The 143,450-nt window shown below is 47.0% G+C and overlaps 5 protein-coding genes, 1 long non-coding RNA gene and 2 pseudogenes across 10 annotated transcripts in view; 5 read left to right on the forward strand and 3 right to left on the reverse strand.

Moving 5' to 3' along the window:
• Window positions 1-1,443: 1,443 nt before the first annotated feature.
• Window positions 1,444-61,134, reverse strand: LOC144155813 (NEDD8 ultimate buster 1-like). The gene is made up of 10 exons (XM_077687489.1): window positions 60,808-61,134; window positions 58,529-58,693; window positions 49,600-49,767; window positions 48,619-48,745; window positions 45,751-45,934; window positions 44,105-44,291; window positions 40,832-40,990; window positions 19,686-19,982; window positions 15,933-16,179; window positions 1,444-4,425 (listed from the first exon to the last, which is right to left on the reverse strand). Exons 1-10 carry the CDS (start codon window positions 60,913-60,915, stop codon window positions 4,277-4,279), a joined length of 1,791 nt encoding a protein of 596 aa, XP_077543615.1. The 5' UTR covers window positions 60,916-61,134; the 3' UTR covers window positions 1,444-4,276.
• On the forward strand, window positions 27,084-30,657 carry LOC144155814 (uncharacterized; annotated as a pseudogene). Its single transcript, XR_013319644.1, has 2 exons — window positions 27,084-27,473; window positions 27,573-30,657. The product of XR_013319644.1 is annotated as an uncharacterized LOC144155814 (transcript).
• LOC144155815 (uncharacterized) lies at window positions 30,076-30,633 on the forward strand (annotated as a pseudogene).
• A 9,235-nt stretch (window positions 61,135-70,369) lies between the features above and the next one.
• On the reverse strand, window positions 70,370-78,300 carry LOC144155820 (death-associated protein 1). Of its 2 annotated transcripts, XM_077687494.1 has the most exons (5): window positions 78,223-78,300; window positions 78,078-78,149; window positions 75,146-75,260; window positions 72,376-72,418; window positions 70,370-70,885 (listed from the first exon to the last, which is right to left on the reverse strand). In XM_077687494.1, the coding sequence occupies exons 2-5, from the start codon at window positions 78,127-78,129 to the stop codon at window positions 70,769-70,771; spliced, it is 327 nt and encodes a 108-aa protein (XP_077543620.1). In that variant the 5' UTR covers window positions 78,130-78,149; window positions 78,223-78,300; the 3' UTR covers window positions 70,370-70,768. The 2 variants fall into 2 exon arrangements, with proteins under 2 accessions (XP_077543620.1, XP_077543619.1); XM_077687493.1 differs by having other exon boundaries at window positions 78,078-78,264.
• A 214-nt stretch (window positions 78,301-78,514) lies between these two features.
• LOC144155819 (NADH dehydrogenase [ubiquinone] 1 alpha subcomplex assembly factor 3) lies at window positions 78,515-79,408 on the forward strand. Its single transcript, XM_077687492.1, has one exon. The coding sequence runs from the start codon at window positions 78,746-78,748 to the stop codon at window positions 79,289-79,291; it is 546 nt and encodes a 181-aa protein (XP_077543618.1). The 5' UTR covers window positions 78,515-78,745; the 3' UTR covers window positions 79,292-79,408.
• Window positions 79,409-79,726: 318 nt separating this feature from the next.
• Window positions 79,727-105,502, forward strand: LOC144155821 (uncharacterized). Its single transcript, XR_013319647.1, has 3 exons — window positions 79,727-83,743; window positions 103,585-103,698; window positions 103,909-105,502. It is a non-coding gene; the product is annotated as an uncharacterized LOC144155821 (long non-coding RNA).
• Window positions 88,642-143,450, reverse strand: part of Cv-2 (crosveinless 2-secreting protein) — a 242,579-nt gene continuing 187,770 nt past the window's right edge. Inside the window, exons 7-16 of the mRNA XM_077687490.1 lie at window positions 140,631-140,730; window positions 110,645-110,751; window positions 109,471-109,620; window positions 107,518-107,674; window positions 106,695-106,882; window positions 106,455-106,593; window positions 103,500-103,672; window positions 102,338-102,507; window positions 93,199-93,329; window positions 88,642-92,732 (exon numbers count right to left, since the gene is read on the reverse strand). Of these exons, the coding sequence (XP_077543616.1) occupies window positions 92,548-92,732; window positions 93,199-93,329; window positions 102,338-102,507; window positions 103,500-103,672; window positions 106,455-106,593; window positions 106,695-106,882; window positions 107,518-107,674; window positions 109,471-109,620; window positions 110,645-110,751; window positions 140,631-140,730 (1,500 nt within the window). The 3' untranslated portion in view covers window positions 88,642-92,547. The remainder of the gene's footprint in view (window positions 92,733-93,198; window positions 93,330-102,337; window positions 102,508-103,499; window positions 103,673-106,454; window positions 106,594-106,694; window positions 106,883-107,517; window positions 107,675-109,470; window positions 109,621-110,644; window positions 110,752-140,630; window positions 140,731-143,450) is intronic.
• LOC144155817 (uncharacterized) overlaps window positions 117,547-143,450 on the forward strand; it is a 295,602-nt gene continuing 269,698 nt past the window's right edge. For 2 of the 3 annotated variants that reach the window (XR_013319646.1, XR_013319645.1), the window contains exons 1-2: window positions 117,548-118,155; window positions 122,261-122,356. Coding sequence is in view for 1 of the 3 variants with exons in the window: in XM_077687491.1 (XP_077543617.1) it covers window positions 118,013-118,155; window positions 122,261-122,356 (239 nt within the window). In the remaining 2 variants the exon portion in view is untranslated. Of the gene's footprint in view, window positions 118,156-122,260; window positions 122,357-143,450 lie in introns of all 3 variants that reach the window. The other variant, XM_077687491.1, reaches the window with a different exon arrangement.

The raw sequence follows: 143,450 nt of genomic DNA on the forward strand, positions 1-143,450 counted from the left end.
GGTTCAACTGTAATTCGTTTTAGCAATTCAGAGCATGAAAATCGACTAACTTCGTGAGCAAACAATTGACGTTTTATTTTTAATGCTTGCCTCAAGCTACGTGGGATGTTTTATAGTTACTCAAGGGAAGAGCTGGAAAAGCGACTTTTCTTTTGAAATTCGCATACACCTCAAAACACTCGCACAATTCCATCGCCCACCCCAAACGCAATGCATTTGTCCCACGCATTTTTTTTTTTTCATAACAGCTCTTAAACTACTGCTAAGCGATAATCTCCAGCTCCTCAGTCACTTCCTCCTTCTCTGCCTCCTCACAGCCGTGAAAACTCTGTCCTTTTAAGATCACTTTTCAGCCTTGGGCAAAGGAGAGAGAGGAGAGGAGAGGAGAGGAGGGAGGGAGGGAGAGAGAGAGAGAGAGAGAGAGAGAGAGAGAGAGAGAGAGAGAGAGAGATTGGAAATAGTTCAGCCCCATGTCTAGAGCATCCTTTGTTGAGGGATTACGGGATTGGGTCTTCCAAACCCTCTGTCAACTAACATGCGTGGCCAGCACTGTGAAGTCCTCGTCCACTCCATCGCAAGCCCTCCCAAAAGAAAGAGGGGGACAACGAATAAGAGGGAAGGGTAGAAATGGGGGCACGAGAAAAGTACCAACAGGTGTGCACGACGTTAGGATAGCCACCACAGTGGATCTCATCCCTAACTCTACCGCACAATCGAAATTGAGGACCGCATAGTCAAGCTCACCTCAACATCAACTGAATGCCACGGACATTTTGACAAATTAAAATAAATGCAATAAGTGCCGGGTGCACTGAAAATGCACGTAACCATATGCCATTGGATGAATACCATGTATAATTTGAAATACCCAAAGAAACTGTGGACAAAGGCTACAAACTTCATGACACAGATTTAGGGGCATTTGTTTGAAGATTTCGTCATGATTTCGTCATACGAAGATTGGATTTCGTCATGTACAGTTGGAGGCCGCGGAGGCCGCGGAGGCCGCTAAGAGGACTGGTACTAAAAAAGGTGCATTGCGCAGAAGTTTTCTACGCCTGCCAAGTGACAGCCCCGCACATGGGCACCAGTACACTGGCCTTATTTCCAACTTTCTCCAGGCATAGTAACCCTCCCAAAAGCGTGCTATGATTGTTATTTAGCTATGCAATAAAGGTGCAAAGCCAATTAATTATTTTTGGTGCAATCTTGGTATGGTGGCCACCAGGCAAAGTTGGGACTAAGGCCTGGGCTTGCTCTGCACACTTTGTGATGTGCTTTTTCATTTCATTCCCCCTCATGGCCCAAGGGGCATTGAAAAGGGGGTCATGAAAAAAATGCAAGAGAAATGGGAGAGAGTAATGCCAGCTTTATTTATTTCTAAGCAAAGAAGGCATTGTTGGCTGTCAAAATTCAGTCTTTAGTGCCACTATGAAGGCCAACTGCAGTGAAAATTTCAACCTTTTGAAAGCTTTATTTCCATATAGTCTGACTACAAAGACTGTGCAAAGTACAAAATGGCACTCTGACTATAAGACTGTAAGGTACAAAATGACAGCTGAAATGCACACTCACTCGGTTCAAGCAACCAGCCAAAATCTGCAGTTTTGAAAGAACTTCAGAAAAACGCAGCCATTACGGTCAGGCGGAGGTGATGTCACAGCCGGCCAGTGAGCGGCCAGCCAGCCAGCTGCTCTGTCAAGCCTGACGAAGGCGGGCTTTTCTCCGTCCACCCTTTCGACTGCAATCTGCCAGTAACCCGAGCAGAAGTCGATTAATGAGAAGTACTTGGCACGATGAAGATAGTTTAGGGCATCAATGATTCTCGGAAGAGGGTAGACATCCTTCTTAGTTACTTAGGTCAGGTACAAGAGTCTCCACAGAAGTGTCTTTCTTCTTCACCAACACGACAGGTGAAGCCCCCAGGTGAAGCCCCCAAGGTGAAGGTGAAGCCCCCAAAGGTGAAGCCCCCAAAGATTGAGTATGTCCTTGGTGAGTGTTTTCACAACCTCATGCTGGACAACACCTGCTCAAACGGCCCAAGTTGAGTGCTGCCCAAAGCTTTGTCACCCAAGTCGGAAACGTCTGCAAACAATGACAACACAGCGTAGTCGGCTTTCTCTAGCTGGTGATAGGCCCAGGCTTACCACTGGAGCAAATTTATCCGGGATGGTAGCAAGGGGAATTGAACCAGGTTGTTGGGTTGGCTGACAGTTCAAAGCAAAAATGGAAACTTAAGATTCACACAAAGGGACGTGGGTGGCGATGGAGATTCCTTCGGGAAGAACTTCAGTGTGGAATCCAAAGTTGAGGAAACGCAAGCAAACAAGCTTGTGGTTATGGTAACAAAAGTGTGAGGGAGGGGAACACTGCATGTCAGCAAACAACTACGATGGGAGCGGCAAGGTAGTCGCCATCAGGAGTGGCAGTGTACGTAGCGAGAGGAATGTAGGTAGCGGCCTGACTCGGCAGGCGATTGTGTTTGGAGAACAAGTGCCACGAGGACGAGTCTGGGGCAGAAGTCAGTAACTCAAGAAGGAGAAGGCCTATTGAGCAATCACGAGTGTAGCATACCCAGACAAGAAATAAAACCCAAAGCTAGTGAGGGCTCCTGTCTTAAAAAAGAAAAAAAAAAGAGGTAAGAGTGGTTTTGTCCTTTCCACTGTATGAGTGTTTGCATTATGCAAAAGAACCAGCGAAGAAAGACTCAGGACACAAGAAGAAACAGCACAAACACGCCGCTGGTCATCAGAGGCGTATTTGTGCTCCTTCTTCTCGTGTCCTGAGTCTTTCTTCGCTGGTTCTTTTGCACAGCATGAACCAACTTGCCCAGCATTTTGCACTCTTTATGTTTGCACTATCTGCCGGCAGGTGCAGTGTCATCTGTTACGAACCTATTTTGACACTTTCCTGCCTGTGGGAAAAGCAGGGATACTTGGTAGTCTAGAAACTATTTTTTGCCAAGCCACAGAAAACATGTAGCATATAAGTGTATGCTATCGAAATGTAGAAGGGCAAACTTCCTTCGCAATGGTAATTGTTTTAAACAAGAATATTTATGTGGAAAAAAAAAAAAAAAAAGAATCTAAAAAAAAAATAACTCGTGAAAAAAAGAAAGTGGTGATGCTTCACACAGAAAAAGAAACACACAAAAAAATTGAAGATGTACATTTTGTACACATACTAGCAGTGCAAAACTCCTGCAAGAATAAAATTGCTAACTGTAAAATTTCTTGACTTTAAAAAAAAAGAGAGAAAAAAAGGAGAGGACAGTGAGCCCTAGTGGATTTCGTGCCACTAGGGACAGCAGTTCCTCAAACTTGTGAAACATAAGTTGGCCGCACATGAATCACAGAAAACATTAGTTTTCTGCTCCACACTTTTTTGTTCATAGCAAAATTTAGAGTTACGATACTTTTGCATTTTCTGGGGCTGGTGTCGAACAGGGGTATCAGGTTCCTGGCTAGTTTTACGCACTTTTGCTTTCCATACTAAAATCCCATGAATAAAAGTTGCCCTCAGAGTCAGTGCTGCTAATATCATCCAAAAAATCGTGTGTAAGCTTGTCCAAATTGCTAGACACACAGCGCTTCCGCAGTGCGATTGCGCGCGATGTCGACGTCATCGCCATATCTCCAGAGCGACCGTCACGACTCTGGCAGTGCTTTTAAAAAAAAATCAACACCACGCGAAAAAACAAAAGCAAAGAGGATGTAAGCGTCTCCACTACTCAGTAGATGGAGCCAGGTTTCAGAGTGCACTCAGCAAACACCAAATTCGAATGAGACAACGTCAAAATTTGAACGAAAGCGTTGATAAACTGTTCCATTGATCTGAATAGGCATGGGCAGGAAAGTGTTAAGGGCTTCTAATTGACTAACAAGGCCTTTCACGGGACTACCAAACATATCCCAGTTGATTAGGTGGTACTACCTACTTCACACTTAAAGTAAATTTGGCACAAGTAAAATTTCTGTGCAGTTGGTCTTTAAACGGACTCCTACAGATAATTTCATGGCCCATCACGACACAGGTGACCACTACAAAATGTGCTCTTGGTATAAAAATAAATGTTGCAATAGCAACATGGGGGCAAACTCCAGTTTCATTATGGCAAGCCTACTGAGGTATAGCCAAACGTACGCTAGAGTATAAAATGATGGGCTTGACTCCTTTGCACAATGCTACAAAGATTAGTTTCCTTTGGTAAATGGTTTATACTGGCAGTACATTGCTGACATAATCTGAAGGCGGTTTAAAATGCAGTGAGAGCTTTTCAGTAGCCCAGGCTGGCGAGCTTCGCTTCGTACTCCTTTAAGTATGACATCTCCTCCTCGAGGGACACATCGAGGAAATCTTCTTCATTTCCGGAGATGTCGTGTGAGATCCGTTGCATGGCTTCTTTGTTGCGCTCTTTTTCATCATCTTGTGAAAAGAAAAGAAAGTGCCGCAGAGATTACACAGCAGCATGCGCACAGAACACACCACCAACTTGTTTAATTTGTTTGCGCGCTTGCAGACTGCGGCAGAACTCACAAGGCAGCTAAACGTTTAAAATACAAAAATTAAATGTTCACTATTTTTCAGCAAAGAATACAAAAAAAAAAAAGGTGGAAGGGGGGAGGGTGTTTGTAAAAACCAGCATATGTGTACAACAGTCATGTCCAATAAGGCTGCCAATTGCCAATGAGACATGCAAGAAGCCATTATGCGTTTAGTTTTCTTTGATAAACAACACCTGGCTGTGCTACCAAACTTGCTGGATTTACAGGGTGTAAATTCCAGAACGCTTAAGTGAAGATAAGCATTTACAATCATTGTATTAGGGCTCCCTGTGCATTACCCCTTTTTTAGGGATCAATGAGCCACACTAAATGTCTGCAAGCAAGCAATTCAATCAACCCACAAAACTAGTTAGAGATCAATAACAGGTGAAATGTTGTTGTGGCACAGTGGGAAGATGTTCATTGATTGATTGTAGGGTTTAACGCACCGACGCTACACGGGTGATGAGGCGCACCATAGTGGAGGGCTCCAGATTAATTTTGACCACCTGGGGATCTTTAACATGCACTGAAATATCCAACACACGGGCGTTTTTACTTTTCGCCTCCACCAGAAAAGCGGCCGCCGCGGATGGGAATCGAACCTGCATTCTCGTGCTCAGCGAAACCAACTAAGAGAAAGCGAAGAGAAAGCTAGCCATCGGCAAAGACAGGGTATACGCACTCAGAGATTAGCAGGGTAACATTACGCACAACTTGGATGAGTACAACTTGGATGAGCACAACTTGGTAGCAGAACGATTCTACACCAGGCTGTATGGGAGCGACGTTAGACCAAGGGAAACTACTGAGAGCACAAACTCAAATTGCGATGTCCCACTAGTAACTAAATAGGAAGTTGGAAAGGCTCTCAAAGGCATGAAAATAGGAAAAGCTGCAGGACACGACGGCATAACCATAGATCTTTTGGAGGAGGGAGGAGATATTTATCATCATCATTAAAATTTATTTACACACTTAAGGGCCACTCTTAGGGTATTACATAGAGGGGGAGGGGACAATCAAAGTACAAATGGTACTGAAAATGCAATTCATAGAAACAGTTTTTGGATTACCAAAACATTCAGGTAGCAACAAACAACAAAAAGCTTGTACTGGAAAAGTTTCCTGTACTATTTTCGGAATGGTTGAAGACTCAAAAAGTGCCCACAGCGTGGAAAAATGCCAACATTACTGTATAACCTCGTTACAACAGACCATGACAGTGACCACAATTTCAGTCTGCTGTAGAAGAAGTATGAACAATCTAAATACTGTTACTACTTTGATAGAATCATGGATGACTGTTATAACAAGAGTTCGGACTTTTCAACTGATAGAAAACTACAGTAAAAGCATGCCGGTCATTTCTCAAAATTCACTTACAACTGAAAAAGGTTGATAATGGGTTTTGACTTGGGTTTTCCGGCGATTTTATTTTCGTGTGGCGATATGAAACACATCACATAATCAAATGTATGAGCCTTCCTACATTTGCTGCGCTCCAGTGGTTGGGCACCCTCTCCATCTTTTTGTTCGCTCGTAATATTATTGCTACTCTTTCACTTCAACCTACACTGACATTTCCATTGTCTACACATGAATATAAGCAAAGTGCAAGTAAAAGTCTTGTTGCTAGGCTTGGAGGTTTAGCCACCTATATTGTATGAGGGCTTACACTTTTGTGTTTCAGCTATGGTAACTTTCATATATAAACATCTGACCTGTAGCACTCACACTGTTAAATTTTAAATCCTATCACTTGACTTACAGGACATCACACACATACTGCAAGTGCATGACTGCATGCATTTAACAGTCTCTTGGATTTGGCAAGCAAAAAGTTTCACTTCTACTAATTTACAATTATATTTAGTCGTTTGTAATCGCTTTTCTTTGATCACCATTGTACATCAGAAACACAGACACGGCAAATGTATTAAATGCAAGTTTGTTTGCATTTGAAAAGTCCATTGTAGAGGTGAAAAAAATGGACTTCCAAAACTTTGAAACCAGTCTGTTCTATCCAAATATGTTGTATAACAGAACCCACAGTAAAAGTAGTTTAATCAATGGCACAGATAGGAATATGAACCAAAGATTGTAAATCAGTATGCTGTATCCAAATATCTGTTCTAAGCAGATCTGTTCTAACGAGGTTACACTGTATTCTGATCCATAAGAAAGGAGATCCCAAGGACCTCAAGAATTACAGACCCATCAGCCTATCTCAGCTGCTTACACGCTGCTTACCAAAGTTATAGTTAGCCGCATAGGTGACAGCCTGGATTCCAAACAACCCAGAGAGCAGGCTGGGTTAAGGGGGGGCATGGTTCTTCAAACAGCTTCTTTTAATTTTCAAGTAAACTTTGTGAAACTGGTCAGACTTACTGCTTTTTTCCCACTGATTTCGAATATGCCATTATTTTTCCAGCTGGTCAATTAGTTCCCAAGATAATTAGAGATAATTGGCCACTTTTGGAGGAGCAGTAGACAAAACAGTGGTGGCGATAAAACTGTAATCTTTATATTTTCCATTACTATGAACCCTAGTGAGTGCAATAATCAAAGCAGTTTTTTGATGCACCGTTTGGAACTGATGTTACAGCTCATTAAACTTCGGCGTTTGAAATGGGCACTCAAAATGGTTCCTTGCCACTGGTGCCACCAAAGTTTAATGAGCTGTAAAATTAGTCCCAAGCGACGCATCAAAAAACTGCGATTATCGCACTCACCAGGGTTCATAGTATTGGAAAATACAAAGATTACAGTTTTATGACCAGCACTGTTTTGTCTATCGCTTGACCAAAAATGGCTAATTATCTCCAATTATCTTCAGAACTAATTGAACAGCTGAAAAAATAATGGCATATTCGAAATCAGCGGGAAAAAACCTGCAAGACTCAAGTTTCACAAAGTTTACTTCAAAACTAAAAGAAGTTGTTTTAAGACCAGTGTCCCCCCTTAAGGAAAGGGTACTCAACCATGGATCACTGCCATGTTGTCAATCAAGTGACAAAAAAATCCGCAGAGTCCGCTAAACCACTTTACATGGCATTCATAGATTAAGAGAAAGCGTTTGATTCCGTACTCACTGCAGATGTTTTAGAAGCACTAAAAGACCAGGAAATAGAGGGAACCTACATAAGACTTCTAGAAGTCATATATAAGCAATGCATGGGCAGGATGACCCTTTACAAGCAAAGCGATAAATTTCCGATCGGAAAGGGAGTAAGACAGTGAGATACCATCTCTCCAAAGCTATTCACAGCATGTCTGGAGGGGGTATTTAGAAAGCTTGATGGGGAAAACATAGGATTAAGGATAAACGGGGAATACTTGCGCCATTTGAGGTTTGCGGACGACGTAGTCTTGCTGAGTGAGACTGCAGAACACATGCAAACAACGCTTGAGGAACTACAATCAGAAAGCACGGCCGTGGGGCTAAAAATAAATAAGAATAAATCTGAAGTAATGAGGAATAAACATGCCAAAAATGTCCCCTTCAGCTTAAGAGACGAAACGCTAGAAGTAAAAGAATATAACTACCTCGGACAAATGGTTAGTGCTGACCCCAACCACGAGAGAAATCCGCCGCAGAACAGGTATGGGTTGGGGAGCACTCGGCAAGCCCTCCAAAATATTGAAAAGTAAGCTACCTCTCTCAAGCAAGTCACTCAAAAAAGAAAAATCTACAACCAGTGCATACTGCAGGTGATGAAATATGGAGCTGAAACTTGGCGCCTTACGTAACAACTAGAAAGCAAACTTAGGCCAGCTTAAAGGGCCATTGAACGAATAATGTTAGGAATAACACTCAAGGACAGAAAATGAGCTACCTGGATCAGAGAACGAACTTGAGTTGACGATATCATAGTTCAAATAAAGAAAAAGAAATGGACTTGGGCTGGTCATGCAGTGAGATGAACCAACAACCGGGGGGCAGTTAGGTTAACAGAGTGGATACCAAGAGATGGGGTCTAGAGGAAGGGGAAGGCCATTAACCCAATGGAAGGATGAAATAGAGAAATTCGGGGGTAAACTGTGGACTCGAGCAGCACAAAACAGGAGAAGTTGGAGGTCAATGGGAGAGGCTTTCATCCTGCAGCAGACCTGAGTAGGCTGCTGCTGCTGATGATGACATTGACTTTGTCCTACGAATAAACGAACCGCATTATCGAGCTTCAGTGCACGTCTTATACCTTATGTAAAATACAAGGAAGAGCAAGAAATGGCAGTGATGAAATGAAACAGGAAATTGTAAAGTGTAAACCGCATAGTAACTCAGCATGCTACTTAACTCTTTGTTAGCGCAGGAAAGTTGACCGATTTTTAGGGGTCTAAGAAAATATTTTTTGTGTGCTAAACACATTGGTTAGTCACATATTGAGTGACATAAAATACAACCATTCAATGCCCTTTCCAACAACACCAGCTTTAATAATGTTTTCCTAAATAATGATTGCAAAAAAAACTATCAAATTCAAAATTTTTGTCCAGGCGTCAAAGAAAATGAAAAAGAGAAAGTTGTGTATAGCAAACCACCAGTAGTAGAAAATATTTAAAGTACGCATGCTGTAGGTAAGCATTTCAACAACCCGTCCTAGAAAATAAATTGAGTTGTGCACAACAATTTGCCAGATATAAAAGAAAATGTTGGCATGCGTGGTTCCCATGCCTTGCGGTGAAGCCAAACCTCCATTTCAAAATGCACAATTTTGGATGGTTCTATGGAAGAAATTGCATGGTTTGACATTACTAGAGGCACCAATTAGTCCCCGTGTGATGTAAAAACACCTTGTCAATGATTACGGCCAGCACAAAAATCAGGGCAAGCAAGAGATGCGAAGAAATCTGCTTGGAGTTGAAAACCAAACCTGGTGGTGGATCCTTGTTGACGTTCTGATCATCACTTATCTGTCCAAACTTTAATTTGCGGTTTATTATCATCTGCTGGCTCGTTAGGGTAGCCTTGCTTGTAGGAAGAAGGTGCGATGTGCTAAAATTGTGCCCAGCAAGATTTCACCAAGCATCTGTCGCACGATAGAGATTTCAGCTGTACGAGCAAAGAGATTCAAGCACTACAAGCCTCCTAACATTTTCAAAAAGAAACAATATCAAGCCTGTTGGAGACTGTCAGGACTGTTCTATTCGATAGACAGTTCTACTAAGAAGCGACACTGGCCGGTGAACAGCTTGCAGTGTTCAAAGCCAATTGAAGCACCCTACTTGCCTGAACTGATATTTGATGGCTTCCAAAAACATCCAAAATTGCAACATTTGAAAGAGGTTGGGCTTCACCACAAGGAGCACTACGCATATTAACATTTTCTTTTATGGCTGACAAATTGTTCCATGCAACTCAATTTTTTTTTCTAGGACAGGTTATTGAAATGTTTACCTACAAAATGTGTATTCCAAATTTTTTCTAATACTGGTGGTTTATTATACACAAGTGCGTTTTTTTTAAATTTTCATCGACATCTGGACAAAAATTTTGAATTTGATAATTTTTTTTGCAATCAATATTTATGAAAACATTATTAAAACTGGTGTCATTAAAAAGTTTGCGTAATCATCTGCATTTTATGTCACTGCAATGTGTGCCTAACCAATATGTATAGCACAGAAAAAATGTTTTGTTAGACCCCTCAAAATCAATCAATTTCCAAGTGCAGTCAGTGGGGATGTTGTGTAAACCAGATAACTTGCACGTGCAAAACATGTGAACACTGCAATAGCAAGAGAAAGGCAGCGCAGCTGGTGCACGGACGAAAAGAAGACTGGACACACACGAGTGCTCATTACTTGCAGCGCTGCCTAAAAACAAGTGGGCTCGCTACAATGTTTTGACACAGCTTGCTTGGGTGTAAGAGTTGTGTAACTAACATTCATTAATTCCGGCACTACTTCTAAAAGAATCAAGAGTCAAGTAATCACGCTGGAGCAGAGGTGTAGGGCGAACTGTGGGCATTAGTAGCTATGTTCACGCGGCATCTTTTGCAATAGTGTGCAACATGATGTAATTTCAATGCTTATTAAAGGGGTCGTGAAGAGAAAATGAAGTTGTCTTTGCTTAATTTTGTCTGCTTGAACGACCTTTTAAGAACATAAATCCCAAATATTTTCACTATTTATTGCTTCTGGAATTTAGGAGGCGCCGTTGAAATTCACGTTTTGAGGAGCATTGCAAGCGACCATGCGCGCACCGGCGGTCGGCAGCGCAACTAGAATGACGTCACGTCAAGTACATTCGAGAGTTCAATGCGGTTCAATGTTCTTTATGTATGTTCTTTACAATGTTCTTTATAATATTCTGCAAAGCTGCAAGCCCAATATTTTAAAAATAATGCATCCTTTATTCGTTGCCAAAAAACAGTTTTCTATCCACGTGAGCGGTGTCGTGACCGCTTCAGTTGTCTGGCAACCATTGCAGCAGAACTCAGACCTACTGGGTGTTTGTACAGTTTGTAGCCAGTTTCCCTGCTGAATTTCACGTTCTTTTCCCGAATTCTCTTAGGAATCTTATCTGTTTTGTATGAAATGGCCCAAGATCGCTCAAAAAAAAAAAAAAGTGCCCCATGTGCGATTCGAACTTGCGGCCTCCGGGCCAGCCCAACGTTACGGCCAGCCTAGTCGGACATTTTATCCACTACACTATCGACGTGGGAAGCGCGCGCGCCGAAAAACCGCTGCATAAAAGCCTCTACGCATTTGTAACCCAGAAGTCTGTCGTGTTTTCATAAATTCTAATCTACCCAGAGCTTTAACCGCCAACTTACTGTTGAGCGCTTCTGCAGTAAGCCAAAGCGGAGCGTATACAATCAACAAAAGAGCGTTAACAGCATTGTTTATTGCAGGAAACAGGAAAGCAATCGTCGAACTGCGTGATGTTGGGACTCGGCGACTCGGCGCTATATCGCTGCTTCTCGCTAGTTAATTTTTGCGCTTGATGAGTGAATAATGGATGGGTTTTAAGTTCCGACTACTCGAAGTTCCTTTGATAAACGTGTTTATGTAATAACCTCTCATTTTAAGCGTTCGGTCATGTATCTCGTCAGGTCAGAAGTTTCACGTTCGCGCAACTCACATTACAGGCTACGTGAGACAGACGTCGGCAAACTTGTGCAAGAATATCGGCTAGCAGAACTACAGTCGTGGACACAGCGTAAACTGTTTACGAATGCCCAGTATAGATTAAACGTGGTTACCTCTGCCTGCGCATCTCGCCGGTGTTGTTGACTGAAAGTTCGACCATCTTGATCAGGCGCATCAGAGATCAGACGTCTCCCGTTCAGTTGCAGGGCGAGTTTCATCATGGCGCCGATGTTGTAGCTTTATCTGACCCTTTGCAAGCCCGCTCTATGCCGACATATTGTGCAGACGAGGGAGAACTGTGATTGGCTTCTTACTGACTTACTGAAATGTCACTTCACGAGTTGAGGAGGAAAGCCTCGGTGAAACCGTAACTGCATTTGTTTACCTATTTGCCGATATCGCGCGACGAAACGGGTATGCTTTGTTTGTTTATCAAGGTTCCACGGTTATAAGCGCACACACAACACAGTTTTTTTGAAAATCTCTTCACGACCCCTTTAAGAAGCAGGCTGTAATCTTAGGGACGCCAAAAAAAACCTTATTGAAGGGGGCAGTTGGGTCTTTGGGGCCGAAAAACGGTCAAAAAAAGCGTTTTCTCAAAAATGGCATTTTTGGCCTCCACGGCCATTTATCTATCAGTCTGTAAATTTCCTCATCAAAAGACACCATATTTTGTTGTTATTATATTATAATAGCATTTTAAAGTGCACTCTACAGCTCAGTTAGCGCAGAATGCGATGGTGAAACGGCACTTTTCTTGCAATGCAAAGCTAGCATTTCATCCTCAGATATCTTGGCACCCAGAACAGGTACAACTTTAATTCTTTTTGCTTCTGATACGGAAATATGTGGAGAATACAATGTTGGAAACAAATCTTTCAAATGGAGGCTTTGGAAAATTATTATTGTGTTCAATTGGCACCACCTGCGAGCCATTTCTGGGAGAGCGCGGGAGAAGCGAAGTTCCCTGTGTTGTATAACGACCAAAAATAGCTGAATCAAAGAAGTTCTTCCTATGTTGTATTCTTTACTCATTTGTCTGCCTAGCCATGGGGTAATTGCCATTCTGTATGGAGTGGTTATTTTGTAACTGTGACCCAAAATAATGGCAATTAATCATTAATTCAAAATATAATCAACTTACAAAAAATGTAATGGCAGGTTTGAAATCGGCTCAGAAAACTCTATAACACCGTGCAGTTTCAGCAAAATTGGTTGGTAAATAAAAAAAATAGCTCTAAGACCAGTCTGCCCCCTGAAGTGCAAGCAGGAGTGGCGTTGTTAGCCCAGAACTAGGTTATTTACCACGGCGACAGCTCTCTTCACCACCCAAAGAGATGTGAACGCTAAGTCGCTGCTCAAATCGTGTGAATAGCTTACGCATAAGGCGCAATTAAGGTTGCCGTCAAATATCCTCACTGGCAAAGCCAACTTGGCTATCGATTTCTACCTTGTAAAGCCAAAAAACCCCGAAAGCGTTTCAGCGTCCCTGCCAAATCAGGGCCCTTTCTGCCCACGGCAAATTGGCCGCCGACCGGTTTGCCCGGCTTCACCTCACTGCTTTGCCGGCTATGGGAGACCTGCACTCCAGAAGTTTCATACAACCTCCTTGGCGCACACAGAGCAGCAGCTTGCGGATGTGCAAGGTGGACAAGTTGTTTTGTTGTATGTGCCAAGACTACGACCAGCGGCCCCTGCGGCCGCGATGACTCGCTTGGTAGGTTTTAGTTTTCCTGCTAAATTACACGGCTGCCTCATTCGCTTCCGGCCTCTCTTTACATCTTACTGAAGTCGTGAAATGGCGTGAGGGATACAATGTGTTTCACAATTGGTAATTCCTCGGCAATTAAAGCATCTTTCACCGCTGATTAAACACAGAGAGAGCTACGGTGCAGTTGAACTTTTGACTGAGCCCAACTTGCTAGTTGCCTTCAGTGCCCCTTTAGATTTCGCAGTTTTTCTCACTGCAATGCGCACGCATTCTCTGTATGCATGATGTGTCATCTCTTGAGGCATATGTGAATTTTTTTTGTTGAATTTTACTTACTAGGGTGCAGCGTTCTCACTTGCACGCTGTTCGCTGAGAAGCACGGCCGCTTACTCACAGCGTGCGACGATGGTGCATTTAGCGAAAACGATGATGACTTTAGTGAGGAAGAGAATTACATGTATCCATCAGATAGTGATGACAGTGATTTAACACAAACGAGTGACGAAGGCCATGACGGCGATAGAGACAGCATTTCTGTTGACACACGCAAGAGAAAACATAAATCACGACGGAGATAGAAACAGCACCTCTGTTGACAAATTAAGACAAAAAATAAATATCCTCGGAGTTTTTCTTGCACAGTTTGTGTTTTTCTTCGCGGTATCAGAAACAGGCAAAACAGATTCACCAAACCAGCCGGAAAGTAGATAGAAGTTTTGGACCACAAAGGTCCCTTGAAAATTTTCCAGATAGCATGTAAGCGAGTGCTAGTGTAGCTTCTGGCAAAACTTTCCTATTTCCAGAACCCATAACACCCTTAAAAAAAAAATTCTGGCTATGGCCCTGCATACAGCTGAATCTCATTTTGCCGAAGTCAGTGGGACCCCAAAATCATATTGTTAAATCTGCTGGGGACCAGTGTTCATGCTAACACCTAATTTATCTCTACAATGCATGCGTCTAACTACTCAAAAAACCCATTTTGTTGCTCCCAATTGCACTTCTTTGCTGCTAACAAAACCCAATTTCACTGCTTAGCTTTGTGCGGCATTTCCTTCCATGTGCTAGCTCGTTTGTGTGGCTTAGACTACTGTACCTCAAGCTAAAATACCATGCATCTGATTAGAATCCATGCTCTACTATGCTTTATTAATAAAATTCTGCATCTTCCTGACTGCTTAGTTCTTTCAAGAGGTAACGTTTTAGCAAATACAGTTGAACCCCTTTATAAGAGACACGTACCGAGGAGCAGTTTCAGTTTCTGTCTCTTATACGAGTCTCTTATAAGTAGGGAACCATGCTTATAAAACTTACTAATCAGACCCTAGTTCAATGTGGGCACCGTATGACTAAAATAAGCTCAAAAGAATGCTACAGCATGTTGCAAAAAATTCATTCTAATTTATGTTTGGCCCCCAGAATTTATGAAACAGTTCTGAATCTTTGTTTGCTTCATGCCTGTATTTACACTGTCTTTTACAACCGATTCTACAAGCTTTTTTCCTTTCACTGTTTGTGGAAGATGAATCGTAGATGTCGAGTTCACAAGCCTGATGAATAGCCAGAGCGCACGACTTCTTCCGCTGTGTGCTCAGGCTATTCATTACGCTGGCAGGACTCAACATCTCCGATGCTTCTTGATTGGGAGCTACGCAAGTGGGAGAGCCTGCATGTGCGGTCGCGCTCCAGTGGATGGCAGTAAGCTTCAACCACTTCTGTAAGTTGCATTTCCATTGGAAGGGCTTCTCATCATGATTTCATAGCTGACTGAACCACTGTGTGTTTGCTGAAGTTATCATAAATAGCGACTGCAGGCGTCTGTCGTCCACCTGTGTTTCCACAATGGAAGCAACTGCAATTAGTGACTGGTGGCACTGTATCTGAAGTTTAAAAAATCTGTTACAAACGAGATTGTTGAATAAAGTTCAAGGATGACTTGTCCCTTATAACCAACCATCTTCTACATCCGATGTCTGTTATAAAAGAGGTCAATTTAATGGGAAAGATGGAACAGCCAACCATGTGGGTGAATAGTGTCTCTTACAACGAGGTTCAACTGCAAAGGTGACATGGTCTGCTCCAAGTACTTCTTACGAGCAGCATATACATAAGCACACTAATTTTAAAAGGTTTAGGTGTGGCCATTGAGGCCTTCCCGGTGAGATGAAAAAGTACATTAATAATAACAATACATTTTTTTAAGTGAGCGTGAATGAGCAGCATGCCAGGGTATGCATATGTGTGATAATAAGTTAAATACGCATCATCCCCTCCCCCCCATAAGCATTGATAAATGGCTGGACACTGGCCATGAGCAGCTCATCTCCCCCCATGTGCTAACCTTCTGGAATGCACCACCCCAAACACTGCTTAGTGCGATGACTGTAAAAGATTTTGCAACAAGATAATTAGGCTTCATAATCCACACATCCCGTCTTACAAACTTACTTGTTTTACTACGCCGTTGGCCTCATCTTACCCAGATACCAAATTTAATTATCTCCCTGCAGTCATGCGTTTTTTTTCTTCTGTTTTGTTTTTATTTAATATGATCAGTACGCATACTGAAGCACCCTCACCTGCTTCGCTTTCCCCTATCAGTTCAGCGAGGGCTGCACTGACATCGCCATTGTTCCTGCTGAGTGCCTCGCAGACAGCGTTGAGGTCAATGCCAAGCCGTTCCAGTTCGGCCCACATGTGAGGTGCAATGTTCTGCTGAGCCAATTCGGCCCAAACGTTCGCCTGTGGGGCAGGCAGAGACTGTGACGATGACGATGTGGACGCTGTTGATGAACTTGGCACATCTGGAGGAAGTTGTTGCAGGATCTGCAACAGAAGACAGCGACACAGGGCAGGATGACATGGTCGTCCAATGTTCATTGCTGCTAATGATAATTCATCAGCTGTATATCATGTAGAACCAGGTGTTCCATTAACTCTTTCGGGACCGCTCCATAGGCCATCGATCACATATGATCGATGGTTTCGCGAGCCTGCAGAATACTAATTTTCGCTCGATAGAACACCTAGCGCCATCTAGGAGATAGTTTGAAAACTGGAGTTTTCTCTTTTGTGAAGTTTCCTTTTTTATCGCCAGGCGGCAACGCATCAGATATTTTATTCTGACGGGCAGTGGTTTCGAATGTAAACAAACATGGCGTCATACTCGCGTGAGCGCGATAAGAAATCCGCCTTGTCTCGTCTCGCATATCTTCGCCTTCTACTGTGGAATTTAACGATGAGAGTAGCAGTGAAGAGTCGGAATGCGGCTTTAGAAATCGGATTTCAGCTCGAGTGAGGATTCGGGTGTCGATCAGCCTGGAACATCAAATCGCACTCGAAGGTGGGTGTTGGTTTCGGTTTCAATTGGCTCTGGAGTAGGTATGTGCGCTCGAAATATGTTCTGGCTGGTTGTATTTGTTCGCTAGGGTGTTAACTACCTATGGTGGTGATCTACTGCCACCAGCGCAGAAACGGATCAAGTTTTTGCCGAGACGAGAGCCCGGCATGTACCTGGGCAGCGACGTAGCCATGGCCCTAGTGCCAAAGAGATCACACACAAAACAAAAAACCAGTTACACCAAGCCGCATCAAACGTTCGCGATGAAGAAATAAAGCATTGTGTTAGATTTTGTATATCCTGAAATAATTTTATTCTTATTTAATATTTTTATATTTACGCTTTTTTCTATCTTGTTCTGTAGTTTTTTTACAAAGTTCTTACTTTAAGATTTTTTCATGGTTCTATCGTCACTGTTGAAGTAAAACTTGGTGTTGTATGTCAAAGAACATATAATTAGCTGCATTTTGGTATATGCTAAGGCAGGATGGTGCCTTTGCTTTATGTTATAAAAAATTTGTACCGAGACCTCCCTTTTTCATCACTTTTTCCGGCGGTCCCGAAAGAGTTAAAGGACCCCTGAAACGCTTTTTTACAGGTACTTTTCGGGCCCTACATCTATTCTTCATGTCATTCAGATACAGGCTCAAAAAGAATTATCAGCATCGGTGCGGAAACAAGAGTGTTATTCAATTTTTAAATATAAAAATACAAACAAATGCAGCAGTGCCTACATCACACCCGAAGTCTCCGGATATGACGACACAACCCAGGGAGGGGACCCCACACACCCTACGATTGGCTGAGCTTGGAATATTTTGTACTATATGTCATTGTATCCAAGAAACGAGCCTAAATAATGCTAGGCTGTACTTTTTCCTTAAAGGAAGCATAAAAACTTTAACTTCAGATAGCAACACAGGGCAGACACTACTGCCCACTTCGAGCGCTTGTGTGCCTTTTCAAGCTGTGGATGAACCGCTTTCAGCATCGCCCCGTGTCTGCGCGGTTCGCTTATATGCATGCCAAATCGTCCGTCTGCGTTTCCAATAACGATGTCTATTCTCGGCAGATATCAGCGTCGACGCCAGAAGTTGTGTAGTCAGCGAGCACCGTAAAACGGATGGCAGCTTCATGGTTTTCAGCCTGACTCGAGCGTCTCGACGTTTGGGGATGTGCTTTCGCACTGGGAAGTGCCGTTCCGCTCACCAAAAAAACAATCACACCTTTTTTCTCTGGCAGCAATCGGCTGCCATGAGACAAATTCAACCAAGCTATTCTTGTTGGAAAACTGTTACCAAAGACAACTGTAATTTTAGTGGTGCATTCCTTTCATAACTAACTCGGCTTGCATCGGGGAGATAGTGTCTACGGCATAGCTTCTTATGAGTTAAACAAGGGAGCTCTGGCTAACTTTTTTGTAGTATTAGCATGTCGGGTTTAATCTGCGCGATCGGTTTGGGATAAACAAATGTTAGCACTGCCAGAATTTCTCAAAAACCACAAGAACTCCACACATACATATATATTCGGTGATGCCCAGGCATTGTATACCAAATTCTTACACCTTGCCCCGATGCCGGTACGGCCAAGTGGTTAACGCACCACTCTCTTGTTTGACTATGGAACCTCCTAGAGTTATTTATGCACTGTAAAATTTCAACTGCACTCCTACCACCTCAAAGCATTGCACTAGCCCCAGAGCACATGCATTTGCATGGCGCTACCGCATCGTTTCGAAACGACGCCCCTTTTATATAGAATTCGGCCCCTGTATGTGTTTTCAGAGCATTTGTAGATTTATTTTATGCCATCTTTTGGTTTGTGCATAAGTGAGGAAGTCGTGGCACAGTTGACACTACCTGCCAAACTTCAGAGGCGAAATCAAAGAACCAAACACTAGCATTCCTTTTCACTTACACCAGCATTGCATTTGTGGTCTGGGTCTTCCAGCTGGCAACCACGCATCATTCAACTCCCACAGTGCACCCTGCATAGCTGAACAAACTTTGTCAGACCGAAACTACACCTGTTTGCGAGCATACGACACTTATAATATGCTGTTCTTGCAAAAGTTAAACAATCATGATTGCTTGTATTCCTTCAAACATGACTCGGGGTGCGGCAAGAGCCCTTAGCCAGGAATACCCAAATCGACCTTCTGTGCCGACTACCCCGCATCCACCTGAACTTGGGAAGTTTCTGTTGGCTGTCGCAGCTTAGCCCACTGGTTGAGAGATGACACAAACATTGTGAGCTTACAATATTTTCTATGGCTGCCCACCGAGGTTTACAACAGAATGGAATGAAGTGTTCGCTGGTGTGGTCCACTTAAAGAAGCCATGAAGACAAAATACACCTTTGTTCAATTTTAAAAAACTAGCCTTAGGTAACTCACTTGACTCCATACCGGCCACGAAAGATGTTTTTTTTTTTTTTTTTTACCGAAAAAAAAAAAAAATTCAGGAAATATTGAAAAACATTCAAATTTCAGGCAACAGTGATGTAATATGGGCAGGAGTGATGTAATATAAGCCAGCATTCAAAATGCTGTTATCAGTGGGTTACGTGCACGCTAGCATTCAAGTGATACGATCAAACAGAACTAGAGGCACCACCATAATCGCCTAGCCATTTTTCTTGACAGTGACTTAGGCCAGCGGTTGCCAATCACACAAACAAGATTCTGCGACGTCGTAGAAGAATTGCCGGAAAGTGGCTGGGGAGTTGCCACTGCGTCGTATGTTTTCTCCATTATTTCCGTGATTTGTTTGGGGTTTTCGACAAAATTGGTATCATTGTTATCGAGACAAAGCAGGCTTCTTAGTGAAACAAACTTGTGCTTTTTTTTCATGGCCCCTTTAAGAAGTATTTCCACATACCCACCTCTATTCTGCATTTTCACAGGCACAAGCGCCACGCGAAAGCGCAGGCCACAAATCCTCGGCCAGTGCCCCGGTGGCAGCAGCAGCTCGGCCCCCTTGCCGCATACCTGGATGGCCAGGTTGACGTCGTTGTCGGCCTGCTGCAGGGCGTGGCGTGCGTGCGTGGGCAGGAAGCCCATGGCCTGCAGCGCGTCGTAGTGCTCCACATTGATCCAGTCCCCGCTGCGCGTCTTGCCCAGCTGCCGCTGGCGCTGCCGCCGCTTGCGCTCCTCGGCCTCCTTGGCCTGCTGCGCCTTCTTCTCGTCCTGCTGCGCTATGATGTGCTGCACGGCCAGGTCCACGTTGCCGCCTACCGTGCGCAGCGCCAGCCGAGCGTCCGATGCCCGGAAGCCCAGGGCCATCACCTGCACCAACGGGCCCTCCCAGTCGGTCACCGTTCAAACGTCCCAGGGAGGAGGAAAACAGGAGGGAGAGGAGCACGCAAAGCAAGGCACAGCAATTCAGGCGCTATGGCTGCATTCCAATTAGCGGACAGCATGGTACACAGCTTATAAAGCAGTCTAAATCGATGTCTAAAGTGCTAAAGTGTCTCAAGCAACAAGAATTGGAACGACGAAGCAGCCACCACGACAAAGAAAAAAAAACAAAAAAAAAAAAAACACCCTCGTAGCTGACATGTTAACAAACGCAAGCCGCAGTTTCATAAAAGATTTTAATATATTGTTCTATACATTGCTTGATGTAAGATGTAAATAAAAGTGTCTTCAGAACTGCACTCAAACCTCGTTACAACGTAACGAAATAAATGAAATTCCCCTTGAAATCTCCATAGTGAACCATGCGTTTGAAACTTCATTGTAACGAAGTAGAATTGAACTGTCAATGTATATAACGAACTATATCAACCCCTTCACTCTAAAAAACCTCAACACCTGACCACGGTGCGTGAAGTATTTCGCAGAGTTCGACACTCGTTCGGCACGGCTGTTTTAAAACTCCCACGTCAACCTCCAGACCATGCACAGCCACGTTACGCGCGGCCAAGTAGGCAGTTCTCCTCGCCTAGCCAGCAGGGCGAAGCGAGTGGGCGGGTGGGCGGGCCACGTGATGGCAGTGAGAAGCAGTGCAACGGGGTCTCCCTCTCTTTTTCTCCACTAGTGCCGAATCTGATGGGATTGTTGTCGTGGATGAGAATATGGCTGATGTTGAAGCGTCCTGGAAGGCACTCGGTGACGCCGGTGTTGTTGCGGCAAATTACTTCTTTTTTCGATTATGTCAACACCGATGCCGACGCAATTACTATGGAGGAGCCGACCGACCATGCTATTGTCGCAGATGTCATCGGACTAACCAATGCAAGCGACAACGAAGACGCCGTGGTCTCCCATGCACACCCGTTCAACGTGTTAACGTCATTGCAGGCACTCGATGCGGTTGACCTTCTACATCGTTTCTTCAGGGCCCATGGTGACACCGAAAACGGCATCAATGTGGTGACTACCGATGAAAAAGAAGTCTTTCGAAACAAAGGAGAATCACAAACTTTTTTCTAGCTATGTCTAGCGGACAATAAAATAGGCAGGGTGCACATTGAGCAAGCAAAATATTTCTTTCGTACAATTTCTGTCGCATGCATGGTTGCGTAGCAGTACAGTGGGCTGCAAGGCGGTTTCCTTCTTGGCATGCGTATAGTTGTGCACCCAACTGAGCATATATCACTGCCGTAAACTGTTCTAATTGATATAGTGAAATACATTCGACTCCCCTTCAACTTCCGCCATAATGAGGTTTAAGTACAGTAAATGTCACAAACTATTTAACTTAAAGAACAAGTTAGTTCGTTATAACATTAATATGCAAAAAGATGGAGCTGGTGTTATTTCTCAGTTCAGACAAGAAGGTAGCCTGTCATTGCTGACTTCAATGCTGCCTCCGCAAAGCAGTCTACATTGCCGGCATCGTTTGAATATGGACAGGGCTTAATATGGCGGACTGTAGCGGTCTAGAGAGGAGAACAAAGCCATCCAAAGGAGAAATTAGAACGCACCCTACGTAGTACAACTGAATGTACACCAATCCTATGCTAACATATCGCAAAACACTAAATAAATGCAACCCTATATTTACTTAATCCCTGAAGAAACTTTTTATTTTAACTAGAAGATAACACCTTTTGAAGCTCTTTAGACTTATGTTCGACGACAAATGGTGTTTTCTGTCTAGAAATGAATAATCAACGCTGGCACTTTGTTCTCCCATTTCCACTTGATTTTTTTTCGTGACATAAAGGAGTTCATCGCCAAGTGCCCTGTGTTTCCTTCATAGAATCAAGAGCGTGCCATGTAAACTCTGAGCCAGCATGGCCTGTGAAGTGCTGCCTTCTAGAAGAACACGAAGGGAAAGTGCCTGAATTCGACAAAGAAAAAGCTCAAGGTCAACTTGGTCTCTTAGTTGATTGCACTAAAGATCTTCTATCACTGGCTATTATTAATGTGCACTGGCACTAAGAATGAACTGTAACATCTGCCTTACCTTGTATACATTGCTTGACCCCCATTGCACACCAGGGCAAAACAATTGAGTAAAGTCAAAACTTAAACAAAGCCACGTGCAGGCTTTGCATATATAGACAAAAACCCAAAACCCTTTTCTCCACTGTCCAATAAGATATGCAAGGACCAGGTTCTGGTGTATCCAGCTGCTGTGGAAAAAAATGCACTTTTGCAAAAGAACCCAGTTGTAGAAGCAACATGAACCTGATGGATGGCTACGAATGCCCACATTAGAAAAACGATCCATTCAAACACAGTCGAACCCCGCTACAACGAACTCCACTTCAATGAAATATTTCCAATTCCCCATCAGTTAGCCATAAAAGTCCTCGCCACAACGAACCATTTATCTGGCTTGCTTTCGCTTCAACGAATTTTTCACTCATTGGGACTGGGTTTGAACATTTGTTTTACAATAAAATAAGCATAACACCAGCTATCTGTAATTTTCTATACGATCAAGACGCTTAGTTTCACCGAAAACGTGCGCCATGCGCGCACACCACCACCCAAAACAAAAACCATGGAGGAAGCAGGCCCGGTTTGCCAAGCCGGAGCTACAGCCAATCCGTATCCAGTTGAAATCGCGCGCATGTGCCCCGCTGCTGGCGCGGCGCAGTCATGTATGTGTTGTGAGCAGCTGTACTTGCAGTTTTCCTTCTACAATTCTTCAAAGTCAAAAGCAAAAATAATGCTTTCGTGCTTAGTCTTGAACCCGCGTCATCCTATCTTAGGCGCGAGCGTGCGGTCGCGTAAATGCAAGCACACGCATCTTGCCTGCCAAGGTCAGTAGCTGCCGTGTCCTGTCAGAGGATAAGATAACGGCCCCGCTCCTGCCACAAGCAAGAGGGGGGCTTCCGACGGCCTAGCAGCTACCTGCAAGCAATCAGCTCGGTGCACATGCCTTGTTGTACAGCAATACATTTTGCGCCTGCATTTCTTCACCACCACTCTCCGTAACGCGCTCTTTGCGTGCAGGTATAAAAACAGATAACCATTGGTATGTTTGTTATCCGAATAAACATGACGTTATTGCACGTCACTCCCGTTTCTAAACATTATATTACACTGCCAATGATGTGGAAATATGCAGGCCTATTTTTCTGGCCTTCTCGTGGTGTGTTGAAGCAGATTTCGCCTCAATGAATTTTCGCTTCAATGAAATTTTTCGCACGTCCCGTCAATTTTGTTGTAGCGGGAGTTGACTATATACACACGCTAAAAATGCAAGAAGATAATCAAAACAACTGAAAGGGTGTATAAGGCCCCGATGACAGGAAACTGTACAGGTTGCATTATATTCAACTTTGAATAGGACCCCGGTCCCCAAAATTTTACGCTTGAATCTCTCGTGGATGCCACCTCCCGCCCAGAGCAGTCCCAGACCTCTGTTCTTTCCGAGCTCGCCCGCATTCGTTCCGTGCAAGCCAACTTGCGACAGGCTGTATCCTGCCTTTCTCTCCGCGTGGACGCCCTCGAAAAAAAGACTTGTACTGACCAGTTGGGCTCGCCTAGTTCTGCCACCGCCAACAACACAATTTCCGGCCTAAAATCTAAACTTAAGGTACTAACTGAAAAATGCGACAACTCTGAGAACCGCCTCCGTCGTTCTAACCTTATAGTTTTTTGGATTACTGGACGCCAACGGCGAAACGTGGGATGAATCGAGGGCAAGATAGTCTCATTTTGCTCCAAAAATCTGTCGCTGAACATTAATAGCCCTGATATTGAACGCGCGCACAGGCTAGGCCGTTTTCGCCCAGGAAAAAATCGACCCATTACCATTAAACTTACACACTTCAAAGACAAGTAAAAAATTCTTTCAGCTGGACCAAAACTTAAGGGGGGGGTGTGGCAAGTAAAATGACTGTTTTATTTATGGACCAAATTGAGTCAAATTAGGAGCATCTATGTAGCTAACCATTCTAACAACAAATATGAAATCAGATTAAATATGCCTTCTATACTTTTTAAGTTAGAATACTAATTACCTGAAACTTGCATTCAGCATAATTAACTAATTAGTTAAGAAGTCAGCAAGATTTTTGCGCCAGTGTGATCAGAAATGTATCTTCTGTGCAAGGAAGCTATTAGATTATTGCATTATATCCGTTATGCATAAAGAAAGAACAAGAAGTTTCACCTTCCTTTCAAAATCAGAAATAGTTAAATGTCAAAAAGAAAGTGAAACTTCTGTCGTTCTTTTTGGATACCTAAAAAAAATAAAGCAATAATCAAATAGCTTCCTTGCACAGAATAGACCTTCTTGGTGATGATGACATAAAAATCTTGTTGAGTTCTTGCCTAATTAGTTATTTATCTTGGGACACCTCTGTGAAGGTAATTAGTCTGGTAACTCAAAAAGTATAGAAGATATTTTCAAACTGATTTATTTTTTGTCGTTAGGTTAGTTAACTGCATAAAATCGCCTAATTTGACTAAATTTGGTCCATAATTAACAGCAATAGTTTTACTTGCCACATACCCCCTTAAGGGTACGTCATTCTCTATTCGCGAGGATTTCTCTGAACACACACGACTAGCCCAGAAGAAGCTTCATCCACCCGGCAATCAGTCCAATGATTCCTTCAAAATACGATTTGATCGGCTCATAATAGGCGAAAAACATTTCATGTACAATGCCGAGTCTGGTAGCATCGTTGAACTGATATCATAGCGGTCCAAGAGTGCTTCCAAGCCTTTATCTCGGCAGTCCCCAGAGTCATCATGTCCGAGTATTCCTACCTACAACCCCACCCTTCATACTACGTCTTCCATGCTCACAAACGTACGCAGCTTTTTGCCGAAAAAGGAGGCTGTGGAGGCCCTTCTTGAGGATAACTGCACAGACCTCGCTGTTTTTACTGGATCTTGGTTGACCCCCCGATGTCGACAATCACAAGCTTCTTCACTGCACTACGTTGTTTACCACGTACTGACGTGACAAGATTGGTCGGAGAGGTGGAGGCGTTTCGGTGTTTGTGAAATCCAGCATAGAATCCAATCTCCTCACTACGAGCTGCGTACACGAAATTCTTTGCATCTGTATATATCTCCCTGCATGCACGAACATCCTGATCGCCTGCTACCGGGCACCCGACTGCGACCGTTCTTTCATTGAAGATATTTCCTCCGTCGTCCTCGATTTGGTAACCCGCTTCCCACGGGCAAACTTAATACTTTGCGAAGATCTTGAATTCCCTGATATTGACTGGACTAATTTCACGGCCCACACACAGCAGTCTAGGGATTTCTTAGAATTTGCCCTTCTTTATAATTTTACTCTGTCAGTAAATGAACCAACTAAAGGTTCAAATACGCTTGACCTTATCCTCACTTCAAACCCGGAACTTATCCAATCTGTGTCGTGTGCTAACGGCCTAAGCGATATAGAATTGCACTGTTCAACATTTCGAGTCATATACCTAGGCGCCAACCTCTCAAAAAGTACATCCGTGACTACAATAAAGCTGACTTCTTTCTTATTAACAAAGAACTTAAACAATTTTACCCCCAATTTAACCATAATGCATTTACCAGATCGGTGAATGACAACTGGCTGTTGTTTAAAAATAAAATCTTAACCCAAATTGACCGCCACGTCCCCCTCGTCTGCATTCGCGGTGATGCGGATAGGCCCTGGTATGCTAATACCTTAAGAAAACTATCACATAAAAAAAAAAAAAAACGCCTCTTCTGGGCGGCAAAGAAATCTCTCTCTCCCTTAAAATGGGAAAAATATCTTGCCAGCTTACACGAATACACTGAAATGCTCAGGCGCTCCAAAAAGAAATACTTCCACAATGACCTTTGGGATATCCTACGCACAACGCCGAAGAAGTTTTGGAGATTACTTAGCACGAAAAACACTCACTCCAACAGCATCCCTCTTGTTGACTCGGACGGCTCGCCAACCCTGCTGGATCAATGTCCTAATGTCCTTAACTCCTATTTCTCATCTGTATTCACTTGCAAACCTAGCCACGAAACTCCCACTTTACGACGCTTGGACTATAGCAAGATGCTTCCAATTGAAGTAACTACCGAGGGTATCATATCGAGCCGCTTTCTCCAAATTATTTTCACCCCGTCTATTTCTGAAGGCACCATTCCGGTTGATTGGAAACTGAGCAAAGTTGCACCAGTCTCCAAATCCGGCCATAAATCTGACCCATCCAACTATCACCCCATCGCGCTAACCTGCATCGCGTGCAAGCTACTAGAGGGCATAATTTATTCCCATACCGCTGCTTACCTGGACAACAACAATTTCTTCTTTCACAACCAGCACGGGTTCCGCTGGGGTTTTTCATGTGAAACCCAGCTTTTCCAGCTCACTACAGACCTTAACCTTAATCTAAATTTTTCTTTTCAAACAGATGTCATCTTTATTGACTTTTCCAAAGCTTTCGACCGTGTCCCTCACCAAAGACTCATTAGAAAACTCTCGTGCCTTTGCCTGCACTCGCTGATATTATCGTGGATTAGATGCTTTTTAACAGATCACTCCCAGTTCCCCACCGTCACCGGACTTCAGTCACGCACAACCACACTAACGTCCGGGGGGTACCGCAAGGCTCAGTCCTCGGCCCTCTTTTATTTTTAATCTATATTAATGACTTACTGTCAGGTATCTCCTCCTCCATTCGGCTTTTTGCAGACGACTGTGTTCTCTACAGATAAATTTCTAGTAAAAATGATCAGCTCCTTCTCCAAAAACGACCTAACCCACTTAGAAAATTGGTGCTCGCTATGGATGATGAAACTAAACGTTTCCAAATGTAAATTTATGCACATCACCCGGAAACACTCCCCTGTTATCTTTACATACTCGGTTACCTCAACCAACACCACCTAGATCAGTTCAGGCCCCTTCACTCCAGCGCGCCTTCGTGTGACGTAATTCAAACTTGCCCGAGCCTCTCACGCCATACCAGCAGCGTTTTGGCGTGTCCGGGCACGCTGACAGGCAAGGCGGAGGGTGACCTCTCTCGAGAGAGAGCGAGCACCATGGTAGCCCGTAGCTTTGCGGCAGCACCGTAAGTTATCCAAGTCCCCGAAAGGTGGCAGTAGCCATGACAATTATTTCAACCTCTGTCGTTGACCGAGACCACGCCGTGCACGCTGTTCCGTGTTGCAGTAACCGCTTCCGCCGAATTTATTACGTTCACGAATGTATCCTGAGACATGGGGCGGTGTTGTGTACCCAACTGTCGAGGGAACTATGACAATGGTCCAAAAGTCTGCTTGTTTTCTTTTCCGAGAGACGCTAGGCCAAGAATGGAATGGCAGCGGGCTGTGCAACGGAGTGACGTCGACGTGAGGCTGTTGAAGGACCCCAAGGTAAGCTGCATCAAGCGTACCCCTTCAGAATGGACGAGATTTCTCGTAATTATCCCAGGAGATGCTAATTGGTGGTTTTTTTGTTCCGGTTACACGCAGGTTTGCGAGCATCACTTCAAGTCGGAACACCTGCGTACAACGTCAACGTATACGGACTGCAATGGACGAACCATAGAGGCTCCTATGAAGTTGACACGGCTAACTCCAGACGCCTTCCCAGCCATTTTTCCAGACTGCCCTTCGTATATCTCGGATTCGCGCACGTCGCGAGAAGAGCCTGAAGTGAAAAGAAAGCGGACTGAAAATGAGCTACTCCAGAAAGCCATACACGAGTCCCAAACAGCGTTTGAAAAAGAAGAAAAACGGTACAAAGTTCGTAATCTGGGTGAACTGATTTCTCGGGTTAACGAGCGTCCAAATAAGAAGTTTTGGTCTACAACAGCATGCGAGACGTGCCTCATCGTCGCCCACATCGAACCGGCGTTGCAAGCCCGGGAAATGCTTGTGTCTGTGGTGGTGACAGAGGATCTGTCCGTTTGCGTGTATTTTAAATGCGCTCCGTTGGTGTCGGATGATGTGTTCCTGACGAAGTCCGTAATGTCCGTGCGCTGGACAACCTTCTCGACAGCGTGGAGCGCTATTGTGAAAAGAAGGCCCATCAACAGGAGGACAAGGTAGGAGGAGTGCTTAGGCTGGTTTTATCCTTGCTGGATGACATTTGTGATGATGAGCTGCATGATGACGAGAGGGCTGACGCACTAATCTTCCTGAAGGAACAGTGCAAGCTGCTGACAAAGAAGAGCAATGGTGTGCGGTATTCTGCAGAGCTTTTAGTTTTTAGTAGTATATTGCACACAATTTCTCCACACGCATACAAGTTTTTTCGCCACAGCAACAAGCTTGTCTTGCCGCATGACACTACCATCAAGCGAGTTTGTGCTGCACATGACGTGAGCCCATCGAAAGAATAGTGCGAAGAAGGTTTTCTGAGGTACATTAAGCGCAGAGCAACCATTCTGAAGCCTCATGAAAAAAATGTGACAGTAATGCTTGATGAAATACACCTGCAGCAGTTTTTTTAATATAAAGGTGGCTGCCTAGCAGGGTTTGCTGGGCATTGTGCGGAACCAGCAGGGGTGAGACGGCTGAATCAGATTTGGGAGCAGTTTTTGGAGCAGCGAAATCTCGATTTTGGAGCAGAAGAACGTGGATTTGGAGCAGAATAACGACATTTATTATGTCACCTTAGGAGCCTAAAAAATAAAATTTTTGGCAACTTGGGAGGGGGTAGTGCACTTTTTAATCGGGTTTGAACGTACATAACACTGAAACAACCTTTCAATACAGTTTTTTCTAACATAGTATCACAAGGTACGAACTGCACTACCGTTTTACAAATCATTTTTAAATTCTTAGGCTCTATGCATAGATAGCGTGGAGGCCGTTGAAAATATCGAATTGAAAATGTAAGCAATCTTAAGGCATTATTTTTATTATCATGTGAATGCCGAAATTATTATCTTTGTAATCCCAGACTCGGCTTTACGCACAAGTGTAGAGCCACGGCAAAAGTTGCCCAAAGCGAGGTGACAGTCATCGCTACCCCACCAGCCCTCCCATTTCCATCTCCAAGGTGCATGTTCACTACAATCGTAATTTGAGTAACGTTGGTACGTTTAGCCACCTCCCGCTTGGCATTAAATTTCACTTCAGATAGATGAACCATTATTAATAGCATGCAATAATAGCCCGTCCCACTATCGGACACTGCTTGAACATTTTGCGGCGATGTAGCCTGCGCCGCCACTTCTGCAGTGTCAATCGTCCAATTCCCATTGCTCGCTCGCTGTCGAAGGCAACAATAACTCAGCATTTTATAACACCGCAATGAGTCCGAAATTTCACTTCAAGCACGCACCGCGCCTCACACTCAAGGCCGAAACACGGCGAATTCGCGGGCACTAGGTTGTTTTCGATGAACTCCTATCTTTCGAGTCGCGCACCTTTCTGCAACAGATCAAACGACTAAATGTAAACCCGGCCACCCGCATAACCAAAACCATGGTAGAAAGGGACAAGAGCACTCTGCCCGAACTACGAGCAACTGCTTCGCCCGGAGGCCATGTTTTCCTATCTTCCCCACACCAAGATGGCAGCGCCCAGTAATGTCATTCCGGAGATGCGGCAATTCGATAATTGCCGTTTTTTCATCAACTTACACAAGTAATTTGTCGCCTCGGTACACATAAATATTTTTTCTACAAGACTTTGCAATGGTTCATTTTGATAGAGAAACTTTAAAAACTCGCAGAATATAACATGTGCAACAAGACATTGTGACTTCCGAAAAAACTATCTCGGCGACAATTTTCTGTGGGTTTTTATTTAATGATCAATAAATTAAACCTTTGCAAACAGCATCACCTTGGGGGAGCTAAAAATTTATACTGTCAGTAAGCATTTTTCCTCACTCAAACTGAAGGGTGCTTTAAAATCCTTGGCTCTGAGACTGTTTTGGAGCAGTTTGGCGCAATTTTTGCAATTTTCAAGCTTTTGGAGCAGCCTGGCGCAGGAAAACAAATTTGTATCAAAACTGCGCAATATGCGCAGCTGTCTCACCCCTGAACCAGCAAAAACAGCGCATGTGTTCATGGTAGTCTTTGCTTTTGTCTTATAAAGATGTTGCTCATATCCTTCCGGTAACTCGTATCACAGCAATGGAGCTGCATGATGTTCTAAAGAAACTAATCATGAGGCTTGAAAGTGCTGGTCTGCATGTTGTTGCGGTCATAAAAGACAACAATGCCATGAACAGGAAAATGATGTCTCTATTTAGCGAGCAAAATGAGCCAGGGATTGTTTTTCCTCATCCTGCCAACCCACAGCAGGCCATTGTTTCATGTTGTGGACACTGTTCACTTGTTCAAGTGTATACGCAACAATTGGCTCAATCAGAAGGATGATGACAAGTCATTTTTGTACTCTCCTTTTGAAAGCTGTGGAAGTGGTGAAGACCAAAAAGCTTCGTTTACTTTTTGAGGAAGCTGTACCAGGGTGAACAAAGCAAGCTTGCAAAGGTTGCCTATGGATTGACCTATAAAGCACTTTATCCAAGCCACCTAAAGCGTCAAAATGTGAAATTGGTGTTGAAAGTTTTTAACAGCTTTGTGTCATCAGCTTTGTCACTTGAAGCGCAGAAATTGCATTTGGCTGCACTGCAGGAAATTTGATTGTCAGGTGGTGGAGCATTGTGAATGCTAAGACTCTAGAAAAGGGGCACAGACTATGTGATGTTTGGCAGCAGCCTGTGAAGGATATGTCTTGTTTGCAAGTTCACTATCTTGATCAGTTCATAACCTGGCTTGACAGGTGGAGCCGGAGGGGAACCACGGCTGGTGGTTTGACAAAGGAGACCCACTTTGCTCTCCGGCTAAGCACGTATTCATTCATTGAGCTGTCACGGTATTACCTTGATGAGCTGGGCTTTAGGTATGTTCTTTTGAGGAAGTTTCAAACAGATTGCCTTGAGGCCAGGTTCGGGAAGTACCGCCAAATTTGTGGATCTCACTACAATGTGTCAATCACAGAGGCATTCGATCGGAGACAAAGATTCGCTTGCAGAACACTTTGATGCTGGAAGATATGCCGTTGTCAGTGGAACCAAAAGAACAGGAGCTTGATGCCGAGATGCTAATAGCAAAGTATGCCATCTAACTCACCCAAAGTGACCTGAAGGCATCACAAACTGACGTGCCTGCATTGGCATACATTGCCGGCTATTGTGCACATGCTGTAATTGAATGTCAGCCATGTGAGGATTGTCAGTCACAGCTAATAATCATTGACCGAGAACTGCAGAAAAGTGAGCAGGCACTCATTGACAGCATGAGCAGAGGAGGCTTGAAGTTTCCGCAGCCTTTCGTTGTTAATGTTGTCCTTGGCACGAAGACAGTATTAGAGCACCTTGTAAGTAAGGAACAGGAGCAGCGGTTTCATGCAGAAGCCAACCAAACGATGGTCCTCTTGAGCATCCTGCAGTTTCTACTAAGTGACGGCGAGGAGTTGGACATGTGTGCAAGCGGCCACCATCCAGATACCGTACTCAAGAACATTCTAAAACCGGCTGTCAACACGCCTCTAAAAAACTATGTTGCTTGCAGGAACGACAGTGTCATGAAAGAAAAAGACTGCACAAAGCAAAAAAAGTTGCGAACGCTACAGTAAACTTTTCTAGTGGCCATTTCGCTAAAATATAAAGCAAGCTTTACTGATGGCTATTTTTTTTAAGCTGGCCAGTTCGGGTTTTCTTTTTGTCCCACAATGTGATTATGGCTTTGAATATGACTGTACCAAATGCTAAATGTTTGTTCCTTGGAATACTCTTTATACATTGTAATAAATACTCCAGTAGCTAGTTTGTTTCGTTCTTTAAGCGGACCAGTTCGGTTTTTCTGTTTGTCCCACAATGTTATTATCAGGGTGTCGAACCGGAACCGAACCGAACCGAAAACCGGAACCGAACCGGTATTTTTTCCGGAACTGAACCCGAACCCGAACCGTTATTTTTTGAGCACGCTGAACCCGAACCGGAACTGAACCGGAAAAAGAAATAACGGTTACCGGTTCATGCCGAAACGGTTCGACCTTTTGTTGTTGATATTGCACAGTCAATGCAATTCAGGTCTTTTTTTCTTTCAAGTACCATCAACTTCGTACTTGCTCGCGCACTTTCCCCTCCAGACAATTGAACACTATCACGCTCTATGTAACAACAGGGGAAATGAATGAGCACCAATGTAGCATTGGTCTGTTGCTGCTGGAAGCGCGAGCGTAGTGCAAGCTGACCAAACGAAATGTCATTCTCGGCAGCTTGCAGGGGATATAAAACGACTGTGCCCTTCCCTAGCTGCGACTTCATTGGAGCAATCAGGCTGCAGGAGTGCCCCACTGCGCAACAGCGAAAGCTCACACCCGATGTGTGCAACCTTTTTGCATTTCATAATATGTTTAAAAGGTCCGACACCTGCAAATTATTAATACTTGACAAGTGTGACCGCAGGAGCTGCTCAGTGGCTAAGCCGTTTGCTAAGCCGTTTGCCCAACTCGCTACATTGCTTCTACTGCTACTCGTTCCGGAGGGGACTACTGCTGTGGACGAATTAAAGAGCGTCTACCCAAAAAGTCCCATCTCATGCTGCACGTGTCAAATTTCCCTTTCATTTTGTAACCGCATTATCTGTTATAAGATTCCGCAATGTAGCACACGGAACGATGGTAGGGGTTCAGGCGGTACGATGACATACTGATTGTAATGCACACTTTCGGTATCGCAAAAGTAATAGCAGTGGTCAGAGCAATAATGCAGTGACTGAGCGTTAACTGAGCTTACTTTTAACAAAAGTGTGGCTAACACAATCGATAAAGTGACAGCTAACAAATTATTCAGGGAGACCAAATATTCTAATTCATTGGTAGTATTTATGTGCCTGTTGTAGAATTTTTCTGTTTTGTTACAACTATAAAAAATGTGCGCCATTGGTATTAAGCGCTGGTATTTGAACACGCCAGCACGCAGGACTAAATTTAAAGGAGCCATGAAGAGAAAACACAAGTTTGGTTCATTCAAAAGATTGTCTCGTTAGAATCATACTGACACCACTTTTAACGTAAACTTCGCTCAAATAAGCTACATAATTAGGAAAAACGGGAATGGTCATGCGACCCACCAGCTCATTTCCCGCAACAGAACCTGTGATGTCACATGGGCTAAGCCCTGCGATTGGCGGAGGCTGGCAGAAGCAGACGCAAATTAGGTAGAGCTTACAAACTAGACGAACGAGCAATTTGCGCTTAAATTTAGGGCACATTCTTTACAAAGCAATAGGAATGATGGGACAAACAGTGGAAGTTACGAAAGCACATGTAAACATAGAAGTACTGATGCGTTCTGCTGTTCGTACTGCGCACAGCATGCTTTGGTTTAGCTGCACAGCACTACGGGGCTTGGGGTTGTCTCAGACGACACTGGCCGATTGACGCAAGCAACGGTGTCATACGTGACCCCATTTGTCGAGCGAGCACTGTTTCAGGGAACGAATATTTTCTCCCAGAACAAAAACAAGCCAGGTTTAAATGTGGGCAAAAACAAACCAAACGCTTGCCACGGTATGGTGGCGCCATCTAGGTTACGGAACGTAAAGAAACGCGGGAACAAACCAACACCGCTATAGGGTGGAGACAACCTTTGAACGGTCCCGTGCCGCCGCAATTGGGCCAACGGGCTCAACGCGTTATTCTTTTCGTTTCCCACGAGACCTAGCAACGCGAAACAGACAATATGATTCAAACTTCAAAAGTAAACCGCGTTGCGGCGATAATTTTAGCGCGGTTTTGACACAATGACTTGCTTTGGCGGCGAGCGAGCAACTGAACATGGCGGCGCCAGCGTTACGTGTCTCTACCCTGTACGGCGGATGCGTGAATGAAGGTATTCTAGGCTGCAGAGCGGTCGGTTCCCGTGATGTCACTTGGGGCCACGAAAACGCACGATTGAGCGGGAAAACCAAAATTTTAACCTAAATTGTTTAATTTCTCAGTGAATAAAGCACCGTTTGTATCCGGACAAGCGCTGGGGGCACTATAAAACACGAAATCTTTCGGTTAAAACCAACTTGCATTTTCTCTTCATGGCTCCTTTAAGGCTTCAAGGTTAGCGTAATGGACGATTGCATAGCGACAATTGCGATTTCAACAAAAAAAGGAAAGGACAGAAAATATATCCCACCATCATATCTCTTGGCGTTGGCTTTATGAATAGTTGCTAGGACAACATAAAGTCTGAGTGATAAAGAAGGTGGTAAATCGTCGCCACTTCATGTGTTTTCCTAATATCTCCTAATTGTTTAACGTTTCCTTTGCAATTGCGCCACTGCCTTTGGGGACCAGCAGCATTTTGAATGTTAGTTTGTGTTTTGATTTGACGGTCGTTCGAAACTATTAAATGTTTTTTTTTTCTAATTTCAGTGATAATTCAACTCACCGAACCGGTTCGCGAACCGGTTCAAGCTCCCGAACCGGTTCGCGAACCGGTTCGCGAACCGGTTCGGTACGTGACTTTGTCGAACCGGAACTGAACCGGAACGAAATGATTTCACCCGAACCCGAACCGTAACCGAACCAGTATTTTTTTCGGTTCGACACCCTGGTTATTATGGCTGTGAATATGACTGTACCAGATGCTAAAAGTTTTTCGCTGTGATACATTTTGATACAATGTAATGAATAATTTAGTGCCTTGTTTTTCTTTGTTTGTTTTTTGCTAATCTTGTCAGTTTCGGTTTTCATGTCGCACAATGTGGTCATAGACGTCAATATGACTATACCAGGGGTGAGACAGGTGAATCAGATTTGGGAGCAGTTTTTGGAGCAGCAAAATCTCGATTTTGGAGCAGAAGAACCTTGATTTGGAGCAGAACAACGACATTTATTGTCACCTTAGAAGCCTAAAAGTCAAATTTTTTGGCAACTAAGGGGGGGGGGGGGGGGGGGGGAGTGCACTTTTTAATCGATTTTGAACATACATATGACTGAAACAGCCTTTCAATGAAAAATTTTCTACCATAGTATCACAAGGTACGAATTGCACTACCTTTTCAGATACCATTTTTAAACTCTTAGCCTTATGCATAGGTAATAGCGTGCAGCGCCGTTGAGAATATTGAATTGAAAAAATAAGCAATTGTAAGGCATTTTTATTATTATGTGAATGCTGGAATTATTTTTGTAATCCCAGACAGGGCTTTACGCACAGGTGTAGAGCCACGGCAAAAGTTGCGCAAAGCAAGGTGACAGTCGTCGCACCCCACCAGCCCTCCCATTTCAATACCCAAGGTGCGGGTTCGCTACAATCGTAATTTGCGTAAAGTTGGTATGTTCAGCCACCTCCCCTTCGGCAAAAAAATTTCACTTCAGATAGATGAACCATTATTACGAGCGTGCAATATTAGCCCGTCCCGCTATCGGACACAGCTTGAACATTTTACGCCGGAGTAGCCTGCACCGCCACTTCTCCAGTGTCGATCGTTCCATTTCCGCCGCTCGCAAGCTCGCTGTCAAAGGCAACAACTCCGCGTTTTATAACACCGCAATAAGTCCGAAATTTCACTTCAATTCAAGCACGCACCGCGCTGCAACTCAAGCCCGAAAGATGGCGAATTCGTGAGCACCTCGTTGTTTTTGATGAACTCGCGTCTTTCGAGCCGCGCAACTTCCCGCAACAGATCAAACGACATGTAAATCCAGCCACCCCATTACCCAAACCACAGTAGAAATTGGCGAAGACCACTCTGCCTGAACCACGAACACCTGCTTTGCCCGGCGGCCATGTTTTCCAATCTTCATCACACCAAGATGGCGGCGCCCAGTGACGTCGTTCCAGAGATACGGCGCTCCGAAAATTTCCGTTTTTTCATCAATTTGCACTACAGTTTGTCCCATCAGTACACATAAGTATTTTTTCTACATGACTTTGCAATGGTTTTAGATGGGAAACTTTAAAAACTCACAGAATATCACATGAGCAACCCGGCATTGTGACTTTCGAAAAAACAATCTCGGGGAGAATTTTATACGGGATTTTTATTGAATCATCAATCAATTAACCCTCATAAGCAGCATCACCTTGGGGGTGCTGGAAAATTATGCCATCTATAAGCATTTTCCCCACTGAAACTGACGGGAGCGTTAAAATCCTTGCCGCTTGCCTCTCAGGCTGTTTTGGAGCAGTTTTGCGCAATTTTTAAAATTTTAAAGCTTTTGGAGCAGCCTGGCGCAGGAAAACAAATTTGTATCAGGACTGCGCAATATGCGCAGCTGTCTCACCCCTGCTATACTAAAAGCTGGATGTTCATGTGTTCCTTGTGATACATGGTACTTACATTGTAATAAATATTCTGCAAGGTGCCCGGGGCTTGTGTACGTTTCTTTTAAGTGCTATCTGAAGCAGTCACGTCCGCCAAGATGGAGCGCAACAGCAGTATTTCATCTTGATGTGAAATAACGTTCGTTCAGAAATTTTATATTCTATGCCTTTATCGCGGCAACGCAGAAATTAATGTTTTACTCAACTGTAGTAGGCGCCATGCGGGAAGCGTCAGCGTTGCAGCGGCTCGCGCGCGCGTGTCGACGGGCCAGGTGTGTGACGTCACAGCGGCAGTGAAGAGGCCTGAACTTATCTAGGTGGTGTTGTCTCAACTGACTTATTTAGGGGGGAGACCTACCAATACCTCGGTGTCCAGCAAACTAACCTGGTCTGACCACATCCAAAAACTTGCAGCCGATGCCTCTAAAATCCTCAGGTACACCCGAAGATCACTATCATGCTCACCTGCTAGAGTCCGCCAATTGGCATACACCACCTTTGTATGCGCTAAGCTTGATTACGCTTCAGCAAATTGGAACCCCCATCAAACTTATTTGATAAATTCTCTTGAGTCTATTCAAAATCGTGCCGGCCGTTTTATTTCTTCGACATACGGCTTTCCTACGAGCATCTCAGCTATAAAGTTGTCCCTCGGTCTCCCCACACTTGTTTCTAGGCGGAAAATTGCAAGGCTCTGTCTTTTTCATAAACTATATTATACATTTCCTGACATACACACCTCATTATTGCTATCCCCCTTGCGCACCTCACATCGCCTACATAACTCAATGAGCAAGCAGCGCCTGCATGGCTCCACAAATGCATTCAACAAATCTTTTCTTCCTATTGCCATAGAGGAGTGGAATAACCTGCCTGAATCTATGGCAACTGAATGCGACCCTAATAAATTCAAGATGTCATTAACAGTATGCGTATACAACTAGACCCCATGTCCGAACAGCATGTAGTACAACCAAACCCAGATGTTAGTGTTTTGTTTCCATGTATCTTATCTCGTGTTCTCCTTGCTCTTTTTATTCGCTGTTACCCCACGCGCTAATCTGATTCTTGTTGACACATCCTCCTCCTATTGGCGCCCCATGTATTGTATTTTCTCTCGTGATTACATGCGCTCAAACTGTGGCAGGGATCACTACAACCCTGTTGTGCGCCAACTTTGCTTGTGTACCCTCCATACTGCTGGCTCACCTTTTTATGGATGATGTTAAATCTGTTTTTGTATTTTCTCCCTCGGTTTTTCAAAGCTCTTGTGACCCCATGCAGTCAAACGGCTGCTGGGATGAGTCCTTTCTTATTGCTCCCCAAAAACGTCTTTACCTTTTTTTTACCTTGTTTTTCCGAACATGCATACGCTGTCATGCTTTTCGCTTTCCCCCATTTGTGCAATCTTCTTGTTATTGCTGTTGTCATGTTTATGTAATCTTCTTGTTCTCGCTATTGTCATGTTAACGTAGTTTTGATATTGCTCCCGTGTTTTCCCCTTATTTATCATGACCATCGCAAGCCCTCCTTTCTGCCCCCCCCCCCTTCCCCAATGTAATGCCCAAGACAGGGCCTTTAAGGGCAAATAAATGATGATGATGATGATGTTCATATTAAAGTACAACATGCACATGAATAAAAAATCACGACACCCACTCAAATTTTCCACTTAGGTGTTTATTGTGCCAATGCTGCAACTGGGTATAATGGATATGATGGACTATGAATTCGGACCACCTAGGAATCTTCATTGTACGAAAAAACTTTGACACATAGGCATCTCATTTTTTGCTGCCATTAAAAAAAAAAAAAAAAAAAAAAAAAAAGCTCATCAAACCCAACATTGAGCCTGTGTTTCTTATGCTCAGCAGAAAAACACCATAGCCATGAAGCCACCGTAGTGGATTCAGAGTATAGTAAACCAGTATAAATGTTCACTACAGTTATTGCTGAAATTGTGTAATTTGCTAATAAATCCCCACATTACGACCCAAAACTTCCTTGTAAAATTTGCATAATCAAAAAACCGATTTGTTTATCTCCCTTTTTCTTCTGGGTAAATTTGTAATCCAACAGTACTGAAACATGAAAGAAATGGGCATGGTTGCCCTGGTAAGGAAAAGCTTAAACTTGCCGAAACTTGGGTAAGCATATCTCTGAAGGCTAAGGATAATGAAAACAGTGTTTACAGCAATTTGACAAAACTTCCAGGGGCCATGAAAACAAAATATGTTTGGTTCATTAAAGACTTTTGGCCGCCAACCTAAACCCTTGCCAAGAAACATTTGGTAACTGTGTTTTTAGTGCTGGCTTGCATTACGTCACTCCTGCCCATAATATGTCGCTGTAGTGCGAAATGTGAATGCTTTTAAATATTTCTTACATTTTTTTTATTAAACACCGTCTTTTGTGACTTTAATGGAGCTGAGTAAGTTAACAACGGCTAGTTCTTTCACACTAATCCAGGTTGTACTTTTTTCTTCGTGGCCCCTTTCAGCATAAGAAGTTAAATGAACTCGCGACGGCTGCATTTATAGCTGCATTTCAGGCCACCATATAAACAACATGCTTTTTCTAGGCCTCTTCAAAACCCGGGTGTATTGCACATTAGTGCACACTTTAGAATATGTTCCATGGTATGCTATGCAGGTATGCCTGTTGTGAACCATAGCGTAGGACTACAAATCCAGCCGGCATGCATGAATGTCAAGGTGAGTTAGACGTGCTCACTGGACAAATTGGTTGAGAGCCCATTGACCTTCACAATGCACACCCATGAACCTCCACAATGATGCACACAGCTCCTAAAATTGACTAGGGGGTGATTTCAGATAAGATCGAACAAAGGGTGGCTAATCGACCTCTTCTAATTTGCTCAAAATTTTTTTATGTCATTCCGATTATTGTAATGCCCAGCGTAACTACTATTTTCCCCAGAAAATTTTTTGTCTAACTGTAAAAAGTTTTTGGATGCGACCAGGTGGACCCCCGCTGCTACCAGCCCATGCGCCTCGGCCAAATTTAGCGATATCTAGCTACGAAATTATTTATGAGGAGCAATTCGTAAATTTTGTGCTCAATTTACACCTGGTGTATAGCTCAGTAAGAAAGTCTTGTTGCTGACAACAATACAAATTTTTCGCAATAAAATGTCACATCCGGCTCAGAGACCAATTGTTTTCAAGCCTTGAGCCTAAATATTACAAAAACTACTTATGGTACAATCTTCAGATTTTACTCACATATGCTCTTAACAATGCTAAACAAACACACAGAATATTATGATTGTATAAAATACGGTTAGGACGCAACAGGCACGCAAGCTTGAAGAAAAAACTGGAAAACACGTTAATATATAAAGACACATCTTCGATTTTTCTTCAACTCTCTTCAGATGTCAGCCTTTAGATGTACTTGCCTTATCATCAGAAACATGTTGCATCATTTTGTTCCTGGAGCGCGTACAGCGCCAGGGAGGAATTGTATCCACCCGGCACCTCACGACGTACTGTAGTGATGGCGACTTCCCTCAGATTTGTATAAATTATATGTTTCGTATAAAAGGCAAATGACCCCTCCACGAATACGTTAACTGAGAATTGAACAGAAAAAAGATGACATTTTTAATGTCCATGTTGGCACCATAACAACCAAGCTGCGCCGTATTTAAAGTGTATCGATTGGGAAGAAAACGACAACGCTGATGTTCAGCCCCAGATTAAAAGAAAGCGCTCTTTCTATTGCTGCAAATCTCTCCGAAGATGTTTACCGCTATATTTACTTTGGTTAGAAGTAGAAAGAACTTGCATCATATTGAAAATAGCGAAAAAAAACAACACCCCTTTCCTACAAAGGCGGTACTGCCGGAACGTACCTTTGCCAGGCGAAATAACATTATTTTGTGGGACAAAGACTGTGACCAAGAAGAATAAAATTTTATGGCAGATGAGAATTTCCCCCTTTTCTTATCCCTCGAAATCTGTACATGTTACAATTGGGAGTGCGTTAGGATCAAGTTAATATATTGCAGCAACCAAATCGCCTACATTGAACAAAGAAGTCGACAAACGAGTTTTTAGGGCAAAGAAACTGACTAATACGATGGAGAGGAGCGTCACTGCTCAAACAGTACGTCTAGCACGCGAGCATTTTTGGCAATGTGCAGCTCTTCAAATGTTTTCCCGTCCATACCAGGTACACTAGTCATGGTCAGCTGTGTCAGAAGATAAAAGCATTGGGAAAAGGCAAAGGCAGACAGTTCAGTGCTGCCGCTCACAAATGACGTGCAGCGTTGTAGCTATTCGGAGTAAATGCTTCAGACTTGCCAAAAATGATTGAGCTGTTTCCTCATGCGCGTGGTGGAACGCTGCTGCAGGCTGCTTTGCTGCGAGCAATTAGGAGAAGCTGCAGGGACACCCTAGCCGCCCAAACACACCTGTGCCAGGGCGGCGTCATCCAGCTTCAGCCGTGAAATGAGTGCAGATGCCTGCTCCAGGTGCTGGCGCGCCTGCTGGTAATGCTCTTTGTGAAAGGCCACGATGCCTTGCAGAAGGTACAGGCGGCTGTACAGGACCCCCTCCTTGTTGGCATCTCCCTGGAAAGGAGGTCACAGTCACCCAGGCTGCTAGGGGGGACGAAGAAACCATAGGCTGGTGTGCAAGCATATCCAACTACAGTAGACCCACGATAATCCGAACTCGAACGGCCCCCAGGCTTTTGTTTGAATGATCAAAGTTCTCAAAAATATGACTCGGGGCGCATACCAACTTGTGTTGTAATGAAACATTCACATATATTTAGTAAAACCACATTCACACAATACCAAAGAGCTATCCCCACTTCGAAAAAAAAAAAAAAAAAATCAAATGGATGACTGTTTTGTCTTTGCATGTAAATTCAAAACAGAGTTTTTGGTGCCAGCAGGGGCAGCCAGTTTATTGCTTTGACACGTGTACGCAGGTAATCAGCTTTTTTTGTGACTGTTAGTTATATAAGGATGCAAATGTGCAGCTAGAAGTGGCAAATGCAGCAGGTGTGTTTCAGTAAGGACCAGCAAAACGCGCAAATTTACCAAATTTACGCAATTGAGCAGTTGGATCAAACGGCTTTAAGTTACACTGAAAACATAGTGGGCCAACCAAAATTTTCAAGTTTGTTTCAAATAAAAGTTTGAATATCCGTGTTCGAATTATCGCGAGCCTACTGTATTACTACAGTCGAACACGGATACATTGAAAACAAGATATATCAAATTATTGTCTATATCGTACAGTCTGAACATCCCCTTGGAAATCCAGTGCAAATGTATAGTGCTGCTGTACGCGTGTATCGAACTCCCGATCGCAGGCACATTCTATACAGGGTGTCCCAGCTATCATGCACCAAGATTTAAAAAAAGAGCAATGGCGTAACTCTAAGAAAACCTAGTGCATAATGTTTGCAGTACTGTGAAGAAGCGGTCAGTAATTTTTTCGTTAATGAGACTTAACTAATTAATTGTAATTAATTATCTAACTCGAGAATTACTGTTCTAATCACTAAAGTGTCAATGAGGCACTTGTAGGTACCCACGAGAGGCATCTAACTGCGGTATTTTCAGCGACCAACTAATTGCGTACACATTTATTCCGACTGATGGCGAAAACCCGCGAAATATGAAAAATACCACGTGACGGCGCCTCCGCGCGCATCGTAAAGCAACGCCCTCAAACAGGCTGCCTCTGAGTTAGCCAGAATGAAATAAACAAAAGAAAGAAAGAAGAAATCGCGACCGAGTTTGTGCCTTATCTGCACACGTGCCCCGCGAATCTTGCTGTTGCTGCTCCTTCCATGCATGCCATTATCAAGGTGATGCGCTGTCTCTTCGGGCGGGTGACAGGCGAAGCAGTTGCTTTGGATCAGCTTATTTGGGGACGCTGCTTTACAATGCGCGCGGAAGCGCCGTCACGTGGTATTTTTCATATTTCGCGGCTTTTCTTTATCAGTCAGAATAAATGAGTACACAATTAGTTCGCCGCTGAAAATACCGGTTAGATGCCCCTCGTGGGTACCAACCAATGCCTCATTGACACTTCAGTGATTAGAGTAGTAATTCTCGATTTAGATAATTAATTACAATTAATTAGTTAAGTCTCATTTACTAAAAAATTACTGTTCGCTTCTACACAGTACTGCAAACATTGTGCACTAGGTTTTCTTCGAGCTACGCCATTGCTCTTTTTTTAAATCCTGGTGCATGATAGCTGGGACACCCTGTATATCGAATGCAGCCCCGCAAGTGCCCCTGAAAGTGTGCTTCTCCTGATGGGGTAGTTGCAATGACTTCTCGCGGGCGCTGTCGCACAGGTGAGAAGGAGGTGTCGCTGCATTGCTTAATGGCCTTCAACAAACTTTTCTTTCTCCATGATTCATAACCTGCTCACACTAGCATGGGGAGCAGCGGCATGGAAGCGAGAACGTGGGGAGTGATTGGGTGCGAAAGGCAATAAAGGAGGAGGCGACACCAACTGGAAGCGCTAGGATTCTGGCATTTTCTTCTCTGCTTGAGCGGCTATCAGTGCTGGCTCGCGCAGGGGGACCTATGTGGCATGGTGTGAGTTTATTTTGCCCACGGCACGTGCTTGGGAGCCGTGGTCATAAAAAAACATAAGAATTTAGATTTAGCGATGAAAGCGGACATTATTCGACAGGTGCAGGCCGGTTAAACGATGTCGGCTGCATTTCTCGCAGAATTTTTGAGTGCGATGCTGCACACCAAACCTGATGTAAAGGTCAAAGCAGCGGGGCCACGGCCAGGCCACTCGGGTGCATGTCATGTACAAAGCAGCTTGGTTGCGCAGCTCCAGAGGAGAGGGGCTCTGTTACCGAAGGCAACGGCGCTGAGTGCCTCGAGAGTGAATTTAGAGAGCTGTCAGCATTCCCTGGTGCCATGGTTCAAATTTTCCCTGCTGTGAGGAACCAATCGGTAAGCTACCACTTGTCGCAACTTTGAAAAGCTCTCAGTGATGTTCTGAATTTTCAGATAAGCTTCAGATGGGCGCATTTTATATTTCGAATTATCGATATATAGAACTATTTTGCGATTCCCTCGGAGTTCAATATATCTGTGTTCAACTGTACTGCCAAGAAGAAAAAAACACATATGTATAGATTTTTTCTTAGATATTTAGACCCTTTCAATGCCTGCAAGTTTCTACACTAAATGCATTTCATATTGAGATTGTAGAACACACTCACACTATACTTGTTAAACGATGTACGCGCCACTTATGATGCAGACGTACAGTGACATTAGAGAGAGAGGAGGGGGGTGCAGTCACCCTTAAAAACGACTGCCCCTATTTCTGCTCCCTCTCCCAACCAATTCCCCGAATAACTATGACCCAAATGGATATAAGAATGTTCTCTTTCTTTCATTTTTTTTATTCAGTACAACTGTTTATAGTAATCTGTGCACACAACTTCCCAGTAATCAAGCAAACAGAATTATAGCTTCGCTGAAGATGTCAACCGTCGGAGCATCAAAACTATTTCAAGGGATTCTTCAGCGGAAGCACAGCCCTCATGGATAGGAATTGAACCTGTAACTTCATGAATAAGAGCAGGATGTCTTAGCCTCTACAGTTGGGTCTTGTCTTGTCTGTCGTCAAAATCTGAAATGGTGCATGCACTGGTCTGGCAGGCACCCCGGCAGACCCTTGCCACTTGCCTTGATTGCAGTGAGGCGTTCCAGATTCTTGCCGTACGAACGGTGAAAGCCATTTTCACATTCTTTCAGTCGCGCCTCTGCGTCGAACAGCTGGTCAACACTTTTCAATGACAGGTAGCACCAGGCAATGTCAAGGCACAGCAGTGCATAGTTGTCCACATTTTTCAGCAGCCCTGAATTGCAGGTCCTACAAAGAGACACTTAAACAATCATTAAAGAGGTTTCTACTGGGAACCCAAACTTGAGTAAAAGAAATCAAAGCCCCCTTTTAAGAGAAAGATGGTTGAAACACAGAGCTTTCTCCCATGCAACTCAAGTCAAAGTCAAAAGTCCAAAATCCAAACTGCTTTGACCGTGACGGAATGGCCCAACCGTACAGACGCCAGTTTCATAATGCAACCACGAGAAGTGTTTCTTTTTTTCTTAAGGCGCTTGATGTGTTTTCGCTGATCATGGTTTTGTAAAACCCATTGTGCAAAGTTGTCTTTCCTGCAGTGCAGTTTGGCGAAACGACAGCACAAGTGAGACACAGCAAGCTTCACTTAAAAAAAAAAAAAAAAATGCTGCCCTGCCCGACATTGAAAAACTGCACTGAAAATCACATTTTCACCCTTAAATTAAAGCATTAGCTGAACAGCTGTTATCTTTAAAATGCATACACAGACCCCATTTCAATACGCAGCTCAATTCAAGCAGACATACTACATTTGCTTTCCAGTCAAATTGTGTCAAATAATGTCAGTATGCTCCTGCTTCAAGCTGACAATATCTAATATGAAGCAGCAGTGGCTCCCATTTGATGAGCTCAGCTCATTAAGGCAACATCCGCATGACCGTATTTGCAGTCCTGCAAACCTTCTTCAAATGGCCACGAATATCGTCACCAGCCAGTTGTACACTACGCTTTTCAGGATGGCAAATCCCAAGTGAATGCCAGAGCAGATGCTGGCTTTAGATATTTAAAAGAGCCATGAAGACCAAATACAAGTTTGGTTTATTAGAAAGACTACTTAGTCCCGATAACAATGATACCAATATCATCGCAATCTTCGGACAAATAACGGAGATATTAAACAAAACGTGTGAAGCAGTCGCGAGCCCCCAGCCAATTTCCCGCAACTATTCTATGACGTCACGGAACCTTGTTTGTGCGATTGGCGGCCGCCTAACTGACCTGTCATGACGACACATGACTGGACGTCTGTAATGGGGCCTCTAGTTCCATTTGACCGCATCACTTGAATGCTAACGTGCAGTTAATGCACTGAAAATTGCGTTTTATTGTTGGCCCGTATGACATCCTTCTTGCTCATAACACGTCACTGTGGCGCAAAATTTGAAAGTTTAAAAGCTTTTTTTTCGTTAAAAAACATCTTTTGGGGCTGTAATGGAGCTGAGGGAGATACTGAATCCTAGTTCTTTCAAATTACACGAAGTTATATTTTCTCTTCATGGCTCCTTTAAATCGGCTGGGCATTTACAGAGAACTTTGACTTTTGACATTTTAATGTATATTCTAAACTGGGAGCATTAGAGTTAGGACCGAGCAAATGTCTCCTCACCCCAATCACCAAGGGATAGTAGCATAGTATTGCGCCAAGCACTTCCTCGCAGTTTCCACATGCCGAGAAATTCTTTCTGCCAACCTGAATTCCTTGTCAGCTTCAAGTAGCAGCAGCAAGGCCTCGCTGTACTTCTTGCGCTTCAATGCAGCACGGCCCTTTTCATGCAGTACCATGGCAACAGAAAGAGCTTTTCTCTCCTCCTTAGGCAAGGGAATGGGCTTTCCTGTTTGGTCAGCTATTTGCATATAATACCTGCGAGGGTCATCTGCAAAAGGGTGGCAAATCCGATTGTACAATACGGCTGTTAATTGTTCATCTAAGGAAATATTACACAAATGGCACAACTTTGTCGGTAAATTGTGCCAGTTGACGTGATACACAAAACTTCACCCTTTCTTCTACACTACATTTACAGCAACCGTAAATAAGATGCAGCGCAAAAGAATACCCTTCACACATTCTTTCTCTAACAGAAGCCAACAAAAAAAATTAAAATAAAAACGACAAGAAAAAAAAAACACTTTGCAAGTGGGAAAAAAATTGATGTTCTTGCCAAACCACTGGACAATCTGCACTTCCCAAAAAGACTGGATTTTTAGGGGCCAGGTTCAAATAGTACTAAATTCACTAACAATATTTGTGCGCCTCATCTGTGAAAATACCTGATTTAGATCAAAACCGATGGCAGCAACTATAGTTTATTCCACAAGCTCTGTGCAGCACTGTGGAGGCTACATTACTGTCAACAGTCCGCCCACCGAGCACGCCTAACTCACCGCAAAGGGGGCCTTGAAGGGACATTTCCTTAGCCCCTCTCGGCAGGTGGAACCGCAAGGCCCCGGTGCCTTTTGCCGCTTCCTTCACGGTGAACTAGGCGCCCTCAGTGGGCACCTGTTGACAACAATGTAGCCTCCACAGTGCTGCACAGAGCTTGTGGAATGAATTATGGTCAGTACATAGTGCCTAACACTTGTGCACTAGAAGACGGCCCCATGCTTTCTTCTTGCAACCATCCTGTAAGTACTGTCAACAAACTTTGTATCACTCAAGATCAGCACTTAAATCTCACCACTGTATGAAACTCATGAGCAAATGATCTAGCAGTTTGGCAAACACATTCTTTTTGATAAAGTGATAATTTTGTGTCCCCTACATGCGACTTCATCCATCAGAAGGCAGTGAAAGATTTCTGGATAAACGCGTTGATGAACACTATGGTGGTGCAATCTGTCGTGTGAGCGACAAAGTTCTTCTATAATTACTCCAGCCACAGATGTTGAGGAGGTAGAGAGGGGGAACGGTGTCATTTTGCCCTTGGAAACTCAGTTACCCAAACCGGTTTTATGTGCGCTCTTCTCGATGATACGTTTTGACAACTGCACCCCAGCAACCTACACAACTTTTTTCCACACGACATGCATACCTTATACTGTTGTTCAAGGTACAATAAAATTATTCAAATGATGTTTTTGAAAAGTCGCCCTTAGGTAACAAGAGCCCAGGATAAAGCTTATTGCACAGCACCACAAGTTTTGAGTCTACGTCTCAAGTTTTGATACTTGACAACTGATTGAAATCTTAAAGCTCAATTCAAAGCTCTGCCACCGTAATCAACTTAAAAGGGGCCATGCAGACAAAATATGTTTGCTTTATTCGAAAGATTTCATGTTTTATGGTGCCCCCAGCACTTGCCCAGCTGCAAATGATGCCATATTCACTGAGAAATTATTCAATTTAGGTTAAAATTTTGATTTTCCACCAAATCGGGTGTTTCCGGGACGTCAGCAATGATGTCGTAATTGCGCGTATTCAAACGAACTTCCACTGCGTGATTCGGCTGTGCAGCCTTGCTTGCTGTCAGTCCTCCCAGACGGTGCTGCCATACTCATCCACGGACCGTTGTCCGCCGTTGCTTTGTTTTTGACCGTATTTGCACCTGGCTTGTTTTTGTTACTGTACAAAGTAACTGTTTTGTGAAACATGGGGTATCCTCTACAAACAGGGTCCTGTAAGACAACGTCACTCACGCCAATCAACCAGTGTTGTGTAAGACAACTCCGAAGCGGCGGGATCTGTTGTAGCTAAAACAAGCATAGTGCGCCCAGTACTAACAGCAGTGCGCATCGGTACTTCTATGCTTACGTGTATTTTCGTAAATTTCATTGTTTACCGCACCATTCTTACTGCTGTAAAATGAACATGCATTACATTTAATTAAGCGCAAACAGCTCCTTTGGCAAGCTTATAAGCCATGCCTAATTTGCATTTGCTTTTGCTGGCCTCAGCCAATCGTACAGCTGGGCACACATGACATCATAGGTTCTGTTGCGGGAAATGAGCTAGTAAGTCACACGGCCATTCCCTTTATTCCTAATTATATAGCTTATTCGAGTGAAGTGTACGTTAAAAGCGGTGTCAGTATGACTCCAACGAGGCAATCTTTCGAATGAGCCAAACTTGTGTTTTGTCTGCATGGCCCCTTTAAATATTCCCTTTCAAGCAACACCTTCCATTTTGATTGCTGCCCTCAAACGCGGTTCATGAGCAAATTTTTCACAGCATTCTAATCCATTTCCTATGGGCCGTGGGAAATTGACCGATTCATTGTAGGGTTTACTGTGCCGACGCAACGCAGGCGATGAGGCACGCCGTAGTGGAGGGCTCCAAATTAATTTTGACCACCCGGGAATCTTTACCGTGCACTGAAATCTCGTACACACGAGCGTTTTTGCTTTTTGCCTATTGGCCATGGGAAATCTGGCGGAGCAAAAGCTTTTGTTTACGAAGGACACAAGCATGCTTTTTGATTATTATATCCGAGAATTTGGCATCGCTGATTCCGAATATGTAAGCAAACCAACTTGCACACTGTAACCATACCAACACAAACTTTGTAAAAAAATAAGGATAAACAAGGAAAATGAGCAGAGTACAGGAACATGCACTCACCTGTATCAACAGAGGACAATAGATCAGCATCTTCACGAATCTTGCATAGTTCCAGTTCCTGCTTTTCTCTGTCTTGTGACTCAGCCGCCGTTTCCACGAGAACCAAAGCCATCAGTTGCCCATTGTGCTAATTGAAAAGAATGCACCCTGAGGAAATGTGGCTTACAAAAAGAGAAGTAAATGGCAGGCCTTTGAACCCTTCTCAGCAACACGCCTACACAATGAGGGAAGAACAACAAGGAGGGCCTGGAAGGAAATTCCTGGCGTCTTTGAGAAAAACGCTTCAGCACATAAACATGCATGCACCATATTCATGCAAATTTAAACACTCTGTGATCCTTTTACTAGTAATTTAAGAAAGAACAAAAACTAACATTTAAGCAACGCAACCTCCTCTACTTCTCTGAATTTTGCAAAAGAAAAAAGAAAAGGGGGGGGGGGGGGGAATAAATTCACACGATGCTATGCGATGCAGTGCAGTGTGTGCACGCACGAGTACAGGCATACATGCCCATCATAGGAGAGAAAATATCAAACCTTTTACTGTGAATAGAATGGAATATCTTAAAATATGAAGAGAATTTAAACATAGCTGCAAACAAAATCATCATCTGAATTGAAAACAAGGGACTTGTATCTGCAACAATCCCCTTCAAAATGGGAGCAGCAGCTACAAGAGTGTGGTTCTCACTGGTAACAGCACACCTCAACCACTAGAAAGTAGTTAAAAAGGCATGCACGCACATGCATGCATTTTTGAAATACTACAGTCATAAAATGGGCTAAACCTTTAGGGACCAATAGATGCAATTATGAAAAAAAGTTTTAAGATAATCCCATACCTCGTATTTTTAGAAGAATAAAGACTACAACAAATCCACTGGCGCGAAGGCACAGATGACAGTTTTTCAGTTTTTATATGCAACTCCGCCATGCTACCAGCACTAAAACAAAATACAGACAATGAACAATATTAATTACCCTCACTCCTTGCTCCAGCAATGGGCTGTTGTCCTGGATGACTCTGCCACCAGAAATCAGTTTAACCTTGCCTGGTTCACTTGAACATGTTGCAGCAACCATTTCTCGCAGCTTCTGTCCACTTTCCTGCAGCTTTATCTCAAACAGCTCTAATGCTCTCGGAGATTGCTGGAAATAAAAAAAGAGGGGAGGTGGGGGGGGAATTGAGCGTGGCTTACACAATTCACACCGTCAGTACTCAATCCGGGACCCCACTAAGCTTGTAAAAAGATGAAAGAGCACCCTTCATCAGCACCATAGGACAGGATTTCTAGCATGTTCATGATTTTTAAGTATTTTAGTTTGCACTGCCGCCTGATGGCTCTGTCTCCCCCTCTGTGCAAACAAGCTGTAGTTAGCGCAGGAAATTCAGTTAGTTGGTTTCTTTTTAAATTAGGCATAACTGTCTCACGAAAACACACAGGAGCACAAATGCAGAACAGGGACCAGGCAGGCTGTCCCACGTCTATGTTCTTTTTCTCATTCTCCCATCTTTTCGCGCTATGCAATCATAGGCAATGTGTTAACTGTCTGGTCTGAGATGCTCTCATTTGTAAAGCGTTTATGCTGGGTCCAAGCATATCCACAAATACCTACAAAAGTCGGAAGTCAAGGAAAAGTTTGCTACGTTCGGTGAACTGAAAGTTGCCATTCAGGAGTACGGTCGAGATAGTTACTTTCATAAGCGCTAACAAGAAAAGCTGGGCTACAAAGTACACACAGGAATGTGCAGGGCATGAATGGGGCCCATTTTAATCAGAGTGCCCCCCTCCTCCCAATCTGGTCTCCTCCAAAATGACCTGGTCTACTTTTGATACACATTGCACATCTGTTTATGTGTGTGTGTGTCTATATATATATATAAGGTGGCGGAGTGTACTGAGCTCAAGAATCCCCTACCTTCCCTCCCCCTTCCCCTTCCCCCCCTACCCGAGCGATGGGAGATCTTGATGTCCAGCCCCGACCTGTCGACGCAGCAAGAGCTCGCGTCCAGGGGCCAGGAGCTATTGGACTCATATGGGACTTGTGAATAGGGTTCCACCCAGTCTGACGCCTGCGAGCGTCACCTGAAATGGGCTCAGCGAAAGTTGTTTCTCTCTCTCTCTTAGTAGAGACAGAGACACACGAGAAGGACATTAAAAATAAAAATAAAAGTTTACTCCTCTCCCTGAAACGTCAGTAAACTTTTATTTTTATTTTTAATGTCCTTCTCGTGTGTCTCTGTCTCTACTAACCTTATTTTTTCGCGCTCTGTGTGAGTTTTTGATTCCAGACTATATATATATATATAGGGTTTGTAAATGAGGGGCTCGTTAGAAAATACAGGAAGAAATGCCGGCAGTCTACAACGCCAAAGAAGGCATAGGGGAATGGTTAGAATATTTTTTACCGTTAGTGACGTTACATTATTATTTATAATTATTAATTACGTGAGAAAGAAAGAAAGAAAAACACGCGCCCAGAGTGGGGACCGAACCCACGCCTTTCGATTAGATCTCGAATGCCTTCGAGATCTAATCGAGAAAAATCCCAATTAGGAAGTTGCAGAGCGGTATTCAAAACATCAGAATAAACACTTTATGTCATTATATCCAGTAGGCGTTAGTGTTTTTCAGCGTATTGAAGATGCCCGCGAAATACAAAAAAATACCACGTGACGTGCCGGCGCGCGCGTCTTGATAACAGCGCTTCCAAACGTTGCGCGCACAAACTACCATCGGCGCTCTGCCGTTTAAAAAGTGACAGCGAAGATGACGAGCCTGTTGATTCTGGCAGAACAAGCGATAACCGCGGCATCTGCTAATTGCTATTGGCGGTCTGTCGCAAGAGAAGCACATCGCTGGCGCAAATGGCACAGCCAACGCCTACGTTGCTGCCCTGCCGACTTTTAAGCGGAGGCTTGCCTGTGGTAGTTCGTGAGCGCAACGTTTGGAAGCACTGTTATCAAGACGCGCGAGCCGGCACGTCACGTGGTATTTTTTGTATTTCGCGGGCATATTCAATACGCTGAAAAACAATAATACCTAATGAATATAATGACAGAAAGTGTTTATTCTGAGGTTTTGAATACCGCTCTACAACTTTCTAATTGGGATTTTTTGCCTAGCTTCGTTAGTTCGAAAGTTAGGTAATTAAAATTGGCTAATTACCTAATTAAGCCACATACAAAAAATAGCGTGAGAAACTACATAGAAAAGGTAGCAACATGCATTTGGTTGCGTGGTCTTAGAATGCATGGAAATATTTTTAAACTCTGGCTTAGGTGAAACACCCTGTATGTATATATATATATATATATATATGCCGACCTATCTTTCTGTATTTCCCCAACGGGCCCCTCATTTCCTTACTATATTATTCTGCGAAAGCCTAGCGAGGGTCTTGGTTCTGGCAGCCTTGATGCCTAGGTAGCATAAGAGGGCTTCCCGCCAGTTACCCGCTCATGACAGGCTGTAGACGTTCTAGTCACGCCCCGGGGGTTGAAAAGAAGGTCCCCTTCTCCCCGTGTAGTCTGAGTGGCGCTGGCTACCACCCTCATGCGTCAGATACACTTCTAGTAAATATAAATAGCCCAGAATGTGAAGGAGAACACAGTCGCCCAGAAAGCCGAATTGGTAAGGCATTCGAGATCTAATCGAAAGGCGTGGGTTCGGTCCCCACTCTGGGCGCGTGTTTTTCTTTCTTTCTTTCTTCCGTAGATTTTTAAAAAAAAAATTAACTTCATTAACCGTAGTAAAAAAATGGCCAGCAGGACGCCATAACCAACCGTGCCTTGCACAGCTTACGTGCTTTTCCTCCAATGTCGAGGAAAATTTACCCAGCCTTCCTACTTCTAAACCTGCTACTGCCCACACCATGACACAAAAGCTTCCGCTTTGTATATGCCCAGTGTTTCATTACTACCAAAATTCGGGCACAACCCGTAGCACATGCAGCCCCTTTGTGTTGGTCCACAGCCCATGCCTGCTTAGATCTGGTGTTAGGTTACAAGCCGACAACCGGTGATCATCATTGCTTACAAGATGTGGGGATCCGCTTGGTCCCCTTTCCTCCTCCCGCGAGCGCGATGTTCGAACGAGCGCGCTTTCCCGCGCACGTGACGTCAACCTCGCGGGCCGACGCGCCGGCGGGCACCGACTGTCCCGCCGCCGCTGTCGCTCCTCCTCGCCCGGGAACCTGCCTCCTCTCCGCAGCGCCTTAAAACCGGACGCGCCCGTTTCGCGGGCTCTCTCTCAGGACTCTCTGCTCTCGGGTCTCGGTCGGCTCTCTCGCGAGCTCTCTGGATGCCTCTCTGGCTCCAGGGACTCAGAGAGGAGATGGAGGATAGGGTATAGGGAACGCGAGGGGTCGCGGCTCGTATCGCACCCTCGCCGCCCACGTCCAGGAGATGGGAGTCGGATACCGGGGCGCTCCTTGTCCCCGGCTGGCTCGTCTCCTCCCCGCCGCGCCGGCCGGTCGGGCGCTGTTTGGCCCTGATCGGACGCGCAGGGTAGGCCTCTGGTCACCTTGCGAGCGGCCCGCGTGCAACCTCGGCCATGGTCGCCTGTTTGGGCGACGCCGTAGGACGCGTGTCGGTACAGTGTAGTTCTTAACCCGGTCTTGGCGTTATTATGCACTGTACGACTCGGCCAATAAACCCCATGGTTCGTCCTGGCCCTTTGGAGCCTGTCGTCGCCTGTGTCGGTGAGTCGAACCCGTCGCGGCGTCTCCCTTGTGGACGCCGCGTACCTCTCTGGGGCATTTTGGATGGGTCATTTACGGGCGAGTGGGGAACACCCTGAACCCCACTTAGGCCCACAAGGGACCGTCGAGCTGACATCGTCGCTCAACGTCTCTAGCGAGGCTAGCCGGGGTCGTTTGTTGTCCCGTAGCTAGACCCAGTAAGCCCACATTGGCGCCCAACACGGTATCGACACTGTGCGACGGAGCAGGCCCCTGGCCTTAGTCCCTGTGCGATTTACTGTGAGGTGAGCGGTTCGGCTTCCGAGCACGACGCTTCGGCGTAACGTGCTCCCGCCGCTCACCGCTGTCCGCGGATCGAGGCGATTATCGCCCGACCCGCGCCAGCATCTCCTGTGTTCTGTACGACTCAACGTAGCGGCGATCCTGAGCCTGCGAACTTGACGTACGATTTGAACCTGGAGCAGAGCCATACGCTCGCTACGTCGGAAACGAGAACACCTTTTGCTCGGACGACGTTAGCCTGCGGCCAATGTATCTCCACGTGCAGACGACAAACGGCTTTTGTGGCCAAGTTTGCGTTTCGCCAAGGAGCCCCTTGCGCCTCGTCGGGGAGCATCCTGCTCCGACGACGATAACGCGCATTCGTCCTACCGAGTGCATCATCGCACGCGCGGACGCCAAGGCCCTGTCGCAAAAGAGCGCATTTTGCTCCCACGACACGGCCGGGACCGCATAGCACATCCCCGCGCAGGCATTGTACGACGCTTTGTTGTCGATCGTGCCGGCGCGCGTGAGATGCAGTGCGCTGAGTCCACAGCTAGGCCCACTGGGGAGCACTCTGTTTCCCAGGCATAGCTCGCCTTACGATCTCGTGTTTCCAAAGCACGGCGGCCCGCTCGCCGCGTAGTGCTACGGACTACTTAGAGATCGGGCCACACGTTCTGAACGAGTTTGACCGTTTCGTCGACAAAAGTTCGTTCGTAGTGGAGACGGACCACGTGGCATTCAGCTGGCTTAAGCGGATACGCGAACCACGCGTGCTGGCCATATAAGCTGCGCCCGTGAAAACGTCACCGTGCGCAATGGGAGCGGTAGCAGCACGTGGTGGCGGACGCATGTCGTGAGCCCCCGTGGCCGCTTGAATGTTCCTAACGCGCCTAGCACCCGACTGGCCCCGTAGCCACGTGCTGAACGACGGCCAGTTGGTGCGAGCCCCGAAGGGAATGCATTAAGCGTGCAAACGTTGCAATTCCCGGGCGATATCGCATACCGAGCAGACCTATTGTCAGCTGGTATTGCATTCAGCAGAGACGAGCAGGTGCCCGGTGATCAGAACGATCCGTGTTGTAAATATGATTTTAACTGGCTCTGTGTGAGTCGTGCTCTGTGTGAGCGGGCGACGCGGTCGCCGGAGGCTACTAACCGCTTGTATTGTGGTTAGCCTCGAGCGCTTTGCAGCTCGTACTGCTGCAGGCGTGTTTTTTTTATTTCTCGGATTCGTATCTGCTACATGCTCAATGTCTCTCGCTGAAGTTTATCCCACCGAAGGAAATTCCCCCTGAGAGTTTCACGGTGGTGAGCACCCGCAGTTTGAGGAAGGTGTACGATACTTCCGTGACTCGCGGGCGGCTGGGCGAGTGGCCGCAAGACTTTACGAAGTTGTGCCGCTCCACGACCTGGCCAAGCATGTAGCGAGTTGATCTCCACTATCCTCGCTCTTGCCGTTGCGCTAAAGGAAGGGAAACGCGAACGAGGCGGCGGATATTAGCCCCCGTCGCTAACCCGGAGTTCCTGACGCGCGCCGCACCTGACGGAACATGCGACCACGTGCTCGAATGTGTTCGTCGGTGCGATCGTCGAAAGGAGCACTGCCACGATTTGGCAATCCCTAGACGAAAAGCGCACCCGGGGACCACATGTTGTCCGCCGGCATCGCCTTTGGCAGAACAAACCTCCTCCGAACGCAGCAGGAAGGTCCGCTTTGTAAATATGTAAATAGTACGTCGTTTGGCTCTGTGTGAGTCGCGCTCCGAGATGGAGCGGGCGACGCTGTCGCCGGAGGCTGATCACCGCTGGTGTTGCGGTAGGTCCCGTGCGCTATGCAGCCAGGCTGCTGCAAGCGCGTTTTTTTATTTTTTGCCTCGGACCCGTGCTTGCAAGGAGCGGATGGGAGTTCTGCCGATAAAATCTCACCCGATAATGCCCCGCGAGGCGCATCTAGGGTGACGATTTGCCGCAGTCTAGGGAGGCCGCGTTGGGCTTCCCCGACTCGCGACAGGCCGGATAAGCGAGCGACCGTAAGACTTTTACGAAGTTGTGTCACTCTGCGAAATAGTCCGGCCGCGCACACAGCGATGAGGCTTTTCTCTTCTCGCTCGTGCCGCGCATGCCACAGCGCGAAGTCCGGATCACGCAAGTTATCCCACTTCATGCACCCAATCGAGAGGCGCAACCACGGCAAAATGCGGCGTACACTTGGGGACTCCACCCCGGTAGCCGTAGTCGTCGGTTCCTTTCTGGCTGCCGCTGTTTGCTTCGCGGATCGGCGACATTTTCGCCCTGCGGAAGCACTAGGCATGCGCGATGAGGACGAAGGACCGCGATATTCACCCGTTTGGCTTTTTCCGCGGGCCTGATCATGCGTCCTCACGTCCGAGCGGAGCGTTGACGCGGGGCGACGTTTCCGCCCCATGTCCAACCCTACCGAGCGCCAGCGAGCGCCAACGCCGCAGCCACGGAGACGTTGCTTCGCGACGCCCGACTGGGCAGCGAGTTTTCCCCCTCTTCTCCGTGGCGGGCGAAAGCGCGTTACGTCAGGCGACGGGCACACCAATTGGCCCAATAGCCCACGTGACACGGCAGGTGGACCCTCTCTCATGGCGGATGTCGGAGAGACACCGCGGGAGAAGGGCACGCCACTCAATCGGCGGCCTAGGGAACGACGCGGGCCTCACGCCCTTCGTTCCAGTATTCTTCCCTCCATGCCTTCGTCGCCGATAGCGACGGTTTGGAAGGGGGGGAGGATGGCCGCCGACGAAGCGAAACGGGGAATGCCGGCTACCGTCCGTGCGACCGCTGTTACGCACTACGCAGCCGTTAGCTCTCCCCAGTTTCTCGCGGCACCGGCGTTACGGCCGCTTTTTCGGCCCGAGCCTTTGCACGCCCCTATCGCTGTTCCCGGCAGGTAGTTTTGGGTTTCGCCTTTCGTCTCCCTTTTGCAGCACTGTACCTTGGCTCGGTCCCCAGCCCGGTGTTCTTCAGTCTTCAGTTGCCGCACCACACACAGCCCTTGCCACACGCCTCCTGCACCGACCGGCGGCTTCAACGTCGCCACTCGCCATGGCCATGGCACACCCAAGCAACTCGGGCGCTCCGGCGCTTTCTCGGGGCACTCCCTCACGATGCCTCGCGCGGCGTCGCTCCCTGCGGCCGCTCCCTGGCGCCTCCTCGGAGCGCACCCCGGGCGCTTCTTCGGGACCTTCGGCCGGTACGGCACCCTGCAGCTGCGGCTACCTTCCACCTCCGGTGGCCCTCTCCTGCTGCAGCTGGTCGAGCTACGCCTGGCAGCTTCAACCCTCGAGCATGTTGCTCGAGCGTCTGGCGTGAACCTGCCCCGCGATCTGGCGGTCTTGGGCCTGGCTCCCTGGTGTCCTGGCGAGTCATCTAGACGGCCCCTGCTCGTGCCGACCACTCGGGCGTCGTGTCGAACTTTGGAGCGGCGTGTCTTCGAAGTGTGGGCGTGTGTGTCGGCGTGGACTCCAACGTGCGGACATTCGCGGACTTCTTGGGCTGGGGACCCGTAGGGTATGTGCTGTGCCTGCAGTCGTCGAGCCGGTCCTTCAGACCGGGCTCGGGTCTTGAGGAGGGGGGGATGTGGGGATCCGCTTGGTCCCCTTTCCTCCTCCCGCGAGCGCGATGTTCGAACGAGCGCGCTTTCCCGCGCACGTGACGTCAACCTCGCGGGCCGACGCGCCGGCGGGCACCGACTGTCCCGCCGCCGCTGTCGCTCCTCCTCGCCCGGGAACCTGCCTCCTCTCCGCAGCGCCTTAAAACCGGACGCGCCCGTTTCGCGGGCTCTCTCTCAGGACTCTCTGCTCTCGGGTCTCGGTCGGCTCTCTCGCGAGCTCTCTGGATGCCTCTCTGGCTCCAGGGACTCAGAGAGGAGATGGAGGATAGGGTATAGGGAACGCGAGGGGTCGCGGCTCGTATCGCACCCTCGCCGCCCACGTCCAGGAGATGGGAGTCGGATACCGGGGCGCTCCTTGTCCCCGGCTGGCTCGTCTCCTCCCCGCCGCGCCGGCCGGTCGGGCGCTGTTTGGCCCTGATCGGACGCGCAGGGTAGGCCTCTGGTCACCTTGCGAGCGGCCCGCGTGCAACCTCGGCCATGGTCGCCTGTTTGGGCGACGCCGTAGGACGCGTGTCGGTACAGTGTAGTTCTTAACCCGGTCTTGGCGTTATTATGCACTGTACGACTCGGCCAATAAACCCCATGGTTCGTCCTGGCCCTTTGGAGCCTGTCGTCGCCTGTGTCGGTGAGTCGAACCCGTCGCGGCGTCTCCCTTGTGGACGCCGCGTACCTCTCTGGGGCATTTTGGATGGGTCATTTACGGGCGAGTGGGGAACACCCTGAACCCCACTTAGGCCCACAAGGGACCGTCGAGCTGACATCGTCGCTCAACGTCTCTAACGAAGCTAGCCGGGGTCGTTTGTTGCCCCGTAGCTAGACCCAGTATGCCCACAAAGAATAGCAACCTGAGCTAGTTGGCATGGGTTCACTGCGGTAGGTGGTATGGGTTCATGCAGTTTTTCATTATGATGCTCAGAAGAAAAGCTTCAAGCCCCATGAATCTTCATCTTGAGCTCACTAATCTGCCGCCTTGTTTTTGCTGACACCTCTTCCCTTCATGGAGTTCATCCCAGCAATCTGTTGCCCTTAGATAGAATTTTAAACATTGCTCATTAATTTTGAAAAGATCATTTCATGGTGCCCACGTAGTCTGGTACACGTCTAAAAACAATAGCACAGGTCTAAAATTTTAACAAGAACTGTTTTCAAGAGGATACTGCCTTGCCCGAAGAAGTGGACAGTGCTCCAAAGGTTGCTGATTATAGGTTAAAACAAACAGCTTTAATTCAGTAGCTTGCAAGGCAAATCTGTGAATTCACTCCAGAGGACACCTGAGAGTAGATGTGGTCGGTTACCTACCTGTCGTGGGTCCAACACTTTAACTCTCAGGGTGGCTACACCTGTAGCTGAGTACTTTTTGTTTGCAGCCAGCTTCGCCACAGCATGGTTCCTCAGGTACTTGAGAGTGTCAAGAACAACGGCTGGCTCAAGTTGCAGATCAGTTGCGTACCGCTGTACGAAGTCCTAAAACAAATTTACATTGATAGTAATTAGGTTGAAACAGAATGGAGGTAGAAGATGCAACAATCCACATTGTGCTGTAGAAGCGCAAAATGCAAAGCTAATTTCAATAAATGCTAACTTGATGAAATAGAAAGCATGCTTCAGTATTTTTTTAAAGCGAAGCTTTCTAAGTCTCACTGATGGCGAAAAGCGCGCCGAAAACGTACAGCAGGAAAGCCAACTTTCTCTGATGATGATCGTGGGTGAAGTGAAAGAAAAAAATCGCTTCCCGTGGTAGGTCTCGAAACCTGGGTCCCTCGCGTTATGAAGCCAACGTCTATCAGACTCCGCCACACTGACCCTTTTTTTTTCTCTCTCCATTGTCGGTCTTTGACGTTACATAACAATGGGCACACACAAGATATACAAAACCACACGTAGGGCTGCCAGCCTGACTTATGCTGGCATTATCATTTAAAATTCTATAAGTGCCATCAGGGGTTCTACGCTTGACAGCCACTCAGGAAGGCAGTCCTTTGATTTTCGCACTTCAATGAATTGCGAGATACTCTCAATGAAATACTGTCTTGTGGGCCTCGCGTCTACGTCACCATTGAGCCAGATCATGCATGAACGCCAAATGCTGTGGAGGCCCAACGACATGACCGTATCGTAGGGCGCCCCCTCTTCGTTGTCCACGCTCAAAAACTGGATGCCGTGGGTATGTAACGGAAAGTCCTTGTGGATGGTCCTCTGAAGGACGTCCCACAAAAAGACAGCTGCCCAGAAATGCAGAAATACGTGCTCTATATTCTTAGGCTGCTTGCAAATAGAGCAATCGACACCCCAGGGTACATACAGTCCTCGTTCTTGCATCAAGGCTTTCACTAAGAGTGTACCCGTATGCAACTTAAAGAAAAGGACTTTACTCCTGGATTAACTTGCATTCTTTTCACGCGTTTCAAAACATCTTGTCCTGGGCCTCCACAGTACAGTGCTCTGTACATCGGTACCGGAAAAACAGCGTCACATACCTCTTTATACAATTTTCTACGTGCGACTGAACTCAAGTATTCCAGAGAAAAACGGGCAGTTAAGAACTAAAAAGACATCACAACTTCTTTCAAATAACCGTGGATACCACCTGACATGCCACCCGAGGATATCAAAAATGCAGGTAACGCACGCGCCAACCGTACATGAATTACTGTGCGCAGAAAAGGATCGCGAGGATCCCCTAAAAACCAAAGGCGATTTATGAGCTGTCTAACGAACAAGTGTACCAGTCCCAGGCCGCCATCACGGACCCGCCTGAACAAATTGGTGCGGCTGCATCTCTCCCACGTTGATGACCACACAAAAACAGGAAAAACCCTGTGCAATTTCTGTATGTTAACCCGTGAGCAATGTAACGTTTGCATAACGAACCAAATCTTTGCAACAATAAATAAATTACAGACAGTGGCCTTCGCGAATTCCAACCCGGTCGAAGAAGTTTGGATTTGGAAAGGATGCAACAATCCACATTGCTAATGCGCTGTATACTATAGAAGTGCAACATGCAAAGATAATTTCAATAACCACAAACTTGATCAAACAGAAAGCAAGCTTTAGTATTTTTTTAAAGCGAAGCTTTCTATGTCTCACTGATGGCGCATGTCGCGCCGGAAACGCACTGCAGGAAAGCCAACTTTCTCTGACGATGATCGTGGGTTAAGTGAAAGAAAAAAACCGCTTCCCGTGGTCGCAATCGAACCTGGGTCCCTCGCGTTATGAAGCCGATGTCTATCCGACTTCGCCATTCCGACCCGATCGAAGCAGTTCGAATTTGATAAGAGTGCAGGCTCGTAAAAAATTAGACAAAAATCATGCAACTCTCCGTCGAACTACAATAGATGAACGCGAAGCTTTCTTCGTGCGAAATCAAATGGCAAAGGGTTCATCAAAGCCGCTACGATCAAAACTCTAGACTACTTGCGAGTCAATTTCAAAGCTCAACGAGTTGAAGTCCGAACCGTCTGCGGGTCAAAGTCCAAACTAAGACAACCAGGGAATCCCTCACGAGAAAGCTTCGCGTTCAACAATCGTCGTCGTTAGACGAAGAGGTGTGTAATTTTTCTTCTGCATTCACTTACACTGGGAAAGGTTCCTTCCGCTTCGTCCACAGTATAGGGAGGTAACCAGAGCTTGACATTTTCGTCGTTCAGCTTTTTCCGAACGCGAACGGTGGCTTGCTCTTCCATGACTGAAGTAAACAAACGCGTACCACGGAAATTCTAAGCTTTGATTGCTTTCAGTGGGTAGCTGAACCCCTAATGCGATGATATGCCACCGAAGTACGCATTCGTGCCATGCTATCACTGCAAAAACAAGGACCCTTTCCCGCTTCGCACACAAAGCGTCTCTGCAGCCGCTACGGAGGCGCTGAAGCAGCTGATGCATGCGCTGACAAGAAAAGAACGAAGAGTCATGACTCATGATGGCCGCAAACGACTTGGCTTGGCTTACAAGAAACATAAGGTTTAGTCCGGCGGGAAAATATGATTTACCAAATAAACGTCGTTGAAACGAACAGAAATAGCATTGATATTGTTCTTGTAATAGTAAATTGATTTTGTAATAAATTGAACTCATAATAGTTTGCTGCAAAGCCGGCCATCCCCCTCCTTTCGGAATTTCGCAAGAGGCTACATCTCACCCCTGGCTCTCAGGATTCTCCTAAAAAAAGCATCAATCCTCCAACTTCCCCACGGAGTTGATGTGGTCAACAGCTATTAAGGGGGTAGGAGGCAACGAGGTCGCTCACCGGGTCGCTCGAGAGCTCACCTTCCAAGTCGGTCCGGACCAGCTAAGTCCCTCAATACTTTGAGAGAGACTGGTCCGGACCTTGCTCATCATGGGGCCCACCCAGCCCGCGATCGGCTCCTCTTCTTCCAAGAGATCCCATCCCATCCCACTACCTCATCTTCCACCGCCTTCTCCACTCTGCCGCTCCTCTGTTCTGTGGGGCTGAAAAGAGTGTCTCTGGCATCTCATTGAGACGCGCACTCTGCCTTGCACCGTCTTCACCTTTACCCCTCTTCCTATCCCTCCCCTCTATGACAGGCCTGCGGTGTCCTAGATACCCAGGACCACTGCATGTAGCAATGCCCCCGAAAACCACCTCTCCCTTTCGTGGACGCAGAGCGTTGGGCGCGCGGACGCCGGGCAGCTCGGGTCTGATCTGGCAGATCTGGTCACCACCCTGCCCAACAAGCCTTGCTGGCTTTAAATGAAGTGTGCACTCATCTGCATTGTGTCAGGTGGTGCCGAAACTAATGGACCTTTTTCCAGTAGCGATCTGCGCATGCGCGGGCTGCCGGTCCGCCATTCTTGGCAGTAGCCTCGGGCGAGAGAGAGAGATAACTTTATTGAGCCTCAACTGGGTTTACGGGAGCGGTGTGGAGTTTGAGGCCGGTGGCGACGTCAGCGCGGGTGACCAGAAGTATCTGGACCTCTGGGTCTGATTGATGGATTGATTAAAAACACGTTTATTCTATTTTGTTGCGCTTATTGGGTACTGCTATGGATAATCGTAGGGTTTGTAGGGGGATTGGTAGGGAAAGGGCAAGGATAATTATGCCACCATTTACTGCGTCAGCGGCCTGGATGCAACAGTGGAGAGACGAGGGCCACGGTCAAAGTGGCACGTTGGTGAAGGCACGGTACCGAGGAATACTGTAGCGGGGGTAGCCCCACACTAGATGTTGTAGGTCTGCCCTGATATGGCAAGTGCTGCAGGTGCTCGGGACAATGGGAGTGGCCCCATGGCGATGAAAACGGTGGAGCAAAAACGGTGTGAGCAGTGTTCCGTCTGAATACGCCGTATGATCAGTTTCCTGCCGCGAGAACTCACGGGAAGGAACTGCAGGGATGTGGAGAGGGTTGGCCATGGCTGTGAGGCAAGCTGTTCGGCGGGCTTGACCAAGTTGTTGTTCAGCCGTGGAATCGGCTTCTTCTTGAGGGACGGGCAAGGATGCCGTCGTCGCGACTGGGGAGGGGCTCCGAGCTAGCACGGAGAGTAGATGCCCATGTGCTATTCGATGCACTTTCTCATTTCCGAGGATGCCGCAGTGTGCTGGCACCTTGTGAAGTGTGAAGCCATTACCCGATTTCCAGAGTTTCAGAACTTTGCGGTGAATGACTTCAATGACGGAGCTGGTGAATTGCACATTGGCACAGGCTCAATACGCTGCTTGTGAGTCGTGTACACATGGTGATGTACAGGGGAGCTCGTAAGGTCTTCCTGGAGAGCTGCGTCGACATAGTCAAATGGCCTGCAGTTCAGCTTGTGTGCTGTGGGCTAGTAGTTTCATCAAACCAGGCGGTGGCGTACACAATGTGTGATTTGGCCGTAGTGGGCATAGCAGCGTCCGTGTAAATGACGCGCTGGTGTTTAAATGCCATGTGTGGAGCGGGCGTGACGTTTCGCATGGGCTGCACTTTGACCGCCGTGACGAGGTCCCATGTGAACGGGTAGTGGCTTGCCATTTGTAATGCTAATGTACTCCCACAGAGGTCCGCATCGCGGGAGTAATGGTAGAACACTAGTGTTATAGCCTCGATGGCGAAGGGTGTCACGGCCAGCCTCTGTTGCACGAAGCCAGGCTTCTTGCGTGTGCCGATGAGTGTCTGTGACCACGGAAAAGTCATTGATAAGGCTGCAGCTCTTCAGCACTTCGAGATGGGTGTAGTGGGGAAGTCCCGTGACAATGCGTCGTCAGAGTCCTTCAATGCTTCTCTGGTCATGAAACTCCCGGCCAAGTTTCGTACGGGAACAGAGGCTACCGCGAGTGGCGCCACCGCAGATCGGAGGGCATCGGGCGGCCGCTGTTGGTCTGTAGCCAGACCGGCCGGCAGGAACGCAGTAGCCGCGTGCCCAATCGCACCACATTTTTTTGCCACTCACGAAATGATAGGTCCATTTGAGCGGCCCACGACACGTAAAGCGAAAGCGCACTGCTGATAAGGCGTCGAGCGTCTGTTTTATCTTACTCCGTGTCCGTTCCCTGCCCAACGAGCTCTGTCCACGCCCCCGGCTGCCCTCCGATCAACACCAGCGCCGCGGCGTGGCAGCGCACGAAGCTCTCCCATAGCGTGACGGCGAAGTTTCATGACCAGAAAGGCATTGAAGGACCCTGGCGTCGTGCTTCATCGAGAAGCCTTTCAAGTGCAAGCCTCTGGGTGCGACTGACCGGGTGGTAAGGAAGTTCGTATACAATACGAGATACTAGCAATGCTTGCACGATCTACCGCATCTCCCTTACATTCACACATCTCGTACGGTTTGAAATACGTCCGAGAATGGGAAGCTGCCCAGCGCTCCCTCCCACTGCTTGTCTTTTAGAAGAACTGCGAGTTGGGCTTGTTGGTATAGGTTCATATTGGGAAACAGCGCAAAAAACAAAACTTGAACAAGAAAGACAAACGGGACGAAGCGCTACTAGCAACTGAAACGTTTAATCGTCAAAACACACAAATATATACACACAATCTAAGCCACCGCCAACACAAACGTACAGTACAATCTACAATATTGTACAATCACGGGGAACAACCACCAAAAACACTGCATACAACCAAACCGCACGTGTTCATACTCCGAAAAATGCACGGTACACTTTATCAGCCCTTATCCAAGAAAGCAAACTCGGCATCTGAAAGCAAAACAGAAGGCTGGCTGACACACGTTTTTTCCTCTTTTTTGATGTAAAATGCTTCCATTATCTCTCTTGTTGCCCGCTTACGGTGTTTGTCAAGAACGGTGGTGTGCGGTAGCTCCGGATGGCACGCGCATTCCTCGTGGTTTTGGTTTCCATCAGTGAGCGTGAGTGGCAACTCCGGACGGCCCGTGCACTTCTTGCAATGCATGGCCAAATGGGAATACGGCGCCCCTTTTAATGAGCTGTTATGCTCACGAAGGCGAACGTTCAGGCAGCGCCCCGTCTGACCAATGTACTTCTTTCCACACTTGAAAGGGATACTATACACAACGTCCTTACCGCACTCAACAAATTTAATGCCATGTCTTATCCCACAGCCATCCGTCCTTTTTTCCTTCTTGTCTGCTAACCTTTGCACCGCAGGGCAAATCTTAGCCACTTTGTTTTGGGCTGAAAAGACGACGCGCACGCCATATTTGGAAGCAACTTTCTTCAGCCGATGTGATACACCGTGTAGGTAAGGAATGACAGCTATCTTGTCAGGAACTGAACCCACTTCATTTTCCTCCCCACGGGCCACGCTTCCAGCCTTCTTAATCTCCCGGCGATTCCTTTCACAAGCCAAACGAACAGAGTCATCAGGGTGCCCGGCTGTCCTTAACCTGTCTACCTGGGCAGCGACACTCTGTTCCATGAAATGTTCGCAGGATTTGTTCAAAGCTGATTTAATGCAAGAAAAAGCAACACCGTTCTTCACCAGCTTTGAGTGGGCTGAATCGTAACTTAGTAACTCCTTGGTAGACCTTGGGTGTCTACCCAAGGTCTACCACTGCTTGTCATTACCTGGAGGGAAAGGAATCTCGAGGGCAGGCCCACATAGAGTGGACCAGTGTGGCTAGGTCCCCACAGAGTGGACAGTTTGGCGAGGAGAATTGCGAGGGGTCAGTGCAATACAGTAGTGCTCGGCAGGCCAAAGAGTTTGCCTGCAGGAGTCGCCATAAACACTCCTGATGGTTGGTTAGCTCAGGGTGGGCAGGAGGGTATCAACGGCAAGAGAGGCAATAATGCGTAGTTATGTCGTGGTACGTGATTAATTGATCCCTGGCTGACCTGGCGCCATGGCAGGGGACAAGGCTGGCACCGGCACGGATAGTCAATCCTCGTGCCTTGGGCGAAATAAACAAAAGGGCGCTCCCTCAGCTTGCTGCTTGGGAAATGGCTATGCTTCCTAGGGCTGCACGTTTTTATTTCTTTTCGGACAGTTCGCAGTGAGTTCATGCGTGCACACAAAAAAGGCTTTCAAAGGAAAGGGGCAAAGACTGTTTGAGGCTGACCGCACTGCATGCAAGCACATGGCTACCAGTGAGGGATCGACGAAAATGAAAAAAAAGTGAAGAAAAAGAGGCGCTTCAGCCACTGCAGATAAGTCACGCAAGTGTGCGCCTGCTACAGTGACATGTGGAAGGCACGGGTGACGGGTGGGTGTGCAGAACGAGAATGTTTCATGCACAAGTTCCCCGAAAGCCAAACATTTTTGGGGGTGTGCTTTATTTCCAGTTCAGGTACACTGTGGCAGCCGCTAGGAGGACCGGTACTGGAAAAAGGTACATTCAAAATGTCGGGGCTTTACGTGCCGGAGGTACAACTGGATATGAGGCATGTCGCAGCGTACGATTCCAGGTTATTTTGACCACCTGGGAATCTTTAACATGTGCCGAAACCTCTTCACACAGGCGCTCCGGGCACATTTTGTGCCTCCATCAGAAAAATGGCTGCTAAAGCCGGGACCGAACCCGCAACCTAGAGCTCAACAGCACAACGTACGCTTAGCCACTGATGAGCCACCATGGCATGCAAAGTGAAGAAAACGAGTTCCTTGACATGAAGGCAAAGCCAAAATCCTCTCTATTGCGTCACCAAAGCCGGTCGTGATTAATGCAAGCCAATGGTACTATGGGCAGCGCTGGCGCCCCAGCACCTTGCGGTGTCTGCTTCTTCGAAGCGGTTATGCCACGAGAGCGATAACTCTGGGGCTCAAAGCGCACGTCGTGTCCGGTTACTTCTTTGTCAATGCGACAGTTCCTTCAGCTGAAACGCAGAAGTGACGTTGCTGAATCCCACAGTTCATAATTTTATTTGCACCACACAACAACTCTGTACCCTACCAGAGTATGGCGTGCAATGCGAAGCTAGACAGAAAGGTTAAAACCCTTACTCTCGTGCATCTGCTAGCCAGTCACGGAGAAAACACCATAAAAAAAAAACGAAGGGGGAGGGGTGATTTTTTCTATATAAAAAGTAACTGTATATAGTCCACTGCGCCGCAGTTCAACATAATGTTTGCCAGACAAAAACAAAAAACAATAGCTTCTCATTAGCCAAAGGTACCACATCCACAAGTCAATTGCACCTATACTGGTCAAAGTGAGAGGGAAGGGCACCTGCAGGAGGTGCCTCACTGCAGCACTGTACATAAAAAATATCTCTGAGAACACCTAACCATTTCTTATGCGTTGTGAATGCGAAACAATTAACGTCCTATTGATATGCCGACATTGTGGGCGCTGCCACTTCTTTGGGGTCGCCAGGAGCAGAATTGGCCGCAGCACTGGCACGGAGTGCAGCAACGTGTTACACACAGTGCGCGACTGCAGCACCACTGCGTGAAGCAGCAGGCGGAGTGCAAAGCTTGGCGTGGTATATGCAGATATCCCGTGTCCTCTCATTATCACACGTCATCAACATCTTTAGCGTCTGTTATGACTAAGAGCTTCAGCCATCACCCTTGTTAGGCCTACATGGCATCAAGCTGCAGGTACTGGGTGAAATGTTAGACCTCGAAGTTTTATGTACAGCATCAGGCTGGCCGACATCCCCGTCCGCACCTCCTGCTGTGGCACCAGCAGCTCAGCATTCATTGGTGCCAAGCATCAAACTGATTCTACGTTGTACCGGTTTTAGACCTCAAAGCTCAACAGCAACGATGACTGTTTTTGCTAACAATCCACCTTTCTTTCTTGTATTGTTTCATTGCTACGAACATTGCTGTCAGTTTTTCTGCTCAACGGGTGATTTATTGCTTTTACATTAAGGGGGCAGTTGGGTCTTTGGAGCCGAAAAACGGTCAAGAAAAGCGTTTTCTGAAAAATGGCATTTTCGGCCTCCACGACCATTTTTCTATCAGTCTGTAAATTTACTCATCAAAAGGCACCATATTTTGTTGTTTTTATATTATAGCATTTTAAAGTGCACTCTACAGCTCAGTTAGGGCAGAATTCGATGGTGAAATGGCACTTTTCTTGCAATGCAAAGCTAGCATTTCGCCCTCAGATATCTCGGCACCCAGAGCACGTACAACTGTAATTATTTTTGCTTCTGATGCTGAAATGGGTGGAGAATACAATGTTGGAAACATTTTTCAAATGGAGGCTTTGGAAAATTCTTATTGTGTTCAAGTGGCACCACCTGCGAGCCATTTCTGGCAGAGCACGGGAGAAGCTAAGTTCACTGTGTTGTAAAACGACCAAAAATAGCTGAATCAAAAAAGTTCGTCCTACTTTGTATTCTTTAGTCATTTGTCTGCCTAGCCACATGGTAACTGCCATTCTGTATGGAGTGGTTATTTTGTAACTGTGACCCAAAATAATGGCAATTAATCAACTCAAAATATAATCAACTTACAAAAAATCTAATGGCAGATTTGAAATCAGCCCAAAAAACTCTATAATGCCGTGCAGTTTCATGAAAATTGGTTGGTAAATAAAAAAAAAAGCTCTAAGACCAGTCTGCCCCCTTAAAAAACAATCATGCCACCAATGCTTTTCTTACTTGATTAAAATGCTACTAAGTGGTTTTGCTAACATCTCATTTAATCTGTAGCTGATTCTCATCCACCAGTGAGTGAACTGAAGTACACCAGCAAAATGCAGTCAGCTCCCCGCTGGGTCGGTCACAAACATATTGGAAAACATGAACCCTTTATGACTCGTCGAACAGCCCCTCCCAAATTCAGATACTTGCTACCTTAGGAAAAGTACATATCTTGTCTTGCGCTCATTTGATTTTGCTCTCCACTGCTTGTTAGATGATATGGACTAATTTGCCTAATATATTTATCAGAAGTTTGCCATACATTCACGAAATGCACGGTTGGAAATTAGTGTCGCCAGCAGTTTAGCAGAACAGCATCGAAAATCTGGCAAATTAGCAATATATATAGGTCCATTCTGCCAGCACAAAAAGAGACGCAGAAAGTGGATGGGATGTGCTCACAGTCACATTCACTTCCTGTTTAAAACCTAAAATACTGGGACCCAACCCATCACTTCGTACAACGTCCATTATAACTTTAGCCCACATGGTGTTTTACAATATTCTTTATTCGATTTCAAGTAAGGGCAGACATGGCTTGAACGGTCTCCACAGACATCCTGCTTCTGGAAAGTAAAATTATCGGAAGCTGCAACGTAGCAATTACACCACTCATGTTAGATGCAGCCCAATACCACCATCACCACTCTAGCATTTACTGCACCACCTGCACAGCACATTCTTACATTTATATACAACAAATAAAGAGGTATTTTGCATTGAAGTGAAAAGCTTCATATTAGTCCAGTACCATACATCATTACGACGTATCCGTCACCATGCAAGTTTTTGCTTTCACCCCCTTTTTGATACCCCATCAGAGCACCAGGAACTAAAGCTCTGGTCTTCAGCAACAGTTTAAAATTTCTAGCTGGGTTTTATTCTTTCAAGTTTCAGCCGTGAAACACCTATGAGCGTCCACTTGCTTCAAGAGCAGGTTTCAAACTAAAACCTTTTTTGGGTATTTCTGCTTTTGACTTAAAAGGACTGCTTTGCAACGAGCGCTGCAGTCCTCACCAAGAAGGAGGGTCGGAGGTAGGTAGCAAGGAGGAGACTAGCGTTTGTTATCATACCAGGCTGACCATCCTAACATATGACCAAAGTGAATAAAAAATTTACTTCATAGCATATTCATTAAAAAATTTTACCCTTAATATTTAACAATTTTAATGTCTCAAAACAGTATTCTCCCTAGATATACAAGGCTGCAGGTTCATGTAAGGAAGCCCTCTATGCGAGAGCCACCAGTCAGGTCCACTACCACTGACAGTATGCATAACACATCTTTACGGTAATATGAAACCAGTGCCCAGCAATGATTTTAGATTCCCTGAAAATACTTTCGAAAGCAATATAGTTTTTCCCTGCGCAAAGAAATTGAAAAAAAAAAAAATAATGGAACATTGAAAAGAACTTGACTATGATACACATCACTGATGTTTTAAGAATCTTGGGTATTTACTAACTGATGTGTAAAAGGGTGAGGGCAGCACAGTGTCGTCCATAATGTCCCTGAATTCCTCTGAGCATCCCCAAAATCTGGTGGTGATATTGAGGCATGGTCTGAAAATGAAATGTTACACAAAGAATGAAAAAATATATAGAACGTTATTAATAGTAAAAAAAAAAAAAAACATGTGAAACAGTAGCGACAGTAGCGACCAAGTTCTGAGGAACGCATGCATTACGAGCACCACATAGACAGTTGTGGCAAGGATGTGTGTGTGACTTTTTCGAGTCGTGCTTTCAGAAATTGAGTAGAACCTTCACTACAAGTTTCCTTTCAAAGCTTGTTTCATCATAATTCACCACTTGCAGCCAACAAAATAAGCACTTTATCATCGATTTTTTTCCCCCAAATTAGAACCCAACGTATGATTGCACCCTTGCAATTTCAACTTTCTGCATTTGAACTAGTTCAGTTGAGCACTGCACTGTAAAACTCCGCTAGTGCAAAGTACAAATGTCATATGAATAAAAATCAAGAAAACGCTTTGCTCTTCGGGAAAAAGCTAGTGCAAGTTTTGTCCCGTGTTATAAACGACAGGTAAACCCTTTTAACGGTTTTTAAAGCGGTCAATGTTACTTTGGTGTATAATGTATCGTACAATGACGCAACAGCAACTCAGAAGTGCCAAGCCCACAGGTTTATTCAAATGAAAACACTACCACAATAAACCAAACAACATTTGGCATGAGACAGGAAACAAAGCAAAAAAGGTATTCGTACGCACAGTGTGCTGTCCACAAAGTCAAAGAAAGATTAAAAAAAGATTACCAAGTACCAAGAATTGTAGTTGCCGAAAATTGCAACTTGTCGACTTTCCGCCCTTTCACAGCTGGAAAGCCGCTGAAACAACACGGACTCCGCAAAAGCAAGACCGTCTTCAGCTTAGAAACGAACAGGCATCAGTATTGACTGAGCACTGAAAACAAGGAAAAGGAAATTGGTCCAAATGACAAAGCGCAAGCTACACCTTATCAAAACCAGAAAAAGCCACACTGCTTAAAAGTAGGTGACTGCCTACTTCCTAGGCTGGTGAATAATGGTCGGCTTGGCGGGGCCACTCCGGTACTCATGAGATGCCTGAGGCTTGTTGTGGTAGGCCTGCACTGCTTCGGCCGGAAAATCAGCATCGCCCTGCAGTGAAGCGCTGTCTTTAGAACAGTGCATAAAAACGCTTCGACGGCACGTTACCCAGTGAGTGACCGCACACACCAGGTCATTTTCAGTTTACTATTGGGACTGCTTTGTAACATCTCCCTCTTTCGCATTCCCTCCAGCCTAACATGACAACATAATCCTGCAAACTGCCCTGAAGCGCCCTCCACCGATGCTATGGTGCGCCTTTGGGTGCTTCTGCTTTGGACATGTGCAGCTTTCCCGCTCATGGCAGTCCTTTTAACTGTGATTACTCAGTAGTTGTCAAGGAAATGTAAAATATTTTCGCACAGCTAATATTGGGGGTGAAAACTTGCTGTGTGCACAGTTTCAAGTCTAGCATGTTCCGTGACTAAGCTCCAGAGCCATGGAAACTTGCCCATACAAATGCATGGAGAGCAAAATTTGACAGCGAATTACACAAAAAATAGTCAGAATCCTGGAAAGTTGTTTTGGAGCTTTTATCTCCACGTTGACTTCTTGCTTTATGCCAAATATAACTTTCCTGGGGTGGTTTTGCTGGGTTCCCGAGCGGTCGGAATTTTGAGTGAGAAAGCTGGGGATGACAGCAAAGAACTCGACAAGCGTAGAGAGTTCGCCGTGCGGTATGTTTCGAGTCCGTTTGTAGGAAGCGTAAATAGCGCACTCCACCACTCAGAAGTGGAAACACAGCTGGCTAGTCTTACAACAACGAATCATGCAGCAAAAACACCGCACACACAAACAAGCTTGCCACCACTACCAAAACCACGCTGCAAACCACATTTCGCGCCGGTAAGTGCGCTGCCCGCGCGAAAGCGTGCAACCACACAAATGGGGTCTGCGCCACCGCGCAGGTAGTGCCACCGTGTGGTCAAGGGGCCAGTGCATACACTCTATAAAAAACATAACTGGGAACAGGGTCAATTGGACTTCCTGTAAATGTTTACTGAGCAACTGATAGAAAAATGCTTGAAGCATGCGCAAGAAACTGCTTCTAGTGTTCAGCAACCTGTTTAAAAGGCTGACTGTACAATGCACTCAGCATGCCTTTCTTATCCAGAGTGGCCATAATCCTCAAGATGAATAATGGGATGCGCCAACACGGGGGGAGGGTGGAAAGGCAAGCAACAGTAAAAGGCAGAACTTTTGTTTAAACTATAAAACTTTGACTTCAAATATCTGTGCAACAATTGAAGAAGTTACCTGAAACACAAATAATCCATGCTTTGAGATCAAGTTAAGTTGGGCTAAAATCAGCAACATCAAAAACACAACTAAGAATTTTAGTAACAAGAAAACTAAATGGGATCAGAAAAAGTCATTCCAGTAGCATAAAAAATATCAGAAAAATTTTAAATTGCATTTTCAGGGAATGAAATGGTAATAGTTAACCATGCAATATTATTTCTGTAGGGAGCAGGTATATTTTCAGTAATTCTCTCAGTAATTAGGACAAAACGACTGAAGAAGATGCAAAGCATTCATACCCTGGCCACGACTCCCGAAATCATCAAATGCGGCTTGGGAGGGCTGCAAATAAATGGAGAATGTGCAAGTGAGGTAAAACAAGCACAACAAAATTCTTGCTGCAGAGTCACTTATAGACCAGGCACTGACACTGCCTGTGCGCTGTCATACCCGCAATTGAACACACCAGTGCAAGCAGTTGCCTCTTTGTTATAGGCTGCTAAGTGGGCAAAAACAATCAGGTGTTGGTATGACCAACTCGGGCTCATAAGTGGAAAAATATGCCACAGCTCGTTTAATCTGCCAAGTCATTTGGCAGAACAGCGTTATCTGCAGACATGTGAGCAACCAGCGAAAGGGGACTAGGCTGCAGAGTACAATTGGCAACAGTGTTGCCTTGTTCTGTTCTACTGCTTTCGACTGCAGGCCTGTGTACGGTAAGAGCTTCATAAAGCAGAGTGAGCTGCTGACGCTTGATACTCTAAGCAACAGCAGCTCTCATGTTCCCTTCCCTTGAAACTCTTACTTGAACGAGAAGAGTTTTCTTTTAAACTATATATAATCCAGAAACCAATATAATCAAGTCATACAGCTTTATTTATTCATTCTAACCCGGCATTCACATAGAAGTACACGTGTTGTCCAGTTGACTATCAGAACGTTTACTTTTACATGCATATGCTCGCAAGAACTACTGTCGAGTGGCACCATTCACTAGATCAAACATGGCATCAACAAGCCTGCAATTTTTCTTCTACCATGAGGAAAATGCACCTTCTCTGCCAATAGATGCCATAGTAGTGATAACCATCTCTAATACACTAACAAACTGTTGCTGGAATTTTAGGAACTGCTAAATGTGGCAGATGTTATGGCACGCTGTCAGAGAAGTTAGCTGCACATTGTGGTTGGGTTTGACAGTACACGAAAAATGATTTATACTCGGCCAATGGGAAGCAGGAGAGCACTGCATCAACAAGTCAAAAATAGCCTGCAGTTCACAAAACCAGTAAAAACACTTTGCACCAGACTGTTTTCAGAAGCACGCTAAAACATTTACGGCAAGCAATGTGAATGCTTCAACTCTGTTTAAGGCTACTTAGGAGTGCAGCAAAAGCACTGGCACGGGTGCAACAGCCAAAATTACATTTGGAGCAACTTTTGGAGCAAGAAAATCTGGGATTTGGAGCAGGAAAATCCAAATTTGTAGCAGGTTACGACAAAAATGTACCTTCATTTTGGAGCACCAAATCCCAAATTTCAAGCAGTGTAATACAAAAGATGTGCAAACAATCTGAAGCTGGTTAAGACATGCTTTAGCAGTAGTGGACAAGGTTCTGCAATTGTGACCGACAAATTCTCCAGAAAGCCAACAAAATCTGCATAACAGGTTCATCAAGATCAAGCAACCCAAGAAAACAAAGCAAAAAAGAATGGTATGAAAGCTGCCAACAATACTTTTATTTGTAATCTAAAGTATGTGCCCTTATAAATGACCAGCCCAAACCTCATTGCATAACAAATAGCTCTTCCACCAGAGCAGCATTTGGCTACACTAGATACAAATTGCTAGTTTCGTGCAGTGTGTTGCCTACAAAGCCCACGGTGTCACCACAAGGGTGCTTGCTGTATGTACTGTACCAGTGCGTTTGCCATGAAAGAATTACTCACACCTGCTCGGCTTGTGGCTGCGTGCACGGATACAGCAAGCTGCTTTCTCTACTGCAAGCGACACACACTTCATGGCTCCGTGGTGCACTTGACGGTCATGCACACGAAGGTGGTGCCGAACTCCACGCTTTGGTTTTCAGCTATTATCCGTGTGCACTAGGTTTACAGCACGCACTTCTAAGCAGATAGCTGAAGATGCTTATCAAGATTGGGTTGTCTGTGATACACAATCCGTAGCTGGCATAGGCTACGGATTATGTATGAACATAGCTTCATAGTATATGAAACTATATGTATGAACATTTATGTGCATGAAGGCATCGGCTGTCTGTCCGCCTGTCTGCGCAACTGGATTGGACTGGATTACGTACAAACCTCAGGTTGCCAACACGTTCTTTATTATTCGCTAGAGTGCAAAACAAATTTTGCGCCTAGTCAGGCATTTTGGCGCAATGTGGCGCAGCTTGGCCCAAAAATATGAAATTGTATCAAAATGGTACAATTGGTGCAGCTGCTGCACCCCTGTGCTAGTAAATGCTGACAAGTGCATGCACCTATTTCTTCCTGTCCCTAGGCCGCCACAGCACTGAATGAAGGACGTTCCCTAGGAAAAGCTGCCAATACCCACGTTAAACACACATTCCCTCAATAGTAGAAAAAGTTGCGTATCACACTTAACAAATACAAACTATGGGGATGCAAAAAATTTCCCTTACAGCCATCAACACTATACTCGGTTACAACGCAAGAACGGCACCACCTCATGTAGTGTATCACTCCACCAAAATGCCGGACCCGTGACGTCAGTGCGCGCGCGTTTTGAAAGGGGTTTGCTATGAATGCGTGATATCGTCTGCCTTGTCTCGCGCAGTTTGTTTGTCATCACTGGAGTCGTTTATAAGCATATTAAGTCCAAAAAATCACGGGAACGGCTCACGCCATGTTCAAAATATTCCCAGTAACGCCCTACTTGCGCCGCGCGGAGAAACATCCGGCTACGGTGATAAGGCACAGCAGCAACTTCCGGTGCCGTTCTTAAGTTGTCACCGAGTATAATCACGGAGAGGGGGAGAAGAAGAAGAAAAAAAGGCCCCATCTCGATTGAGCAGCCCAACTTGCCTGGTTGAGACCTGCTCGCATTCTTCTTCCCCTTCATCCTTCTTGAGGTCCGCTGGCTTTTCATGAGTAGCACTTCCTGGCTTGTGCTGTGTGATGCGCATGCCACCAGCCTTCACTGAAAGTAAAGAACAGAGTTTGCTGAGAGCTTATTACACGTTTCCCAGATACTCTAGGCCCATTTTTATTTTTGTACATGCATTTTGCACACTGGTATGTAAACAAGGAACTTCTCTCAAGCTGCGGCTGGACTTCACACTTCAGCTCGACTCCTGACACTAACCTGCTGGCCCATCGCATTCCTGACACCAAGCTTGCCAGCTTTGGTGCACGTGGAGTTGTTCTCTGCTGGATCACAAGCTTGGCTAGTAAATGCTCACACAGGGTTGTCTTTTGCAGATAGCCGGACAGTACATTTTCTCTATTCTCTGGTGTGCCTTTCTGATCTGTGCTGGATATAGCTTTTTCTGTGTATGGAAGTGACATGCTGAATTACGAAAACGCTGCTACTTCCATATGCCAAAGAAAATATGGTGCTGTGAGGCAACAATTCTCCTTCGACTCTCTTTGCCTCAAAGGGACACCAGCTAATGTGGTGCCCACTTTCAAGGCAGTTTATATGGTATTGAAGCGAAGCTTTCTATGCCTCACTGATGGTGACATTGCCCCAAAACGCACGGCAAGAAAGTCAACTTTCTCAGGCGATGACGACGATTGTGGGTGCAGTGAAAGATCGTTGAAACGCGAAGCTTTCTCTGGTCGAAAGCCATTATCTTCAAAGTTCAAAATCCAAATCGTTATGCCCAAAACGCACTGCAGAAAGCAAACGTACACAATGGGTTTCCACAAAGGCACATCAAATGCCTCAATAAAAAAATGCTTCCCATTGTTGGTGGAATCAAACCTTGGTCCCTCGCGTTATGAAGCCCACGTCTGTCTAATTGCACCATTCCAACATGGTCGAAGCAGTTTGGATTTTGGACTTTGACTCTGGTTGCATGAAAGAAAGCTTCACGTTTGAACTATTTTTCTCTCAAGAAAGGGGCTTTGATTTTTTTTTTTTTGCCTCGGTTACCGATTCAAAGCACTGTACGCCACGACTTCCTTTTCTTTCCTACGCAAATGCGTAGGAAAACCCATTCTTTTTCTGGCAAGCAGACTCAGCTGCATGGGGAGTTTCACCCATCTGCTTAGCTTTGCACTTCTTTCAGGAAATGCCACAAGCATGTGCAAATAGTTATCTTGTTTGAAACAAGCACAGGCACTAAAGGATGCACATATGTATATCACTGATTAATACCTATGCTACACGAGCGTTTTGAAGGTCTTCGTGTCGAATGTCATTTGACTCTAATGACATCTTTAAGCTGCTACACGTTTTCCAAAGGCCTTTGGTTAAAATGCCATTTGACTCAAACGAACACTACAATGACCTTTGAGGTTCTCAAAGACGTTGAAACGCGAATGGTCGTACTCTCGGGCACAATTTCTGCATTACGTAACTACAAAAAATTATTTATGAGTAAAACGTGGTGTTGAAAGTGCACGACCTTCGTAGTCTTTCACTTGTTTTTGTTCTCTCTATCGCTCACTCTGTGATTACAAGGTAACTCAGTACTCTCAACACCGGCTGTGCGAAAAAATATATCAAAACTGGCTGTTTTGTGCACGCTCATAGATTGTTTTCAATTTGAATACTAGTTGTTTTTTGCCTATTTTAACCCTAAAATTAAATTTTTTGTCAAGAACAAAACTGGGCAGCAGTGGCGACACCAAATCATGGCGGGCGAACGCGGAAACTTTTAACTGCTAATAAATCAGAACTCCTTCCAGATCAAAAGGCATTTAAAATTTCGAAGGTCATTTAACTCAAACGTCCTTCCAAATGCTCGCGTAGAACAGGTATTAATCCATGTAAGCATGGTGTACTTTGCAGGGGTACAACAAAAACCTTGCAAGGGCATATTTCCCCATAATGGAATATTTTGATGTTCCTATCCATGGATTCTAAACAAAGAGAGCACTTGGACTGCATCAAGTGATGTCAGTCTTTAAAATGTCTCAAGCAAGCAAGAACGCGTTACTGTTTAGTTTAAAGAAAGTTACTGAGCGTTTATGAAGGACAAAAATGCCACAAAGTGTAACATTAAAGGTGGGAGCGGTTCCCGACAAGCCAAACCCACGCGTGCTGCTGCTCTTGGCATTTCAAGCTAGCCATGCAGACATTTTTATCTGAATTTTACGCCGTCACACGCAAAATCGAAGTCGTTTGCAAAACACTGGATAACAGCGGACAAATGCGGTAGTGATGGGCGGCATTTCCTGCCGCCCTGAAGCCTACGACTAGTTACATGCGTAACGAAATTGATTTTTCCACGTCATAAAGGTTATGCTAGAAGCTTTTACTGCTGCCGAGTCGTGTCAAAACTGGTTCTTCCCCACTACGTATGCAGGCTCTCGAGGACACCTGAAAACAGGTTATAGTGAGAGCAACGCTTCACGATGTGCGAGCCGCAAGGGAAGATAAGTGACAAGGCCAAACACTGCAACGTATGCACTACTCACGTTTAAAAATCGCGTGATGCCTACTACTTAGCACACAGGGCAATGCGGCTGCCAAGCACTAAATACACAAAGCCATCTTCCTCTTACGCAACGTGGGGGGGGGGGGGGGGGGGGGGGGTCCGGTGCCATCATCGCACATGCGCGAGTACGCATTACTGCGACGTTGGAGCAACCGTGGTGGCGATAAAAACAGCCTTGCACTCACGCGCTATTAGGATACAGCATCTCTAAGCGCCACAGTACTCGAAGCAACCTACATATTTGCGTAGTTTGCAAGTGCCATTGTTTTATGCATTACCACTACGCTGCAACGTGTCGATCGCAGTGACCATATGCACGAGAACAAGAAACGTGCCGCTCCTTTTGATACCTGCAGGAGGGTGCCCGCCCTTCAGCTCGGAAGTCTCTTCGACAGTAGACATGTCCTTTGCGTTGATGACAACTGACAAGGAATGAGAACAAAAATGTCTTTTCTCGCAGTTACAACAACTGCACGCTACGCGCTGATCACTCACAGCTTCGCTCTTTTTCCGCTTTACAAACAGTGCATCATGGGTAATAACAAGGCGCGCAAACGGCGTAAACAACCTTCTTGTCTGCTTTCTTTTGAGTCGAAGTGTTATTAAAATGTTTTTTAGGAACAGTATAAAAAATTAATGTTATTGTTTCAATGTAGTGGCACATAAAAAGTGATCTAGCTGTCGTAAAGTTGAGCAATTATTATAAGGTTTTAGACAGCGCCCCCTTACCACAGCCCATTGTTTTCGGGCACCGCGATTTGTCCTTGGTTCCTTGGTGCCACGCTGCCCATAGAGTTAATACTAACGCTGCCCTTGCCCTGTGCCCGTGCCGCCCCTGTTCTGTGGTGCCGCGAAAAAATGTTGTCGGCGAAGTAATCGGCTGAGAAGAAGACTGCCGCTGGTCTGCGTTTCTTACTCTTCACGATTACAAGGTGCATAAAATTGGCCTTTCTTGACTAGAGGTCGTCCGCATAAGCGAGTGCGTGAAAAACGTTTCCGGTTGCATAAGAAGACGCACATGTTTGCCGTTGGCAGGACTTTCTTCGGCAAGGCGTTCAAGCCTCGGCGACTCTCCGTCCGTTGGGCGGCCTATGAAGGAGATGGGAAGACCACAGTGTCCGTTCTCAACAAGGACAGGGACGACATGTTACTTGTGGACTCCTATTCAACGGCCGGGTTTCGCCTGAACAACGGTCTGTTTGTTGTTGGCCCAGTCGCACTCTTCCCGAGAAGTGTCCTGCAGTGGAGAGTGCAGTCTGTTGGCGAAATGGTCGAAGAGTCGTTCTCGTTGTTTACCTTGCTCGAGCCGAAGATCGATGTTTTGGTTATAGGCCTTGGTGACGGCATTGATACGTTGGACATGAAAATGGTCAAATACCTTAGAAGTAAGAAGATCGGTATTGAAATGCACCCTACTTCCACCGCGTGCACAACGTTCAACTTCCTGAATGTGGAGGACAGGAATGTTGCAGCTGCCATGATACCGCCGACGCACGTTTCATCCGGAGACGAGTTTTATCTGCAGGCTGCGAGGGAACGCAGAGCTATCTTGGCAGCTGACTAAACACGGCGGTTGTCGTTTGTTGTTTTTTAGCTCCATGGCACACATTGGTTTGGCATGGCGTACATAGTGCACGTTGATCAAACCTCGCTATCGTTAGAATAAAAACGTTGTAACGTAGCTTCCGCATTTCATGCATGATTAGCGGTAAACACAGCACATGGGCAGTCACTGTTTAAGTCCAACGTACACTTGGCGGCACGTTAAATACAGGATAGCACTTCTACAGCACTGGTGGCATTGGTGTGGCCAGCGAGCTGGGTGTATATAGCTATAACAACACCAAAAGGTTAACCTTTTGGCGTCGTCGTTAGATCGGCATTTCCCATGAAGTTCATTCTATGCAGTTGTGAAAGAAAAATGCACCACGTAGAATGGGTTACTGTCATGGGGTTATGGTCATTGAACTTACCCAAAGAAAAGTAGGGGGGGGGGGGGGGGGGGGGGGGGCAGGGAGTACTATGTTTCATCTGGTTTCAGCATACCTTGCACTATGTTCTAAAAATTTTATAGAATTTCTCATTCTGAAGTGACACATATCATTTACTGGGTGCGCGAGCTATTTGAGAACGCTAGTACTTATAGCCACGCACACCAGCAGCCTCATCATATATATCTAGGCGTACGGCTTCTTGTTCGTTGACCCCTTAGCATTCATACTGCGCAGTTTCTTCAAAGATGGACATGTACAAGTTGAAGCACGAAATGAACCGCCATGTAGTCCTCGTCGCCCTGGCCGCGCACCCCCCAGAGACTCGGGAATTGCCACCTTTCTGAAAGTAGCGTAGTCTTTCATTTACAAGGTGCGGACAGAGCTGATGTGTTGTGGCGGTAACGTGGCATCTGTGGCGAAAAGGAAAAGGCACAGTCGCCAGTCAGACATCACCAGAACCCCTCTATGTCTCCGGCGGTTGTGTTATCCGTTGTCCGTAATGAGGCTGATGTCATGCTGCCACACATTTTTTGCAGGACCCGCGTTAATGCTGCCGGTTACGTGAATGTGCTTACCACCATTGTAAAGCCATGGATAGAGAGTGTTTCTAAAGGAAGACCATATGCCTTTCAGCAAGATTTGGCTCGTGTCCACACCGCCTGCTTCACCCAATAGTGGCATGGCTGACAGCTTCTGCGACCCCGTCACTCCCAACTTGTGTTCTCCTAGTTCTCCAGATTTAAATCTGCTCGACTATTATGTCTGGGGTATCATTGAGGGAGAGGCCAACAAGGGGTCGCTTAATACAAAAGTCTCGCTGAAGGCCACCATTTCTCACTCAATGGTCAACATCTCCAAGGAGCACCTGATCCGTGCATGCAGCCGTTTGTGAAGCCGAATCGAATCGCCCAATGGCGGATTCATTGAGTAGCGGAAATGAATTATAAGAGGAGTACTTCGCAAAGTTTGGTAAAAATACGTCTGATTTTGCTGGAGATGTTCCGTTGTGCCTGACGCCATCGTTCTGTTCTCAAATACCTCGCGCACCCGGTATGTGCACTGTAGTAGCATGAATGAGCACTGGTAAAAAAATTATTAGATAAGGTACAGTGCAAACCGTAGAGCAAGAAGAACACTTACAGTGGTGCAATCTACAACTGTTTATATTCAGCCTCATTGCTCTTAATTCGTTGATAAGTTGTCATGGCACAATACTAGCACAAACAAGAAGGAAACAAAATTCTTACAGTTTTTTCTGGAGAATGTCAGCAATGCATAATACAGTCGAATCTCATTCATTTGGACTTACGGAGGGCAGAAAATTTGTTCTGATTAAGTGGCGTTTGAAATAAAAGTAAAGGCCAACTGCACTCAAATTTCACCTCTGCCAAATCTACTTTGAACATACAGTACGTACCACCAAACCGACTGGGGACATCACTGGTAGCCCCGTGAAATGCGTGGCCCTGTGAAATTAAAAGCATTCCGTCACAGGTGACGCTGCACCTGCTGGCTGATCGCGCATACAGCCATGAAGCGGAAGTGACATTTCGGCCGGCCCTAGGCTTTTCCCTATGGCCAGCCAGGAAAACCAGTCGAGCTGCGCTGGGCGCGCTTCTCGGGGACTGTGGCGAGGTTGCTTCGGCTGGCCGGGCGCATGTGGCCGCCCGCTCGCCGGCTGGAACGTCACTTCAACCTGGCCATAATGGCCGCTCGCCTTTCAATTTTGGTTTCAAAATCTCCTATTTTTGATGCTCGTTTGCGTCAAGGATACGCGCATTTCAGCTGTCATATTTTGTGTATTGCAGTCAGTCTTTTTAGGCAAACTATACAAAAATGGCGTTTTCAAGGGGTTGAAATTTTGAGTGCAGTTGGCCTTTAATTGAAAGACTTGCGTGAAGCACTGCCTAATGTCGCACATCTGAAACGACTGGGTATATGTGTGACACGTTGCAAACCGTCATTGGCGAGTAGGAGGCACATTATGGTTGGAAATAACCGGTGATGGTTGACTGCACACTTTCTCTTATGACTGAATAACTTAGGGAGGAGAGTGGAGAGTACGTGCTATCAGTGGCTGTTGTGCTGCTGCACTACTAGGCAGGATATATGAGCATGCTCGGTGAATTCAGGAGCATGGCCGACATTTGATTACCCGGGGTTTTCTCGCATTGGAATACACGTGCTTTTGTCTAAACTACGACACTGAACGATCAAATTAAGCCAGTCCGAATGACTGATCTTTGATTGTATGAATGCAAGCAAGGCAGCAGGTGCTCTACACCATGCAATGAACGTGTTAATGTCTCGTCATGCGCTGAAATTTTAACAGCAAGAGCTGTTTAAGCTTCTAGTTCCGCCTTCCAGTGTTACCAGAAAAAAAAACCAAGAAAAATACACAGCGCACGCGAGTGTGCACCTCATGAGGTGCGCCTGGTGTCTGCCAGCTCGACCTTCGAGAACACTCTGCCCAGCGTTCGGGGTGTCATCTCTCGCGTGCTGTTCTCCTTGTCAGCTCATGTGCGCTCACGCCTGAAGTGGGGAGCACAGACGCCGAGTTCACCAAGCCGGTTGCCGCACATTCTATCGCATGCCAGTGCGGTCCACTTTGGGAGAGATGCGAAAGCCCGTGGACGAAACGATCGGGGCCTGCCAGTCGTGGAGCACTTTCAGCGACAAGTTCGGAAATCCATGTGAGGTGCAACAGCCGGGTCTTCGATGAAGGGAGGGGGACCGCCATCTCTGCTGTTTCTCCAGCCTTGCACCACTAGTGCAAGCTGTGCCAATTTTTTGTACTTCGTATTCCAGTTATTTTCCATGCAGAGCTACAGAAGCGGTGCTGCACTGTGCACATGCTTACACATCAGCTTCCATAAGCGCAATATGTTCTTTATTTGGACCAGTTGATTATTTTGATTTGAGCAGCTTTCTTGAGTTGCGTGACATAAAAACTTCTTTGCCAAAGAGAGAATAAATATTGGCACTGGACAAACATTGTTTGCATTACGTGCTCATCATCTTTCTCGAGTGCTCATCACGAAATTGCTCGTTTCACAGTGGATAATTACAAATGCACAAGAACTGCAAACCAGGCATTGCAATTTACACCCTCCTGTAAGCTTGAAGCTGTGTAAACCTACATGGTAAACATGCTTTTAAGAAGACAGGCTGAGAAGAATGCAAGATGGAGCAAAAATTGCTTGGGGAAGCCCACAAGCGTCTGCTTGTGGGCTTTATGGCTTCTCATGGCAATACGCAAGCAGACATCAAATGCTCAGAGGGATTTATTTTATTTTATATTATTTATCTTTACACAGATGCCGTCCGCTTCACTTCACGCCACCACTGCCTCAGAATCGATGTTCTCCGTTGCTAGGGTGCAGCTGTTCTCCTCACGTTCCGTGTTCCTCAAGGTTTTTTGGTACCATCTGCATAGACTGATAATGCCAAATTTTTTGGCTCGCCAGGCATACAATGCCATCGCATTAAAATGAGGTGCACAATTTAGTAACTGCTGCACAGTACCCAGAAATTCTTGTTGTGCTGCTTGGCTACAGCAGAGAAAGAAAGAAACAAAAAAAGTTCTACAGAAGAGGTTCACCCTTCCTCCACCTTATTTGCTCTCTATTTCTGTCCATTTTTACTCCACTGTTTCCGCATGTCAGTTTTGTTCATTTGCATAAAATTGGTGCCATAAAATAGTACGGTTTTTAAGCCTTTGCAACCGAGTGGCTACATCTAAATATGAAGGAGCAGTGCAAGGACAGGACAGAAGACCAATGTAGCGCTAACATGTTCTCTCCTTGCACCTGTAATTTTTTAATTGGTACTAGCCTGCCCACTTCACTATCCTGTTATGCATTATCATGAGACAAGGAATGCAGAGAAGCGCTAAACTGACCTGCTGCAGGTATGACTGCGTACAAGCCTACTGAAATGTAATGAGTGGTGTTTTTGTTGGCGCAGGAAAATCTTGTTGGAACAAACCTTCCTCATCAGGACAGTGCCCAATGTATACGAAGGTAATGGGAATGTGTGTGGCAACTCTACCACTGATCCTAACACTTCATTGCAACCTTTATCGATTACCGTTATGCAGTAAGGCTTCATTTATGTGAATTTTGAGGGCCTGAACCACGGAGTAAGAACAAGACAGGAGGGGAAACGGTGATTCCTGGGCGGCGAGACAACGTCACAAGCGGCATCTGCCGTGGGAGAAGAAACTGCTTAGCTGCTACGATCGGTGTTTTATGTGCAGCCAGGAATGAATTGTGGCCACCGTCATTTCGTCTATTGGATGCCGCTACCCTCTCCTTTGCCGTCGCAGCTGCAAAGCTTTGTAGTCAGTGTTCATTCCGACATTATCTGGTCTCTTGCCTGCGCTTGCCGCAATGGGCCATTTCGCCTCCTATGCATATTCTTGCTCCGTGGCCCAAACTGAAGCAGCTAGAAGCAGAATAAATTGCATTTTATTTAAAGTATGCAAGCTTTAATTACAAGGCTTCATGAATGTTTTTTCTGCTTACGTCTTTGGATAAAATAGACTGTTCTTTGCCACACTGGTGGCCATTGATGATTTGCGCAGTGCCTGTCTTGTAAAACCTCGCTACTTCGAAGCCAGCTGTTGCAGTTCAGGTCATCAAAACCTGGTGCCAATCACAATGCTTCCACGAACTGATAAAAATGGAAACACCTGCAGTGCATCTGAGAACTAGGTTGTGGCTTTACCTAGTAATGTAATGCTTTCAACTGAAACCAGCTTTTATTTTTTGCACGCATTGATGTTTGTGCTGGAAATTAATAAAAGTTTGTTTAACTGAAGGGTTTGTTCAAGGGATAACTAGCCACATGTGATGGCAGTGTAGTGATCAGTTCACTCTTGAGTTGCCTGTAGTGTTGTTGACAGTTTGGTTTCTTAAATTGCCAGGACTGTGATGCTGGAAATAAGTCGGGGAAATCTTGTAGTGTGCAAACTCCGTTCACCACCTTTAGAAATTATGGTGCCTCCCAAAAGAAAACGCTCTCAAGAGATTAAGCACACCTGCCATATGACTCGTGGGCAGGCATTGTGCTACTGAGGGCAGGGGCATAGGTTTGATTCCTAGCTGCGTTGGCCATTTTTCTGATGGAGGAAAAGAACACAAGGGCCTGTGTATGTAAAAGTTCCCAGCACACATAGGCCTCCACTACAGCACATACCTCGTGTGCTACCCCTCATCATGAGGTAGCACGTACCCACCTGGGCTACCTCATAGCCCAGGTGCAGCTTCGACACACAAAACCCCCATTGTCAACCAAAATCACCTCTAAGGGAGTAAGGGCGTAAGAAGTAAATCCCACCCACTCGGAGAGTACCCCACCGCTATGCACCGCACAGAGGGGGTGCCAACTTTTATATATCCACAAGGTGAAACACAAAATTCTAATGTTGTCATTCCTGCACATTTGGCATTTGTGTAAAAGTTGATGTGATATGCATACTTTGGAGCAATGCTTGTTTCCTGCACAGACTACTAAAAAGTTGTCATGTAAGGCAGGGCATGCAACCGGGCGTTTTATTGACAGAATGGCTAATTATGGCCTGCAGATGCCCAGTGTACATTAAAATTAATGGAAGCTCCATTGGTGGATCTCTAACCGTGCATCAGCATCTCGTCCCTCTCCCTTGTGAACTCTAGGCTTGGCCTGATGTGCACACCTTGCTCTAGCTTCAGTAGTGCAATGCGGCAGCTTTTCTTGCATGTCCCTCGCACTCTGTGCCAACCATGCTTAGTGCTCGTACAGTCTCGGGGGTCACGTTTGCTTGCTTTAGCAGCGGCGGTGGCTGCCTGTTGCTCCTTTTGTTGTCCACCAGTATCGGCATTTTGTTGCAGTCATTCCCAATGCAACCTTTTTTCTTCCTACCTGGCCGTGCACAGTCGCTACACATTCCATTTTACAACACGTGCGAGTGGAACGAGATGCATCCTGATGCCGTGCAATGGGAGTGTTTGGTGTGTTGGGTGGAGAATGGGGCGAGCCACGCTGCGACTTCGACAGCATCTATCGGTATGGGTGCAGCACCACTGTAGCAAATGCTGCTGCCAACTCGGCTGATGACAACCCTCTCCTCGCGTGTTCTCTCGCTGTGTCCGTGGATTAGCGGTGAAAATTTTTGCCAAGATCTTTGCTCATGCAATAATGTTAAAACCAGATCTAACAAAGTCGCCAAGGGCAGCGAATTATTTCGTTAAATCAAGAACTGCATAAAATTGGGTCTGTCATTTTACAAGTTGTTGATTCCATAAATTTGATGTCTACAGGGAGGCGCATCCCAGCAGCTACCTTGACATTGTGATTGCAGCAGCTGCGGCGGCGCGCCTGCCAACAAGTTAGCAATGCGCGAAAAGTCCGTGGTGTAAATAATAATTCAGCCGGGGCTTGCCCTGAAATCGTCGCACCCCAGCAGACACGTGAAACACAGTGCTTTTTATCATACCACTTTCCTGTTAAGTGGAACAGTCTTAGCTCTCATATCATTGAACCACGTCACGGGACTTCCTCCAAATTCTCGTGCGGGGTGGTCTTGAGGTTCTTTTTCTTCGATGCAATTCCAGATGAAGTGGCATGGCTGATATCTTAATTCCTTTCCCTTCAAGATTGTGAAAAGCATGCTGGCAGGGATGCTGTGGTCTGTGGCAACGAGACTCCTGAATTTGTCTTTTAGAGCTCCATAAAAACAAAACTAGAAGCCTTGTGTTTTTTTTTCTGACATGGCACAATAATCTTCGTGGCATTTTGACGAAACATATTCAAAATTGCTCCTTTTTTAAACGTATTTGTTTGTTAGATCGGGAAATTCGTAAGATCGGGTTTCGTTAGATAGAGTTTTGGCTGTACTTCAATAATGGCTATAAAAGCTTAAACGCTGCAGTCCTTCCAGCTTTCTGAACAGCTTCTTAATAAGCCGCATGGGTCTATTTTATCGCTGCGTGTGCAAAAAAAAAAAAAAAAAAAAAAGTGCTTGGGTCCAAGTACTTGCCTGGCTTGTGGTTAACATATGTACTGGAAGTTGTCTAAATTCTATTTCCCCAATAGCAGAATCAATGGTTGAAGGCTATGTTTGAGGCCTTGCATTTTTACATTGACAGCTGGCATCTTTGTTTCTTAATTGTTCTAACAATATTATGAACAGTTAGGGCCATTCACTACAGGTTGTAATTGCATAAATGTCACTTGCATATGCGTGCCACGTTGATACGTGGTGTCCTAGCTCTGCTCAATGTACCACCTCTCGCCTTTGGATATGACCACTGACACAAATGCCCGTCGACTTTTTGCACCATTTTTAGCTTGTCCAGGTTGCATGGTAGCTAGTCAACAATTCAATGCATGCCGTGGGTTGCCATCTGGATGAGGAATCCGAGCAGATGTTACCAAATAATTTTTTGGCCGGTAAGCGACCTGTAGATGTTGGCATCAGGGATGCTGTCAAAGTCGTGATGAAAGCAGAAACTACAAAACAAGTCTATTCTCTCATGTAGCAAAATGATAGCTTTCCTTTTTGTTACTGGAGGTCTGTGGCACTTGATTGTGAGTGCACTAAGTAACAGCTATTAACTGAAATGTGCAGCTAGAAAGTAAGGTGTACATTGTCTTCACAATGAGGTGTGGTGCTAGATAGAACAGGTCTGGTTAGCTTATAATTCAATCCCTTGTGGAAATGGACATGTTTTCTTCACTGCCGACCATTAGCCCATGTGTTTCATTGCCTGTTGCGGGCCACCTGAGCATATTTGGCACTAGACCAAAGGCAATTGTTCGGGAACGCGTCTTTGTGTTCCAATTTACACTTGTTATTGACTTCCATGTCTACAAAGTTCTAGGTGAAGCGTCATTGTTGCCTGTTGGTGTCAGTTCTGATAAAAATACAAATAGCATCATTAGGCAGTGAAAATTCACTGAACTGAATTTAGCTGAAGCTGGTTGTTGTAGACAAACAAATAAAAATTAAGTTCTAACCCAAAACTGTAAATGCTCTTAAGGCCTGTCTGCCAAACTGTCTGTGTTGCCTGCTACTCTGGGTGGAATCCAACTAGCTTTGCTGTGCTCATTCAGGTCTGTGCCTGTGTACTAAAGCTTGTAGTGCAAAGCCATCCATAGCAGCCAGCACAGAAGGCAGATTTTAAATGAGTGGTATAACAATATGTAGTAGAAACGCATAATAAGGCAGCCTACATTTCTCACTGTTCAGCATCCCACTGGTTACGAGGTAAAAGCCAAGTCCCATGACTATAGATTTGTAATTGGAAGTATGTTGTGGGTAGTAACATACGTTTCCTGTGCTTCTGCATGTTCCCTTCCTGGTGTCCTGAAAAATATATTGGAGGGCTTCTGTATCCTGGGGATAAAATTCTGCGATGAAAATTGCGCGAGTTACTAATAGAACAACCTGGGATGCCCGCAGCTTTGTTGGGAAATGGTTCATAAAATTAACACCAGTCTTGTGGCTAGGATTTGAACAACTGGATTATATTTTCATACGAGTGTAATGGCTATCATTCTACAGTGAATTTGAATGTAGTTTGCCGAACTGAAGTGCTCCTTCGAGTGGTTTAGTTGATTAGGGGTCTTCTGTGTGCAAGTGCAGAACTTACAACAGTCGTGTATAACTAACCTGTGCAGTCATGGACGTGGTATTTCCATTGAAAGCCTGAGTTGACGAGAGCTGGTATTACAGTGACCATGCTTCATGCCAAAACCAGGTGGACTGACACCAACCTCAGCCACTGGTACACAGGTTTCAGTCCAGCTAGTGCAAATTTGTGTGGACCATGAAAAATCAGAATTGCCTTTCGGTTTCTCTATGCATGCATCGTTGCCTTCTGAAGCCAGGTGGTTATGAACGTATGTAATGTCTAAAAGACGAGTGTTCTGAGCGTGAAAGCACAACATTCTTTATATCAACTATTATGTACATATAGGTGGCACTAACATTGTGCAAGCATTTATTATAGAAGCATGAAGCAGGATCTAACTAGTAGTGCAGGCTTAGATGGTGAGGAACACTACACTGTTGCAACAGGATTGTGCAGATGTACATCGTGCCAATTACTCTAGTGCATTGAAACACAGTTTACATTGTTGATAGCTGCTGAGTGCTTTCATCGTTGAACAGGCTCGAATTCAGACAGTGGAAAATTCTGGAACCTATAATGTTTTTGTCTTTACAAATGAAGCTCAAATCAACAGCACGAGAGGTTGCACATAATATCAACTTGTAAAACCGCGTAAAATACACCAAAAAGTACTTGTTGTTCAGCACAAAATAGCTTGCAAAACAACACACCTTCAGGCTTTTACAAAACGCACAAATGTCTGTGAAATAAGTTAAAATGATCGAACATTAAGTACAATGCATATTATCACAGGGCAAAAATTATGTAGAAATTTTCTCAACTCTCTTTCTGCAAATGAATGCAACTCATCACTACCTCATAAATGGATTCTATAATGCCACTACAGACATTGGTACCAAGGTTGATGTGTACGAAAGTAGAGATGACGCTTTCACTTGGCAGATAAGAAATGCAAAACAGTCACTAAAATGGATTGCAGGCTGAAGGGGTTTTCCAGTGGAGAAGATATATGAACCATGATCAAAGCGCATGCACACACAATAGAGATGATGCTAAAGAACCTAAATAAATTATACGGTCACAACAACAATCGTGCATGACATAACAGTAGTACATACAAAAACAAGACTAATGCTTTTCAACTGAAACTGGTCAAGAAGTGGAGCAGTCACGGGAGAAGCTCGGAAGGACACCAAAACTGGACTCTGCGGCACGCAACGAGTCTGCCGTATGACCACAACACGTAGCATAAACTTTTCTTAGTAGACAACAAGTACAATCTGTTATAATACTGACGAGTCACAACAGCGAGGGTACGAGTAGCCATGTGGTGGGGCTACGCTAAGCGCCTGCTGGGGCCGCAGAATTCATACTCAGCCCCTGGGCGTATAGAACTTAGCCCGAGATGTGACAAGGCAGACTTTTTCTCCAGTGCCACAGCATTACAATTAGTATCTAGTTTATTGCAACTTCTCTCCGAAACTTTTCAGACTTACACAATCCTGTTCCCATGTCCAAAAATTTTTTTTTTCTCTTATACCATTGTGTGAATTAAATACTTTGATTCAGCTGACAAAATTCTAATAAACAGCCTTTTTTGTTTTCAGTTACTGGTTGCCAAAAAGTTGTGTTTAAAAACGTTCCAAAGGACATAAATTTGAAACCCCTGCAAAAAACTACCTAAGCCTGAAAAGTTCCATCGAAAAGTCCTACTTAGCAGAGGTTGATCAAGTAACAACCATGCCCCTTTAAGGTGTCATTCCAAATCGAGTTTAAGTTACCAAACCACATGGAAAGACTTTTCCTGAGGTTAACAGTGCTGATGACAGCAAACGCACAAAAAAAAAAAAAAGCCTTAATGCTTATCACTTCCACCATTTGGTGGCATATCATCGCTCGACAGTGAAAAGTTGCACCGCATAACTATGCCTCTTTTCAGGAAATCTGCACAAAAAGCATGCCTTTAATCTGACAACAAATAATTTTTTGCTCTTCAAGCATAAGGCAATCCAAGTACACCAGGTTAAGATGATCTCACTCTGAAATTGCCATCTTATAGTCATTAATATCTAAGCACACCCAAGAAGCTTAATAATAAATAAAAATAACAGGATATATATAGCCTCAAAGGAGGTATTTTCTCATTCTGGACTACTCCGTTTAGCCCAATTCGTGAAAAGTGGTCGTGTGATGGGTTAATGTCATTAGGACATTGTGGATCCCCTCCTGCACCACAACTGAACCTGCGTAATTAGAGATTCCTTCAATGAATGAGCATGATATCTGAAAAAAAAAAATAAAAAAAATAAAAAGCACCACAATTTCATGCTAGACATTAGGAGCCATGAGTATCTTGATTGAATGGATGCTGAGAAGGACATGGGCGTCTGCTAGAGCATGTTTTGGCAGCTGCAGACGTCTAAAATTCTTAAATTTAATAAAGCTTCAATAACACTGTATAGGATGCTATGAAGCTAGTTCATAAAATTAACTGTACAGGATGATGGAACTGAAGGTGTGTGAGTGTGTCAAATACCGCGTTGAAGGTTGAGTAATGTTGCAGAAAAGACTAACAGGACGGTGTCACAGTGCCACTTCTTGGGGCGTCCAAAGCTCTGCTGTCCATGCGTGTGCTTATTCAGAGTAGCATGGTGAACTCAGCTCTATAAATGCTGACCGACAGCTGCCGTAGTGTTTGCTGGAACGCTGTGCTCCGCACCACTAACCAAAGTTGAAACGTGCGGGCTGAATTGTTCCATGAATTTTTAAAGCTTTTGAATACTGACCGCCTAGATGGCTTTCAAGATACGAAATTTTTTTTTTTCTAATTTCTTGCTGAGAATGAGAGCTAACAATGATGTCAATAGACACGATGCAGATTAATATGAGTAATTTCAACCAGGGGTACTCTTCGTGAAAGATGTAATAAATATTTTTTTGTACCCAAGTTCAAAGAATGACGCACACTAGTGGCACCTCCGTGCTTAAAATAAAATAGGAATGGTGGATGCAAACGATATCTTCTGGGTACTAATCAGATCTCTGAACCATGAGCAGCCCAGTGAGGCATAAAAGTACAGTGGGAACACAGGGCTTAAAACAAAAGAAATGAAACATGATCTTGAATTCTGCTGATTTTACCTCGCAAATATGTACAGCCTTCATCTTGGAACTTATGCATCATAATTGAACAAATGCCACAAGTAAAATGGTTACAGAAACTGAATGGGCAAGTATAAAAACAAATGATGTATGAGTAGCTTAAATCTTAGTGCAATGCTGACGGCTACGTACGAACACGCATGACACTTGATGAGGTACAATAAGAATAAGAACAAATAGCACGTAGAACGATGCAAGCACGTGGCTTTTGACAGACATAAATATCAACAGGCTCGGAACATGAATAACAAGCTAAGCTGTTCCGAGTCGATTGGACCAGAATGCTGATGCCAATGTCTGAGTGCAGCCAGACCAGATGATCGCACTCCGGACCTGGCGCACCTGTGTTGAAATGATAGGAACCAAACAACAGACTATGACTGCCCCCTGCCGCCGAGGCTCGAGCACGCTCACCGTCGACAGCCCCCCTTGCTCCTGACATCGCCCAGCACGGCTATTCAGTGAAGCACTTGGCAAGCCAGATGCCCAGTTAAATTTGTTGACCGGAGTCCTTTTTCTCTCTTCCTTTTTCACTATCACTTTATACGGGTTAAAATTTGCTCTGCGCGAGAACAAAGTTTAGAGCAGTGGATTGTGTAGGCATACATTAATGGGTGCTGAACAGGACACCGTCTGTCCAATATGATAGTTCTCAGTTTGATGGAAACATTTGGAATACATTTAATGCCTACAGTCTATGGAATGTCGCCTCGTTGCACATTCCGCTAATTACCGAGAGTGCATGCGGGCTCTGCACGTGCACTCCGTGAAGACACACAATCTGAACAGTAAGCATGACTCGATTAGAGCACGTTCTATGAACAGCCAGCTGGGGCACAGTATTGTACCCAGAACACTTGTGCAATTCTACTCATGTGTCCCATCCAGGCGTGAACTTTCGTTCCAAGTCAAAGCTGCAAGCAGCATGATCAGATTAGGCCGCTGTCGAGTGGCTCCAGGCGCCAGAGCAGGTGATGTGCAGGCCTCGGCGTGGGGGAGGGGGAGGGGGAGAGGGAGGGGGTGGTAGGAGGGGGCGGTTGAGCCCATCACGAGACCACGGGGCATTCGCTCGGTGGCACACAGTGGTCCCGGTGCCAGACGAGACCCGGCTTGCACTGGCATCCTGGCTGGCACTTCCGCCGGCAGGGTCGTGCCTGCTGGTAGTTCTTGCAAGTCCGCCGGCATGGGGGCCCACACGGCGTGTAGTCTGAACCGCGGGGACAGTGCATCCCTGCATCATACCAGACCGCATTATCAGCCTCCACTGCCCCAGTAATGATGGGAGCATTCACATCATCTAGGCATAGTACAGAAAAGACTAGATAGGTCCAACACTCAAAAACATCCATTGCATGCATACAGCAGTTATTGCGCACCATGATCACTAGACGCTGGCGGCTTTTGTATTGATCATTGATCTACTTCCACGTCAATTTTTGCTCACTACCTGCCCCATTGTAAAGCATGGCCTTCCATCAAAAATGCCAAAGTTAAGCATGCAAGTACCACCAGTCAAGCTCAGCATGCCCAGTGCAGCGAAGTGCACAATGTACACTCTGCACAAAGTATGCGGGCGCATTGTGTAACTTGTTCGGTACTTATATTTAAATGTTTGGGTTTCCCCTTGCTGTGTTAAGAAACGTGGTATGCTATTCTGGCGGAGACAGCAGCTTAACAGTGTCGGCTGACAAACTTACCCTCGCATTTTGTGATGTTCTTCCAGTGTATTGCGATTCCGTGTCTGCCACATTCTCGTGCGTAGGCATTCAGAGAGTCACAGTAGCACTTGTCGGATGGAAGACACTCGCACATGTCCAGCATACAAGACCTAGAAGAGAAACAAAAAGGAAAGGAGCCATATGGCGAAAAGTTTGCTTAGGGGGGAAGGACAACAGCAGAAAATTTTACTGCCAAAAGAGTCAGTTGGTTGTTTGTAATAATGTAAGAAGCAGGTTGATGTAGCCATGCAAGAGTACCAAAATTTCCTTTGTTTGCTGACTACTGGCAAGACTTAGACTGCATACACCATTTCAGAAATGTCTAATGTGGGAGATTTAGGACATAAAGTCTGATATGCAATTTGACTGGATCTGGTTGGCTTAAATGTTAATAAATAACATTACTTTAAGCAAATAAAACTGGTCGAGTGTCTCTAGAAGCCAGCTTTGTAGATTTTTTCCACAGTGTATTTTTCATGTTTCATCTAAATACAAAAATTATGAATGGAAAGTTATTTAACAACAAAATGTTGTACTACTTAGGGAGACCATTTCAAAAGAAAAATGAAAGGTCTTTACAATATATTGAGAAAATGAAAAATTATCTTGCTAGATTGAATGCATGCCAACAGCATCACTTCAGCCAGCTTGCACAAACCATGTGCACCAGACCTCGATCCTCATGAAACAATTTTAAGGAGGCTAACCTCTAGCGTGTTGATCCCCCTACATGTATTTTGTACTCGCTGTGAGCATATTGGGAAGGAACTGAGTTCATATATAGTTGTAAAAGATTTATTGCACTGCCATAGCAAAAACCATGCAAGCTGTGTTTCAGCTCTAAGAGAACATGAATCGTAATATTGATGTGGGGTGGAATGCGCACACATCCATGGGCACCTTTCCTGTCCATCATCTTTTGTTGCGTTATTCACTCCTCGAATTGGCGCACTTCCATGGTCTCTTTTTAAAGTGAAGCTTTCAGCCTCTCACTGATGTCGTCTGTAGTGCACCCAGAATGCACTGCAGGAAAGTCAACTTTCTCGGACGGTGATAATTATCGTGGGTGAAGTGAAGAAAAATTAAAACGCTTCCCGTGGTCAAAATCAAACTTGGGTCCCTTGCGTTGTGATGCCGGCGTCTATCCAATAGCACCATTCCGGCACAGCCAAAGCAGTTTGGATTTGGAGAAGGGTGCATGGACGTGCAAAATTAGACAGAAAATGCACCCCTCCGTCTAACCACGACGATGGCTGAATGCTAGGGAAAGCCATGGAATATTGCTCGCATCAGCAAAGCACTAAAGAGCACAATCGCAGTGCAGTAAACCGTCCCAATAACCATACTAATCATCATAAATAAATAGGGTCCGCTCACTTCTGGGCGGAGTTTGTTTGGTGTTAGACTTGTTTTTGGAAAGCTTCCTGTGCCCCCATTGCTGTCGTTTCGACCGAGGGGTAGTTGATTTTTTCAGTGCAACTATTCTATATTCCATCACGCGCTGCCATTCTATTCTATCGGGCATTTTACCATGGGAACACTTATGTTGTTGAGTTGACTGACAGCAGCTGGAGTGGAAATGGAGAGTGTATGTGACTTTGGGTGTGTGGAGAGCAATGCGAGAGAGGCCGCTTCTTGAGAGCGGTGATGTCAGCGTGATAGGGATCGTTAGAAGGATACTGAAGTGTAGAAATAGGCTGCCCTCTATTGGTAGATTACTGTGCCATGAATACATATACACAACTCGTGGCTTGCTGATTCATGCAGAAAATGCCAAACCAGTGAAAACAGGTACCACCAGCCCATACACTTTCCCGCACCACAATTTGTGGTGTCACAAATCATGTACAGTGGAACGGGATTGGTGAAGCTTATCTGAGCATTTTTGCTGAATTAAACAGTAGGCAGGTAAAAGTAAATATAAACTGTACGCAGCAACATCTGCTGAACACGTTTTAGAAAGGGCATGTAATACGCCTCTTAAATTTTATTAAGCAGTAATTCTTCCACTGCAGCATGGTGGAAAGATTGGTTTGCCTCACTTTCGGCCAAATGGTTTTCACTGTCGTGCAAGTACGGTTAGAAAATTAATGCGGGTGAATCTAAAAGCTACTATATTGCCCCTTGTTATTGTCAGTGTCTTTATATATACAAAAACCAGCAGCAAAAGTCCGAAATTACAGAGCCATTGGATGCGCGATGTCTGGTCGTCAGCTCGAGTATTTTGTGCTCCTTCTACTAGGCAGAACCACCTTCCTTGCTTTAAATGTATTTACAGACTGGTACCTCTTCACAATCACAAAAAACGAGAGAAACACACGAGAGATATACCACTTTTAATTACTTATTTATAAAAAAACAAACCATCGAGCAAAAGCTTCCTGGACAGCTTTGAATGTAATTGTGATCTATTTAAAAAAAAAAAAGACATTCAGCCTGTAGTGTCCCGTTATTCTAGGCACTATACTTTAACCATGCTGGACGGTTGTGAGAATTAGCTGCGGTGCCTCTGTAGCCCTTCATGGCTGAAGTTGTGAGAAGGGTGTCGTGCTTGTTATAGAAGTCACGATCATGGACGGTGTAAAATATCCGGCTGTGGGCGCACTACAGATCAAGTTCATTGCGTCATAATCACTGTAATTCCGTGCATAGTAGCATCATGATTGCATCATTGCCGCAATCATGGAGGGCCGCAATGTCAAAACATCATCGCTAAAATGGCGAAATGTGACGTCATGCAGATGCGGCGGCATAGTCGAAAGGGTTGAAAGCATGCACATTCTTTGTTTCTTGTTTTTTTTTTTTTTAAATGCTTGGCATTGTTTGAGAGATGTTTGAGAGGTCCCAAAAAGCATGTTGGGCTCGAATACAGTCGAACACGGATATATCGAACTCGAAGGGGATCGCGAATTAGTTCGATATATGAAAAATTCGATATAAAAAAATAAAGGCCCCGAGACCTTACCTGTGGCGGACGATCACCTACAATCGGCGCATTCAAGAATGACAACTAATTCCGCACACACGATGCACCGGAATGTTTTATTTCCGAGAAAAAAATAGCTTATCTTGGCCTGCTTCTTCGTCTTCGAAATGAAGTTGAAGACGCTGGCCTCGATCTTATCGAGGCTGTCCAGGTGCGACAGCCCGGTTCCCTCCACGTCCCAAAAACCACGGTGAATCAAGCCGAACGCTGCCGCCACTTCGGCGGCGGAGTACGCGTGTGTAGCCGCCGCCTCGTTCGGACGATCTTCGTCGCCACTGGAGCTGTCGGCCTGGGCATCCTGGGTCCCTGCGACCGCAGCTACAATGTCCTCGTCAGCGAGGCTCGCAACAGCCTGAACATTGCAGTCCACTTCCACGAAATCGTCCGCAGACACTTCGGGTGGAACGGCAGCCGGGAAGAGTGTCGACAACTCGCGAAACGCGTCGTCTATGCGCTCTTCGTCGCCGTCTTCACCGGTTTGCGCAAGTTCCGCCGTCCCGAAGCCCGCCTTACGGAAGCAGTTGGCCACTGTGTCCGTCTTCACGTCTCGCCAGGCGCCCGTCAGCATTTGAATGGCACCAAGCAGGTCAACCTTCAGCTCGGTGCCCATGCGGAGGTTGACTAGCAGCCTATCAAGGAGTCGCCTCCTGTAGCCCACCTTGAAAGACTTGATGATGTCCCGGTCGAGCGGTTGCAGCTTCGCTGTCGTGTTGGCCGGCAGAAACTTCAGCCCGATGTTTTTGAGCTCGCAAGTGGTGTGGTGGGCCGAGCAGTTGTCCACAAGAAGGCAAGCGCGACGCCCCGACTTGCCCAGCTCGACGTCCCACGCTGATCAAAACGCACAAAACATCAACCACAAAAAAGAAAGAAAAGGCGAAAGGAGGAGGCCGCCGGCGCCCAACAACGCAGTCCGAGCCCGCGAGCCCTCACGTTTTTCAAGCGTTTCGGGTGTCAGCGGAGGCGCTGTGCCGCGTAGGCGGCGAAGGTCGCGGGCGCAGCGAGTGCCGAAGCGCACCTTCCAGCTCGCGCGGCGTTCGATATATCCAATGGCGGGTAAAAATACCGTTCGATATAAGCGTGCGAATTTCTATACTTTTACAAAGCATTTTCAAGGGGATAATTTACGAGTTCGATATAGCCGAAAATTCGATATATCCGTGTTCGATATATCCGTGTTCGACTGTATATCCAAATTATCTGCGATATTTTTTTCCGCCCTGAAAGGCGCTAAAAGTAGGAAGAAAAATAAATTGGACGTTGTTGCCTTGCGAGCCAGCTCGCGGCAGCCCCGGGCCCAAAGTGAACTAACTGCATGGTGCACTTCCTTAAAGAGTTCAGAGCAGCCGGCGCACTATAGCCGGGTGGGCCTTTCAGAGATTTCTTGGCAAAAAGACGATGCCGGGACTTTAGGCTTACCACCACGTCGGATATTTGATGGCCGCGGCGCAGATGGCGATTTATTGCGCCATTTTTACCCACGTTATCAGCTCCTTTCTCGCAAGTCCAACTTTTTTTTTTTTTTTTTTTTGCGCCTTGAGTTCTATTTGCGGTAACAAGCGGTCGCTGGAGTTTCATGCGCCACTTCGCGTGCAACTGTCGTGTGCGCGGCACGCTTTCTTGCGCAGGAAACGCTCCATGTGGTTCTAACATGGAGGAATGGGTTCCAGAGTGCCTCGATGCCAGCGCCGCCGATGCCCGTCATGCGGAGCGCTCTCATGGCAGACGCCCCAACGTGTCAGTCGCGTTTATTAGAAACAATTAAAAACTCCAAATACGACTTTCCCGGGGGGGGGGGGGGGGGGGGGGTGGCGTAATGGCAGCGTAACGCGCGCGAATATCTTCTGAAATACGCGTACAAGAAGCGATTGTATATTCCCGTGCGCCTCGGTGCCTGAAGCATATCGTCGCAGCATCTCAGCATATCATCGCACATCATTGCCATGTCATTTCGTGTCATAGTTTCGCAATGTCGTCACAGCATCAGCACACCTGCGCGGCACTGTGGTATCGGTTCTCACAATTGTTTCTTTGTGCCAGTACCGGTTGCGGAGTGGCAAAAGAGATCGGGGATCTCATGAGTGGTTGATGGCATGTGTACATCACCTATTATAACTGTACTGATGATTACTGCGATTATGGCCCGAAGAAATTAACAGTTTCATTGCCCACTTTCACCAAAGAATGCTTTCGTCACACATGTAGTCACCAAAGAAGGTTTATACGCGTTAAAAACTGTGCCTAAAGTGGGGAATTATCGCGGTTTATTTACAAAAACGCGTGTTCAGCGGCAGAGCGGCAGCGCCCATTCCTGACACCAGTAAGGTAAGGAGTTGGGCTATAGTTGGTTTTCCATATTCGTAAACTGGTTACCAAGGACACACTTTTTTTAAGGAATACAAACGAATGAATACAAACCAATTGCGCTCGTGCTGTCCACGTCGTTCGTTTGTATTCCTTAAAAAAAGTGTCCTTATAGTAACCTTAAGCGCAGTTTACGAACGTTCCTGACACAATATCGCCGGAAATTTTTGAGAGGTATTTTGGGCTCGAGTACGTGGGCTCGAAAAAATGAGCGAAAAAAAAGGACTCTTCTTAAAAGCTCATCTCTGACTGCATATTTCTCACAAAGAGACAGGCTGACAAAGAGTACTGAACCCAAAGAAATGCAGGACGTTAAAATACTCGCGGTTCGATTAGAATTAACTTAAAGGTTATATGTCAGCTTTCTGCGAGTTCTACTGAGTATAGGCCTTATCTTTTTTTACTTTTGCCGAGGGCCGGAAACCTATGTAATACGATTTTCCGTTTGCCACCAACCCAAATTCTGTCGTTGTTGATGACGTTTTTACATAGCACGCTTTTTTTTTTCATTGGAGTAGTGTTTGCATTGGGTGGAGCGGTTAACCTTTGTGAAAAAAAATGCAGCTTCAAGCAACAGCGCTCGTAGAAACGCATAAAAGAACACACACCGCACGCTTTAGAACTTTCTTTTCGGAGCGTCGCTGATCTAAAGAGTCAAAAAGCGAGGCAAGTGTAGCTAATGGATGTGGCGGCAACCTTCGTCGAGGCGCCGCGCGCTGCTGGGATCGGCGACATTTTAGCTGACCTCGGTTTTAGCGCGGCCACAGGACGGCCAGCGAGCTTCCGCAGCTCTCAGCAGTGCGGCATGCATGTGCAGGAACCTTGCGGGCAACTTGCTGATATTTTACCGTCGCATCAACTCTTTAAAGCGCGCTTTCAGCCTTGCGCGCGCCGGGGGTCGACTCGAGAGCGCATTTTCGACACAAAGAAAAGCATCAATTTCGGTAACCTTCTGTGTCGCCCTCATCATTGAGGCAGCTTATACCCTTTCCTGCTTTCAAGAAGCGGAAGGTTAACTAGGTCCCGTTCACTCGCCCGCGTTTAAAAATCACTTACGTCCGGTTTCGTATGCAACACGAGACCGCGAATAAACACCCACTACGCTTCGGGAACCCCGTACGTATTACTTCAGTAATTCATATACACTTCAGCCACCTCCGAAGACAATGAAGTGCTGCGTGAAGCATATCCGTCAGCTTCATGCACTTCACGTACGTGACAATGTAGTCACTAAAAATTATAATTGGCTTAATTTCTGTGACCACGCAATCAGGATGGCATTGTTAATGACGTTTAATTCCAGACTATTTCTCGTAGAACTCCCGAGATAGAAAATAGCCCTGTGTGACGGACGTTTCGCGAAGTTTGTGTTCGGTCCTCATTACAGCTTAAAGTAAACAACTCGTTTGATGCGCACAAAGAAAAATGACTGACAAATGTTGCGAATTGCATTATGAGCTAAGCGAAAGCTGCTCATAAACATCTGTTCGTTAAGTGTTTGAGCTCCACTTCTTGTTTTGAGGTTTCATTTGTCGCATTTCATTTATCTAGTATTTATTTAAGAAATACCGCAAATGTTTTCACCGTTCAAGCAGGCGAAGGTTACACCATGTTGCTAAAAAAAAAAAGTCAAAACCATTGATCTAGAAGCCTGCACGAAGTCGGAAGACAGTGAATTTATGTTATTTTAAGGAGCATGCAATTTAACATATTTTGTACATTCTAATTTTGATGGGGAGGTGGGAGAATATACAAGCCTTTTTGTTTAAATCCTATTTATCATTGTATAAAGAAGCTTAATCTCGCAATTTTCAATCTCGCAATCTTCAATCTCAATCTCGCCAATTTTTGCCGCGAGGCAGAAAGGCCTGAAAGAATGCTTTTCGCAAATATGGAAACCGCACTGTTCGCAAGCGTTTCACGTGAAAGACCGTGCGAATTTCGAACGGCGGATAGTCGCAGCACCAGATTCGCAAAGGAAAACCACACTGTGCGGTGCGGGCTTCGTCAATTACGCGAAGCTATGACAGCTTCATCAACCGCAGCAAAAACGTTAAAGGTATACGTTCACCCAATTTGCGGTAAGAAAAACAAGCATGGTCGGAAATGTCATCACAAGCACTCACATTAGTGTCCTCTGGGAAATTTCCAACACATATGAAATCTAATACCTTTTCGGTGCTTTGAGTATCACTGGTACCCTTCTTAAAATAATAATGTTTAGCATCGATTCAAGTAACAAGCTGCTTGACCCGGTTGCAGTGGCTGAAGCGTTGTGAGCGCGTGCCTCGCGGCGACGGCCGAGTCGCCGGCTCACGCAGTGACATAAAAAAAAAAAAAAAAAAAAACCTCCAGCACTGTCCTCAAGCGCTACCGGGCATGCAGTGCTTGGCATGAGGAACACGACGATATCGATGCATATGACGATGACTACTATTAGCACAGTGCAAAGCAACGACGGAACATGTAATAAACAATTTCAAACTTGTTCAAATGCGTGGTGATGTGTCGTTCCATGCTCACGTATAAAGCAGCCTCGCAGCTTCGCTATGGTTTTAGCCTTGCGCGACTTAGAGCAAGCTTCGCCAGTTCATTTGGTGGAAATCTACAATGCTGAAAACGACTTTGCATCCACCGTTCGCCGCGAAGAAGACGACGACCTCTTTGATGCAATGACGACGATTACTAGCACCGAAACTATGCAAATAAACAGTGATACTACTGAAACTTAACTATGCGTCCGGCAATGCTCACCTACAACAGCGTCGCCATTCAAGTCTTGCGCGTGAGGGCAAGCTTTCCTGAATTTTTTACTTTTTGCTCTCAGGCTGCGACAACGAATGTGTGTGCGGGCGTATATGTGAAAGTACGGCTGCTTTAAAAATCTCAGCACGCGTTAGCAGTGGTTACCAAAGAATTACTTGTACCGCGGTAGCTCTATATGGGAGGCGTCCTGTAACGGGTACTTCACTGTAAAGGGTACTTCACTTCAAGCGTTATCTTAGTGAGGGAAAGCCAACTTTATGAAGGTGGTCACGACGGGTCTGAATGTAAACCAAGAAGGAAGTTCTACATAAAGGGAAGGGCGCTCGGAATGCGATGATAGCTCAATCGGATACACGCCGCTTTTGTAACGCGAGGTACCCATGTTCGATTCCGACCACGGGAAGCGCTTTTTTCCCCCCAATTGCCTGCGCATGTTACGGTTCCCCGCTGCTGCTAACCCCTCACCTCTCCGGCCTTTAAGGTGGTCCAATGGTTAGGTTGCCGGTTTCACGGCGTATAGGTCCCGGGTTCGAATCCAGAGACCTTCTAACCACATTTTTTTCTTGAGGATTGGAGGTTTTTTGGTGCGACGGACGGACAAAGCTCGGCCTAACCAGCTCTACGGTTAAACGTTTGCTGTGGGAAGATTCCAAAACACCGCACATTTTTTTTTTTTTTGCAGCAGAGTCGACATTTTGCAATCATCAGGGTTTCCTAGAAAGGTAAAACGATGTGGGTAAATAAGTTAGGTGGAGGAAGTGAGGGAGGGTGGGTGGGTGGGGGGGGGGGGGGGGGGAGGGAGGGAGGGAGGTTTTACGGGGGTCCTCGGACCTTTGAAGTCCGCGGATCTTCCACTTAACAACCACTGGTCCAAACTGCTCGCCAGTTTTCGCCCACACAACAAACACGCGACAGCTAGGCTACGCTTTCGGTGGTCGCCGTGATCACAGCGCAAAGATTGTTCGTGCGGGTGAGCACACCAGTAACGACAACGCGCGGTCTTACCTGAAGTACGGTGTCGCCTCAACGACCTTGTGGCACGCCTTGAACGGGTCCTGTTTGATATGATTGCACAGCTTCAGATTTTGCTGGCGCAGATTCCAGTCCTTGAGCCTGCAGTCCAAAGGATGGCTGGCGCGCTTGGCCGGCCGAAAGCACTTTTTCCGGCGGCCCACCTGAGCGGGGAAAAAAAGGGACTTTCTAAGGGCGCGCTAACGGCTGAACATACAGGGGCTGCCCAACAGTGCGCAGTAAACTGAAACGTGCCTATCTCATTCTTTGTGAAAGCAAGTTGTCCTATGGATATAGAAGCGAAAATTTCTGTTTGTGCAGAGGGCACTGAAAGTTGGTGCCGCAGTTAACGCTTGTGCAAACTGAAAAGTGCGATGCTCTCCAGGTCGCGATATATCTAGCAGTTGAAAGATAAACGTACAAGAACGTGTTGCTCTTTAAGGCAGCGCAAAGACGCTATTCTTTTAGGAGAGCCATAGTTACGTCTCAAAGCCGTATTCGCGTTTGCAAGCGTATACGAACAGGAGTGCGTATGCCCGAGAGTATATGCTCGGGTATTGTCAGAACTTGAAACTATGCGTAAAATATTTATAGTCTATAAGAAATCTGAAGCTACGTGTGTCAGTCGGAATACAGTATACACCACGACGTAAGATATATGCAAAAAGTTTAGGAAGGTAAGGCCCCTTGCCGTGCTTCGTTATTGGTACACGTTATGCCACTGTATGTCCAGCAACTATCTTAGTATGCTGACTATGCTCTTCCCCGAAGGCATCGACACCATGGAAACTAACTGCCGGACAAAGAAAGAAAGGCAGCAGGATAGCCCGACGGCATAGGACGAAACTACGGGTTGCTCCGTGCCAGTCGCCATGTCTTTATCCGTAATGCGAGGCAGAAATGGAAACTCAAATACAAATTTATGTACCTGAACGCCCAGAAATTTGAAGATTTTGTTACATAGAAGTAAGGTAACGGCGTCGTTCTGCACTTTTGCAAAGTAAAATGCGTGATGCCGTGAGATTATTTTCCAGAATCCTGAAATATGGGCGCTCAGGTTCACAGCCTTGCGTTCTGGTTTCGTCCTTGCTTCGTTGCTTTATTTTAGCCTATCGGACGCCGCGGTGTGCCATGCAGCTGCACTAATTTCACGAACCAGCCAAGAGTTGCCGAAGGCGTTGGGATCGGAGAGGCGCGTTCCGTTCCTGGACATGAAGTCGTCGTCTTGCTTGTCATTGTAGTTGCCGCAAAGACCGCACAGCTTGTTCTTGTACGTGGGAGACACGGACACCTCCACGTAGTTGTCGCCGTCCCAGACCACCTTGACGCCTGCATCGAAGGCCACAGCGTCAGAGGTCAGTTCGTTGAGCTTTTTTGCACACAACAGGACACAAACACGCTTCATAAGCACAAGTAGGCACGAGAGATTGTGTTTTCACTATAAAAAATAATGGGTTTTGCCAAACGGCAAGTCATTACACAACCGCAAACAAAATAAAACATAAACAGACCTGGTACATCGCGTGAGTTGTGAACCTTTGTTTCTAACAATTTTTTCTTTGCAGACTCTGCCTGCACAACGAACTAACGCGGCGGCGTTCGGAGCGACTTGTCCCTGCAGCACATCGAAGAAAACTATGCATGGCACACATTGGGCCTCCTCGATTATCAGACCCGGATCGTCCGCGGACTGCCCGAGACGCGATCTGGCGCTCGATTTTCCCGTGTATTCCTATGGGGCTTCCAGTCCGAGGGCAGTCCTCGGACTGCCCGCGGACGGTCCAGGATTGGTAAATCGAGGATGTCCATTGTATCGGCTGGACCAGCCCGGGACACGACTTTGTGGAAGGATATGAGCGTATTAATGCTTTGGTCCGAAATCACGGCTGCCGCGTAGGGCAGGCACACTGAGGCCCACGCCCATCGTTCCAAATAGAAACCCTTCGATGCGAGAGAATACCTCCTGGACTTGCGAGTGTCCCAGCGCACTTCCCCTCACCCTCGCGCCGGCCTCTCTAGGCTTCAGGTGGCCGTCCTATTCCAGGTACAAACTCACTACTGACCCTCCACCGTGGAACGACTGGTTAGCCGGGCCAAGTCCCGAAAGACATCACCCCGAAGAGCCACGCGAAGGGTGGCTACACCGGAGGACCTGGTCTTCGCCATTTGACGACAAATAAAGTCGTCCATTCCAGATTTTCCTTTTTGCGACGGTGAGTCCTCAGTATGCGTGCCCATAGGAAGCAGCGGTAATTCATGGCGTAGCTCTCAACAAGATGGAAATGGTATGAAACAGAGGAACCTCAAGTTCAACAGTCGCAGCTCCTCAAAAATGTGTAAAGTTGCTACGACGCTTATGACGAATGTGAGAACCACAAACACATGAGCGATACAAAAGAAAAGAATCCGCAAATAACTACCAATTGTATACAGATATTCGAATGCATTTTCAAAACTCGATACTCATCACCTCCCGCCTCTCGCATATTTGTATTCCAGTCCGTATTGCCTATATGGAGGCTGGGCTTAGTTAAGGCCGTGCCCCGCGGGTCCCGCACAGCGTGTGTTACAATAAAAACGCGTAAACATTATTATTTTTCACATCACGAAGGACGTGCGAGTCGGCGCAAAAAGCGAGGTCGTTCCTTTTATTGGTCCTTCTAATACCCTTTGATTTTTAAGAGGCGTATGAAATGCCCCATTCCCAAGCATGCGAGCCGCAGTCAAAAGATGCCACTTTTCAACGGAATGGAAAACAACAACAACAACAACGACATGCCAAGAATGTCACACGCGCGTCGTTAGCGTTCTTGGCGCCAAGAAAATATTTTGCTTCGGGGTGCCGCAGTCGTTCCAAGTTAAGCGTCCTTTTAGACCGCAAGTACGTCACGCGCGAATGTACGCTCAAGAGCCCTCACGTGGAGCAACATAATAGCGTGTTTGCCACACCCCGCAGGTATAATTGCGGAGCGTGGTAGTCAGAATTACGGGCGGTCGGGGCGCCACCGAACGCTGCGCGGGGACAAAGAAGCGCGACCGGCCGCCTTGCATGCAGCGCCCAAGGGGTCCGCTAATGAACTGCGCAAGGACACGATAATGCCCCGGCGCAGACATCACGGCGCGCCAGACAGAAGCGGGGGGCTTAATTATTTATTGTTTTTACCCGTACCTCTGTACATTTTCCAATGTCTCCCTCCTTGGGCCTCGAGTCTAGCAGTAGCGGAGGAATTGTGTTTGTGTCTTAACTTTTATGCTCAACTATAAGCTCAAAGGGCGGCCGCCTCTCTGAAAGTCGCGGAAGCTCTGTTAAAAAAACAAGGGTCGCGTTACGTTCGGGTCTGCGCAAGCAGAAATTAAAATGATACGGCTAACAAATGATCCATTCACCACGTTTGTGGCGACAGCGCCTTACAATGCCTTGTTCCCACGACATTGAGGGGGGGTCTCCCGACTGACTACGCGTTCCCTTGCATCCCGTGGCGAGTTCTTAGCTGCTTGCCACCGATTGTGTCCTTGAAAGCTCCAACTACATGCTCCCCTGCCTTGCCACAAATTCGTGCTACACAAAGCGCAGCTTCTCTCCGGATAATGCTCGCAATCGGACACCATGCTGGCTGCGCCCCACCGGCGCCGCACTTCACGGGAGGACGTGTTTGCGCCCCACACACTAATTCAAACAGCAAGAAATACAATCACCTACATGAAATTTTGATTGTTTATTTAGAAATAACGCCTAACTTTAGTCGTCACATCCGTTCCGTGCTCGTGTTTACCGCAGGATTAAGGCTGTAATTAACCTCACTGAGTTCCATTTTATAAATCTCTTCATGCGTGCCGATAAAAATGCACGAATGTTCTATACGAGGCGTACACGGCATGATCTGTTTGTTGCGGTGAAACAGTAAACGCATGCGTGTACTGAACGTTACCCTTGAAGTCTTTCCTACGGGCCAACGGGATATCAATATCGCAGGAATTTAAACGGAACTTGTTACTTCCTTTCCAAGTTTCCGTGAGGTCTTGGGGAAGTATGCCCTGGCGGCTATGAATCTTGTCCACCGGTGTGCAATCAAGGTTGCGTGCGCTTTCTCAACAGCCACTGCTCTCTCACCTTTGTTTATTCTCACAACGATGTTGTGGTCCTCCTGGTTGATGCTAAGGACCTGCAGCATCACGTAGGGAAGCTTGACGCGTTCTTTCTGTATCCGCACGCGAAGGAACTGTCCCAGCTTGACTTTCATGTCCCTGATCTGGGGGAGAAACGGAAGCCACACAGTCAAAGCGCTGTATACCAATGAACACAGAAAATAAGAAAAGCAGGCACTGAGACATTAAAAAAGAGCCCACTTACCTTGATGACAACGGATTTGGTCCAGGAGAACGACTTGGAGTACCGGACGTCGTTCCACACTTCAATGGAAAATGTGCCGCCGACGCAGTCGGACGCCAGCACATAGCGGCATGGTCCCTGATAGTTGAACATCTTGCCGTCAAATGTTCGGTAGTGTGGGTCTCCGTACACTGTGCAAATTCCGTCCTCTGTAACAGTGAATAAAAGAAGCAGAGCGTTCCCTTTGTGGGGACTTCCACCAGTCTTTCAAGGGCTCTCTCCTCTACAGACTCGGAAACAACGCGCTGCGAGGTAGCAGCGGAATAGCGCGCGCCGCCGTGCGTTCGCTGATCGCGCAATCACTTCCCGAGACGCAACAGATGTGCGCCGTGGCCGAAAAGGCAGCAGCTCGCGCTGCGCCCAAATTTCGCATTAGGGAGTATAGTAATCGCCAGTGTATTTTTTACTCTATGAAACGCAACCGAATATGAAATATTGCCCCTAAAAATGTGCCAGCGAAAGAAGGAAACGGGATCCTTAAATCCACAAGAGTGACACGTACACACAAACACACATACACACACACACAAAAAAAAACAGCGTCTGAAGAGGGAGAGAGGCTGTACTCCCTTATAGGCTTCATTTATAGGTTTATAGGCCTTTGCAGCTTCCTCGTCCTGATGCAGCTATTTTATTATCGCTAGGCCATGCTAGGGCAGATTTAATTGGCACAGTCGACAGCACGATCTAACTTCGCATGCGCAGCACAGTCCAGAACACGCCAAGATGTTGTCAGGGCCTGAACAATGAAAGCGTTGACGCGAGCCAGTGGCGACTCGCTCACCCTCCACGCAGGTGGGGCAGCATTTGCCGGGCGGGGTGACGAGCTTCTTCTTCGGGGGGCACACGGGGGCCGAGATGCATTCTTCAACGCCGCAGCGGACCATGCCGTGGTGACAGGAGCACGTGGTGCACTTCTTCAGCTTCCACGTTTCCCCGTTCTGCGCCAGAAGGTATGCAACGAGAGGATGGAAGCTTCGAACACAGCACAGTGATTGTTTTTACTGCGAAGGAGTGTACGTCTCTTTTACAACTGTTATTCCCTTCGCCACCACCAATGCCTCGTTCACAAATTGTGCAATCGGCTGACAACGGCGGTAGCGCTGTTATCAGATGGGTATGGAGGATCAACAGAATCTCGAATGGGCGTAAAAACAACCGAAAGCCGCCGCCATAGATTATGTAGCAGCCGCCGTTGCCGCCTCGAATTTCACTTCCCCGAGTAGCTGCGAATCCCTCCCGGTTGAAGAGCAACTTGCCCGGTCGGAACGCCGGTGTGAGCCCATAATTCTTCAGATTGAAACGCTTTCCGGGGGGAAATTTTTCACGCCTAAGAAGGCGCCCATCACTGATTGCCCGTTTATACGTGCACGGGTTGAGGGTGGAAGGAGGGGGGCGTGCACGCAAAGCTGTGCTTCTTCATGCCGCTACCGATGACATGCCCGTGGTGCTGGTGGGAGATTTAAACGTGGAACACTCATGGCTCAATGCGCCTTGTCTGCTGTCTTCTGTAATCGAGTGGTTTGAGTCTGGGTTGGTGTGCTACACACAGAGTAAGATGCATATTAGGGGGGAGGGAAACAGACAGCTCCATGTTTGTCCGCTAGAATAAAGCTGGGGTCCTTCCAAGTTTTATTGCGCTAATTGGCTAGGAAGTATGCTCAACCGCAAATTACAAACAAACGTGTTTTGTTTCGTGCACTCCGTGGACTGCATTCAGCTTCGCAGGTGATCTTTCTCTACAGAGTGCAAGGGCACAAATTTTTTGTTTGAATGAATATTCAGTATGTATCGTCGACTTCACAAATTACTGAAAGTTGTGTTATAAATCAATTGAGATATTTGTTTCCAGCTGATTGACATTCGAAATGTCTACTGCACTTTTGTTACAAACAATATTAATGTCTTGAATAATGTCCTTTCAGGTAGAGTTTTATGCTGTGTTTGTATCACTTTTTAGGCAAGCGTAGGTAACAGTATTATACATTTAAGTAAGATATACAAATTCGTTTGACACCTGATTAGTTTGACACCTGATCGTTTGACACCTGATCGTTTGGCACACGGCATACTCGTGTTGGCAGGTGCTGCGGCGAACACGTGCGCTCGTTTAAAAAAAAAAAAAGAAAAGAAAATCTGCGGTACACTTTGCCACATTGCACCTGGATGTCCAACAACTCCCTACAAGGAGAATTTCACGATTAGCGAGGCGCGGAATGTTATTTAACTCAGAAATGTGTTCTAGGAGGTGACATCGCGCAATGCAAAATGTCAGGCTGCACTGCGATAGCTGGACTCGGGGTGCATTGTGGTAAAGCGGACCCACCGGCGCTCTTGTAATCCCAAAGTACTATATGACTTGCGACACTGCAATAGCTGGAAAATGATTCGAAGATCGCACACCAACAGCAAAGCATTGGATGCTCTCTCTTCAGTTGTATCGCGTTCTAGGTCTGGCCATGTCGCAGATATGCAAGCAGGCATGCGGATCCACGTGAGCGGAGAGAACGTAATGCGGCGCATGCTCGTTCCATCGTGTCCCCCACAACTCACGCAGATGGCACCGAGTCTTCTGGCCTCACGAGATCCTGTATACGCGGGCCGAACTATGCGATATCGCTATTGCGCAGCTTTTGCAGGCCGGACAAACTGACGCGGAACTGAACACAACGAACAACGCGTAGTGGGGGCCAAGAAAGAAGACGGCGGGGTGTCACTGGTCCGTGTGCGTACTCACGTAGCGCTTCTGGTCGTTGTAGTAGCACATGGCTTTCTTCTCCTCCGGCTTGCGGCACTGGGAACAGCAGCTGTCCGGGCTGGCCTCCTGGTGTTCCGGGGGGCACTGGAGCGGCGGGCACACGGTCCGCTCGCAGATGATCGTCCCGTTCTGTCGTCGCCGCCAAATGCACAGGACAAAGCAGCGTCAGTGGGGAGGCACACTTCGTTGAGGGACTGCATGGTATCCCTGATCAAGAACCGGAGAAATCCGTGCAGTTCTGTGCTATTCCTTAGACGGGGGCGATTGCGCCGACGTGGGAACTATGAAAAAGAACTCCAGCGACCGACGGTTGGGACAGCCCTTGAACACTGCTTGGCGAGCATCTTATACCGTGGCTGGGTTACACAGCCCATTTACTTTCCACTCGGTATATTACGCGGCGTATACGGTGTGAGGACTGCCTACCAGGGTATTTCCGCGTAGTAGCCCCGCGCGTCACGTGCGATTTAGCTGAGATGCGCCATAGCTTCGACTCTGCACCAAAGACCATAGTTGCATCTTGTTTGCTACAACACAACGACGGAACCCTTGAGAGACTTCACAACCATTTGAAAGAACAGCGTACACGTTTTCTTTTTCTCTCTTTCTTCGGCGAGTTCACAGTCCTCAGTGCTCAAATTCTAACCGCGCAACGGGACGAGGACAAGAGAGGGCACGAACGAGCGCAGTTCGTGCCCTCTCGTTCGTGCCCTCGCTTGTCCTCGTCCCGTTAATCATGAATCCGTTTCAACTCGACCAGCTTTCTCTGATTCTAACGTCCTCTGTGCTGCAGACATGCGTGTGAAGAGGGGACCGCAGGCAGCATACATCTATACAGCCGCAAACAATATAATCTAAATCAAAGTTGGGAGTAGGCTTCTCCGCTTGGCGTTGGGGTCAACCTCTCCATTTCGGACCGGGATATCTCTCTCCACAGCCTCAACGAAACTCGCGATGGACAAGCTGGATCACATTTCAAATAAAACTTCCAGGCAGAATTGGTTAAAAGCGTAGACGAGCTCAGCACAAAGCATAGCACATGTCCAGTTTGCTTTAATGGAGGAGAATAAACCTTTTTGGTTTACAATGCTATGTTCAAGTTTGAGTGGGCAAAATGTGTGTGCGTGCACCTGTCATTTGAATTGCAGCTTACCTGGCACTGGCAGTTGGTACATTGGTCGTAGGGCCACGTTGCCTCGTTGTCGTAGATGTCACCTCTCATGCTACATTGTCCGTTCATGTAGTTGAGCCGCTTACCACCTGCGAACAAGAGCAATTACCGCCGTTAGTTCACCAGCTTCCCTTTGCTGTTCCTTTCATGAAAAGGAGGAGGAAAAAAAATAAAGAACACGAAAAGGCGACACACATTGTAATAAAGCAAATGTCTTCTATTCCGTACCGCATTCTTTTTTTTTTGGCAAGTGTAAACGCGAACGTACTTTTTCCCTCCCCCTTCTCAATGCGAATTCCTTTTCTTGGGTACGAAGGGCGGTTGCATCGCTCTTCACCCAAGGAAGGTATCACGGACGGGACCTCCAAAATACTAACGTATCGCGCGACCTTGAGGTCAGAGGCAGCGCCGGGACCAGGATTGGATCGCGCTGACCCCCGAGCCCCGCGGCAATGCGCGCGGGAATGAGCGACGAGTGCTTTCGCAGGCCCGTCATCGCCGGCGGGACCTCCCGGCGGGGAGCTCCTTGAACCCGGCGGTCGTGACCGGGCGGTCGACGAGCCAGGTGGCCCCTGGCGCGGACCCCTGGGCTCGCGGCGTGGCCCCCAGGGCGCGCGTCACGCCACCTGGCCGGCCGCACGCGCTCCAGCCCGTCAAGCGCGGTAGCCGCCGGGGGCCTCCGGCCGGCTCACGGGTGGTCTCGCGCGCCGATCGTAAACTGGGGCCCGCGAGAAGAGACAAGGAGGAGCGGCCTGCAACTCAATCGGCCACCCCCGGCGTCCTACCGGTGCGCTCGCCACAATTCATACGCGTTTGCGAAAGCGGCCCAAATGACCCACCTCCCGCCGGCGACCGGGCCGGAGGTCAGCCGCGGAGGAGTCCCCGCGGCAAGGATGGACGGTCTCATCAAGACCCTAAATTTGCAAGCGCTGTCGACGCGAGCGCTCGAGAATGCGCGCTGCCCCGACCCGTAAATTGTGTGCTTTGGCCCTCTTTGTCGTCCCCGGGGATCCGTCCCAGCGGGATCCCGCGCTGCCGCTTGTTATGATTTTGCTCCTCTTGCCTGCTTCGAGCAGGATATTCACTGGCAGCAGCGAGCCGTCCTGGCTAGGACTCTCCAATTATCAGGCGCTGAAAACACGAGGCAAAAGAGCATGGAGCGGAGCTATTTTCGTAGCGCGGCCTATTCGTTTTCCGCACCAATGGTAGCGGGCTCTGGGATCTACCGAGATGGGCCCGACGCGCCCGCTCTTCCGTTACGTGAGTAGGCCCGCCAGCTCCCCACATAGCCTCGTTGCTGAGGCGATAAGTTACAAATGCACACACGCACACACAGAAGGGTCTGCCTCTCGGAGTGCTTTATTGTTACGCGTGGCTTTATCGAAAATAAAAGGCTAACGTAAATTGTCACAGAAGAAAAACACTACGGAGGCTACACATTCTCGCATTCTGGTTTATGATAGGCAACTTTAGAAAATGAAAACATACAAAAATGCTATTTCACTGTTTGGTGCTTGCATACCGTTTCGTCAGGAGAAATTAACCAAAAGCTTTAGATGAAAAGTGCTTAGGGTTAATCGCACACGTGACGTCCGGAGAAAACTGCCGGCGTATAGGTAACAAAGCTCGGAGAATAAGTACTTCGGCTCCTGGAGGCCTATGATTTGATTCTATCTTTATTAAAAACTTGGAATGACTGGAGCACACAGGTGCTTAAAGGATATTTTATGGCCATTCGATGTCACAGTTTACTTCATGCATCACCGCCGAGTGCTCTGCAAGTCCCTTCAGTATCGAAAGCAAGATTGGAAGGACAGTGGCGCTTATATTGACGCTAAGCGTGAACCCCAAATTGGAGTTCACATGCAGCACAAAATAATTAAAGCATTGTAAATCACGGGCTCATGTATATACAGACGAAGACCGTTCACACGGGTTCCAAAACAAATCCTCAAGCGCGGCGCCGACAGCTCTTGCGCCGTTCTTGGCAACTAATCCCAAGCTTCGAACCCGTTGCGTTGGTCATTGCACGCCGGCAAGCATGTCCGCTGTTTAAGCACGCCGCACACCGTTCAGTGGGGCCGCTAGCGTGGGCGCGATGGTGAAAACAAAACCTTTGCATTTGCTACTGTGAAAAGGTAGCCGCGTCCATTAAGGCTCTTTGCGCCCGACTCTGCAGGCACTCCAGTGGGCCTGCTTCACCGCACTGCACCCGAACGATCGTGTTGCGTTGCGCAATGCATCAAGTCCTTTTCGCATCGTGTCAAGGCACAGCGCGCAAAGACGGTTGGCCTAAATTGTCTCACAATGAATTTGTAAAGTTTGTGGCAACGTTGTACAATTTAGGGTGCCTTCCCACCTCTAGGTCCCCATTCCACGTCTGGAGGATGGGAATCTGTGATCCCATTAACTCCCCTGCTGACCCGCTACCTGTTTTCGAGGCACCTGACCCTGACAGATTCTCAGGAGGATCTTGTAAGGCTTACGTCTCTTTAGTGTTTTGTCCTCCTTGACATTGTTTGTTTCCTTTAGTTACGGCATTTTCTCAAGTCGACCACCAAGAGTCACACAGTACTAATGCCACCGATGAAAAGTTTTTGGATGCTTCACATTATTAATAGGTTAAATGTAGTGCACAATATTCACGACAGTTCTACCCAAGTAGCGGCGGCTTTCACTATTTCGTTCGCAGCCAAACATTGTGGCTTGAGGCCAGTGGCGGATGCAAGGGGGTGGGGGCAGGAGGGTGACCTCCCAGCGCGTTCTAAACTAGCCCTATACCAAGCGCGCAGGGCGCGTCATCACCCTCTCCTGGCCATGCTCCAAGGTGCCTTCCTCCCAGATAAGTCTGGATCAGCCTCTGCTGGAGGCACCAACAAACCGTGAAGGAAAACGCTTTCTCAGACACCACAAGGGCGTACAATTCGGATGGGGCAAACGAAATGGGGGCGGGGGAAATTGCACACGCAACAGGCTCATCGCCTAATAAAAAGAAACGGACATAAAATGACCTAGTGTGCTTCTGCCATATACGGACCGTCTACGCGCAGTGCGAACAGCAGCTCGGCAGATTCCTTCTGTGTGTGTAAGCTCAGTCAGCCACGCATTATTTCCTCGCAAATGGAGTTTCCCTCCTCCCTCACTGACTTCCGATATGCGGGTCGTCATTGGACGGCGTGCCGTGCTAGTACTGCCGGCGGCCTGCCGCATCTGTGGGGCGAACAGGTGCGCCTGTGGGCGGCGACGGAAGGAGATGGACGAGCAGCGCCGCCGTTTGTTGGCTCTGCTGTTGCTGAGGTGGGGAGGCCCGGCGTCGACTTCTATAAAGTAAGCAAAGAGTCCGGGCATCTGCACTTGCTCACTCCGTACTCGGCGCGCGCGCGCGCCCGTACTGCGCTGCTCCTCCGGAGAGCGGCCTAGCCCTGGTGGTGGCGGCGGCGCAAGGACACGGGAGGAGCCCCGAGGCAGCTGCGCACTTGGCCGCGCACGCGACATGCGCAATCTCGCCCAATCCCGGCCCCGGGTCCACTGGGCCGGCGACGCAATTATGTACGGCCTAGCACGCCCGGAAGCATGTCCCCGGCCCCGAAGGGCTGCTTCTAACTGACACGTTACGTCCACTAGACAGCTTGAGTCGGCTGGATCAACTACGAGACAGCAGCGCGAAGACATTGACGGGGAAGAGAAGTCGGTGGGATTCGACCTAGATCGATTTCAGACGCGCACCGCAAGGCCGTTGCAAAGCTTTGCAATAATATTTTCGCAGAGTATTGAACGCGAAACCCAAACAGAGAAGTGAATACCGGAAGGGAGAAGACGTAAGCACGACGAGTTTAAGGAAGGATCAAACGGCCGACTGACGAGTATGAGGAAGGACCAGACGGCTCACCCACAACGGACAGTGCTACGAAGCCAGGATGCAGAGAGAGAGAGAGAGAGAGAGAGAGAAAGAAATCCAACAGGCACGGTAGTACGACGCAATAAACTAGCAAAAGATGGCACATCACTTCCGCATGTTCTTCCGCATAGACCTGCCTCCCTTCCCAAATCCCAGTTGCTGATTTCATCCCCGCCACGGAACCGATGCATGGGGCTGCTGTCTCCGTTGGCTTGCCCGCCCCGAAACTGCTTCCACTTTGGCAGGGAGTATTTTGCTGTGAAGCACCTAAATAATCATGTTTATCCATTATCATCATCATCTCTCTCTCTCTCTCTCTCTCACACACACACACACACACACACACACACGTGTGCACGTGTGTTTGTGTGCGTGCATGTGTGTGTGTGTGTGTGTGTGTGTAATGCACACAAAGAAAAAAGAGGAGGAGAACGCCGTAAGCAGAAAAAAATCTCGCCGTAGTGCACTCACTACGGCGAGATTTTTTTTCAGTGTAACCAGGCAAATAAAACAGTGTCAGTTTAATAAAATTTATGTTTGTTCAAGCTTTTGTTATTTGGATGTTGCAATGGCCAGATGACAAAAATGTGTAATGTGCGATGCACTAGCAAACCCTCCGGCGTGGTCGGTTGGGCGAATGGTAGGCCACTCAAAACAGATGAACGGGCCATAGGAGTTGAAGAGAGAGCAGGTGAAAAAGAGGAAATATGAGGGAAGATACGTGTGCTCTCCATAGTCTCCCTGACAGGCGCTACAGCTGTTCGCATCGGCTGGCAGTGTCCAAAAATCGAAGTCCAGCTTTGGTCGCATTTCTTGCAAGCGATGATCGGGACTCATAAGATCACCTCCAGCATGAGCGGCCGATTATATAACCAGCTTTTCTCGGTGCAAAATTCACGCTGTTTCTAATGGCACAGAACGTTATCAAAGCCACAGGAATAGCAGCGCGCGCTGGCGGCCACCCCGACAGAGAACGACTGGGCGTTCGTTGAGGCCAATCCCAGCCACAGCCGACAAAGTGAAGTTTACAGGGATCGAGAGAGACCAGACGGATGATGGCATTGGAGTGGAAAATCTAAAGAAACCGGGGTGGGGAGGCAAGAGTTCGTCAAACCCGCGGTATTATATTGTTTAAGGGAAGTCGTGCGTGCGAAGGAACGAAGCGTACTTGCGGCATCAGTGTTCCTTAATGGAACCTAGACGACGCGCTCTCTGACGTGGCCGAAGGGGCAGCTTCATCAGCCAAAGCGTTGCTGGCGACTCCGCTGCGAGTGCGAGCATAGGTCGGCAGGCTCGCACACGAGGGCACTCACCCACCACCCACTCACCACTCACGAGTGAGTGGTGAGTGATCCTCGATCGCCATCGTTTTGGGCTGCCGAGTGAGAGTGAATGTGCGCGACACTCGCGCTGAGCCCCATTCGCTACTTACGAGAGTGGGAGCCACTCGCGGTGATCTCCGCTCACCACTCACGAGTTTAAGCGCCACTCACCACTCGCGAGTGGCGCCATTCTAACATTCAACATTCTTTTGTAAAAAAGGACGTTGATACTCAGCAAAATATTTAAAAGAATTTTTCGAGCAAATTTGGAAGAAAAACAAATAGATTAAAGAGGATCGAGAAACAATCCTTAATAAATATTTGAGTAAGGCCTGGGTTTGGGCTAGTTGGCTATACATCGCTTGAAGGAACAGCGCAAGGACGCGGACGACAGAACGTAAAAAAGACAGTACAAGCGCTTGTACTGTACTGTCTTGTACTGTACTGTACAAGCGCTTGTACTGTCTTTTACATTCTGTCGTCCGCGTCCTTGCACTGTTCCTTCAAACAATAAATATTTACTGGAAAAATCTTCCGCAAAAATATGCGTAATAATATTTATGCGTGCAACATAAGAACAAAGACACCCTCCTGACAAAAATTGTTCTCAAGAGGTTTTTAAAGAAAAATCAATGAATAAAATGGGATCGACCAGCCTTCCTTGATGCATAATTACCGGAGAAGTCGTTTCCAAGAAGTTGAGTTCATTTATTACTATGCGTAATAAAAACATCAATAGGAGCATCGACAAACGTGTAATTGATTTCATTTGTCACTTTGTTGTTGCTTTTCTTTCAGTCAATCATTGACAAATCAGAATTTCTCTATGCATCGAAATAGCACTGCAGTGAAACGCCCGGGTGCCTAATTGTACGGTTGCTGATACGTCCGTCCACCGAAAGCCCGTGTAAACATAGCCCAATAAAAACTCATAATTCTATTTTTTGTATTCCGTAGATTTTGGATTAAGTTATAATGGATTGTTTTGCTGTATTCAACGATTTATTGCCACAATTTCTGGTTGATAAATTCGTGGCAGTGAGGTGTTTTCTTTTTACAGCCTAGCTGTATATTGCTCGTTCGTGTGCATTTCTTCTTGTCGTGGTCCGCCAGCAGGATTGTTCAGCAGAATACGCTGTGCGGCAAAGCGAAATTTCACCGAAACCGTGCCGCCATCAGAAAACGGCCGCAGCAGCCAGAATCAAATCGCCGTCCTTGGGCTCGGCAGAACAACGCCTTAGCCACTAAGCTGCTGCTGCGGCTTAACCACTCAGCCTAATTAACGCAGTTCAATTACAATTATTTCTTTCGCGCAGAAGCTGTTTAGCGCTTTTTCTCTATAGGTAACCATCGTACGAGACGGCTTTCATTGGCATGCAGCGATGCCGCTTTAATTTTTTTGGTCAGTCGTTCTTTATCACTGCTTTCGGGATTTTCTCCATCTGTTCTTCATCCAGACGAGAATTTGATTGCCATGGTCGGTAATTGTAATGACTTGCAGTGCTTGCACTGCTTTTAAGACGCAAGCGCTCACGAGCTCGCTGCCACAAAGCCGGCGATAGCACGACGTCACCACGCTGTCTTCTGCCCGACGTCGGTGCTAGTGCGCCGCCGGCCGCGCAAAAAAAGCTTCGTCACGTCTGTCTAGAAGACGAGTGAAACATCGTCTGCGAGCGAAGGTTCGCAGATGGTGCTTCAGCTGCCGCACGTCTGGGACGCTCGGAGTATACCCTCGTTCCCGTGCTTGGATTTCGGGCCGTTTTACGCAGTTACTTGCTTGGAAACGTCGTGTAAATTTCAGGGCATACTTTCCTCGATGGGTGATCTAGTTGTGCGGATATGTGTAGCAGTGATAGAGCAGTGTAGCAGTGTAGCGTGGTTGAGGCCGTTCCCTGTGAATTAAACGATTACTGATATTCGCGGCGGTGCTGCGCAGTTTCCGTCGGTATTCGCTGCTCTCTGAACAGCGATTAAAAGAACTTTCCAGCTGTTTGGAGACTTAAAAAGCTGACATGGTTGGGTTTACCATTTTCAAACCAGGTATTGGTAAGCAAGTTGGCAACAACAAAACTTTTCGGCGCCGAGGACTGCAGTGCACGAAGGTCTGTTTTTGTGTCAGCTACAGTGGTGATGAAGGTGACTTCAGGTGAGGAGCAACTTAGACGCGTTATGGGACTGTGTGCGTTGATTATGTTGATACCAAGAGTTTCGTTCGGAAGTTGTGTGCCACTGGCTGGCTCGAAGGATGGATCAGCACGGAACCAAGATTGCCGGTAAGCTTACTGTTTAAACCATAATATTTCCTGAATGGAAACAGTGCATAATCCGCTCATGGGAAGTTAACGACAGCAACAGTAGTTGCGGCAAACGTTTGAGTTGGGAAAATAGCAAGATTTTTCTGGCTGCACTTCGTTCACTCTGCCGTGCACCGTGTTTCGTGATAGCGTTTGTGAATTATCCTAACTTATATTAGGAAAGAGCATGTGTCAGCACTTGGTTAATTATTGTACCTGCAGCAGAGCCCTCTGCATTTTTTTTTTGCGATTCTGAAAGCAGTTTCTACGGTCGAAAATGGCTCTCACGAACTCTCGCCGGAACGTCTGCATATACAGATATATGGAACATATACACCTCGTGAAAGCGATAACGCCGGTGACGCCGGGACATGGCTAAGTTGGGCTTTGAGTGCAACGCCATCGCGCCAGGTGAAGTGCTTCGTGAGCGGCGCGCTGACGCTTCGTCATTGATGCCCAGACACCCGGTCGCTTTGCGTGCTTTCGTTTGGAGAACGCGAGCCCTCCACCTGCGCGAGGTCTTTTAAAGATGATGGTCTTTCTTCGGCTACTTAAACACGAAAATTTTGCTCTGTCTGTCTGTCTGTCTGTCTGTCTGTCTGTCTGTCTGTCTGTCTGTCTGTCTGTCTGTCTGTCTGTCTTTGCGAGAGTGCGAGTGGTAAGGACGGGTGGTGAGCGTGAGCGCGAGTGATTGCGAGCGGTGGGGGCAAATGGTGAGCGTGATCACGCGTGAGTGCCTGAGGAAAAAAACTGTGGCTGACTCCTCTGTCATAGGAATCAGTAATACACGAAAGTGAAATGTGCAGCGAAATCTGCAGCTGAGGATGATTTGTGGGTCGGCGGCTGTCTTGTGGGTGCGCTTGGCGAGCGACGTCCTGCTGGCGGGTCGCTTCGGTAAAGGTGTACTGGCGTCATTTCCATGACGGATATTACGTCAGTGAAATCTTGGGGTGTCGCGAACACCCTAAGTGTAACGTACTCTTTAGTACTAAAGGTTGCTTCCCCGCAAGAACACGCTGTGTGCAGGGGTGCACATTTACAGGCCGCTTGCTTCGTTGTACTGGCGTCATTTCCGTGACGGATATGACGTCAGTGAAACCTTGGGCTGTCGCGGCATAAAACAGTTTTGTGTTAAAATATAAAACCCGAAAACGAACAACCCTAAGTATAACGTACTGATGATGATGATGATTCCTATTGGTTTCCCCTTTGAAGCGGGGTGATGACATGTCATCTTACCAAAAAGGACTAATATAACCATGTTTTACACTCTTGGTTTAATACTAGCGCTGCTTAGGGCAGGCACTAAAGCTTATTAGGCCCGAAATACTTTCTTTTCCCTGTTACAGGTGGTAACTGTCCTAGGCAATATTCCCCTCTCTGCTTTTCGTCCACCAGCATTCTAATCTTCTTTTCGTCTTTACTAAAGGTTGCTTCGCCGCAAGAAGGCCCTGTGTGCAGGGGTGCACCCTTTACATGCCGCTTGCTTCGTTCTACTGGCGTCACTTCCACGAAGGATATGACGTCAGCGAAATCTTCGTGTATCCGGGAATAAAACACTCGTGCTAAAACATATTTTTAGTGAGTGCGAGTGAGTGGCGTCCAGTTCTGCCGAGGTATGACGGAGCCACTGAAGAGTAACGTACATGGTGGTCATTTTCTCTGCGCGACGAAACACCGTAATTGGGCTGGAGGTAGAATAATAGCCGCACGACTGAATTGGGATATCTTGGAAATAAACTGAAAAAAAGTAGATTTTTTGCTCGGTGGAAAACAAATTTGGGGAAGGTAGACCATTTGTTTTTGGTCGGAAATTTCGTGTCGTAAACAAAAAACTCAGGCAGGACCCAGCAGTTCTCTCCCAAGACGCCGAGCACATGCGTCAGGCTAACCAGGCGTGCAGCATAGAGCTCAGTATTCGAGTAAAGAAAAAACCGCAAAACAAGCATCGAAACCGCATGATGGACGACAAAGCGCAGGTGAACAACAGAGCCCCCCTTCCCCCGCCCCCCATATGTTCTGGTAAAAAATAGGTTTACAGCTGCTCTCAGAAGGGGAGGGGGTTGAGGTTATTCGAGGGCTAGCGCATGCGTCAGGCTAGGCAGGACCCAGCAGTTCTCGCCCAAGACGCCGAGCGCATGCGTCAGGACGCAGCACTTGCCGCCTGAGAAGCCGAGTGCAAGCGACAAGCCCGCCGACACAACGAGGAATATTTCATACCCTTCCCCGTCAGCACGTGTAGTGGTTTACAACAGCTGCGCTGGACATTCTTTTTCGGAAGGCGGGATGGCGTCCATTTTCGAGCATATATGCCTCCACTTTGAAGATCCGTATTTCGGGGTTATGAAGCCTGTCATTCAAGGTGCGTGCCATCGGAGAATGAATACCTGCGTTTCAAGCCATCGGCGTGCGTCGGCGGCAGCAAAAAAAAAAAAAAAAAAGCGTTGCTAGGCAACGTCGCTCTGTCGGAGTGCGAAGCTTGCCGCTCAATTAAGGTCACGGAGAGAGAGAGAGAGAGAGAGAGTGCTGCGAGAGCAAGAAGACGCGTTGGTAAACATCATCCGCAGCACAGTCGGTGTGTGGCGCTGCAGGCGGGAGCGTGCGTCGTCTGCTACCGTGCACAACAAAGCGGTGCTTCTTCTGCTCGAGCGCTACGCACCGTGCACTCGCATTCATCCAAATGAAAGGACTCTCAATATTACACGTGAGCGTTAAATGCCCTAACATTGAAGATGCGCTTCGCGGGTGTGTGAAGCTCGTCGGCAGAGATTGGCACAGCACCTTGAGTGAGGAGCGGCGCAGCTGGTCACAGCGGAATAATGTAGATTATTATGCTATTTTGAAGCGGGCTAAAAACAAGATGGGGGGCGTTTGAGTTATCACGTCCTAACGTAAAATGTCAGAACCTTGACATATCTGTCAGAGCCTGGCCAAATACGAAAACAAAATCCGCGGGCACCTCTTGCAATGCAACCACTTCTCCCCTTCAGCACCCCGGTCGACACTGCCGACACCCACCCTACCGCAATAGCTTGAACTCAAATTTTGAAATCTTATTCACGCCCACGGCTTTCGCAACACTCTCCGAAACAATAAAAAGAAATAACATCCGCACATGACTGTCGTTTCAGGGCAAATCGGGTCATCCCCGATGACGGAACCGAGATGGTTTCGAGAACACCTGACTTGTAAAAGATGGCCTTTGGAGTTCATGGTTTGTCATCTAAGCTGCCACTCCACCAGGCTGAAGACGTCTAGACTCAAATTGTTTGATGACTTGCAGCACTAAAAACAGCCGGTCTCTCTTTTGTCTGAAGCTATCTAGCAAAACTCTCCTGCATACAAATTGTCTGCTGTTGTAGAATTTGAGGGGGGGAGGGTCATTATCACCATCATCACCACCACCACCAGCCTGTCTACGCCCACTGCAGGGCAAAGGCCTCTCCCATTAATCTCCAATTATCCCGGTCCTGTTCTAACTGCGACCAATTTATTCCCGCAAACTTCTTGATATCATCTGCCCATCTAACTTTCTGCTGCCCCCTGCCACGCTTGCCTTCTGTAGGGATCCACTCTGTTACCCTCAATGACCAACGGTTATCTTGCCTTCGCATTACATGCCCTGCCCACGTCCATTTCTTCTTCTTAATTTCTACTAATATGTCCTTAACACTCGTTTTTTTCCCCTGACCCACTCCGCTGTCTTCTTGTCCCTTATTGCTACACCTATCATCTTTCGTTCCATTTCTCGCTGAGTCATCCTCAATTTAAGTTGAACCCTCTTAGTGAGCCTCCAAGTTTCTGCCCCGTAGGTGAATACCGGTAAGATGCAGCTGTCATACACTTTCTTCTTCAGGGACAATGGTAGAGTGTCATTCATTATCTGAGAATATCTGCTGTATGCACTCCACCCCATTCTTATCCTTCTAATTATCTCTGCCTCATGGTTGGGATCTGGGGTCACAACTTGGCCTAAGTAAATATATTCGCTTACCACTTCCACTGCCTCGCCACCTATCTCAAACCGCTGTGCCGTTCCGAGGTTATTGATCATTACTTTGGTTTTCTGCATATTAATTTTCAGGCCCACCGTTCTACTCTGTTCGCCCAGTGCGGCAAGCATGCTTTGCAGTTCGTCCCCCGAGTTACTTAACAAGGCAACGTCATCAGCAAATCTGAGGTTAGTGATGTATTCTCCATTAACCCTTACTCCCACGTGTTCCCAATCCAATGTTCTGAATACTTCTTGTAAATATGCTGGGAATAACATTGGAGAATAATATTTGGGATAACTTCGCACAAATACTCAGCCGTGTATTTATCTCACTATCGTGCCTGATCGCTCCGCGTTATTAACCTGAATATCAAGGCCCAGAACTAACGAGTCATTAGAGAGTTTTAGCTGACCGTTTCTGACGGTCCGCTCCGCTCCGATAGCAAGCGGGAGCGCCATTGCGCATGCGTGGCACGCTAGCGCGCTACCGGCGATACCGGAGCGGGGCCCCGCTCCGCTAACTGGGGCCTCTTAGCGGACCGTCGCGGCAGCTTACGTTACCGGGCGGAATTTTAACATGGCTGCCCCCGCAATGCGAGCGCGCTCCGGCGAACTTCGTTTCTTCAGTTGAAACACGACCGACGAAGCCGCGAAAGCGCTTCCGAATAGGCAATGGTGCCGCACACCTCAAAGATCTTTAGAACGGATGCGAAAAACGTCGACCGAAGCGCGGGGCTGCTTCTATGCAGCGCCGAGAAAGACAGCCTTGGCTTGGCTATTCCAAAGTTTATAGGCTTGTTTATTGTTATTTAGAAAAATTATACCATGTCAGCGACTACATTATACAAAAAAATGTTAAATGAGGCCAAGAAACACGGTATTTTTCTTTGTTTGGGCGACCAAATACAAATTCTTATGTTTCCTTTAGGTTGAAGTTTTGGTTTACAGGCGCACGCGAAACGACCAGTCACGCGAATCATTCCCCGTCGAGGGAGATACGGTTATCGCTTAGCTAAAAGCCTTTCGGCTGCTGACGCTCCGGTTGTGCTGAGCGGGACGTCGGGAGCATAGCGGAGCGTCAAAAACGGTCAGCTAAAACTCTCTATTCATTCACGCCAGACAAGCCACGGTCTGCCACGCCACAGGTCGCGTCATGTGGGAGGACATGTGACGCGTTGCTTGTACAAGCTCAGTCAGATTCCTTAGCGTGGCGTTAGCGCGCTCGTCGTCATAGCGAGCGTCGCGAGTGCTTCGAAAAGCGTGTCCCTCCCGAGATGGCACGAGGCATGGGGGTCGCCAACAGCGAGCGGTCCAATCGCCTGATTCCACTACGCAGAGTTTCAGAACCAGTCACCAGCATGAGGGAGGCAAGAGGAGAGTTTCTAAAGGCGCCTTTGCGCATGCCGCGTGGCTGGTGGACGTTCTGGTAACGTCTGCAGCAGCGTCCCCAAGTTGCCGCCCAGGAACGGCGTCGTGACCGCTCCACGGCAGGCCTGTACAGCTGTCTCTTCTCCGCGCAATTTTAGAAATGGCGCTCTTGTCCGAGCAGCGTCATGACCGACGGCTTAGCGAGTGTATACACGGTCAGGTGAACGGAATTCCTCCTTTCAGGGCGACGACAAAACAGCACGCGACAAAAGGGAACAACAAAGCAGCACAGCGTCTTAACAGCGTACCGGTGGGGGACACATGAAGAGCCAATTAATATTTCAACGCGTTGACGAACGTTTTAACGGTACGAGATGCTTTTTCCGAGTTTTTGGGTAATCTCTCCTGAGCACTGGGAGCGCGTGCTGCGCTGCAGCCGGCTCGAAGAACAGGAAGCCCTGATTCTCCGGGCGAGGACTGCAGCCACAGCCCACGGCCTACCGGAATAGGATGGCCACCCACTGCTCCACTTTTTAACCCAACTCCCTTCTCCTCTTTTCTCAGTAAACGTTTTCAACAACAACAGCAACAACGTGCGGTGAAAAAAAAGGTTGTGAATTACTCCCCTTTCGAGGACGTCGTGTATGCCTGCGCCCAAAACGGCGTATATTTGGCGAGTCCTCAAGCAAACAAATTTTTGCACTTTTCGAGTCTTCTGTACTACGTTTCTATACTCAATGCATTTATTTAGAATGAGTGAGTGAAAACTTTATTAAGACGAAAAAAAAAATTTCTTCATGAGCGACGTGTTTTGTGCAAAGATGGCATTTGTTTTTACCTTTCTTAATTTAATTAGAGCGTAACACCTAAATTTGTTCGGGTAATTTTCGTCAGCCTTCAACGGTAACAATAAAAAATTAAAATCTGTTACCTTTGTCGAAAACAAAACGTTCTCATAAGTCCGATGGCAACCGATGTTCTACATAGCATGATCGAGCGCGCAGGTATGCATAGTTTGCCGGTAGTCATGTTCGCGTTATTTCGTTGAAGCATTTGAAAGAAACTCCTAACTTACCGTAATTTCCTGCCGTGTTTTTTTTTATTTGTATATTTTCGACGCTCACCACTAACACGATCTTTTTCGCATTTCCGGCGCATTGTGACTGTCGCGAAAACTGGTGCTACCGCAGCAACTCTTCATGCCTGCCGCGACTGGTATTGTAAACGAGTGGGAAATCGGAAGCTTGTGAATTTATGAATTTGATTTCACCTAGCCGAGGCACAGACTAGTGATATGTTGACTACGATATCAAGATCTTCGACCAGCTCGGTCAACTGCGAGTCGCAGACAACTTTAAAAAACATTCAGGAACCGGTGAACTGAATGTTTGCGGGTTCGGCAACATTTGCTTCGACAGAACGGAGGCCCAAACCCCCAAAATTATGCGACGTGTGGCCGAGATACTATGCCCACGTTTCTTGAGTAGTTAAGGGCAGCTACATTTCATACTGAACCGAATAGGGAAATTGCAGAGGCCGCCGTACACGTGACGGGTATGGACGCCACGGCATGGCGTGTGTACTTTTCGGCCGCTTGCAAAGCGCGGCATATGTATTGCCCCCGAGTGTGCGAAGCCATTTCCGCGAGGCGAACAGCCTACCAGCCAAACAAATGCAGGTCCTACGGCGTAACAAACTGTCCGCATCAACATCGCTGAACGATCTGAGAGCTCCCCCGAATGCCGTCCACAAGGAGCCCGCATACTTGGGCTCCCCTGCCCGAGTGCGGCCGTTAAGAGAAACGGGCCGAAATGACGTTTCCTTGTAGAATGCGAGCAACGTCAGAACAAACACACGCGCGCCCCTTTCTCCGCTGCTCCCTCTCGGTTTCCCGCGTCGTCGTCCGCGGTGCGCATCGCCCGGGCTGCGGGAACAGAACGCGCAAGAAGGAGTTTGCCCGGGAAGAGTGTCCGACCCATCCGTGCACAATGGGGAAGCCAACAATGCAAAGGGCGCTTAGCCAGACGACGGCCACCCGGGCTCCCATCGCGGCCTGTATTATAATGCGTGGCGCAATTTGTCCCGGAAGGAGCCCCGGGCCGCGCTGCCGAAGAGAAAACCGGCGCGCTGCAAAAAACCTCCGCGCAGGGGGAAAAAAAAGGGAGGCAATGGAAGCGGCGGGAGCTTGTCTGGCTGAGTTTCGCGACCCTCCGAGGACGCGGAAGGGGCAACGATCCACAATAGCGGGACGCGCCACCGCGTGACACAGTGCGCAGACGTCGAGAGCCCAGAATGCACCATTGCGCCGAAACGACGCCTCCGCAAACGGGCCTGGGAATAGCACGTGATTTATGAAATGGCCACTGAAGATATGCTGAACATCTCGCCTCGCCCATTTCATTCCGCTCCGCTTCATTCAGCAGAATTCTTCGCTGCGCTTGCGATTCGCCTTCCTCAACTGCCATTTCACGGTCGGCAGCGTGTAGCCTTCCACACCTAAGCTCCCTCGGGGCGTGTCGACTCGCTATCGCCTCGTTATAGCGCTGCGAGCAGTAAGCATATTGCTATATCGCTGTTCAACTCAGTTTGCCGGGGGCTACATTACATGGGAGCGCAAGGGAGCGGAAAGGAATTCAGGATGGAAAGAGCGGGCAAATACTGTTAAGCAGTGACCGTAACATATAGTTGTCTGAAAATGACTCGACAAATGAAAGCGCAATATTTTCTCCCGATTAGTCTTATCACTCACCACATTTTGTCACGTTTTCTTTTGTGTGTGTGTCTGTGTGTGAATACATGCACGGAAATAAAAATACATTCATGTATGAAAATGCAATGCACTTTGAGCTTGGAATTGATTACGCTGTTGCTCAGCTCGACACGGTCTAAGTATAGCTAAATAAGGCGAGAGTTCGGGCGCGCGCTGGTATTTCATACTGAGAGTACACTTGCGCAAAAGACATGACGACAACAGATGAGATATTCTACTTGTTTCTTTTTTGTTGCCTGCTGTTTGATTTTTGGTGGTCGGGCATTGGCAAAAGGCTGGCTACAGTGAGGTACAAATATATAGCGTAAATAGCGCTCGAGTTTGGCACTTGGCACGGGTGTTTGTGAGGCAAGCAATGCTATATACACTGTTTAGCAACAGCTACAAAAAAGTAACCAGTGGTGCAGCACAGCTCGACGGATGTCGCCCGAATTGAAGCCTTATACTGAAGTAAATGCTGCCAAAATTGCACGCGAACGAGAAAAAACCATATAATGAGCGCCAAGAGGGAGCAACATAGCCGAACCGTAGTGAAGCAGACGACTAAGACGCGATTCCATGGAGGAAAAAAAAATGGACGCCATCCTGCCCTGCGAAAGGGGATGTCCAGCGCAGCCGTTCTAAACCACTACACATGCTGCATGATGGGCGAGGGTATGAAATGTTCCTCGTTGTCCCGGCAGGCTTGTCCCGTGGGCTTGTCGCTTGCGCTCGGCTTCCCTGGCGGCAAAGCCTGACGCATGCTCTCGCCCTCAAATGACGTCAACCCCTCTTTCTGCAGGCAGCTGCAAACCTAATGTTTACCGGGAACACATTCGCATTATTCACAGGCGCCTTATCACGCATCGTGCGGCTTCGATGCTTGTTGTATGTTTTTTTTATTTACAGGAATACTGAGCTATATGCTGCGCTCCTGACCACGGCTGGACTGGACTCTCCTCCTCCCGCGCTAGGGAGGAGGAGAGTCGGGTCCGGCCGTGGCCTGACTCGCCCGACGCATGCGCTCGGCGTCTTGGGCGAGAACTGCCGGGTCCTGCCTGGGTTTTTTTGTTTACGGCACGAAATTTTACGACCAACAAGAGGCTAACAGCTTCGCTGTAAAACATTTCCTTCCTAGGAAGGCCACCCATAACATCATCTTCCGCTCCAATAAACGTTTATTGACAACAAAAGCTCCACGCGCGAGTACCCAATGTGACGTCACAAACAGCGCCACTCGGCGGAAGAAACTGGTGGCGGCCACGACGTGCCGGTGACGCGTTGTGGTGCTCACGGATAAACTCACGGACACTTAGGCAGCCTGCAGAAACTACCAGAAGAGCCGCATCTCGGCGGCGCTGCTGCCCACCCTATGGAAGGTCGAGAAGGCATCGGAAATCTACGTCGTCTGGACGGGGACTTGTAAGCGGACGACGAAGCCCGAGAACACGCTCCGCAGGAACACCCCCCTCGCCTCCCGAGGGGGGTATTCCGAACCCACCCGGCCCGACTGGCATCGCCTGACAATACAGGGACATCCTGGAGCGCTACCGAGCGGGCACACGTGCCAGCGGTCACCCGACCAACCAAGTATAAGTCAGAGGCCAAGCTGACCAGCCCTGACGCTGATGACCAGCTGGTGGACAGGGCAAAGCAGACGGACAGGACCTAAGGCATCCTATCCAACAAATCTGCTCTTTCAAATAAAGTTTATGGCCACTACTCGTAGGTAAGGTGGGGTTCGTCACAACTAAAGGATCAGGGCTAATTCGGCAAATGAGGGAGCCCAGCGCACAATTCGACCCGAATATGTGACCTGCCTTCTATGATGCGGAATCACAAACGCCGGACGCCCCAACCACGTACGCCTTTCCTCCGCAGAAGCTGTGCAATGGACGCGTAGGATATAGCAGTTTTCTGGCAACGCAGATGCGCGAATTAGAGGGCCAAACTTGTCACATTTGCTGATGCCTAAAAGCCTAGTCGAGTGGATGAGCTGCTATACAGGAATAAGAAAACAAAAGAGTAACACGTCCACATGGAGCAGGAGCAGCATTGGCTTGATCGGAAGCGAATACATGCATGTCCGATGACCATTCATTGGTGCAGTCATGCGGGGAACTCAGATGACGCTATCAAAGGCGTGCACGCTTTGCGACGCATGAAACTCCAGAGCAATGCGTGCACAGACACCAACTACCTGATTACCGCGAAAACCTTTGGTAGATGGGAGCAACACAAACAACAACAATAACAAAAGCCGGGCACAGAGAGCTCGCTTGCAACCCTAATCGATTTTGACGTAGCACATTAGCGCAGCCATCGAGACTTGGGAGGAAAGGATCTGTTGGGCGCCGCGGCACAGCATGCGATCAGATTCCCCCTGTGCCCTCCCACGGGGGACTCAGTGCGCTTGACACTCGTCCGTACCGAGGCGCTGGTCTCAAAATGGGCGGTTGCGGTCATCGGAAGACAACGAGCACAGAGCGCAGTATTGGCAGGAACGAAAGGGGGCCCGTTCAGGCCCCCACAGCGCTGCAGTGACGGGCCGGCCCGCTCCGACGGCCGCAGAATCGCGCGGCGGCTTCTTGGCAGGGCCTCTGCGAGGAGCAAAGAAGCGAGCGGTCGGGGCCAAGCGGCGGCCGCATGGCCCGCGGCGAGTGACGGTGTCTCGCCGCCGAGCGCGTAAATCAGTCAGGCCGCGCTCTGGTGCTCCAGTTAAACGAACGCGCGCCCGACCGCGGGCGCAGACGCGTAACCGCGGAAATACGGGCCAATGAAAACGCCGTTTGATCCGGCGGCCGTCCCGCGGGCTTCCTTTTCCATAATATTTATTCGTCGCGCTATTAGACATTTTCCCTCTTTCCCGGTCTCCCTTAATGAAGGCGAAAGGCCTCTGCCAAAAGAAATAGAGGGCGCAGCGGCGGATTTCCCTCATCTCGTCATTCCTGGTTCGTCTCGATCTTCATCCCAGAAAAGAATGGCGGGGGTCGCCGCCGCCGCCACCGCCGCTGCAGTGGCGAGGATTTTAAATAAATGTTTACCGTGCCAAAACCACCGAGCGCCATTTCTCCCCTCACTCCCCCGCCCCCCCCCCCCCCCCTTTTTTTTTTTTCTTCTTTTATCCCCGAAAAACAAAGCCCGGCTGTAAACTGCTGAAACTAGGTTCTGCCAAAATGCTGGAAAGCTCCCCCCTCTTCTCCGCCGTGGCGATTTATAGTCGGTAATCACGGCCCAGGCTGGTTGCTCTTCTGTTCTGTACATACGCTCGCCCTTTCATTCTTCTTCGCCTCATTCTCGGCGTAACGCATTTCCCGGCATTTTTGGCGCGGCGCTCTTGACCCCTGGCTTGTGTGTTGGTCGGGCGCCTGAGACTAAACACAGGGTGCAGTCTTGAAACAAATTTGTGGGCTTCTGGCTCACGGGTGTTGACGCAAGGCTCTTGGTCGTGTTGCAACACTGTTTTAGCCGCCAGGGGCATGCCACCGGCTGCCGCTTGTCTGCCGCGCCCTCTGCCAAGGAAAACCCCGGGCTTGGGACGCGCACCGGGGCATGCACATCTCGGAAAATAGTGCGGCGCACTTGTGTTTTCCCGCGCCACCACTCGGCCGAACTTTGCAAAGCGGGCAATTTCGCCGAAGCGGAGGCGCGGCCATTTTAAGCAAGGCGACGGCTGCCATTGTACGCCGAAAGTACGCTTCCAACTCGAGCATCGCATTAGATACACTTGCTGCGCATATATGCTTGCCACGCCGATCAAACACTTGCTGGTGTAATCATTGTCGCCCTTACCACCCCGTAGCTCCACCATCGCCGTACCTCTGGTTCCCATTGCATGATCATGGCTTTCCCGTATTTACGCACGCTTCCATCTGGTAATGATCAGCCAAATTCATCCTTTTCCCTGGAATCTTCTTTACTTATCCCTTCACCTGTTCACTGCCTTTCACTTTTCACTGTCCCAAGTTATGGTGGTACTTACGGTTCGTGAGCCAGCTGAATGAGCGGCCTGCGGTAAATAATGTTGTCGCTCTTAGTGACGTGACCGACGTACGGGCCGAAATTGGGGCTTACTGCCTAAAATTTATTCAAGCAATGGTCAGTTTAGCGGCTAGGAATGCCGAAATAGAACGACTTCGGGCGGTACACGACCGGTCGGTGTGCAAGCGCGGACGCGTTATTCTCCGAGGTAACTCAATGATAGAGTGCACGGGTAGCAGTGCGTGGTATCTTTAGTGCTAATTCAAATTTCGCCAAGGGCGCTTTTTCTTTTATTTTTTAACAGAGTAGAGAATTTTTCTCCCGGGGATGTTATTTTAAATCGATGTGAAGGAAGTGCCTTACATTAGTTTAAAGCATAAGAGTGCGCGAAAGGGCGCTATTTTTTGTTTAAATCATATAAATAGGTTGCATCTCTGTCTCCCAGACAAAATTCGCCCGTTCGTGCGTACGTACATCGCGGCATCCCCGGCTTCATCGTCATCATTATCATGTCCCCCTCCTTACTGCCGTAAGGATCATGAACGGCACGTTGCAAGTAGGGTCAGTAAGTTTTGCACCTTCAAGAACAAGCGCTATTAAGCGAACGACAGCAAAAAGGCAAGCGTTAGACGAGCGCTTGAAAAACAGGAGAGCGCGAGTCACGTAGGCCTTTCTCCATGTTTCGTCTACCTTAGCGCTCCTTTTTTTCAGAGGTGCAATAGTTCGTGCTTTCAAGGTGTAGATATTATTTCAAAAGGAGAACTGCCCTCCATACGCTGTCTTTTTTTTTTTTTTGTAGTATACTTACTGCAATTATTTGGCTTCCTCAAAAATTGCAAAGTTGACTGTTCTACGCATCCTAAATAAACAACGGAGGCTATACCAAGTACTACGGGGCACGGTACACCTTCGGAATGATGACACGTGTGGTTATGCGAGAGGTCAGAGAAAGGAAGGAATGTCTGGAGCGAAATTGACCTTTGGTTTTGTGCTTATTCCACAATTGAAAGTGCCGAAGAGCGCAAAAATTATTCGTGTTCGGTGACCATGCTGTGACATGACCGAAGGCGTACTGATTCGTAACAATGCGTATTGATATAAAACTATGTGTGCGGCTTTTTACTTTCTTTTTTTCATCGCGAAAACACACTCTTCAAGCAGTTATATTTCCAAGGTATTCAATATTCTAGGCCCTCGCCACGATGTGCAGAGCCGTTGGCGTACGAAATGACGGGAGGGGGGGGCGAGGGTGCCGTGGCCTCAACGAAATTTTCGGTTCGATGGTAGTCGAGAGGGAACATACTCCGCACATATCATCCAGGGGATAATTATTTTTTGTCTAAAATGGCGCGCCTCTTAAATTTACGCGGATTCGAACTTCGCTCTCCGCACCTGAAAACTAGAGCTTATTTCCCTCCTTCCTATCCCCACAACAACAAGACATTTTGCGATGCCACTGAAGCAAAACAAAAATTTACAACACAAAGGCTAAGAAGAGTACGCCTAATGCATACCGAAGTTTCTTCAAATTTTGAATTGTATTCTTAATTGCTTATGTTCTTTTGTTCTTTTCCTTTATTCTCTCCCATTTTTCTCCTCAGATTTTTCATTTGGGGGGGGGGGGGGGGCGGAGGAAAGGGTCCACACTCCCTACCCCACGGGACGAAGTCCTGCGTACGCCACTACGGAGAGCAGTGAGCGTGTGGCTATAGGCGCTAGAAGGTCACACACATTACAGAGGCTAGCCTCTATAGAGTTTTGTGCTAATGTATCAGCATGAGACTGTACAAGTGTCGCCTTCTCGCTCCTGGACTAGTCGGAGCGAAACCTGTAGTGCTCGCAGCGCAAGAACAGACAACGGAAAGAGAAAAGCACCACAGGCAAGCGTGGCCCTTTTCTTTTCCCGTTGTCTATTTTTCGCTGTGAGCATTATGGTTCACCAACAAGCCGGCACCGTCACGCTTTTAGAGGTAGACCTGGGAAGCGCAAGCGGCAGTGCTTTATACCGCCTGCAGGCTGCTAGAGCATGACATTTCCCCAGCGCAGCCTTGAAGCGCGGCCGTGACATTCCTTCCACCATATCCCGACTGAAAATAGACATTTCTACACGTATCAGCCACGGAGATGTGCGAAGCATTACAGTGAGGTTTCTGGTTCGTGAAAGAGGAAGACACCGAACGGAATTCGACAATTTAAGCATCCTGCATTCGGGAGCTCAGGATCCTGTAACCGTTATTTCTTTTTTTCGGTTCAATGCCAGTCCGGGTTCACCGTGCTAAAAGAACAAAAACAAAACCGGATCACGTTGGGGTTCAGTTCCGGCAAAAATACCGGTTCGATTCCGGGTTTGGGTTCAGGTTCGGTTCCAGTTGGACAGCCATGCTTATGTGTCTATAATTCTTTAACTCGGACATCATCTGTCTTGTAGATGGGCGTGACCATTCGAGTTCGCTATTTCACATGCTTCTTTAGCAATATATCTTAAAAAAAATACAGCTACGAAGAATCCTGTCGGTGCTTTCCTTCAGCGTGAAGAAAACAGCAAGCTCCAACGGGATCCTAGTACATGCCGCTCTTGTACCTTTTTTTTTTGGCACAATAAAGTTTACTCTTTCTTTCTCTCTCTTTCTCGCTTCTCGTTCCGTTTCAAACTTTTGTTTATTTACCAGTGTAACTTAAGCGCCTACACCGTTACTCTTACTACAGTTTACCGCCGCTCTAGCACTGTTATCCTACAACTGCGAGCGGAATCTGTATTATTTACTGTTGAGGTAGGAGGGGGGGGGGGGTGCTTCTTTAGCATATTACCTCTACACTAATTAGGCGTGCGTGTTGTCAGAGTACTAATTCACACCCTGGTAGCGCCGTAGACAAGACACATTTCTGTGGAACACGAGACCGTCGGTTCGATCCTCGACGGGCGTACATCAAGGCGGCAAAGTACGAAAACGCCTTGATCTTTGCGAGCGCTGAAAAACCCCAGGTGGCCTAAATAAACAGAGCACCCCCTCAACTCTAAATATCGCTAAAAGACCCCCATCCACTCCCAAGAGCCGTGCTTGAGGAAGTTCAGAACCTGAAACGCCACTAATTATCGTCTCCTCGTCTCCGGGTGGCACCTACTGCCGCCGACCCGGGCCCGGCCCGAAGGGGGCCCCGCTATAGAGCCTCCAGTCACGTCGCAGCAGGGGGTCGCGTTCCCTTTCTTTGCAGAAAACGGGCGCGTCTGGTGAGTGTATAAGCACGAACGTGAAAGGTTCTCGTCAGTGAAAGGCGAGTGTTTTGAAATCCCCGCTTCGGCAAATATTTACGGACACATTTCACGCTGGCGCCAATTCGGACGTTGGCGTGGGACTCCTGAGCCTCCGGAGAGAGTTGAGTATGTGTGGTGGATACGTGGCCGCCGATGTTGGATGGTCTTCGCGGAACAAAGAATTAACCAAGAAAAACAGGGGCGCACGGGCGATGCTGGCGGCGCGGGGCATGATGCCTCCAATGCCCCAGATGCCCTCGGTGTTATCGTAACAAGAAATAAGGCTCTTCTTTGACCTCACTATGTATACAGCTGGCTGCACCACTGCGGGTATACACCTGCGGTACCCTACGTACTACGCCTGGGTCAAGGTGACGTTAGTGAGAGAAATGCGCCCAAGAACTTGCTTTGAAACTACGGTGCGTGTTGTTCACTATGTGAGACAATTCAGGAGGCACCCATATACACCACGAAAATATGGCTCGTCAACGATACAGAACGACCCGATTGAGTGCCAGCACTTCCCGCAAGGGCAAGCCGGCGGGTGGAGAATTGTTCACATATCACATGTTATATATATATATTGTAGTGAAAGATTCGCCCATTTAGAGTATGATAATTAGACTCTGCGAAGGACGCACTATGCCCCCTGTGGGTGTGCTACGATATGTGGCCATGTGGAATAACGGGAATCCAGCGAATGGGGACTGTGAAGACGACGAGGGTACAGTACCAGCCTCGTTGAGAACGCGCCACGATCTCGGAGATCTCGCTGCACCTCGGTCATAGCTCCGGCTATTCCTCTCGGCGTATACCTAACTACCAGCACCTGGAACGCTACCATTCCATGTCAATAAGTCTTCGCGATATATATATATATATATATATATATATATATATATATATATATATATATATATATATATATATATATATATATATATATATATATATATATATATATATATATATATATATATATATATCGTGCATAATAGGGATTAAATTACTGGCAAATGTTTCGTTTGCACGGCAAAAAATAAAAATAGGAATAAAAACCGTATCGAATTGCTCGAACTGTCAGTGATAAATGTTTTCTTTCTACTTTCGCGATAAAGAAGCGACCCAGGCACACGCGAGCGTGGAAGAGTTAAAGAAGAGTAAACGTGTCTCCATTCCCGAAGTGTTCCTGCCCTTGCTGGTGCATATACATCACGCTAATCCAAACACGCTGCAGGCTGCTCGGTTTCAGGTTCTTCGGCCTTGCCACATTTCGCAAATGATAGCGTAATCTGCACTTGATGCCACGGGCGCCTCGACAGTTTCGAGCGTTCCGGAAGCATAATAACTGCCATAAAGGAGGTTACTGCCAGCAAGTGTGCGGGCAAAAATTTCAGGGCCTCGCTCTCGCAACCGCATTCCGCGCTGTACCAGTGCGCGAGGCAGCGCCGCGGAAAGTCGCCGGACGCTGTCAGCCGGCCATTCTTCATTCGGACATTTCAGGCCGAAAGTCCTGGCGTTCGGGGACACCATAGGCACAGCACGCGCGGGGTCGCCCCCGCCGTATATCATCGATGAGAATCGCCATCTCCAATATTTCTCTCGCTCTTTTTTTTCCCCGTCTCGAGTTTTTTAAAGTGGCCAGCTCCTACCATCTCTGGAACAAGGTCGTCACGGAGACCCCCCGCTCTCCTTCTTCCTGGCACAAACCAGTTTGCCTCCTCAAAAGTGCGCCCGTTTGAAGGGTTTCACCTTGGAGAGTACCATTACAGAATTGCGCTAGTCCCGATGTGGGCTTCGTGACCGCTCGGGAGACGGACGGGAGGAGACGCCCCCCCACCGCGTTCGGCCTGCAGTCCTGGTGCGACATTCGCCGGGCGTAGGATGCCTAGCCCCCCTACCAAAGTTCTGCGGCCTTCAACCCCCAACAAAAGTACGGAGGTGTCTGAATGTTTTCTACTAATCATGAAGGCATCATGAAGACATTGGAACTATACATTTAATTTTTGGAACATGAGCAGGAATATTAGGATTAAGAATAATAATTCTTATTCGCACAGAACATGACAATGGAGGGGGAGGGAATATATGGGGCGAAGGATAGTCGCTCCGCAGAGGTTTTGTTTTTACTATATATAGTACTATAATGGTACTCCACTAATTATTCCTCCCTCCGCAATCGTTTTTGACCCTCGATTCCCTGAATATGTCACACATCCAAGCAAAAACAGTATTTTCGCTTCTATTTGTACCCCTCAGCCTACTGCTTGGTGAATTGACTTTCCATGGACACGCACGCATGGACAGAAACACTGCCGAATGTGGGGCAAATGCTTTTTTGGGAGGTGACTTCTGCAAGACACCCTCTGTATTTATTTTGAGGAGAACAGACATATGGAATATACCGGGTGCGCGAAGTATTTGAGAACAAAACGTTGGCGTCAGGCACAACAAAATATCTCCAGCAAAATCAAATATATTTTCACCAAACTTTGTGAAGTACTTCTGTTATGGTTTAATTCCATAACTACTCAATGAATTCGCCAATGGCAGCAATAAGTGATTCGATTCGGCTTCGCAAACGGCTGCAAGCACGGACCTGGTGCTGCTTATAGATGTTGGCCATTGAGTCAGAAATGGCGGCCCTCAGCCAGTATTTTGTATTATGCGGTCCTTTGTTGGCCTCTCTCTCAACGATGCCCCAGACATAGTAGTAAAGAGGATTTAAATCTGGAGAGCTAGGAGGCCACAAGCTGGGAGTGACGGGGTCGCAGACGTTGCAAGCCGGGCACTATTGGGTGACGCAGGCGGTTTGGGAAGGAGCCGAATCTTGCTGAAAGACATATGATATTTCTTCCGAAACACTCTCTATCCATAGCTTTACAACGGTAGCAAGCACATCCACATAACCCACAGTATTGACGCGGAGTCCTGCAAAAAAGTGTGCCAGCATGCCGTCACGTCATCGCGGACAACGGATAACACCACCGCCGGAGAAATTAAAAGGTTCTGACGACGTCTGACCGCTGACTGTGCTTTTTCCTTTTCGCTACAGATGCCACGTCACCGCCACAGCACACCACATCCGTCCGCACTCTGTAAACGAAAGACTTCGCTCTTTTCGGAAAGGTAGCAATTTCCAAGTCGCCGTGGTGCGCGACCAGGGCGACGAGGACTGCATGGCGTTTAATTTCCTGCTTCAACTTGTACACCTCCATCTCCGAACCAACTGCGCAGTATGAAGCATAAGGGGTCGACGAATAAGAAGCTGCGCGCCTAAATATATATGATGAGCCTGCTGGTGCCTATGGCGATAAGGAAAAGCGTCCTCAAATACCTCGCGCACCCGGTAGTTGGTATTAGTTCGTGGTGGTGGGAAAAACGCTCAAAACAGCAGGTTCAAGGGAAGAAGTGGACAACACGCCGCTATCTCGAAGCATCGGGTCAAGACCCCTCGAGAACTTATAAAGGCATTCCACATTACTACGTCTGGCGATAATGCGTTAGCGCCCCCTGTATTATAATATCAGAGAGAGAATGCACTGATTTGAATCACTCGCTGCGCGAATAAGGCTTGCATTTTGCCTGTTTAATACGCACCTCCTTTTCTCGGCGCATGTGCCTGTAACAAGGCGAGAAAACTGTCACATGTATTCTGAACACTTTTATGAACTATTCTGTATTCTGAACTTGTAACCCTTTCTACGCGATGTACACCACGGTTCATGGTCAAAAGCGCCCAATGTGGCACTCGGAGCAGTAAGGAATAATACGAGACGTCACTTACGAGTGGGCGGTCATGAGTTAGGGAGAAGCGGGTGCTGCTTTTGCGGGTCAAATAAACACTCTCAATTACTACTTTTTTTCCCCGGTAACAAGCGTCAGGTCTCGCTTAAATTTTGACAAGACCGTGCTTTCGAGTATGTCTGCGTCTGATGCCAACTGGAAGGATGCTTGTCTTCGTAAGCCGTTACTTCATATCGACACTATAAAGAGTCACCGGCACTTCACTTAAATGGGATTGCACTGGTAAATGCTGCCGGGTATTCCTGCTAGAGACTGGGTATGCGCACCAAAGCCTCGTTTCCGCAGGCTTTTTTGCAGCAGCCGAAGGCAGCTGTGCCATTCTTTCGTCAAAAACAATTTTTCTTCTTTCGCTCACTTTGAGTTGCAGAATTGGCTTGGTCAGCACGTGCTTGTAGTAGTGCGCGTGCGCGGCCCCTCCCGACTTCTGTGGCGCACAGGCACGTAATTTGTACTGCTCGACGTCTTCAAAGGCGGAGTGATGAATGGAGTCCGCCACTTCTCGTGCTCGGTACGCGGTGGGTTTCGGGTCCCGCGATGCGGCAAACGGCGACAAATGACCGACGCCGTCGAAAGACGTCGGCGGCCGTTGCGACGGTTCGCTCGTGGGCTGCCACGACTGACGAAGATGAAAAACTCCACGTGCCTTTGAGGAGGACGTCGGCTCAAAACGGCCCACGCGGATTTTTAGAATGCCAGAAAAGTTAAGAGACGCTCGCTGCTGTTGTCATCCATGTATCCGTTCGCTCGGCGATACGGCTACGTAGTTACCATGTGGCCGGGGAGACAACATTGCCGTCCAATAGTTTTGTGGTTTGTATAAGATAGGTGACAGACCATTCATCGGCAGGGTTACAGTGCACCCAGTGTACCCGTTAGCGCTGGAGGAGTGACCGGCGCACAGAACAATCTCAGCATTGTTTGCGTAAGCGAGTTCTTTCAGTTTCCCACCACCGCTAAACTTTGACATCCAAGGTTTAAATTCTTTATACAAGACGTTTCCCAATTATAAGCAATGTGGCACGGCTGATACACGTCAACATTATTTATCGTAAAGAAAACCTTGGCAGGTTTAGGCAGAACACAAGCACATAGCCATTACTAGCCCCCTTCTTTTAATTAAATATTGATATCGGGTTCCTCGTTACCGAAACTAATAAATCACAGCACCTAAGTTAAAAACTGGGTCGAATAGGGCCGGAGAAACTGCATCGAGCAAAAATAGGGCCGTGATACGCCGTAGGCAGAAGCACTGATAATAGTGTAGCCCATGGAACATCCCCCCCCCCCCCCCCACCTTCCCCCAAAAAAGAGAGGGGGCTCTACGGCCATACGTGCGGATCATACGGCCCTACCCCGACTACCTACGTCACACAGCTTACCACTATCTGCAGTGCTTAACGTAGATAAACATGTTCTGTGCTTCTCGGTCGTCGTAGGCACGATCTAGATGGCATAAATTTAATGCGAAGCTTTTGTTAGCTACTTACTAATTCCAGTTTAAGGGGTCTGCCTGTTTGGCTTTCTGGCCTCCTATCACAAGTGCAAGTGCGCCTCAGCGATGCCGTTAGCGTAAGAACGCACACACACACACGTAACACGCACGCACGCACATTGCACTAATTCACCGAGCCACGAACGCTTCACAGTTGATGACAATCAGGGGAGATGAATGCCTTCCGTTTTTTTAAGAGATAACGTTGTTCGTTGTCTAACTCCACCTCTGCCAGAAGTACAGCTCAGAGCAGGCAATGTTTGTTGTTGTTCTTTAGGTGGCAGGGTGGTGTTGGCACGAGTTTATGGACTCGCCGAAATTGAACAGTACTCTCTCCCCTTTTTTTCCCCCAACACGCTCCTCAAGCTGTATCCCTACAACTTCTGCCCCCTCACTGCCTCCGTCCAAAGGGAAAGGCTATAAACAAATGCAACAGGGGGGTTTCACCATCGCCGCCGTCTAATGAATTATTTCGAGGCAAGAAGTTGTAGACGTCGTACATGGGCGTTTTCGCAGGAGTCTTGTTTTTATTGAGGCCTTAATAAAAACAAATTCTCCTCCGAGAACACCACGGTGCACTTACATGCTTTCGTTGCGGAATTTATTACAGCGTTAAGAAAAGACAAAGCAAAGTAAACATATCATGACCAAGGTCAGCTATGGAAGCCGAAGAACTGCTTAGGAAAAAAGCATCACCTTCATCGGGTTACTTGCACCCACAAAGCAAGGTTTTGGAAAGGGCTTGCAAGCAACTAGTGCTACGGTAGCTCTTGGGCAATGTGAAACGCATCCATTATGTCCCCCCTTAGGTACGTAGGTGGAACGGGGAACTGGAACACTTACCTTTTTTGGCTTTAGCCTACCTAAGTCGATGAGTCGAAAGAATGAAACCGCACTAGGCCATGCACAGGAATTGGGCCTCCCTACCTGCTTACGCCAGAGTGGGTAGGGTAGAGGGGTATATACACTCTGGGACAATCACCTGGTTTAGATTCACCACAGTGAACTCGACTGACCAATTCACGCAACCAACAGTGAAATTTCGGCGAGCGTAGATGTAGAGCATACGATATGAAATATGGTCTGCGCTGTGGCACCCCCCAGTTCACGCATGACGTCCTGCGTTGCGCGGTACCACATGGCAGACCACATATTTGAGACAAATTGTATGCACGTTGCTGCCATTCGCCGAATTCGCCTTGTTGGAGGCATGCAGTGGTCCCTGTAGAGCGTTGTGGTGAAGCCCAGCCACGAGACTGCCCTTGAGAGTAGCAGCTGAGGAGGTTATTGATGAGCAAATACTATCGAAACGCGGCGCGACACCGTACGGACACTAGCAGAACATTCTGGCCCTACAGAAGCTTTCAAATTTAAAAATCCACTCGCAGAAGTACTTCGCTCAGTTAGTGTGATGTTAGTGCGAGCAGTTGAGAGTCGAAATCATGTCATCTGACGGCCAGCCGTTCTAGTGACGTGACGTACGTTCACGAAGCGAAGTTTCTTCGACACACTGGGGCTCTTTGATTTACAGCCTCGGAGTCACCGCACACTCCTCGAGGAGCAGTCCGGAATTCGTCTGTCACATGCATTTCTATGGAGTGGGGAACCCTCGGTTCTCCCCTATAGGGTCCGAGGGTTCTCCACTTTGGGGAACCCTCGTACACACTATAGGGGAACTCTCAAAATATGGGAACCCCCGTGGGTTCCCCGCTATAGGGAACCATCGGAACCCACTATAGGGAACCCACTATAAGGATCGTCCGAGGGCAGGCTCGGACTCACAGCGGGGGTGTGCAATGCGCGTACTCACTGCGGCATTCGGGGCAGCATGTGCCGGGTGTTTGGGCGATGCGGCTTGGTGGGCACGGCAGCACTGGACAGGACTTCTTCGTGCACGTCACTCGCCCGTCCTGCGAGAGGCAGACATACATCGACACTTTCAGACTTTCATGCCTACGAGTGCCGACTTTGAAGACGCGGTCCAGACTACGACAGACGGCCGGGGTCGTGTTAACCGTGCACCTCGGTGTTCCTAAACGCTTTACCTCCGTGAATTGCTCATATTGTTTTTCTTGCTCTTGGCCCACATGAAATTTTATATGCTTTGACATTTTAGCTGCAAAAAACACAATGTTCCCCACCAACACGCTTCCTTGTATTCATTTTGTGCCAACAGACACACACGCGTATGCATATCATTGAAACCAAGAGCGAACAGTGGTCGAAATCAGAAGTCCGAAGTAATTCTGCAAGTAAGCTTCGAATCAAATTATCCCATTCGTGCTTATTAATGTATGATAATTAATTAGCGACGAGGCGTGAAGGAAGAAATATGTCGTCGGAACACCGGGCTTTATATACGCTCGAAAAACGTGTGCCGCCGGAAACTAAAACATCGCCACAAGCTGCGGATATACGTATACGCGTATACGTCAGAGTGTACGAGAAAAAGGAGATACCTTGTTTTTCTGGTGGTGTTAGACTCCGAAAAGAGGAAAAAAAATCTAACTGGTTTGTCAACGCGCGTTTTTTTAACCGCCATGAATATGGAACGCCGCGAACCTTACGAGAGCACAAAAATATGCAGTGCTCCAAGAGCAGCGATTACCTTGGAAAGCGACCAGAACGGAATAGGTCGCCACCGGGACGAATATGCGCGGGCCGTGCTCAGATGCCGTGCTCAGACGCTACTCCAACGAGAGAATCCACTGCAATTGTTAAGATCGTAAAATGGACTCTAGAAATCCTGTATTATAATGCATTGCCCTGTATTCGCTTTCGGCGCTTTCTTCGTCCATAAGCTGCCGTCGTTCATCAGCGATTTATAAACTGAATAAGGTGCCTATTTGTCAAACACTAATGAGAGCGTCGATGGAAGAGAGCAGGTGGATTAGTGCGGCCAGCGTGCACACGAAAGTAGACAAGCTCTTGGGGCCGCTGAGGCGACGCGTCGTTATTTTCGCTTGTGACATTGTGTAGCACACGCAAAACAAAAGTGGTGATGGCGACTTCTACGGGTGAGCAGGGTGCATTTAGTCGGGTTTAAGAAATATTTCATTCGCGCCCATGATGAGCATAACGAAGGTAGTCACAGGAAATTGGTGGCCATTGTTTGCTTTCCCGCTGCACCCGTGGCGGCCATTGGGGGAAACTTTATACTACCTTCCTAAATAGCGCCGGTTTAACCATTTCAGATCGTCTTCCGCTCATTCCCGTCATGTTCCTGACAGAACGTAACAAAGCTCCATCTCAGACGCGTGCAGTTTTACCTATAAAATATTGCTATATGACACCGTCCCCCCGCCCCTCTGCGCGCGCTTTCCACGTTACTTATTTCAAGTTGGAGTATCCTGTATGCACGGCCCATAGATCTCGCTCCTAATGAAGCCAATAAATTCAGCAAATAAACAGCACCCACTTTTCTGAGTAATTTTTCGTGTTTGTGTGCATTTTCTTGGCTGTTTTCTAGCAATGAAGATATTAGCAGGGATGAGGAGCCCTTCGTCCTGTCCGACCTTTCTGCGGCGACGCGGCGCACCTAAAGGTTATTTTAATTATTTTTAACTAAAAGAACAGTGTCGGCAACGGTTATGTAGTACTTGTGTTTTGCCTCTGATGCGCCCTAGGTTACCTTTGCGCTAAATAATGTTGATACGTATGAAAGATGCCACCAGGGCCAGTAGCTTGGAAACGTGGTTCCTTGTGAAAGAGGCCAGACTTTTGATGTCAGACCATTGAGCGGCGGTGGGGTACAGAAAGAAGGCTTCGCGTATTAAAACTTTAACGGGATGGGGTGTGCAGTTTACAGGCACCTGCCTTTTTCCAAGAGTACGCAGGTCGCGGTGCCCAGACGAGACCTATCCAAGAGGATTTATATTAGACCAGCACCTTGCGACAGGCAAAACAGAGGCTGTGAAAAGGGTGTATACCTCACCGAAGCGGTGCGTCTATTGGCGTCGCCGTGTGTTCTGTGCATCCGAGCAAATTCGCTGGTTCCAGAAACACTGTGTCCTTGCCAGCTTGGAGTAATTCCAACAGCCGCCGTCCTCCGTGATAAATGTTCCCCCGCGAGGGACGCCCGCAGATAGCGCACAAGGGGGCGAAATCTCTTACGTGTACTCCGACGAGACGAGCGCGCGTAACTTGCACTCGCGGCCGCAACGACAGCGTTCATGTCGGCGCTCGACCGGCACTGACTTCCGCTGCCATTCCGGCGGGCCCATGTTGTACAATGCGGAACAACGCCAATGGCTTCTTCCTCAAAGGAACCACGAAGGTTTGCCTCATTAATAAGGACTTCGCTTTACCGATAACAATCGTGCAACTTTATCGCAACCTTCTAACAAATAATGGAGGCAGCGAGGAAAACGGATGAAGCAGTGGCGACACCATAGCCACTTTCCGGCGATTCCTCTATGACGTGACACAATATTGTATGCGGGATTGGCGGCCGCCGATGTAACACATGACGGTGCGATTGTAGTGGGGCCTCTAGTTCCGTTCGAGCGCATCACTTGAGTGCCAACGTAGACACATTGATAACTGGGTTCTTAGTGCTGGCCCACATTACGTCTCCGTAATGCGAAATGTGAAAGTTTTTCAATAATTGTGAGTTTTTTTTTGTTTTGTT

This window comes from Haemaphysalis longicornis, unplaced genomic scaffold (assembly GCF_048455015.1).
Source record: "Haemaphysalis longicornis isolate Haplotype H1 unplaced genomic scaffold, Haemaphysalis longicornis Haplotype H1 scaffold_1, whole genome shotgun sequence".
NCBI lineage: Eukaryota > Metazoa > Arthropoda > Arachnida > Ixodida > Ixodidae > Haemaphysalis > Haemaphysalis longicornis.

Coding starts and splice junctions, on each gene's coding strand:
- LOC144155813 (XM_077687489.1), bottom strand. CDS start 60,915: ATGGAAGAGCAAGCCACCGTTCGCGTTCGGAAAAAGCTGAACGACGAA. Junction 48,746..49,599: donor TGCTGGAGCAAGGAGTGAGG/GTAATTAATATT, acceptor CTTTTCAATTAG/CACAATGGGCAACTGATGGC. Junction 19,983..40,831: donor ATGACGCCGCCCTGGCACAG/GTGTGTTTGGGC, acceptor CCGTTGGTGCAG/GTGATGGCCCTGGGCTTCCG.
- LOC144155820 (XM_077687494.1), bottom strand. CDS start 78,129: ATGTCTACTGTCGAAGAGACTTCCGAGCTGAAGGGCGGGCACCCTCCT. Junction 75,261..78,077: donor GGGCGGGCACCCTCCTGCAG/GTATCAAAAGGA, acceptor CTTTACTTTCAG/TGAAGGCTGGTGGCATGCGC. Junction 70,886..72,375: donor TTTCGGGAGTCGTGGCCAGG/GTATGAATGCTT, acceptor GCTTCACTGCAG/GGCGATGCTGATTTTCCGGC.
- LOC144155819 (XM_077687492.1), top strand. CDS start 78,746: ATGTTTGCCGTTGGCAGGACTTTCTTCGGCAAGGCGTTCAAGCCTCGG.